This window comes from Rhopilema esculentum, chromosome 14 (genome assembly GCF_057945365.1).
Source record: "Rhopilema esculentum isolate cy_ngs chromosome 14, ASM5794536v1, whole genome shotgun sequence".
Taxonomy (NCBI): domain Eukaryota; kingdom Metazoa; phylum Cnidaria; class Scyphozoa; order Rhizostomeae; family Rhizostomatidae; genus Rhopilema; species Rhopilema esculentum.
Genome location: NC_142828.1, coordinates 4,229,445 through 4,372,290, shown reverse-complemented (window position 1 = coordinate 4,372,290; position 142,846 = coordinate 4,229,445). Strand labels below are relative to the sequence as shown.

Below are 142,846 nucleotides of genomic sequence, written 5' to 3'. Positions count from 1 at the left end.
TTGATCACACACGGTGGAGTAACAATACCGCGCCACCTCGTTGACTGCAACGTTTATAGCATGCAGAAAAAACTTGGCATAGAAATCAGCTGACTCGTTGTCAATGGTGCCGTGATGTGCCTCCGCAGCATCTTCTATTGTTGAAATCAAACCAAACGGGTCCTGCTTTGTAATACCAATCTGTGACAGCCTTGTAAGCATTATCTCCTCGTTGTTCTGGGTGATCAGAACTCTGCCAAGACTCAGCAGCATAGAAAGCCATCTCACCGATTGACCAAGTGATGTCTAGGCGAAATGAAAGCCCGTTTAATGTTGTTATCTACCTACAAGTGACTGGTGCGCATTATGCAAAGTTTAAGTGCTAAAACACGATGCAGAACTCCAAGCTAGACATCTGTCTCAACCCCGCTGTTGCATCTTTCCCCGTTTCTTCCTCATTCAAACGAGTTTTACTTGATCCTCTAGCTTGGCTTCGCAGTAATTAAACCTACTAAACTTCGAGGTATATTCAACTTCATTTTGGCCCATCATAGAAAAAAGAACTTGAAAAGCCATGCTATCACTAGGGAAAACTTTGAAAACGAAAAACGCGGTGTCGCTAGATGCTCTATCTCAGCTCAAGCACTTACTATGCGAATTGGCGCGAACAACGCTTTGAGTATGACGTCAGCTGGGCGAAGTGCTATGTGTGCGAGCGAGTCGAAAAGATGGCTCAAGACGTCGATATGAGCTTCATTTGTCAGATTTATCTGCAAAAGAAAAGCGACAAAAAGTTATACAACAGAAATCTATTATAGAAAATGAGTAATCTTAAATAACAGAAACAGATAAGAAACATCGTTAATGCCGACCAACTTCTTGAAATAGCAATAATCTAATTATGCTGTCAAAAAACTTGGGCCGAAAAGATACAAGGAAAGTTGACGAGCAAAAAACACACGGAGGTCAGTAGTGTCGAAGATCCATAGGAGACTTAATGGATTGTACAAAACAACACGAAGTCCTGGGGGCTCGAGCCTCCAACCAGTAGCGTAGTGAGAGGAAGACAAGAGGGACTGGACGCCTCCTCCCAATTGCAAAAATCTCTTTGAAAGGGCGTTCTCCGGCGTTCCAAAGAAAAGTCAGTTAATGGTATTGCTAGGAGACGTTTGCTTTGGCCTAAAAGTCGAGTAGTCACAATAAAACTAAGGTCATATATTGTGACTATGGGCGAAACATCATAAAACACTATACTTTGTGAGCATAACCATTTATAACGAAAAATGCATAATCAATTCTCGCATGCTGACAAACTATAGATGTATTGGCTAAAGCGTCATCAGTTACATTATCCAGAAGACATATAATTTAGAGAGAAAACTGACGCCTCCTAACGGTATAAACAACGGGATACAAAGATAGATAAAAAAATGAAAGATAATTGTTTAGTTATCATTAACAGTAATTGAAACAGGTGACTTTGTGAAGTCAACGCTGGTGTAATTACCTCTAACGTTGATAGCTGTGGAAAAACGACGTCAACTATTTGTCGTGAAAACCGCTTCCACTTTTCGTCATCATCCTTTGAACCCTCCAGGATCACAGTCAGCAGCTCAAGTACCTTGCAAAGAAGAAACGAGTTTAAGAAAAAAAAACCTTCCGAGTTCTCTGGATGACATATTGAACCGGGCATGTTGTTAACCGGGTTAAAAAATGGCATGAAGTCCGGCAGACTTCGAAAAGATTAATTTAAAGTAGAATATAGTCTTGGCAAAAAAAGACTTGTCCTTCGATGCACCTACAAAATCACTTTACTCTGCAAACATATCAATTAAACGATAAAAATAGCATTTTGATTGTTAGATATGAAGAAATATGTGCAAATGTTATGTTCGTCAAAGCAAAAAAATCAGCAGATTTCAAGTTGAGACAAAAGTTTAATTTGTGAGACATTTGTGAGCTTTAAACTTAATTGTGACAGCGAGGTTTATCAGCCAAAGAGAGGCTCACCTGTGGGTATTGTGTCAAACGAAGCAACATTGAGAATGCAACCTCTCTTTGGGTGTCCAATTCTTTGCGACCGTCAGCTCTTGTTTGGTTTTTTGAAATGAATAAGTCGTGTACAACTGGCTTTAATGCGGGAATCGCTAGAAAAGAAAAAAGACAGTTTGTTTCCAGCACAGTTAGTAGTGTCAATGCAAACAGCCATTGTGACATAACGATGTCTTGTCAACAAACGTTGATGCCGAACGACTTTCCTTCTATACCATTATCCTTCCATACACTATTCATATCAGTTTTTCTGAAAATGTTTCAATGTAAATTCTAGCAATCTATAATTTCATTCTACAAGAAAAGATCTTGCACTCAGGAAGGTTTTTCGCATGACTGTATGGGGTTAAAGAATAATTTTCTATATAAGTACTTAATAATGATTGAGGAAGTGCAAAATGGAAAAAAACTACAAGAAAAATATTGATAATTCAGAAAAAAGAGTGCCAGTTAGACACATCAGCTAGAAAGGTAGGCAGTAAGATCTTTACAACCCAGTCAAAGAATTTGGCTAGACACTATTCATCGGCAGTTGGATATAATCAATTTAGAAAGGTAAATCCAGATTTAAGTGACCGAACATCTCAAATGTTGGCTCTCTGATGAGCCTAACAGTTCATATACAATTTAGGCCAGCAATCCCCTGAAAATAAAAAGGAAAGGTGGCCTAACTCTACGAGGCGGTATATGCAGCGTTTTTATTGATCGATGACACCTTCTTCCAGCTGAACTAGAATTCAAGCTTTACGCGCTCCCAAATCAATCTCCATGGTCTCCGAACTAACTGATCCTTCTATTGAAATAAGAATCGATATTTCTGGTCGTCTTGCGTCAGCTGAGAAACCTTTGAGCAAGACTTAGCAATGGCATGCAAGCTTGTTGTGAAAACGTATTTGTGCTGTTATCAAGTCGTTTAAAAGATTTCAAAGGACCAAATTCAAGTAAACAAGGAATTCTAAATTAATTCTGGAAAATAGAAAGGAACCCAAAGACATTCCTTGTGATAACGGTAAGATATTTTCATAAATGATAATACCATGCGTAGTTGCAGGCTGTCCGCAGGCCATAATCCCATCGCACAGTTGAATGATCTGTGGCATAACGATTATTGGTTTTGCTTGGCTGTATTTTGGCTGGAAACACTCGTACGAAAGAAGAACCAAAAACTGGAACATTTCTGGGATTACCATTGTTGGATTCCTAGAATCGAAAGAAGAAGTGTTAACAGTGAACTATGAGCCACTTGGCTTTGTCCTTAGCTGAAAAGACACTTGAAAGACATTCATAGTAAAATTTCAGGGTTCAACAAGGATTCTTCTGTTTTCGGTACAAAGCAACTTTAAAGTTTCTACAAGCAAAATGTTATCAATATATATTTGTTTAAAAAATGATATCATAACTCTTGGCGATAGGAAGTGTCGCAATGTTTATTTTCTAAACGGGTGATGAGGAATTGCAGCAAAAGCTTGGTCTAAAAAGCCCCAGTGACACAAATAGAGGAATAAGATCTAAGCCCTATTCCAGATGTTTAAGCAAGGAAGATCAAACTAAAAAGAAAAAATATGATTAAAAGAAAGTTCATTTGGTAGAAGGGCTTGAACGTATGCTGTAAAGGAGATTTTTGTGAAAAGCAGGCTAAAAATGACAGTAAAAGCACTTTTCATGTGATCAGCACTTTTAAAATAATTAGCACTTTTCATGTGATCATTTGTAACAGTCAAAAGGACATTGGCAGTACGAACCCAATCTGCCCGGCTTCAACAAACTCGAATTGCTTCAAGACGAACGCAATGAAAATCTGGTCTGCATCCAGCAATGAATAGTTCACCCTCAAGCGGATGAGCTGGTCAAGAAGATGGATGACTTGAGCCTGGACATCTAAGTTGCTCGTCATTGTGTATGTTTTCAGTGCATGTATTACCAATGGCTCGAACAGTCGGATGTAGGCTTGAATTGATGACAGCTTAAATGAAGTATCATAGAGTCAATCAAAAACTAAGATATGAGTTTTAAATTTGTAAAAAAAGTAAACCACAGTATTTTACCAAAGTGCACACTGTTCATTCAGAAATTCCCTAGAATATGAAACCATGTTTTATGATAAAGAATATAAAATACTTCCATTCATATTCAAAATTCCCTTTCCAAGAAAATGAAAATGAAGTTTACACGGAGTACAATGTAGCATCATGTTGCGTCCCTTGGTAGTAGATTTTTTCCATTAAAAACTGATGTATTTCTGTACTTCACACAGAATAAGTTGTTAAACGAATTTGATATGGTTACAAAAAACTAACTTTGAGGCCATAATTATCTTTAGTTGTACTCAATCTTGTATGATTTTAAAGGCATCTCATGGCATAAAATCAACATAACAAAATCACTTGTCAAGGAACAACAAAAGTTAGAGGCAAAAACAAACGGGAAAGAAGGCTACAAACCTTTTCTTTGCTCAACTTTGAAACTGGCTTTTGTGGGGCAGCTATTTTCTTGAATTTTTTGAAGAAGCTCAAAGTTGACGACCTTTTGTAGCAATGGGAAATCAAATGCAGTTGAAGCATAAAAAAGTGAATTTCTGAATAGAATAATATCATAGTTTCTAATGTTTAATCAAAACGGATGACAAAAAGCAGTAGAAATGGAATAAGGACGCATATAACTTTAATGTCAAGAGATATGATATTTGATCGAAATGTTATGTAGGGCCAGTAGCATTGTCCGTTTGGGCGCAATGATTGCATAAATGGCCAAGCAAACTTGTTGAGCAGTGACCAACTTTTTAGAGCATTGAACGTTTCGTTTGCATCAAATACCCGCAAGATATTTGGTTGACAATGTTTAGATACAAATCATACCTTGCTTTCTTAACAATATCCGGAGAGCCCTGCTCAGGAAACTTGGTAGTGTGCAAAGATTCAGTAAATGCTTCACATGGCTCTTTGATGACTGAGTCATACAAATGTGGAGATTCACAAGGAGGCTTCTCTTCTTTGATTGGTTCAGAGCTTGCATCAAGCGAAAACGTAGGATCACCACGGGTTTCTACGAGGTGCTTCGTGCTGTATGGTAAGTGGTACATTTCCGGCTGGCAAGCGACGTTTGTTCCAAACAGACTCTTTAAAAGCTGATGAAAGGAAATCAATTCAAAGCTTTCTATCCTGTCTTATTATTATAAAATCCATCGAGATAGCTAGAAAAGTCCAGGCTGTAGCAGCAAAAGAATCCAAAGACAAAAGGTTCCTAATTTAGTTAAATATTTGATTATCAATGAATTTATACATAACCTAATCATTGCCAAAGAATAAAAATACTTAAAAAAATACTTTATAAAAACTAAATAAACTGTCAAGACAGACAAACAAGATTAAAGCTTTGTTTTTCTGGATGTAATACCCAAAAGTGATAAAGTAAAATGGCATGAATTAATATATAGATATTTTCAGAAGTTACAGTTTAAAGAAAGCCACTTTGAGAATCATAATATTAACGAATTGGCTAATATTTAAGTTGTTTAACCTTAGCAACCAATGTTTTTATGATACTGAGACAGCAAAACGAGTAACTCTTTTATAAACAACAAAATTTCACAAAATCTTCATGTTTTGATCATGAATAATTCTGTTAACAACTAACCTGTTGCACAGCCAAAAATGTTCTTTCGGCATCAATTTTCACACAAGACATCAAGTACTCAAGAAATTCTTCTGCAGTCTAAAAACAATCAAAGAGCGAAAAAAACATAATTGGAAAAAGGTCAGAGAGGTGGAATTTTTCACTTCAAATGTAACACGTTACTTTCTAAAAATAAATGTTTAAGCTCAAGTGACAGGTCTTCTCAAATTTAATCCTAACGAAATACCCATTGAGGCAGTTTGGCTAAAAGAGAGTATCGTAAACAGCGACAACTTTCTTTGGCTACTTAATTCAGACCAAAACAATCTTCGTCGTTAGTGATTAAAGTTAGGCGAAATCATACTGTGTTACTTGAAGCTATGAAAAATATGAAGTAGGTCTGAGTCTTTTTGGTTACGCTTCTGGAATTATTGTAACATAGAAAACGGTGGTCAGTTCAGGCGACAGTTCCACAAATATGGGACAGATCGCAAGGCAACGAAGTGATCAGCTATAACAAAATACAGAACAAAATCACCTTTTTCATTGTTTTCTTTAAGTTTTTGAAGGTATTTAAAGGCATTAAGAAGTTTAAAAGCACCCTGTTACATCAATCAAATGTTCAAAGCCAACAATAGGCTTTACAGCGCATTTATGATCAAGAACACATTGTAAATTGGCCTTAGTTGCCGATTGGATACGTAACAATAGGTCTATTGTGTAGTCCAGCAAATGAAAAATTTAAATGGCCAGCGAAATGCGTCGGGACATTGTGCCTTTAAGAAGGATTTTGAAGCTAAGCATATTGACCAAAGGAAAAAAGAAAAGGAGAGGAAAGGAGAGGAGAGAAAAGGAAAGGGAAGATAAACAATATAAAGACACTTACACTACCAACTTCACTGAAAGATGCCAGCTCTAGCTGCATGCTAAAGGCCTCAAGCACTCCACGTAGAAAGGCACCAAATTTTTCTCCTTTCTTTGACACGGAAGTGACCTGAATGCAATCATATAAAAACATAACTTTCCTTTTCTATTGTTATGTAAAAATATAATAAGTATCAAAAAACTTTTCGTTTCTATAAACATTTTTACAAGAATTTTCAAAAAAGATAGAAGGAAGAATTCAAAAGCTATTTATGGCTTTGCTGAAAAGCGTGCATTTTAAAAATGACCGTATGATTGTCGCGTCTGAAGCTTAGGGTATTACACCAGTAAAATAGAAAGATCTCTAAAGGAAAAAATAACATTCCTAAGAAAATATTGAAAGTTTGACTTCAACAATTGTTGCAATAGAAAAGAAAGTTAAGGGCGATGAGAAACAGTGCAGCGGATAGAATAGCTCGCATAGCAAAGGAAAAGGCACAGTAGCACAATAGAAAAATCCAAAAACCTGGTAAGTTTTGAAAGCGCCTTTTGCTGTCTCATAAAGTTTCATCATGTGTGGAATGGTATGAAAATGTCCAAGTTTTTCTGATTTGTCCGATGTTGACGACCCAGCTTCCTGTTTCGAATCTGATCCACCTTGGGGTGTCGTTCCGTCAGAGTTTTTCCTCTGTGCCGATTTTTCTGCGCTGGTTACCGCACTTTGATCAGACATAGCACGCCTATGTAGGTTTTTGTTCAGAAGGAACTTACGGGGCGATGTATTAATAGGTGTTCCCGAGGGAGGCTGTGGACTGGAGCTACCTGCGGCCATGGGGCTCTGCGAAGGAGACCCCGTAGCAGTTGATAATGATCTTTCTTTATCTTTTCCAGTGAAGGCAATTTGAATCTAGCATCAGAAACGTGCTTGATTAGAACCTTTCTCAAACAAGGCTTGAAATATTACGTATCTTGAACATGGCTTGAAATATTTGTCGTGCCTTAAAGAAAATCTATATCAGCTTCAAAAATTGTTCAAATGTCGCATCTGCTTTGAAAATAACTCCTCCGTTTAAACAAAGATAACAAAACCTCTCTTTCAATGGAGTAATCATTTCAATATCGTGGGTAGATACATTTCCTTCCTAGACTTGAGGCCTATGTAAACAATACACACATACCTTGGATGAAGAGGCAGCAGGGTTGCTTTGCTCGATAACATGCATGCAAACACACAGCAATCTGCAACGGAGCATAGACAACAAGACATAAGACAAGATGCAAAAAGCATAGAGAGAGATCAAAAAGTAAGCACAAACATCTGTATCTTGCAAGCTTGCTGAGTCCCTACATCAGCTAATTACCTTAAGAGGCGCCTGCAGTCTTACTAACAGAGTTTCGTTGCATAGGACCAAAGCATTAGAACCTATGTTCGTCGAAGAACTTGTGCATCTATGCGAGAGAGAGATACAAAGAAAATAATTGGCATAATTGTGCTCTAAAATGGGAGAAACAATTTTCCCGAAATCTGAATGCTTTGTGAAAATAACCGGGTCTAACCTCTCCTTCTGTGCAAGTCACGTTTAAAAAGTATGGCAAGCAGCCAAGATAATCAGAAATAATATTATCAACGCCTGTTCCCTACCTTACTGTATGCTGGAATAGTTTCGAAGCAATGGAATTCAATGTCGTGTCCTTGAATATAGGCCATCTTTCATCCTTTATCGATCCAAACGTTTCATCGTCTTCGTTGATGCCAGACTCTTTCCGTTCCTGAGCAATTTGGCGGAGAAATGCAGCCGAACTTCCGCAAAGCACATTGACGGCTAGCTGCAAATGAAATATATTGCAAATAACATTACATACTCTGTATTATTTAGGCGACTCAAAGGAGTGAAACAGATATTCGTTATCATTGTGTGGGCGACAAAAAGAAGTCAGTATCCAATCTCAAAACAATATAGCCAGCTGTTGATGTTTTAACCATCAATTTCACTCACTGACTAACTCATAAACAGTTTTGGTATGTTGCAGCTAAACAGAGATATGCTTTGCTACGATATATATTTAAGAAGATTCTTTTTGTGAATATATCATCAGTAGAATCCCGTTATAACGTACTCGGTTATTACGTACTTTCAGATATAACGTACTGGTGTGCTTGGCCCCGGCAAAACGTGTGCTTGGTTTTAGTCAATTTTTACTTACCCTCGTTACAACGTACTTTGGATATAACGTACTTAATACACCGGTCTCTTAAAGTACGTTATAACCGGATTACACTGAAAGGCACTTCAAAGCAGGATCAACAAAGGCAGATTTCTTGCAGATAAAAAGCTGTATTCTCCTTACTAGTGGTCTTGATTACAAACTTATTCAATTGATATATAAATCGTCTATGCTTAGTTATTGAAATCACACAAGGTTGTATTATTGCCACCATCATTATCACCTCCAATTGAAATATTCACAAGCTAGTTTCTATGCTGATGATACAAATGTCACGATCGTATCGAATGATGTCGAAGAGTTGGTCTTCGAGGCACAGCAGGAATTACTAAACCTCTCAGAGTTGATGAGAATAAGTAAGATAAGTCCTAACCCTGAAAAGACTCAATATATGATAATAGGTCATTCTCGTAAAGTAAATGCATTAAATATCTCGAGTGCGCTCAAACTGAACGGCGCTGATATTAAGCGTGTCACGAAGACTAAATATCTAGAATTGTAGATGAAAATCTAAAGTGGGATGAGCAATACAAGTTGTAAAAAGAAAAGTTTTTGGAGGACTTAGGTCACTAAAACTGTTAACAAATATAATTCCCCAAAAAGAACTTTGCAGTGTCTACTACTCCACTGTCGAAAGTCACTAACGGTATGCTAACGTTATTTGGGGCAACCTCCCAAACACTAAACTTGATACCCTCCAACGTCTGCAGGACCGCGCTCGATCAATAATTGAAAGCGCCAAATCAAAGGAAAACTGGACATGTAACTAGTTGAGCGTTGAAAATCTCATTCGATCCGATCGATCGGTCATGACGTACAAGATTATAAAGAAATTAAGCACAGAAAGCCTTTGGGATAAATTTCAGCAAAGATCCTCGCAATCAAACAAGGTACTGAAGGGATCTGAATATTCCTAGAACAAATACAGAGCATGTGAGAAAAGTTTTAACTCCTCTGCTCTTAAAGCCTGGAACGACGTTCCAATTGATATAAGAGAACTCCCGACCATTTGTCGCTTTAAAAAACTAAAGGAGTACTTGAAGAGCTGACAGATTCGTTTATTTAAACACGAACCCCTTGAAGAACAGCATTTTAGATGGAAATTGTATCTCTTTTAGTTAAACAAATGTATTTATACTTAATTAACATTGTATTAGGGTAGCTGAAGGGTTGAATCGTGTAAAAAGAAATATAAAAATCACCTTCAGAAGCTCCTGGTGCGCTTGCAAGTCCAGAGTGATCCAAGATGAGGTGAGAAGCGATAAAGCAACATTCAAAGGACCGGAATATGAAGACATCTCGTCATCAAAAACAAGCTTTCTTGATGGTCCAATAGGACGGAAGCTTCGTTCTTTTGGCACATTTTGTATGGATACTTTGCATTGTGGGTAAAGCTCCCATGCCAACGGTGTCAGTGAGACTGGGTAGGTTTCAGCAAGCAGCGCCATTGCCTGGCAGCATCCATGCTAGAAATTGAGAAGATAATTATGAGACAGAAAATCAATTCTATTTTGGCTGTTCTAATGAAGCAAAGAACAGATATTTCTAACCCTACTTCCACCGATAAATACCAATCCTCAAATACTCTAGTAAGAAAAAGAAATATTGCTTCTTTTTGGTCTCTATATTAAAAGCCAAAGAACCGAAAAACATTCTTGCAAAATTTAATATACCCCGAAAAGCTTGAAGAATATAACAAGATATACGGTATTTCAATGTGTTCTTTCATCTACCTGACTGTTTGAGAAAACACTTATATAATTTTATTTTCGCTAAACACAGAGCTATGATATTATCTCCTGGTTTACATCTCTGCTTTAGACCCTTAGAATTTGCAATTTAAACTTTTTACATTAAATTCTTAAAAGTTTTTGCTTTTTTCTCGTATCTGATTCCACCTTTTTTACTGTCCACCATTATCTACATCATCTGATACCCTAATTATTCGATTACTAGATTGAAAGCGCTCCCCTCAACCACAGTCTTCAGATTCCCAAATTTTTCATAATTTACCAAAACAAATCAAGATCATCAATCTAGATATATAACTGTATATTTTTTATTGCACTACATAAGTAAATAAATGTAAAAATAACTCACTGTTAGGAACTTTGTAGTTGACGAGTTAAGTGTTTTGATCAGCTCTCTGACAATGAATGCAAGATTTGCATCAAACAATTTTTTGTATTGGCGAAAAAACGGAATGACTTCTGTAGTTGCCATTTTGCAGTTTACTTTTCCACTAACATCTAGTAAAGAAGAATTATTGCGGAATAAGAAGCTTTCTTGTAATTTTAACATATAAACCAAAAAATATATAAAACTAAGAAGTTTTTTGTAATTTTAACATATAAACCAAGGAAGATATAAAACTAACATCGACAGATGTCAGGTTTCAAAAGCGAAAGTCATGAAAGATTATTCGATGACCGAAAAAATCACCGGGGCTTTCTACATTTGTTTGCAATGGTTGATGAAACGTCAATTGCAATAAACTTGCATTATTTCAAATCCCGAGTTCATGTTAAATATTTGTCAAGTAAAAAATTTTCAACCTGATAATTTACCATTTGTGATATCAACGCAGCTAGTTGCTATATACACATAAATGCTCAAACAGAAAAAGTAATGTCAATTGTTACTATAGGAATCAGTAGAAAATGTCGATATACCCTGAAATTTCAATGCAAACTTAAGATGGCAAACCTTTAAACTTCAGCACGCGCTGAGATGATGCTTTTTCCAGTGGTTCGCTGTAATCCAAATTTGGCAGCATGCTACAGCACAAAGAAGAAACGATTCAGTGGAATATGAAAGTAGGGATGCTGATGCAAGCCAACAAACTTAATTGTAACTAATACTGTTGTTCAATTTTTGGCGGTACAAAATTTGAGAATGATTTTGCAAAAAGCAAACATTTTACAACATACTGAAAGCTTTTTTTGTCTGACACTCCCCACAGTATAAAGCGTCAGCATAGGGTTCCGAAAGAACAAAGTGGAAAATGTATATACCCAGTTGGGATCGAAAATAGCCAAAAAGAAGTTCATTTTTCTCTTGGACCCCAGTGCTGACTTTCCTATAGGCACGCGGTACTGATTGGACAACTACATATACCGGTCACGTGCCCGCGTTTTTGTGATTGGCCTTTCTTGTCCAATGTGGCCGAAGCAAGCATTGTGTCAACCCTATCTCGCACCAATAAGGACGATATATGGTTGTGATTGCAAACATTTAAGAAGAGTAAAATTTCAAAGGACGTGACGGTATAGCTGATTTTCCATGAAGCAATAACAAAAAGCTTAATGAAGTTGACGTCTTTAACGAGTCATGATCTCAAACAGGTTTCGTGACTGTAACATATTTTCACTAGAACGTTGATTCAAATGTTGTTTCGAAAATGAATAAATTATGAACGTGAATGTGTGTTTTAAATTATGGTTTTCAAACTCAAAAAAGGTATCAAGTAACCTAAAAATAATTCGTCGTATAACACACAGGAACTCATCAAATCATTGGCTAAGAATACCAGTGACAAAAAACATAATTCAAAAGGCAAAACTCACTTCACAATCGCTTTTGATGCTGCCTGTCTTACTCTTGCATCTTCGTCTGCTAAGAAACCTAAAACTGCCTCGATGCATCTGGTTTGCATCTTAGACATCTATCAAGGATAAAAGTGCCCGAATACAAAATCAAAATCTTTGAAAATTTTCAGAGTGATGAAGTTCAGGGAGACAAAGAATTGAAATGCTAAACAATTATGGAGTTTTATGGAGCCTTAATAGCACGAGATATCATCCCTGATATACCTATACGAGGCTAAATAATTGTGAAAGCGCAAATAGATTATAGTTGTGCCTTAAAATTAATAAATTAACATATCTTTAAGCCTTTGCTATTTCGGAAATGTTGCTTCAATAACCTCGCTACAGTTGCTATACTACATTACAGTTGGTTATCGGAAAACATAAGATATGGAAGTAGGAGTGTTTAAAGACTGGAATGTTGGGACTATGAACTGCTATCAGGCTTTAGAAATACGAACAAGGGCTACATTTAGTGTGAGGCTGGATGATTGCAAGGTCCCAGCAACGCTAAAAGCATGTTGGGTTCCTTCTTTCAATTTCGGTAATATGAGATAGCAGCAAAATAATAATTATTCAAATTACCATTACAGTATCCTTTTAATATTCTAAATTTTTATTTTGCAACTGAGGTGTACACACTACTGATATCAAACTAAAAAAACTAGCCGCACCATGTTTTTCTACCCTTGCAATAACCTTGCGCCCTACCCTATCCCTTAAATGCATACCCTTCGCTTACCAATAGCTATTCAACAAATAGTCTGATTCTTGCTGCAGCCATCTTGAAAATATATAGGGCAAACACACCTTACAAATCATTTTTGTGATTGTAAACATTGCAGTAAATTGTAAAGCATTGTAAACCCATTTCACTTACTCTGTAGCCTGTGAAGGCATTCATCCCATGTTGCTGTAAATACGTTGCTTCAACTAAATTCACCAGTCTGTTTTAAAGAAAAAATAAAAAGGATAGGCTACAATAACAACATAATGAAAAGCTAATCGCGGTTCAAAATGCCTTAAAACATTGTAAACAGGAGATGCAAATTTTGTTAAAATTTTTATAACAAGTAAACTTGAGTAATAACTAAAATGGCATTGCAGTACAGCATTGCAACCTCTTGAAAACAACTTTGAAACATTTTACAGTGTTAAGGGAAAATCTTTCCATAATCTTAAACAACTAAAAAAGTAACGGCAAAAGGAATGGTGTGACATTAATTTGATGTTGTAGCGGACATTCTTTTTAAATTGCAGCACTTCTACCAGATTCTTCAATTTGTGTTACAAAATAATAACCATTTTTCAAGCCCCTCTCTCAGTCTAGCCAATGATCGGCTAAGCTTCCAAATTGGAAATAATGCACCTTTTTCTTATTAAGTCAAATGCATATTTATCAGGTCACCCTCTTGTACGAATTATCCAGTGTAAGAAATCTTTTTCTTGCTTCTCTCAAAACGCCCTCAAATTAAAGTGTTATCTCTCAACTGTTCAAACTTACCTGTAATCAAGCAAGGCAAACAACTCTAATATTTCAACCTGATATCAAAAAGAAAATTATATTCAGTTATCGTTGATTAGGGTAAGCTACAAACATTGCTAGCACGTGCTTTTTTCTTTCTAATATTTCATGGTTTCAGAAATATACTCATTTACAAAAGCACATTTTAACAAAAACATAGTTAGCTGAGACAATGCTTGAACGCACTTTTATATTTCCAATAACTACAGCCAAATCGAGGGTGCATACCGACGTTTACTTTTCGTATTACAAGCGGGTTTTACCATTAAATTCTACTTAGTTCGAGGAAAATTATAAACAACAGCTTTAAAAAGGGAATAAGACAAAGAGCTACATTTTCACAAAGAACATTAAATTCATGGCACTGAAATTTAATTTAAATTTATGCCCTTAAATTGAAAAAAAAGTTGCTAATCAAAAATAACGCTGTTAGAGATTCATGAATAGAATTTTGAGTCATTTTTCCTTTAAAACCCATTCAATTTGGGATTCATAAGAATTCTCCAATGGCAACATATTCCAGAATTTCAGACAAAAAGGTAAGCATTTATTGGAACGTTTATATCAACACTTACTTTCAATAGCCAATAAGAGTTGTCTTTCAATGTCAATATTTTCAGCATAATTTCGTATGCAAAATGATGATAATCACTTTCAAACAACTGATTTATAAATTCCTTGAAAAGATAAGATAGATTTTTATAGAAAAAAGAAGTGGGAAGCTTCGTATTGAACGTATAGATTGTGATGTAAAGCAAATACCATTTTTTAAAAAGAGTAGAGCACTTAGCTGTATAAGTAACATTCAGGCAGTCTTCGTAGAAAGATATTTTCAACATCAATTATTTTCAACATTCAACATCAATGGAAAATTATTTTGAGTTCGCGTTTTTGGAAGTGTCGAAAGTGAAGCTATGGCGGTCGCACGACTTGGATTCTATTACGTCTGTTTGTTCCTATGGTCGTTTTCATCGATCAAGAAGCTTGCATTTTGCAGCACCGACTCATTACCAATCATGTTAAATTATTTGGATATGGATGAAAATTTCTCTGAAAGCTATATATCTTCTTCGCTCTGGGTACAACGACAGAGCCGTGGGATACAGCTTCGACCAGATGGGCCTACTTTTATTCAAATGATGCTGTTACTCTGTGGCGATGTTGAAACATGCCCAGGTCCATCCATAAAGTGTTGTTCGTGTGCCAAAACAGTGAGAAAAAACCAAAGTAGAGCTATGTGTATACAATGTCAGGACACATTACACCTGAAATGCTTGACCAAAGATCTTAATGAAGCTCGCTGTTTATCGTGCTTAACAAAACATGATCGCGAAAGTCCGAACGAAGCTGCTGACATTCAAAACACAGCAAATGGTGTAAACGCTGACACACATTATGAGTTACCCGAGCTGGCTGTATTGCAAAATAAGCCTGGCCTCAAAATCTTACATCAGAATATCAGAGGGCTCCTAACACATAAACACAACATCTGTCATCTTTTAGAGAGCTTTAAAAAGATCCATATTCTCTCCCTCAGCGAAACTCACCTTTCAAAGGATGATGAGGCTCAGGCTAAAATTTCTGGCTACGATTTTATCGCAAAACCAAGACTTTCAAACCCGGATAAAGGAGGCGGCGTGGGGATATATATCGCATCCCATATACCATATCAACGAAGATTTGACCTTGATCAACCCGAAATGGAGTGTATTTGGCTGGAGATCCTATTTCCCAAAACAAAAGGTATCCTTATTGGCATCATTTACCGGCCACCAGATACGTCAAAATATCTTCCAGAAAATTACGCAACCAAATTTAAAACAATGATGGACATAATTTCTACGGAAGATAAAGAAACTCTTATTCTGGGTGATTTAAATTGTAATTATCAAGATAAAACAGACCACAAAGAATTAAAAGATATACTGTCTTCATTTGGACTGAAACAGCTGATCAAAGCTCCGACGAGGATAACTAGACTCTCGTCCACGCTTATTGATGTTATATGTTCAAATGAGCCACAAAACATTTGCTCCCCGACAGTAATTCCTGCTGGTCTTAGTGATCATGAGCTGATTGCTTGTGTCCGCAAACTGCACAACATAAAACAAAAGCCCAAAGAAATTAACTGCAGAAACTATTCAAAGTACAACCAAGCTTCCTTTTGTGAGGATCTGGGATCTCGAAATTTTGATCGGATCTACTCAGCTACCTCTGTAAATACAGCATTGGCATTGTTCAATGAGACCTTAACACAATGCATAGACAAGCATGCGCCTTTTGTCAAGAAGCGTATAAAAGGAAGGCTTTGTCCATGGCTCTCTAAGGAACTCAAACAAGAAATGAATATCAGGGACCAGCTTCTTCGCAAGGCCCGACGCTCAAACACTGAATTAGACTGGTCTACATATAAGCGTAGCAGAAACAGAGTGAACAATCTTGTTAAAAGCAATAAAGCAAGATATAACAAAGAACTATTGCGGGATAATGCCGATTCTGCAGAAAAGTTTTGGTCTGCAATAAAGAAAATATACCCTACAAAGGAAACTTCGACGACTTCAACATCAATGATAGAAGTGAATGGTCAAAAAATGACAGATACAAATGAAATAGCAAATGCTTTCTCCAAACATTTTGCAACAGTAGCCAACGCCTTAAAGGCCAAAACGCTATTACTGAGAAATTTTATCTGGATGCCACAGAAGAGCTTTGCTTCCACCGAGGAAAAACACTTCCGCTTCCAATCAGTCAATCCAATCCAAGTCTATAATGAGTTGAATCGTCTTAAACGAAAGAAAGCAGTGGGTGTCGATAATTTTCCATCTGGAATGATAAAAGACGCGGCATCTTTTGTAGCTGAACCACTGACCTACATCATCAACATGTCTATTGAAACAGGTTTGGTACCATCCGACTGGAAAATAGCAAAAGTTATTCCGGTGTTTAAATCAGGAAGCAAATCAGACTTGGATAATTATAGACCCATATCAATTTTGCCAATTCTGTCGAAATTGTTGGAAAAGTTCATTCACAAACAGCTGCTTGACCATTTGGAAAAGAATTGTATGCTGTTCAACTTTCAATTTGGTTTCCGTTCCAAGCGCTCAACAGAATTAGCAGTGACACTCTTGACTGATCATATTCGAAAGGAAGCTGACAACGGCTCCCTCACAGGGGCCATCTTCATCGATCTGTCAAAAGCTTTTGACACGGTCAGTCATTCAAGCCTTCTAAACAAGCTGCCTTCCTTTGGGATTCATGGTACTGAGTTAAACTGGTTCACTGACTACTTGTTTAACCGGAGCCAGTTTGTTCAAAGTAATGGATGTGCCTCTGATATCACGCCAGTATTTTGTGGAGTACCACAAGGATCGATTATTGGTCCTCTGTTGTTTATAATGCATTTTAATGCGGCTCACACTGTTCTACAGAATTCTAAAATCATAACATACGCTGATGATACAGTAATATTTGTGTCAGGCAGTTCCATAGATGAAATTGAAGGCAAGCTAAATAATGACCTGGGACACCTAAAAGCCTGGTTCGATGAAAATGAACTACTGATAAACTTGAAAAAGGGAAAAACAGAATCAATGATCTTTGGCACAGCTAAACGACTAGGTAAAACAGAGAAGAAGGAGATGAAAGTTGAAATAAATGAAACATCGATTGCAGGGACTTTAAGTTACAAGTATCTTGGAGTGCATCTAGATCAATCATTGAACTTTGCAACTCACTTTGACAAGGTTTTTAAAAAAGCTACAGGAAGATTAAATTTGCTTCGACGCATTAGGAGCTCCATTGACTCTGCGAGCGCTGAAAAGATCTATCGCACCATGATAATGCCTGTTTTTGGATATTGTGGTACGCTGTCCCTCGGTTGGTCTACATCATACAAGAAAAGAATTGAAAGTCTTGAGAGTAGAAGCCTTGATGTTATTAAATCGACCAAGGTTACGTCTGTCAGCTTGCGTGTGCCCAGTATCAATGCAGGAGTGAAAAAGAGGTCCTGTAATTTGGTGTTTGATACCTTACAAGGCAATGTTTGTGATGCAATGACAGATTACTTCGTTATAAATGCTCATGGGAAAAATACTAGAAACGACAAACATCTAGTCAAGTTGCCTCAAGTGAAAACAGAATTTGGACGCAAAGGTTTTTACTATCAGGCAGGAAAGGAATTTAATGACCTGCCACTAAGTGCAAGAAAGATTAAATCTAGAACTATTTTTAGACGATTTTTAGAAACTCATTTTAATTGATGTAAAATTATTTTATCTTTAGATTGGACTTTATTGAACTTTTGTAATCCGTTTTTAGATCTTACCATTAATTTATTAAGTATCAGGACCCTAATGATAACAGTACATATTGTACTGATAGGTTATCCTGTTAAAATATTCGATTTATCAAGAAACATCAGCACACAAAATAAGTCTATATCACGTTTTATTCCTAAGAGGTCTTTGTGTTATAATACAAAATAAATGTATGGAAGACAAATATCGAAAGATTTTGGAGAGAACTTTATTAAAGCTTCGAAATAAAATCCTAATTCTGATTATTGAATTAAAAATCATTAAAGAAAGAGACTGATACAAAGTATTCATTGAGCAATGATAAAAAGATTGAAAATTGATAACAAAAGCATCAGTTTCGAAGAATAAATTCATTAAACAGAAATTTAGCTCTGAAATTTGATATCAAGGATTTCTAAAACAACTGTATATAGAGTCACATACTTAGATTTAATAATGAACCTATGTCACAAAAAAAATAAACGGGAGACAAATTGATAAGAAAAAAGTTCACTCAGGCAAAGCAAACGGCCAGCTAGAATAAACTGATAAAAATAGTTGCTTCTCAACTTACCTTTACAGAGGAGCAAGTCATCTTGAGTGAAATTGAAGACTCGTCATCCAAAATCTTTTTCAATATGTCGACAACAATATCAATTGGTAGTGGATCTGAAGCGGAAAAACAGGGATGCAAGGTATAAAGATTGCAGCAAATGGCATGAGTTATAGCAAAAAGTAGTTTTCATAACATAAGAGGTTTGAAATGCCTCTCATATCGCCAGCAATGAACATATCACAGAGTTCGAAAACGACAAAAGGATTAACTACAAATAGGCTGAAATTCAAATTCTTAAAACAAAAAATAATGAAAAAAATTTTTCCAGTTACACTTTTCCAGTTACACTCGAATAATTACTGTACAAATAACAAATACTCAAGATAGATTCAAACATCATCATATCATTTCAAAAGGATCTAACCTGTTGAGTACTTCTTAGCATTTGTGTCTGCCCAATCATCATATGTTCCACTGAGAGATAAAAATGGATATTTTGGAAAGCCGCTACCAAAGGTAAAAATGAATTTAAAAAACCTAGCAACATAAAAAACAAAAAAGCCAGCGAGAGTTTTCAGTATCAATCAGCTATTTTCTTTTGTGGGGAATTCAATGAATAAACCTGATAGGACTACCTCATTGGCCTTGGAGGCTGCACCCACTGAAGCAACCTTATTTAACCTATAAAAACCTTACCGTCTGAAGAACATTTCAGAATACCGAGAAGAGATAAGAAAGGTAATATTGAAAATAATTCATATATTTATCAAAACTTAAGACGAGTTACCAGAGGTTTCCGGTAATCCAAAAAAAATTATGAACTATACCTATTCAGGTATAGACAAAGTTTTGTTTCCAATTATAGTCTACCAAAAGTAACATTAATATATAACTACAAAATCTACCCAGCTTTTGTTGACGACCAGCACGATTCAAAGGTAGATAGAAGTTGTGTTAAGGTGATGTTTTATGGTTGAAGAGCATGTGATTTTTGAAAAACAGTGGATCGCTGGTCCTTATGCACAAATATGAAAAGAACATCAAATGTCATACCCAGACTGGCATAAAGCAGCTTTAATATACAACCCAAGGACGTTTGCAATCATTCCTCTGATCTGCTGATCAGGGTGATCAGCGAACAAGAAGCAGTCCCTAACACACTGGCCACTGTCATCTTCAGATTCGGCGTCGTCGTTGCTAGCCTTCTCTTCCGCATCGTCAGGCAGCACTCTTGCAAGGAGTGATTCTGGGTACATTGCTAGTGCGTGGCTCAGACAATGCAACGCAAGTGATTTGACACTAACACGTGTCCTCGAATCAGAAACCAATTTACCTACAGTTCCAGTCAAAAGGAACGAGCACATCAATCGCACGCAGTGAAGCAAAGGTACGCCCAAACAGGCAATGGCATCGATGTTAAAATATTTCTCGACAGCTTGTTTGGCATCATAACTTGTAATTGACATTAATCGTTCCATTTCTTCTAAGTCTACTTCCTCATTTTCGTTTTCAGGTATGTCGCTAACGGAACTGTTACTAGTCAGCCTTCTTACATTAGTAACATCCTTCTCATCGATGTTGACGTATCCTCCATCCGTATAACTACTCGGCAATGTCAGACCGTCTTCTTCTAGTTCTTCATCCTCCACCACTTCACTGACACTATCGTTATCGCTGACGCTAGACATCTCAGCACATTGTTCTATGGCCCCCGATATTTCATTTAAAGCACCAACGGCCGAATCTTTAGAGCGAGTGTTACTCTCGATCGACAAATTGCTGAGTTGATCCTGGATTCTACCGTCACCGCTCTGCGATTCCTCTTCCAGTCCAAAATCATTAGCCTCGCTTCCAAGCAAATCAAGATGCATCTCACTTCCAAGGGTACCTTGAGAGGCAAAGATTTAGAACAGCATTATATGACAAGGAGTGGAATTCATGATTCAGAGTTGTGTATGTACAAGAAACAAACGTCTGCTCCTGTGCATAATGCGAAACCTCGGGTATAATTGGAGGAGCATTAGCAGACTAGGCAAAGAATGGTAATCTAAAGTCGTTTACTGTTGCTATTTGCTCTGTTCTAATTGTCCTCTGAAAAGAGTCTTCTCTGTCAAAATCTATAGCCAATTATAAACGCTTTTGGGCGTAGAACAGGACAGTTTTGAACTGCTAAACTGAGTTTCTCGTTTAATATGACCAACAATGAAAACACTGTCTACACGGCATCAAAATCACAAATCGGTTAACAAAAAACATTGTGATGAGATAATGTATACATAGGGGTTTCAAGATCTGGTATACAGCACAGGACGTTCTTAGTTGCGAATCCGAGTTTCACGCTTAAAGCAAACATCAGGCAACTGCCGGTTCTATACATCAAACATATGATTCACCTGTAAAAAAGCAATCTTCATAACATGAAGGTTTCACAACACACCTGAGATTGTTGCGCTTGCATTTGTTACGGTGGGAGAGATACCCCTTGGAGACAGAAGAACTGCCATTAGGCAGTGTGGCCTTGTTTGAAGGATTTGATTCAGGCATTCCAATGCCGCATTCACGACATTGTGATCCGAATGTTTAGTACAGAACATCGTTACTTCATACACCTGCAACGGGAAGCATGGAGGACATTTCTCAACCAGCAGGACATGTCAATACAGAAAGCTATTTAAGGCTGAATCATACGGCACCGAAATTTTTGTGATTTATTAGAATGCTGAAGATAATAGTTTGACTTTGATTAGACTAGCTGTAATATTTGCCCAAATCTTTGAGTACGTAAGAATTTTCATAAAATCTTTCACAAATGAATGATTAAACGTATAACAATATTTTATAGAATTCATTTTAGAGCTCATATAAATTGACAAAATCTAAATTATAGTAACTATCAGTTTTATCTTACACGAGGGGTAGTTGTTTCAAGGGTATGTGCCTGATTTATATACCCCCTGTTTCTAACGATGTGCTTCGAAAATAATCTTCAACTTGTGTTTAATATTGAGATACAAGATATCTTTTTCAATCCATGTTTTAGTAGAGTTTACCCGTTAAACGTTTGTAAGAAAAATAACTCCACAAAGTCTACATTGGGGTAAAGATTTCTGTATGAAATTTCAATATTTTAATAGCGATAAGCATCATAATGAGAAAAGCAATTCGACTACTACATCAAATCGAACTCAAAATTAATTCAACACCTAAGGGTAAAAATGAAAAATGAAATGCAAAAATAAAATATGCAAAAAATTTACAAAAATACTCGTTGATGGTACCATTATCGGCCTTTCTCCCTTCCACAATACCCTATTCAGGTATAAACTTTTTCCAAAGTGGGTTTGTAGGGTAAATAATTTGATTCTCCGTACACTTAACGAAAACAATTCTACCAATACCACAGAAATTTTACCTTAAGCAATTTGGCCTCATCGACGATATCTGAGACAGGCTCTTTATCCTCCGAGTAAGGGGTCTTCACACCAAAGCTCCCTTTCATGGTGTCCAGACTGCTGTCTTCTCCTCCAACGTTTGGAATTATCTGTCTAAAAGATAGCAACACCCCAAGCAGGGTTGCTGGTGGCAAATTCTCAGTTAATGGAACAACCATGCCTGAAAAAAGCAAATCATTGCAAGATAAGATGGGAATGTAATTTCATTTGGCAGGGCAGCTGGACAGAGTTCTTCTCAAAGAAAGAACGGTACATTATGTGTGTACACAGGTAAAAATATTTCAATTGTCGATCAATGCAAGCTACAGGATGAAAATCTTACCTAGAAGGACATTCAGAAGCCAGGCATAAAAACGATTGGGATTTCTTGAATTCAGGCAAATGCAGTTCAGAGCAGACGAAGATGTCCTTCGCTTCATGGCAGATTCCGACTTTAGGTTGGGAATGAATGATTTCAATAGAATCTGCAATAGATAAAAGCTATATTTTAAAAGATAAAAGTTAACAGTTTATAACGTATTTTAAAGGACACCTGACATTAACATAGAGGCTGAAAAAATTAAAAAGTCACCCTATGTAGACAGATAGAAAATAACAGAAGACATCCACACAGTGGCCTTTCTTCATTTCTTCCCTTGGCATATTATATCAGTACATATATATCAATAGTCAATCGACTGTTCAAAGAAGTAAACAAAAGTTCAATAGCCTTTTGATACATATCTTTTGAATAGGGCACATAGAAATACCTTAATATCAACTTCTCTCATGAACTTTCCGAGCACAGGGCACATCTTTGACATCAGAATACCAAGAGTTTCCTACAATGAAAAGGAAAACTTACGAAAAAATTGATTTTGGAATCGAATTTGAATGGATCAAAATTTCAATGCATAGACAAGAATAAGAGTTTACGAGAACCTAAGAAGAATTAAATCATCCGAAATGACTGAGCTTAGAGGATTAAAAGAAGGAACTATCCCACAACTCATGAGAACAACTGCAGTCGTGAAAAAGTTTTTTAAAATGAATATGTGAAAAACTTTTTATCTTAGATAACACAATGTGTTTCTATTTTTCGATTTGGCATTGCTACTTTGTTTCATTCTGTAGTTTGTATTTAGATTTACTTTTCATTGAAACTCAGCTGTATTACTGAATTGATATGCAGAGTAAAAAAATCATAGCTTTTGAAAATGGTTACCTGCACTTGGTCCTCTTCACGTTTGGCAATTTTGACAATACAAGGAAGGAGATTTGCAAGGTATGGCCTGAAATGCAGGGATTATAAATATTTCAAAAAATGCGAAATTTATATATCTTCTTAATATATTCTTTGCCCATCTGTACCATGGTTTAAATCAAATCTCACCATTTACAATTGTAGATGAATGACTTGTCAATATTGTGACATTCAGAATAACTTCATGAGATATAGCAAAGCATTGTATTTCAGATGATGAAACATCATTAAAATTATTTCATAAATATCAAATACCTGCATTTTTGAGGCCTAATTGTGTGGCATGTTTCTGCAAACCTTTGCATTGCAGCTCTAAGAGACTTTGCACTACCATTCTGAAACCACAAAATGACCGATATAATTATTTCCTTGTAGAATGAATTGCAAATAAAGTTTTTTTGATATTTCTGGTGCATGCAATGGTTTTTATGTCAGATCACACACATGTTACAAATCCAATGCTTTTGTGATAGCAATCTTATAAAATCTTTACAATATAAGATCTTCACGACTTGAAATCTAACATCTACACATCATCAAAATCTTACTGGAAGTAATATGTTTTGAAAAATAACTTCCATGAAATGTTTTACAACATCTGGGTAAAAAGATTATCTTGTTTTGTTTCCAAAACTTACACCTATAGAGAGATATCTATATCATATAACTCTTTAATGTCTTACCTTCTTTATCTCTTTGTAAAACTCAACTTGGACTCTACCAATATTCGACTCCAAAAATGCCTAGAGAGATGGAAAGTGACACTAAAATAAATCATAAAAAAACACAATTGAAATAGCTTACATGAGTTCTTCACAACTTGCAGAATCAATCTTCAACATCCATTCTCTAGTCTAACTTGTAACTTATTCTCTAAATGTAAATGTTAATAATTGGTATTTCATCTACACAAGGTATTTCCAGTTAAATGCACCAACCTAAAGCATCCTCTAACATTTTCGAAGTTTTTGTCCCCCAGGAACCAAGCAGGTCCCACACTTCAAATTTGAAAGTGGGGGGGGGGGGCCAAGGCTAGCAAAAGTAGAAAGAAATGCTTCTTTCCCCATCTACAGCAGCTTTAAAACTACTTGCTTTGCAAAAAATGGGGGGCATGGCCTTGCCATATACTACAAAGTCATAATATACACTTGATTTAAAGTTCTTTAAAATTGACATTGAAACCTTAAGAGTTCATAAACCTTTTCATGTTTTCTTGTGTAGGTTTTCCAACCTTTTGATAATAGCATAAGATTTCCAACATTGATAAAGCATATTTTTCTATTAAGTGTGTTGATGAACCAAAATGAAATCAATCATGAAACATGGTGCAATTTCGAACTTGGCATAAAATTAGTGTTTTCATTTGATCAACATAAACTAAAAATTTTGAATCAATTATGAATGTATTTGTGAGACATTGGAATTTTTACCAATTCGCTAAATATTTAATGAATAGCTGCAATAAAATACCTAATTGAAACACAGACAGAATTTGATGATCAGGATGATCATTAGCACAATCTCATGTTTACGGGTAACTCACCTTAATTATTTTATTGAGGGCCTCTCCACCCATAAGTCTAACATCCGCATCTTGGTCATCGCATGCTTGAAAAAGTAATTCTATGGATGCTGATAGCAGGCTTGGAAAAGCCTGTGAGTCCCTGTGTTCAATGAAAACATGATGATTGAAAGTTAGGGCATTTGACTAACATTTTTGCAAGCAACAACTAAGCTTTCAAACTGGATAAAAACAGTTTTTGATGTGTTCCTAATCCTGTGCTCTCAAGGCCACTACTTTTTCTTGCTTTTTATTCAACCATCAATTCTAGAACAGTGTTTAGTAAAAACATATATTAGATTTGTTTCGTCATTCTGGCTGCCTGGCTGGTATGAATTTAACTTGAAAACTAAATAGATGGACTACACATGGCCTGGTAGCAGGCCTAGTTGTTTAAGGAGAGCCATAGCTCTTCTTCCCTTCCAAGCTCTCTACAAATGCTGGAGGGGAGCTACAGATTTCACTCCTCAAAATCAACTTTTCCATTGCTTCTATTCTTGTCTATCTGCAAATAGATCACTACAACTTACTTAGAGAGCTACTATTTACTGTTCTCTTGCTAAGTCTTATGACCAGGCCTGCCTAGTAGGTATCAAACTAGTATATCATATGGAAAATTATAAAAACATGATTTGGATGTTAACAATAAATCAAAAGTATGGGTATAGGTGCAAATTATGCAGAATATCTCTGGGGTGAAATCTGCTGGGCAAAATTTATGTTGAAACTAAACAGTATAAACTTGCATCACATTGAAAGTATCATCATCGCCATGCTTTACAGTTGAATTAACTTGAATAACTTTTTTCTAAAAGAACTGATGTCAAATAAGCAGGCAGTCCAAGTGCATACATGATCACTTGCTACAAATATATTTTTACAGATACTTCCCCAATAAAATTAATTGAAACAGAAGTTCAAGCTTTTTAGAAATGTTTAGGAAAGTTAAATTTAAGACTTTCTTTGCATATTTACCTGATTGACTGGAAGGGTAAAAAATCTGCAATGGTTGTACATAGATTTATTCTATCTTTTGAAGACAAAAGGAAATCTTTCTTCCTGAAATAAAAAATCTGGCTATCAGGTACGCCAAAATAATGAAATAAGAAAGGTTTCAAATTCAGATGCAAATATGAACATGCTATAGTCAAACACTCGAAAAGCAAAAAAGCATCGTCATAGAAAAAATATATGATACAAATCTCAAATTTTATGAAGAGGAATTACAAGGAGGCGGCTACCCAGATTATAAAGCTAGCTCTTTCACTTGCTACAAAAAAATCATAATTTGACACTGGATATCACTTTCTGTTGTGCTGCACATTTTGAAATGTTAATGTTAATGCAAACTAAATTGTGTCAAAACTTGCCTTTGGGCTGAAGGACTGCTGTCAGACGACCCACCAGCCAGCTGACTGACAGCATACACTTGATTATAGTGGCCTCTGAGGACCTCGAAGGTCTTAAGAAGCTTCTCGGTCATCACTGCCGATAGTTTAACGACATATTTTTCCGTGTATTGTTGCTTTAAACACGCCTATCTTTCAAACATTCTTCCGCCATCTTCTTCTCTTACTTCAAGATCAAGTTGCTGTTGTTGTTCTTAATGAAACTTTAGACCGCGGAAAAGTTCAAAGAGAAATTTCCCTCTTTTGCTGCCAAATTCTATTTCAGGGTGTGGTCATCAAGTGCTCTTAGTTTTCAGAAAGGTATAACTCTGTCGATTTCGTTTGGTATATTTCCCAGTGACAGGCCCGTCGGAACCGAGGGGGCTGGAGCCCCCCCAATAATTGTCAAACTGTAGTATGTTTCCTTTATAACAGTGTACTAAATGAGAAGGAAAACAATGGGCAACCCCCCCCCCCCCCAATATGATATTCGTTCCGACGGCACTGCAGTGATGCTATCATTAGGCTACACAGCTAAGTGAGAGTGTTATATCATAGTAGAGGAGATAAAGTATCATAATTTTAAATAGCAGAGCAAATAATATTAGTTTTATCTATGACCATGACAACAAACCAAGACTCAGATTTTGGGATAGTTGGTACCTTCTGATAGAAGATGGTACCTGATGATAATGAAATAAATTCTCAATTATAAACAAGGCAGTGACCTCCGTATGGAAGATTGGGGTTGTTTATGAGCCTTTATGGTAGTTATAACGATAAGAGACTAGACTAGTTCTGAATTGTAAAAAGATTCGGGTCATAGCAAAATGAAAGACTATCTTATAGCTGGATTTTATCTCGGGCCTGACAAATGACCGTGACTAGACTGATAGTTATAGAACAGATATTAACACATGAGACGCTAAAAACTGATAATTTCTACACATGTTCACAAATATCCTATGTAATTTGCAGCTTGTTTTGGCAAACACTGAATCCCTCGGGGGGAGGGGGGGGTGTAACTAAGCCTAATTTTAGACGGAGACGCGTCATTTTGGTTAAAAATTTGGATCCATAATTCTGCACATGTCTGAAAAATGTGACCCATAATTCCACAAACGTGATGAAAATTATAGCCAAAATTCCACAAAGCAAATAACATTTTTAAAGTACAACAAAATCAACAAACATATTTTGAAAGTTATTTGCCCTAAACTCTCAATATTACTCATATTTCGTACTTTCATTTGTAACTGCACATTCATTTTGTTAATACTAAATCTTGGAAATGGCTTTGAAAAAAGCAAACATTTTGAGTCATACGCTTTTCGTCTGACTCTCTTCAGAGTATAAAACGACAGAACATAGATCAAATACGCTAGGAAATATATATACCCAGTTGTGGATCTAGGTAGGCCAATCAGAAACACGAGCATATGACTGTATAGGTTGACCAATCAGTGCCGCTTGCCTATAGAGAATGTTACCAATGGAGTCTTAAGGTGAAAACGAACTCTTTTTATCTACACAGTAGCGGTTTTTCGTGCTTATGTAGATAGATTCCAAAGCTGCTAGGTGGAACGGCGATCTGGCTTTACCAATAATCCGAAACATAAAGCGTATGACTCAAACTGTTTGTTTTTTTCAAAGCCATTTTCAAGTTTTGTACCACCAAAAGATGTTTGAATACTAAATCTCCCTCCTAATAATTTTTCAACAGTATCCCAAAATGGTAGGCATACTTCTGCATGTTTCTTCAAATGGTACCCATAGTTCCGCATATATTTCAAAACTGATACCGATAATTCCGCATTCAGGAAAAAGGTATCCCTAAATAATGGCACGTGCCCGTACCTTCAAACATGTTAGGGTATCCACTTTTGTCTTCCACATCCACATTTGCAGCAGCTTTTTGTTATGTTTCTGATTCTGATTGTTTTTGTTTGGTTTGTACTGAAAACACATATACGAAATCACTCCTGCTGCAAAAAAAATTGATTCAAACCATTCTCCTGACATTTCTTGAAATTCAAGATTGATTTGAGAAATTTCTCTTTCTGTTTAAGGAACTCGAAGTAATAGGCAAGTCCACTTGTAACGTTTTTAACATACAAATGGACATCATTTAACAACCTATTAACCCTTGCATGGTACCCAGCAATATCCACATACAATGCCTGCCAAAAGTACTTGGAACACCCACCAATTTACGCTGCATTTGATATCTTTCATTCCTTTCATGAAAAAAATTTGCTACTTCCGCCCCCTTCCCCCTCAAACAATGTTGATGATTTAGAGAAATATCATAAAAGAAGCGCAAAAGAAAGTGCTTCCTAAAATCCTAGTCCGTTTGATAGTAAACCAACATTGTTCCGTGGGGGAGAGGGGGATGATTGGTTTTGACCTTGGAAATTGATGTCAGTGTTCCAAGACTTTTGGCAGGCATTGTCTGAAAATTTTCTCGAAAACAGCAATCTGCGATATCAAAACATTGTGCTACCCTAGGGTTTTCGATGGTGCTGATCTCAATGCTACTAATGAAAATTCGAAATTTTCACTCTTTACCCAGTTAAAAGGGGGGAGGGGGTTTGGACTCTGAACGATTGATATAGTATGATATAGTCCGAGTATTGTTATTTGTTACAAAAAACATTCTACTGATTTTTTCCGTCAATATCATTTAAATCATTATTGAATACAAGTATTTTGTGCAGAATTCGATCATCGGTTTAAGAAAACTATCAATTTTCAAAGGAAAAACAGTATAGTTTAGTGCTTTTGAAAAAGTGTTTTTTTGCTGAAAAGTCCCCTTATTTATGGTTTAATTGTTGATGAAAAAACAAAAAAATTCATGAGAATGTCTACAAACCATGCATGATATAAATAATTGCGAACAACATGCTGGTGAGAAACTGTGCAAATGGCTCAATTTTATGCACCATAACCCTCCCAAAACCATCTACGAATTTAATAAATTTGCTTAGGCTATGCTCCTTCGCATTCACATGTGGCAACATGGTAGCGCTCATAGACACCCCATTCCCTATTATTTTCTATCTTCCCTTGTCCCAGTAATTGGAAAATGGTTTGTGCCAATTATAATTGTTCGTTTTCCATTGTTAAAGTATGCTAGGAATTGAAAGAACGCTCCTTTCCTAATGGGCACGTGATGTAGTATGAAAATGCCTATTGCCAATGGTTACCAACGGTCTACAGCCACGGTCTACACATTTAAAATGTTCATAAAAATCGTATTTTTCAAAGAAAGTAGACGAAACCTCGTCAGTAGGTGTGCATGGCTGGTATAAAAAATATTGTAGGTTTTCAGATCGATACAAGTTGTAAAACTGAAGAAATTCAGGAAAGTGTCAACGGTCTACACTTTCTGAGAATTGAATTTGAAGTACTCTAGATCTTATTCTCCTTTTGAGTGTAGACCGTGGGATTTTCGTCATATTTTGCCGTTTTCTTCATGGAATTCATACAAAGGTTAATTTTATCTTTGAGGGGTATTATTATACACCTTTTGGGTGAATTTGGGGGCAAACATCCCCCTGACAAGTCAGAAAATTGCGAAGAAACAGCCACGGTCTACACAACGGTCTACAAGCGTTCATTTCCGAGGGTGAGAGTTGCCTTGCGGGGCCTTGTCCTTCACATCGACGCGCGCTACATTCGATGAAATAATATATTTTGTTGTGGCAAATGTCACGCAAACAAATACAGCAATCAATTAACGATGAAATAATCTGCCTTGCGCTTTATGAAGACAAAAGTAGCAGGTAGAGTCTAACTTAAAGGCCATTTTGGCAATGCAGTAACAGTAGGGAAGAGGGCTTCCTTTGTAGTGCTTCTGGGCCAAGCATTTAGGAGCGCAGGAAGGCGAGTGGATGTCAGTTTTATTTCAGTTCCCTTACCAACCAACATGGAATAGAAGATCAATCAGTTGGGAACTCTGATGTGGGAAACACGGGGTTCCTTTCTACAATTTAGGTAAACACTCTGAAATTTGTCATTTGGGCACTGAATTGCACAACAAGGGCCTATATGAATGACAACTTGTAAATCCGTGATAAAAGGAGAGCAACTACCCGACATAATTCTCAAATACGACCTTATCTATAATTAGAAACATGAAACAGAGGAATCGATGTCACTTTTATAAAATTGCATCCTTTCCAATTTTAGATTATTTTCTAGCTGCCACTCATATTTGTCTCCTTCATCTATCCCGTTATTTCTTAGACAGCCATCTGGCTACGAGCCTTTGAAAAGATTCAAAATACAATCTTGATCTTATTTATTGGAAATCGATTTTGATTTTAGCAATTTTCACCTTAATTGAAATATGGCATTTAGTTTTATGGGGGTAGCTTGCCCCCACCCCCGAAAAGAGACAATACCCCCATATCTCCTAATCGGTAACACGTACGATGTTGAAAATGGCAGAAATGGAATCAGCACCATCAAAAACCTATAGGAGGATATTGGTTTTGGTGGAATATCTAATAAGCTTCAAAATGAAATTCAGACAATGCCTGCCAAAAGTACTTGGAACACCCACCAATTTACGCTGCATTTGATATCTTTCATTCCTTTCATGAAAAAAATTTGCTACTTCCGCCCCCTTCCCCCTCAAACAATGTTGATGATTTAGAGAAATATCATAAAAGAAGCGCAAAAGAAAGTGCTTCCTAAAATCCTAGTCCGTTTGATAGTAAACCAACATTGTTCCGTGGGGGAGAGGGGGATGATTGGTTTTGACCTTGGAAATTGATGTCAGTGTTCCAAGACTTTTGGCAGGCATTGTCTGAAAATTTTCTCGAAAACAGCAATCTGCGATATCAAAACATTGTGCTACCCTAGGGTTTTCGATGGTGCTGATCTCAATGCTACTAATGAAAATTCGAAATTTTCACTCTTTACCCAGTTAAAAGGGGGGAGGGGGTTTGGACTCTGAACGATTGATATAGTATGATATAGTCCGAGTATTGTTATTTGTTACAAAAAACATTCTACTGATTTTTTCCGTCAATATCATTTAAATCATTATTGAATACAAGTATTTTGTGCAGAATTCGATCATCGGTTTAAGAAAACTATCAATTTTCAAAGGAAAAACAGTATAGTTTAGTGCTTTTGAAAAAGTGTTTTTTTGCTGAAAAGTCCCCTTATTTATGGTTTAATTGTTGATGAAAAAACAAAAAAATTCATGAGAATGTCTACAAACCATGCATGATATAAATAATTGCGAACAACATGCTGGTGAGAAACTGTGCAAATGGCTCAATTTTATGCACCATAACCCTCCCAAAACCATCTACGAATTTAATAAATTTGCTTAGGCTATGCTCCTTCGCATTCACATGTGGCAACATGGTAGCGCTCATAGACACCCCATTCCCTATTATTTTCTATCTTCCCTTGTCCCAGTAATTGGAAAATGGTTTGTGCCAATTATAATTGTTCGTTTTCCATTGTTAAAGTATGCTAGGAATTGAAAGAACGCTCCTTTCCTAATGGGCACGTGATGTAGTATGAAAATGCCTATTGCCAATGGTTACCAACGGTCTACAGCCACGGTCTACACATTTAAAATGTTCATAAAAATCGTATTTTTCAAAGAAAGTAGACGAAACCTCGTCAGTAGGTGTGCATGGCTGGTATAAAAAATATTGTAGGTTTTCAGATCGATACAAGTTGTAAAACTGAAGAAATTCAGGAAAGTGTCAACGGTCTACACTTTCTGAGAATTGAATTTGAAGTACTCTAGATCTTATTCTCCTTTTGAGTGTAGACCGTGGGATTTTCGTCATATTTTGCCGTTTTCTTCATGGAATTCATACAAAGGTTAATTTTATCTTTGAGGGGTATTATTATACACCTTTTGGGTGAATTTGGGGGCAAACATCCCCCTGACAAGTCAGAAAATTGCGAAGAAACAGCCACGGTCTACACAACGGTCTACAAGCGTTCATTTCCGAGGGTGAGAGTTGCCTTGCGGGGCCTTGTCCTTCACATCGACGCGCGCTACATTCGATGAAATAATATATTTTGTTGTGGCAAATGTCACGCAAACAAATACAGCAATCAATTAACGATGAAATAATCTGCCTTGCGCTTTATGAAGACAAAAGTAGCAGGTAGAGTCTAACTTAAAGGCCATTTTGGCAATGCAGTAACAGTAGGGAAGAGGGCTTCCTTTGTAGTGCTTCTGGGCCAAGCATTTAGGAGCGCAGGAAGGCGAGTGGATGTCAGTTTTATTTCAGTTCCCTTACCAACCAACATGGAATAGAAGATCAATCAGTTGGGAACTCTGATGTGGGAAACACGGGGTTCCTTTCTACAATTTAGGTAAACACTCTGAAATTTGTCATTTGGGCACTGAATTGCACAACAAGGGCCTATATGAATGACAACTTGTAAATCCGTGATAAAAGGAGAGCAACTACCCGACATAATTCTCAAATACGACCTTATCTATAATTAGAAACATGAAACAGAGGAATCGATGTCACTTTTATAAAATTGCATCCTTTCCAATTTTAGATTATTTTCTAGCTGCCACTCATATTTGTCTCCTTCATCTATCCCGTTATTTCTTAGACAGCCATCTGGCTACGAGCCTTTGAAAAGATTCAAAATACAATCTTGATCTTATTTATTGGAAATCGATTTTGATTTTAGCAATTTTCACCTTAATTGAAATATGGCATTTAGTTTTATGGGGGTAGCTTGCCCCCACCCCCGAAAAGAGACAATACCCCCATATCTCCTAATCGGTAACACGTACGATGTTGAAAATGGCAGAAATGGAATCAGCACCATCAAAAACCTATAGGAGGATATTGGTTTTGGTGGAATATCTAATAAGCTTCAAAATGAAATTCAGACAATGCCTGCCAAAAGTACTTGGAACACCCACCAATTTACGCTGCATTTGATATCTTTCATTCCTTTCATGAAAAAAATTTGCTACTTCCGCCCCCTTCCCCCTCAAACAATGTTGATGATTTAGAGAAATATCATAAAAGAAGCGCAAAAGAAAGTGCTTCCTAAAATCCTAGTCCGTTTGATAGTAAACCAACATTGTTCCGTGGGGGAGAGGGGGATGATTGGTTTTGACCTTGGAAATTGATGTCAGTGTTCCAAGACTTTTGGCAGGCATTGTCTGAAAATTTTCTCGAAAACAGCAATCTGCGATATCAAAACATTGTGCTACCCTAGGGTTTTCGATGGTGCTGATCTCAATGCTACTAATGAAAATTCGAAATTTTCACTCTTTACCCAGTTAAAAGGGGGGAGGGGGTTTGGACTCTGAACGATTGATATAGTATGATATAGTCCGAGTATTGTTATTTGTTACAAAAAACATTCTACTGATTTTTTCCGTCAATATCATTTAAATCATTATTGAATACAAGTATTTTGTGCAGAATTCGATCATCGGTTTAAGAAAACTATCAATTTTCAAAGGAAAAACAGTATAGTTTAGTGCTTTTGAAAAAGTGTTTTTTTGCTGAAAAGTCCCCTTATTTATGGTTTAATTGTTGATGAAAAAACAAAAAAATTCATGAGAATGTCTACAAACCATGCATGATATAAATAATTGCGAACAACATGCTGGTGAGAAACTGTGCAAATGGCTCAATTTTATGCACCATAACCCTCCCAAAACCATCTACGAATTTAATAAATTTGCTTAGGCTATGCTCCTTCGCATTCACATGTGGCAACATGGTAGCGCTCATAGACACCCCATTCCCTATTATTTTCTATCTTCCCTTGTCCCAGTAATTGGAAAATGGTTTGTGCCAATTATAATTGTTCGTTTTCCATTGTTAAAGTATGCTAGGAATTGAAAGAACGCTCCTTTCCTAATGGGCACGTGATGTAGTATGAAAATGCCTATTGCCAATGGTTACCAACGGTCTACAGCCACGGTCTACACATTTAAAATGTTCATAAAAATCGTATTTTTCAAAGAAAGTAGACGAAACCTCGTCAGTAGGTGTGCATGGCTGGTATAAAAAATATTGTAGGTTTTCAGATCGATACAAGTTGTAAAACTGAAGAAATTCAGGAAAGTGTCAACGGTCTACACTTTCTGAGAATTGAATTTGAAGTACTCTAGATCTTATTCTCCTTTTGAGTGTAGACCGTGGGATTTTCGTCATATTTTGCCGTTTTCTTCATGGAATTCATACAAAGGTTAATTTTATCTTTGAGGGGTATTATTATACACCTTTTGGGTGAATTTGGGGGCAAACATCCCCCTGACAAGTCAGAAAATTGCGAAGAAACAGCCACGGTCTACACAACGGTCTACAAGCGTTCATTTCCGAGGGTGAGAGTTGCCTTGCGGGGCCTTGTCCTTCACATCGACGCGCGCTACATTCGATGAAATAATATATTTTGTTGTGGCAAATGTCACGCAAACAAATACAGCAATCAATTAACGATGAAATAATCTGCCTTGCGCTTTATGAAGACAAAAGTAGCAGGTAGAGTCTAACTTAAAGGCCATTTTGGCAATGCAGTAACAGTAGGGAAGAGGGCTTCCTTTGTAGTGCTTCTGGGCCAAGCATTTAGGAGCGCAGGAAGGCGAGTGGATGTCAGTTTTATTTCAGTTCCCTTACCAACCAACATGGAATAGAAGATCAATCAGTTGGGAACTCTGATGTGGGAAACACGGGGTTCCTTTCTACAATTTAGGTAAACACTCTGAAATTTGTCATTTGGGCACTGAATTGCACAACAAGGGCCTATATGAATGACAACTTGTAAATCCGTGATAAAAGGAGAGCAACTACCCGACATAATTCTCAAATACGACCTTATCTATAATTAGAAACATGAAACAGAGGAATCGATGTCACTTTTATAAAATTGCATCCTTTCCAATTTTAGATTATTTTCTAGCTGCCACTCATATTTGTCTCCTTCATCTATCCCGTTATTTCTTAGACAGCCATCTGGCTACGAGCCTTTGAAAAGATTCAAAATACAATCTTGATCTTATTTATTGGAAATCGATTTTGATTTTAGCAATTTTCACCTTAATTGAAATATGGCATTTAGTTTTATGGGGGTAGCTTGCCCCCACCCCCGAAAAGAGACAATACCCCCATATCTCCTAATCGGTAACACGTACGATGTTGAAAATGGCAGAAATGGAATCAGCACCATCAAAAACCTATAGGAGGATATTGGTTTTGGTGGAATATCTAATAAGCTTCAAAATGAAATTCAGACAATGCCTGCCAAAAGTACTTGGAACACCCACCAATTTACGCTGCATTTGATATCTTTCATTCCTTTCATGAAAAAAATTTGCTACTTCCGCCCCCTTCCCCCTCAAACAATGTTGATGATTTAGAGAAATATCATAAAAGAAGCGCAAAAGAAAGTGCTTCCTAAAATCCTAGTCCGTTTGATAGTAAACCAACATTGTTCCGTGGGGGAGAGGGGGATGATTGGTTTTGACCTTGGAAATTGATGTCAGTGTTCCAAGACTTTTGGCAGGCATTGTCTGAAAATTTTCTCGAAAACAGCAATCTGCGATATCAAAACATTGTGCTACCCTAGGGTTTTCGATGGTGCTGATCTCAATGCTACTAATGAAAATTCGAAATTTTCACTCTTTACCCAGTTAAAAGGGGGGAGGGGGTTTGGACTCTGAACGATTGATATAGTATGATATAGTCCGAGTATTGTTATTTGTTACAAAAAACATTCTACTGATTTTTTCCGTCAATATCATTTAAATCATTATTGAATACAAGTATTTTGTGCAGAATTCGATCATCGGTTTAAGAAAACTATCAATTTTCAAAGGAAAAACAGTATAGTTTAGTGCTTTTGAAAAAGTGTTTTTTTGCTGAAAAGTCCCCTTATTTATGGTTTAATTGTTGATGAAAAAACAAAAAAATTCATGAGAATGTCTACAAACCATGCATGATATAAATAATTGCGAACAACATGCTGGTGAGAAACTGTGCAAATGGCTCAATTTTATGCACCATAACCCTCCCAAAACCATCTACGAATTTAATAAATTTGCTTAGGCTATGCTCCTTCGCATTCACATGTGGCAACATGGTAGCGCTCATAGACACCCCATTCCCTATTATTTTCTATCTTCCCTTGTCCCAGTAATTGGAAAATGGTTTGTGCCAATTATAATTGTTCGTTTTCCATTGTTAAAGTATGCTAGGAATTGAAAGAACGCTCCTTTCCTAATGGGCACGTGATGTAGTATGAAAATGCCTATTGCCAATGGTTACCAACGGTCTACAGCCACGGTCTACACATTTAAAATGTTCATAAAAATCGTATTTTTCAAAGAAAGTAGACGAAACCTCGTCAGTAGGTGTGCATGGCTGGTATAAAAAATATTGTAGGTTTTCAGATCGATACAAGTTGTAAAACTGAAGAAATTCAGGAAAGTGTCAACGGTCTACACTTTCTGAGAATTGAATTTGAAGTACTCTAGATCTTATTCTCCTTTTGAGTGTAGACCGTGGGATTTTCGTCATATTTTGCCGTTTTCTTCATGGAATTCATACAAAGGTTAATTTTATCTTTGAGGGGTATTATTATACACCTTTTGGGTGAATTTGGGGGCAAACATCCCCCTGACAAGTCAGAAAATTGCGAAGAAACAGCCACGGTCTACACAACGGTCTACAAGCGTTCATTTCCGAGGGTGAGAGTTGCCTTGCGGGGCCTTGTCCTTCACATCGACGCGCGCTACATTCGATGAAATAATATATTTTGTTGTGGCAAATGTCACGCAAACAAATACAGCAATCAATTAACGATGAAATAATCTGCCTTGCGCTTTATGAAGACAAAAGTAGCAGGTAGAGTCTAACTTAAAGGCCATTTTGGCAATGCAGTAACAGTAGGGAAGAGGGCTTCCTTTGTAGTGCTTCTGGGCCAAGCATTTAGGAGCGCAGGAAGGCGAGTGGATGTCAGTTTTATTTCAGTTCCCTTACCAACCAACATGGAATAGAAGATCAATCAGTTGGGAACTCTGATGTGGGAAACACGGGGTTCCTTTCTACAATTTAGGTAAACACTCTGAAATTTGTCATTTGGGCACTGAATTGCACAACAAGGGCCTATATGAATGACAACTTGTAAATCCGTGATAAAAGGAGAGCAACTACCCGACATAATTCTCAAATACGACCTTATCTATAATTAGAAACATGAAACAGAGGAATCGATGTCACTTTTATAAAATTGCATCCTTTCCAATTTTAGATTATTTTCTAGCTGCCACTCATATTTGTCTCCTTCATCTATCCCGTTATTTCTTAGACAGCCATCTGGCTACGAGCCTTTGAAAAGATTCAAAATACAATCTTGATCTTATTTATTGGAAATCGATTTTGATTTTAGCAATTTTCACCTTAATTGAAATATGGCATTTAGTTTTATGGGGGTAGCTTGCCCCCACCCCCGAAAAGAGACAATACCCCCATATCTCCTAATCGGTAACACGTACGATGTTGAAAATGGCAGAAATGGAATCAGCACCATCAAAAACCTATAGGAGGATATTGGTTTTGGTGGAATATCTAATAAGCTTCAAAATGAAATTCAGACAATGCCTGCCAAAAGTACTTGGAACACCCACCAATTTACGCTGCATTTGATATCTTTCATTCCTTTCATGAAAAAAATTTGCTACTTCCGCCCCCTTCCCCCTCAAACAATGTTGATGATTTAGAGAAATATCATAAAAGAAGCGCAAAAGAAAGTGCTTCCTAAAATCCTAGTCCGTTTGATAGTAAACCAACATTGTTCCGTGGGGGAGAGGGGGATGATTGGTTTTGACCTTGGAAATTGATGTCAGTGTTCCAAGACTTTTGGCAGGCATTGTATGTGCACCTCATGAAATTTGACAGCTTCTAAAGCAAAAGAACCGTCACGTTGATTTCTTTTCGCTTGCAAATGCAAAACTTATATTTTCACATATCTTTAAAGCATCTATTTTGCACTTAGAACGTAGTATGGTTAGCAAGGTTGCAAGGTGCATTAACGTCGATTTTTTTCTGTTTAAGCGCTTCACCCAAGAGTCCCTCCCTTTCTACTGATATTTAGGAAACGAAGATAAACTCAAACAATAAAAGCGATATACAACACAAAGAACGTGCATCAATATCATAACACAATTAATGAAGGCATCAACTATGATACTTCAATAGGCTGGGTGCTTGGTTCATTATTGGTCTTTTCTCGCTGTAAACTAATAAGCGTACTACTGGCTTCCGCAAGTTCTGTAATTGCAACTCTTCCTCTTTGCTTCACGTATCGGGCCACATCTTCCAACTCTTGTTGCGAAATGTATATGAATTTGCCCCTGTCATCCATAACGCCTTCAAAAAATGAAGCAAAAACCTTTTTCAGAAAAAAGGTCAAGAACTTATGACAAGCATAATAAAAGAAGTTGAGTAAAGATTTAAGGTCACGAAGACTAAAGATTTGAGTTGAAAAAATTACAAGTAAAAAGCAAGAGTGATTATGGAGATGGCTTTGAAGTAGATTACGCCTTGCTAAAAGTAGATTCAATTGAGGAAGAAGCATTCCCAATACCACCCACAATTTTCATTATATAAACGACAAATTTTCCTTCATATGCAAGTGCTTAGTTAATTCAATCTGTGTTTATGTTAACTGATTATTTATTTATTTGATTCGATAAATTCATTTGAATCACGTTTTTCTACTTTATACCCAATTTATATATACACTGCGTATATGAGAAAATTCGAGATACCTCAAGTCCAATTGACAGAAACTAAGAAGGATTTTACTTTCTAAACTCCCTTATAGAAGTTAACTCTTGTTTAGTTTCTTAATATTTTACAAGAAGCACTGTTTCAATTTAATCAAAGTATGCTGCTCTTAAGAAGCATACACCGTAAGTCTTCCAAAAAAGCCCCCTCGAATAAGCCACATCCTGAAGTAATTCTTGTGAAATAAGCCCCCACCCTCAAGTAAGCTCCCACGGGCTTAGTATTGCCTCGACATACATCTGCATTTTTAATCATACTGGCCAGCCTCTAATACAGGAAGAAAATTAACCCTGGTAATATTTTTAACTGTTGCTGACTAAGCCCCCCTTCGAACAAACCCCTTCGAATAGCCCCCATCCCAAAATACCTTTTATGAAATAAGCCCCCGGGGCCTTCTCGAGGACATACGGTATGAATGCTTATATGGTTCTTTGCTTCATATAGAGAGCCATAACCTCTAACTTCTGTTGCTCATCTTCGTGATCATCGGTCAAGAAATGGTAAATATTTCAATCTGTATCTAATTAATACTTTTTGGGAAACAGAATATTACAAAGCTGACTTATTCTAAAAATAACCCGTTACCTGTCAACCTGCCAAGCTCTAGCAGATCATCTACTCTCTTAATTGCCTCTTGAACTCTTAAATCAAATTGTGCAGCCAGCTCTTCAAGCATTACTACTTTCTTTTCCTGAAAAAATCCCAATTGGCACTCACCATAAAACTTTTTAAATAATTCTACGTTACTCGTTTACGCTTGGATTCTAACCATTGAAAAATCAAAAGAGCGATCGACATTGCAAATTCTTTTTAATAACTTTGAAGAAATTTATTAAATCTGCCATACTTAATCTATAAAAGAAATAATACTTTTGGCAAAAAAATTGCAAAGACGAATGCATTTCACCAAGGGGTTGCCAAATACAAAAATTACTTAAGAACACATTTATCTCTCTTAACAAAAATAGGTTACTCAAATCGTGGCTGATGCAAAAAAGTAAAGAATATTCAAACGACAGTGGGGCATCCCAGTTTAATGAAGACAATGATATCTCTAATCTCCAAAAAATCTTTGATTCTAGTTAATAAGTTGAATCAATCTTTGTGATAAAAGATAAAAAATACCTTGATAAAATCGATGAACTCTTGAAGAAGTGCTTGGGACTAAAATCAAGAAAAAGCAAAATTTATTTACAATGCATGTTTAGGGTGACCAGGAGAACAACCACTGCTAGTGTAAATGGAAGAGCGAGCCGTGACAGTTTTATAACGGTTCTAAACTTGCATCGGACAGTGTAAAGAGGGTTGAAGTGGGAAAATATTTCAACATAGGTCACTAGAGCATGTGGAACAACAGAAATAATGGCCTGGAGGTCCCATGAATTTATTAGATTAATAGACCAAGGGAGTGTGCTGAAGAAGGAGAGCATACAATTTAGCACACATTGTAAAAAATAGCATTTCGCTTACTTACTTCAGTAAAAAATGTGCAGAGCCTTTATCTGGAGGCCTCTGATAGGTGAGGGAACAGGGAACATATTTACATACGATACACAAAAACCATTAAAAATACAATACAGCACATGAAAAACTTTGCATCAGGAAAGTGCCAGAAATTTCAATCAAGTACTCTTCATGAGCAAAATACTTGTTTTCATCAAAACATCTTCTAAAAATAAGACAATATAGGGTATAAACCTCTTGCTCAGATAATACGCCAGATTCACCCTCTTCTTCTACAGTAAATGCTTGCTTCAAGAGAAGATATTCTTCATGCTCCTTCCTCTCTTGCTCTTCTTTCAAAAGTCTTTCTTCTTCTTTCTATAACATAAAAGTAAGGCAAATTAGATAGTTCAGCTTTAAACACATATGAGGTTCTTCATAAAGACACTAATGGTTACCTGCAGGTAAAGGGGTAGAATGTGTTGAGCATTTTCAAACCTAATTCTTAGTCAATCATAAAGAAAAACAAGGATGCTACAAATAACAAATTATATATATATATCAAAGAATATCTAAACTAATTTTGTCTAAAATAAATCATTAGAGTATGAAGCCTTACAAAATGATCTAGAGTGTGAAGCCGATTTTGATTAATATAATTGATTAATATTAAAATGGGCACTGGCCATACTTGAGAAAATCAGCTTTTCTACATATATTTCACTTAACCCTACTACTTTTCTCGATACCTAATGCCACTAGAGCAAAAATAGTCTATTAGTATTGATGTACTTCCTGAAAAGTGAATATATACATCCACCTTGTATGGGTTTGGAAATTTTTGAGATTGAATACCACTTTTCAGGAAGTACACCAATACTAATAGACAAAACCAAAGATAGTAGTGACAGTATATACTTTACATCCAAAAAAATATTTCATTTAAAGCTCTTAGTCTATAGTGTCATTCTAGAATAACTTTAAAACGCTTTTTACTGTTACCTGTTTTTCCTCCAGTTCTTTTTGCTTTTCATCTTCCTCCTCTAATTCTTTTCGTCTTAGCTCTTCTTGTTTCTTTCTTTCCTCTCTATCTTTTTGTTCAAGCTGTACAAAACATTACACATCAACTTTAATCAAGGACAAAATATGTAATGACAAGCAGGCACCAAATCTTTATGAGTCCCATAGGCAACTCAAACCAATTGACTTTTCATGCCCTGTGTTATATCAAAGACATTGTTGGGGTTCTCAAACATAGAAAGTAAGGCTAAAAATCAGGGCATTTAAAACTCAGTCACCCTGAACCATTGCCACCAAATCTCAATTTAAATCTTTGTCTGATGATTCATGATAAAAATAAATCTAATGCTACGCAAGCAAACAATTTTGAAGGAAGGCAAAAATGAAAACCTCTCTTTGCTCCTTTTTAAATGCTTTTTCTTGTAATTTCTTGAGTTTCTTTGTACCTATCTTAGCTGATGGCTCATCATCTTGCCAAGGTACTTGAGTACCATCAACTGGCATTTCACCATCAGAATCGTTCAGCAGGGTGTCTTCCTCATCCTCCTCCTCAAAGTCATAATCAGGGCGTCTTGCCATCATTCTTTGTCTGCCAGTCCTTGGTCTTCTTCGCACACCCCCTGCAGTCTGGGCACGCATTGCTCCTGTCTCTGCCTGAGTACCAGCAATTATGGTTGTTCTGGCAGTCTCTGGCATAAAAATATGTCAATACCATAACTGTTTTGTGAATTTTAATAAAAGTATCAACAAGCAAAGGCGAAGAACTGTGGATATATGCCAGACAGAATGAATTCCAATTACCTTGAAGTGAAAATTGATAGGTTCAAGTTGGCAGGTTCAATCTGAATTAATAAGGGGCAATATTTTATATAATATAGAAACAGCCTTTGCTAGGAAGCAAAAAAATATGGAATAAACTTAATTCGGGGGCAGAAGGTTGGTTTAATTCATTAAAATATTTTCTTTCAGTCATTTATGTTATGCTTGTAAAACTGCAATGAAATATAAGCCCTATCTTTATCATTGATTTGACCTTTCCAAGAACTAAATTTCTTCAGATTATTATAGCCTATATAATTTATAGTTTATGCTCTTGATAAGATAATTTTCATATTCTTGTTAAGCTATCTAAAGAAATCTAATTTTTAGAAAATTCAAGCATTGAACAAGCTAAAAATCTCAACTTTTAGACAATACAAAATACTTGCATACTTTTTTTGCTCTTGTTGTTTAACCAGTACAATGCTAGGAGAAGTAGGCCAATCGCTGCCGACAGACATAGCCATATCATCGCAGCAGTAGCTGTATTGTCCACCAATTTCTTCCCACCTCCACCTGACCATTCATCATTTTTATCAGACATAGCTAAGTTTTCTTATAATTTCTCTCAATATTTACAAAACAACTTATCGTTGCTAAACAATTAAAAACACTCAACAAGAAAATTAGGCCCCTGTGACGTAAAAAAATGAAACGAGACGATGAAACCGAGGCTATCAGTCTCGGTTTGCAGATTGCCCACACAGTTCTGTTCATATTATATAAAATTTCATAGATGCAGTTTGAGCACGTGAAAAGAAAAATAAGTATGAGCTCTATCTAGTGCTGCTATAATGTTAATGATGCTATAAGAGCCATAAAAGAAAATCAAATAAAAAGTGAGTTGTAAGAAAACCCTTATTTGAGGAGGAGCTCTCTAAAATTATAAACCTATGAAAGTAAGCGCTCTCCTATATCAAATACTTTAAAAGAAGTAAATATACTGAATTAGATTGAAAATATATAACATTAGCAAGGATAAGAAATAAGGTGCGGTTATCTAAAAAACACGAGAAGGAGTTCCCTTCCTCTTAGAGATGAATGTATCTCGCAAACAGTGTTTTGTCTTTGACGAAGTCTGTGGCCTGAGGCGTCTAACGCCAAACGCCAACAAATTCAAAAATTGTATAAAAATATATAAAACTCTGATTTACAACTGTAGATGACTACAAATTTACCAACAGAACTAAAAAGTACCATTAAGCTTTTGGTTTGGTTTCAATGTATTCCTTGACCTTGTTAACTGTTCTTGTTGATGTACGGAAATTTCGAGAGTGTTGTTCAGTGTCCTTTGCAGTATGATATTAGGCATAGAATACCAAAAATGCTGATCGGTGGGTCACTTCACTGTGCACTGTATACAGACATTTTTGGGGGTAACTGTGACTTTCTTTGAATCCTCGTTAGTGAAAAACTCTGTGCAAACAATTTGGAGCATCTATAACTTCGTTAGAGCACGGCCTATGACGAAGGGAAAGAGGGGCCGGGGGGCCATGGCCCCTCACTTTTTTGCAAGACAATAGAGCTGTTTTCAAAACCTTTTGTTATGACTGCCATATTTTCTTTTGGTCCCTCCACTTTCCAGCTTGCGTCGGAGCCCATAGAGGGGTTTTCAATTTCACTGGATTGAGGGCCATAAATCCCGGGGGATGGCAAGGGGCTGGATCCCCCCAGAAAGTTGAAGCAAGACAATTTTTTGCAAGAAATTATGGTCATTGTCTTTTGAAGATGTGGAATCCATGGCAGCTTGATCAGAACTAAACTAAGTTTGTCTGTGCTATTGCAACAAACTTCAGCCACTATGTCATAGTGTCAAGCGCCATTTGCCTGTTGTTGATTGTCGTAATTTATAAAAGCAGAATGGTGTCGAGTCGGTGACTTTGTCCAAGCTGCCAATCGCCCTAAATGTCTTATCCACCCCTTGAATATATCTCAAAAATCGTATAAGTCGTCATTAATCTCGACAAACTATTGATGGGAGTAACTTAATGAAATAATATCTATGATGCATTGCCTCAAATAGAACTACAAAACTGCCTAAGTGAAAACCCTATCAAATAAAATTTTTAAAGTTCATAAAAGTTTTGTCTTTTGCAGAATAAGTTCCTTAACTTATTCGATTCTCTACATGTAGATTCCTTATAAAATCACTCATTATTAATAAAAATCTGTTGTACATCAAATTATGAAGTCATAAAAAGTACTAATGATAATCTGAAAATAACTTCTATAGGTAAAGAATAGCGATTACTGTTTTTAAGTTGTTTGCCTTTCAACTGTGTCGATAACACTTATCATAAATTGCTTGGTGGTGCCATGACCCACTGCATACTCTATATAATTTTTCTCTGCTAACTCTATTTTTCCCTTTATAAAATTTACACGACAGAATTACCGTCCTGACTGGAATACGTCTACAAATCTATACAGGGTAATAGAGTGCTTTTTCAGAAAGATCGTTGTCAGTAAGATTATTTTTAAGGTAATAAATATTTTTGGCTTGAATACCATATAACATGAATACCATATAAAATGTAGTGCGATACGACTAAAAAGGAAAATTTCAATACCATTAGCAAAGTTTAAGGAATGTAGGGAGCATTTAAAGCTTTTGGGGCACTTTGGTTGCTGTATTGTAATAAGGTAGCGGACAACTTCGGCCTCAATACCTTTTACCAAAAAAAATGCTTAATGTCTGTATTAAGTTGCAGTTACAATGAAAAAGTAACTGGTATAGGCGTTATAAATGTCTGCTTAACAAAATCAACATTGTACAAATGGGGAAAAGATTCAATTTAGCAATCAAATTCTAAAGTTATAATGCCACAAAGGTATATATTATACAGTCACCGCGGAGGGTTGAAGGAAATGAGAGATCTACAAAAAGTAGGGAGGGGGCTAAGATTTAATAAAAAGAGGCTTAACTGGTGGTCCATTGCTTAATATTTAGCCTTTTTGCAAAAGCAGGGGTCTAGAGCCCTCCAACCTCCTGCTCCGCAGTGCCTATTATGCTACGATAAATACACGATCGTTTACCTAATAAGGTAGCTACTAATATAGGAAAGCACTTTTTACAAAAACATAACTGTTTATTATCAGATATTTGAAAAGTTAACGTACTATTGAATATCACTTTCTGGCTCCAGCATAGTTGCTAACAAACCAGTCACACGATTCTTTGATTGCTGTGAAGAAACACATGAGCTGGTTAAAGTATTAGTTATCACTCCTGGCGCATTAGACCATAATTTGAACCTATTGCGGTCAAGCACCGTTCTTTTTCTACAAAGAGTATATGAAGTGAAAAACAAGTACGTTTATATCAAATCGTTATTTTTAGGAATCAGGGAAAAAGGATTTTATGCTTTTCTCTCTTTGGCTTTGTAAATTGCCCGCTTACCTTAGTGCAGAAAAAAGTTCTATGTTCTATTACTGATTTACGCAAACTCTTTGAGAAAACTGTCAAAAACATCAGAAGGTTAAGGTTATGGAGAGGAAATGGGGCAATTTAGCTCCGATGCCAAAACAAACAAAAATTCCTAAAAGTAACCTGAGAAGTGCAAAAAATTCAGAAAATTTTCCCAAATCATCTTCCCAAATATTTTGACACTTAGTGATGAATTGAAAGCTCTCGGTCTTACATTACACCCTTGCCAAAACGATCAAACATTACACCCTTGCCAAAACGATCCATGTTTCAGAGACATTTTGTAGACGTACCTTGATCTATTGGAGTGAACTCGAAATGAGGCCAGTATTTTCGTAACTTTGAGTTACTTGCTGTTTTTCTATATTGACCATCAGGTCTTGACGTGTTGAACTGAAAAGAGAATTCAATAATTATCATCTCATCTAAAGCGTATCAAAGATCAGAATTGAAACCATACAAAAATAACAAGCACGGCTTCTCAAAAAACTGAGAAAAAACAATGTAATACCAACCCCACCAGACCACACATACAATATTGTGCCATTAAAAGACCTAGGGTCCAGTTTGTTGTTAGAGTATTGTGCCCAAATAAAATGGGGGTGGGTCCGAATAAAAAATACTAAACTGGTTTCTATGTATATAAATATTGTGTATATTTGTTGTGTTTCGTAATTTTGATTCCTTGCTAGCTCGTCAGCCAATCCACCAGGCAGAGCATTTCGAGGCCTATGATCAGAATGCTCTTGTACACCCGGGTGCCCCCCTCACCCCTTCGCCCAGGGATGTTGCCAGCAAAGGTATGTATAATGGTGTATGTCAACTTTAATGATAAACAGTAAAACTAATAAATCACTGTTCACCTGCAATCCATTGCTGAACCCCATTGCATCCGTAATCATAGTTGCTACTTCGTGTATGGATATTTCGTTGGTTTCATCCACTGTAAAAATTCAAGCAATTCAGAGAGGCTGTCTTTAAATAAGGACCGTTCATTCCAGGACGAGAAATAGAAAATATTACAAATTAATAATGATTTAAGTAAGCAAGATTATCAACGTGAAACTTGATATTAAATTGTTTGTTACCATGTTACCTTAACCTATTACATGGTACAACGCATTAAAGTTATAATTTGAATTATGAGTGTTAAAGTCGGATGGAATAAAAGTGAAGCCCTAAAAATGGTGGTAAATTATTATTACCCCCCCCCCCCCTCAATAGTAGAGTGCTCTAAGCATTAAATGTTTTTTACAAATCAAAGTAGAATAATTTGGTTGTGAACAAAATCTGTCTATCCGGCATGATCAAATTAGTAATGCTTGAAGGAAAAGTGTACTATTCAATTAACATGCTTCATGGTAAAGTATTTTTGAAAACTCTCTAATCACTAGTGATTTCGAAAAAATATAATTTTAGCTGAAAAAACTACTTTCTGTTTTTCCCAGATGATGCATTTTTGTGACAGTCCACCCTTGGTCGATTATCGCAATCAACGGGCTTCCTATTGCACAAAGAGCAAGTATAGTACAAAATTGTCAAACTGTTACATTCTTACCTAGTACAAAACAAAGCATTTTGCTGCTAAACATTTGTTATGTAAAAAGTTACTTCATAGCCATGAATTTGTTTTATAAACATGACATGACCATAAGGACTTTATGTAACTTAGGGCTCATTAGTCATTTATCTCTTTACATATTTCTAAAAGTTCCAAAAGTCAGCTAGCATGATAGCAAATACTTACCTGATAGTATTATTGGCTCAATCTCTTCATACTCTCTCAAAACTAGCATAATCAAGCGTGCCAGATCCTTGAAAGAATGAAATGAATATGCAACAAAGATCATTCTGAATAAGCATTCTATAACCTTCTATAATTTGTAAACGTATGCCAGTGAAATCAAAAATACCTTCAACGAAGTTATAGATGCTCAAATTTGTTTCCACGGAATTTTTCATTAACAATGCCTCGAAGTAAACCCTGGATGTTCAAGCAAGAGGACAAAAAAGTCTGCATACAAATTCAAATAGGATCTTGTTGATCTTTGAAAAAATTTGTTATTTCTATAACTAATTAATTACAAGTTTGAAAAGACGTATAAGAATTTGAAAAACATCCTAAATAGCTTGATTTTTTGCCAACATCATTTTTTATTTACAAAATTGAAACATTGAATCATTTTTCTTTTATTTATCCTTTAGGAGATGACAAAATGAAAATTTAATTTGATGTACGCCTCAAAGACCAAAGCTTATCTGTTTAGCACTACTAAGTAACTTCTTAAGTAATACAAGAGCAATGTCTCTACTTATTACAACATACCAAAGAATAAATAAACTGCCTTCTTGGTTTGCCAGTTCCACATACGACAAGAGGACTACCAGACTCTTAAGATAAAAAAATGAGTTGATGGATCAAAATAGAATTTCGATAGATTTGCATTGTCAATAACCTTGTAAAATATTATCCGATATTTAAGGTTCTTGTCAAAAAGCTTAAAAAAAGACGAAGAAACAGATACGATGGTTGAAAGCTTTAATTTCAATGGCAAAAATGATTTTTTTAGCAAACTAGTCAAAAATCGTTTTTTCATCGAAACAGTCTTGACAATGATTTGAAGATGGCATGAAATAGAGGAAATATTGCATACCGAAGCACTTTTTGTCCGACTCTTTTCAGAGTATAAACGTCGAATAATGACCCGAGCACAGTAAATTTTTTATGAATTTCTTTATTTTCCAATGTCGTTACCTTTCTCAAAATTTCAGGACTACACTAGACAATTTCATATATGGCTTTCTATTCTGAAACTGGATTTTTCTGCAAGTGTCAGGTTGTGACTTCAAGTACCAAAATTTGATAGAAAAATTATAAATTTTCAAAGCAAAACTTTTTTATAAGGCGAATCTTGAGCATACTAGATATAGTTCATTGGTGAATTGAAGTCTATTAATAAATGAAACAAAACCTATGCAGAATTTGATACTATATCTCCTTCAAAAATGCTCGCACACACCCATAAAAGGTTGAAACTTATAAAAAATCCTTTTTATGAAGTAGCATAGCGCAGTGAAAACTCAATAAACCGGAACTTTTTACAACAGTCAGGGAATACGAGATCTCCAAACAATGTTTAGAGATATTTGAGGATTGATAAAATAATAGAAAGAAATATTCGAACAACGTATTTGTCATTTTTTAGAATGAGGGAACCCTTAATTCGGAAATATTTTACCGAACCGAGGTTTTACTGCATCGTCAACAATGCATTCGGAGTAAAGAAGAAAAAGGATGGCTAAGCGTAGAAAAATAATCAGATAAGACAGAAAAGGGTTAGCGAGTGCTTGACTTTAGGTAATTAACTGGAATTGTAGCAAATATGTCTAACCTTTAGCTAAATATGTCTTGTGTATCAATCCAGGAATAACATGACTGTCCTCCAGATTATAATTGTCATTTGGACCAAATATGTTGCAAGGAATGATACTTGTAAAGCGGCATCCGTATTGCTCAAAATAAGCCCTGTGTAGAAGAAGTGGTGTTAAAACTATTGTGGGTACTTAGCAATATAACGGCAGCATATAGATTTGAATGGGTGTAAGAGTATCAGCAAGGAAGTCGACAGTAGCGTGCTGAGGATGAGATCACAGAGGGGGGAGGCAAAGGGTCCAAATGGTGCCCCACATATCTTTCAATTTTCCTTCAAAGTATTGGAAATGTGCGGAAAAGTACAATATTTACAATATAGAAAAGTACAATATAAAAAAGTACAGTATATTTCTCTCGGTTTTGTCAAACTAACCTGTTTTGTATATCAAGCATCCTTTTCGCGTAAGAATATCCAAAGTTAGATTTGTGGGGTGGACCATCGTGTACCATGCTTTCAGAAATGGGAAATGTTGTTTCGTCTGGGAAAATACATGTTGATAAACAGGAAATGCATTTTTGTACCTAAAAACAGGCAGGAAGCAGCAACTATGAACACGAATATACCAAAAAAGCATAGGTCGATCAGATTTCATACTTTTGAAAGATTTTAGGCTTAAAACTCACAGTTACAGCGTAGTGACAGTTACACGAGTTACCGTCTAGGTTTTATATGAAAACTCTATACAACTTCACAACGAATTGCAATGCAAAAACTCTTATCTTAAGGAAAATAATTAACTGACTTCTAGAAAAAGGCTCCAGTTAAAAACAAGAGCTACTTATTATTTTTCTTGAAATATTGATGATTTTTTTGGGGAAGTAAAGTGCTACCATAATTTCAGAACAGTCACTTGGTTTAAATTGGACTCAGGCATGAATTTTTGCTGAGCAACAGACATGTTACCACTTGACGACGGGGCCTACAGGGGGCTTAATATCATCTAATGTTTTCAAAAATGTTAGCAATCCAAATGTGTTCCTCTCTTTGCTCTTTGCATTTTGGTCTGCTATTTTCTTTTTGCATATTGCATATGGTTTAGCCCTGGGGGACCAGTAATAAGTCCCCCATAGCTTCTAACTGGGCTTAAATGGGTTTTATGATACAATGATACCCTCTACAAAATACAGTGTCCACATAGAGAAATACAATGCACAGTAACTCTGCAAAGTACATCTCTGCTGTTAGGGTGAGGACGTTATGGGACGTCGTTAGGAATTGGTATTCTGTAGCTAGTACCAATAAAATTATAAGGGCATATAGTACAGAAAAAAGACAACAAACCTTGGTTTCAAAACAAAGATTCAACACGTTATCATTCATAAGACTGTTCACTCGCTAAAATTGAATTGAAATGTCCATAAGTGAAAATAAGCAAGAAGAAGCAAATATGAGGAAGTCAGCTGAATAAAAGGACATCTGTTAGGAGACACTAAAGAATTTGTCCACGTAAACGCATTATTAATTAATGAAAAATGCTTCAACATTACTAAGAAAGAACCACAGGACGACTAATCAGGCAGCGTGGAGAGCTGAAAAAGTGAGGGGTCTAAAAGGGGTGGGGGGAGGGGGCAAAAGACCTAATAAAAAGAGGCTTTACTGGTGACTCATTTTTTGATATTTTGCATGTTTGGCATTTTGCATAACGTGGGGGGTGGGGGGGGGGGCTAAAGCTTCTGCTCCATGGTGACTGTCATTTAAACATTTCAGATAGAAAAAAAAACAAGGACACAAAGGGGAAAAAGAAAACCTAATCATAGATGATGAGAAATGTAAATTTGAAAAAAAGCAAGATTGAAATTGGTGGCAACGAGGATATGGATCAAGTAATGTAGAAAGAAAACTGGACTAGAAAGGGAGCAGGTAGGCTGAGCAGGACAATACAAAGAATAGAACAGATTAAAAAAGGACAGTGACACCAAGAGGAAGAAACAGAGAAAGCGATGAATGAAGAATTTATGTAAAGCAGCAGTCAAAAATGGAATCATTTGGTCCTGCTTTCTCAGGGTAATCACAGGTTATCTGCGAAGGGGTTAAGGAGGCTACATACAAAAGAGGTTCTATAGCTTTGCATAAACACAGTCAATAATGAGATTTTACTCACGAAGAAATCTAGGTTTCTAGCCATGTTTTTGAAAAGTCCTCCAACCATAGCCGCCAAGTGAATAACGTGTGTCGGTTGATGCCTTTCGAATATTTTTCGTACATCATCTTGCTTTCTTTAAAACGAAAAAATTCCCAATCGTAACGGATAAGATTTTGATCATCTAAATAGGGCGAGCTTACCGAGCTTTGTTTGGTTTCATTTTTTTCTAAATTCTATGAAAATTATGAATAATTCCTTTCTTAAAAATATGGCTTTGATAAAAGCAAACATTTTAAGACCTACTAAAGCCAATTTTTCCATTTTATACCACCAAAAAATTTCCGTTTTCCATGGACCGTGAAAATTATAATCTCAAAGTTTTCAACAAGATTCTAACGAGCTTACGTAAGATCACCATCATTTGAGCTAAGAAACACCCATGTCTCGTCAGTCCTGTTTTCTTTCTTTACTATTTGCTGCAAAGCATAACCAACAAGACCACTGCCTCCTGTCACCATCACTACCTTCGGCATCCCAGCTGCCATCTTCTGTATAAAAACCCTTGACTAAAGTGAAATTTCAGGAAACTCCTTTCTCTTTGAAAGTCAGACTAGGAAATAGGTTCCGGGACGTCTGTCTCAAGAGGACCTTGAATTAATGATAGTATTAATCGCTACAGTCGACAAATCTAATGTTATCACGAGCAACATGACTGGAAATTTATAATCACTTCAGTTATATGTGTTAATTGTTAGTATTCCATTTTTAACGACTAGCAAAAGAAATTAAATGCACTTTTCCTTAGATTATGAAAATGACGCTAAGTGAAATACAAAAATAATTCCAGAATGACGTAATAGAACACAATGCCTTGCACCTTGAGATCACATAGCAGAAATCAAAAGATATATTTAGGCCTAGAGATCATCAGCATCATTGATAAACATATCAATAACGTCTTATCGCTTAAATAAGATTAAATTGAAAAATATCCTACATAGACGAGGCGAAAATGTCCATAAGGTTAAAAACAGTAATAAAACTAACCTGGTTACAAAGGACTCCGCGGGAAAGAAGCTTTTATATTTCACAAAAGCAGGGTTTCCAATGAAAGAAAAGTAATCGCAAAAAGCTACCTGTGAAATGCGACGAGGGTTTAGTCAGCCATAAGAAATTTGTTACTTAGAGGCGTAAATAGCAAGTTGCAGGTGGACTGAAGACATCTTTTCCAGCGATGTTTTCCAGCTTCAAAACTATTTTGCAATGAACGGTGACTCCTTTATCGAATGCACGGTTCTCAAATATTAATTCATTTGCGAATGCGGTAAATTTATATTTTTCAGCAAGACTTCGTTTGAAAGCCGAGATTGAATTCCAAAAACCTACCTCTACCTGAAAGGTGTTGCGTTGAGCGAACAAAAGGGCAGGCTGAATGGACACTTGGCATGATTAAAAGGGGTTTTCAAAATATGAATATGAATTTTTCAGCGAGTTTGGTATTGTATTGTATGTCTTTAGCAATTTCATATTTTCAACGTTTAACTCGACAATTTGATTCCTTTTCTGTTGTAAATTTCTGTTGTAAATTTTCATGGCATGTAGGGATGGTTTCCGCGCATTCCCACGCTGTCCCGCGGTTTGTGTTAAAACTCCCCTTTAATCGAAAAATTTCTTCGCGTAGAATAGCTTGAGTCCTCCCCTTTCTGTTCCCAAAGTCTATATATCTAGGAAAGTCTTTATTAGAAACAAAACGATGCTTTTAATGTTTCGAAAGAAACCTTAGGAAATGCGAGCAAGTGTTTGTTGCGTTGATAGGTAAAGCAAAACATAATAAAAATACATCCTTGATAGAACGATTTTCAGATCATTGGAATACAAAAATTAAATTTACAAATAATTCTAGAGCATTATATCATTAATTATCAGAGCAAAAAGAATATTCGTAAAACTGAATTTAAGAAATTTGATGAAGATAGTTCACTTGGAATTCATATAAAATAAAACTTTAATGCATTTAATTATGTGCAGTCTTTATAAGGATGTTATAATTTTCAAAAGCAGACTGAAAATTTTTTTTTCTCGTAAAGCTTGTAAAACAGAAAGGCTGTAATCTTCGTTCTCTTAATGCCAAAATGATCGCATAATAAAACACAATCGCAAAAACAGGTGAATAGGGAGGTGAGTTTCTTCAAAGTCATTCCCAAACAGTTGAAAATTGCAGTTATAGACTCGCAAGGATCGCCCAAACGCTTTGGAATCATAATTTTACAAATTCAATTTCATATTAGCATATTTTATAATTTACAATCGTCCTTCAGCGTCAAGCTCTCGCAGTCTCTTTAGAATATTTTCTTTCGTTTTCTTTTTATCCCGATCTGTTTTCTTCACTGCGATTCCCTTTTTGGTGTCGGTAATTCTAAAACGATTAATTATAAATTGAACTTCATTAGTATTGAACTAAACAGAAAAGTATTTTGATCGACATGAGCTATAGGAAGATTCAAATATTCAAATAATTGCTCCTATTCAAATACTCAATCAATGGGCATGAGCAATAGATGGTTTAGGAGCTTGTACTTTACAAAATAAATCCTTGCATTTGATTGAAGACTCATTGCTAACAATGAGCCATTGCGCTACGCAAGCATCCCATAATGCATTTTCAGACAGTCTGAAATTAATTCTGGTTAATCGGTAGAAGTGTACTGCCATTGCTTGGGTCGTCACCAGGACAATTTGTCACGCTCGCAAAGGCTCATTGTTAGCAATGAGTCTTTAAGTATCAGCATGTACTAAAGTGAAGATTTCCCGAACATAATTAAACTTCCTGCCGACAATAAGCTGGAACACTCAAATCATCCCCATTACCCCCAAAAATGAATGAAGCAGAGCGGAGTATGGGTGTCTTAACAGAGAGGACCATCCACACAGTCATTTAACAGTCAGCCGTATGACAGCCATTTCATTAGGGTTCTATCCTGAGTACTAAAAAAATATATCAAGAAAATCAAAAAAGACTCATTGCATCCAAAACAGGCCAGAAACGAAATCGGCAAATATTGGTGATGAGCAAAACGGCAAACGCATAAGACGTACTTCTCATACAGCTTTGCAGCCAGTCCTGGGGTAACTCTTCCATATTTTCGATTACCAGTTTCTTTCGACTCGGTGTATTCTGTACAGAATGTATTCCAGTCTCCATCTAGCAGAAGGTTTACAATCTGAAATATATAAAAAATTTTAAATAAGGACATGAATTTGTGAAGCATGATTCTGCTCTCTAAAAATTCAGTCTCTGCCCTGGATTCTAAGGGCTTTCAAAGGGTAGCATAATGATTTGAAATGCGATGTTCTTTATGCTGCAAACATATCTGGATCACGAACTGACCATCCTAAATTTATTGGTATTTGTTGCTTTAATGAGCTGCGAAAATCTGTGAATTTAAATTTGTAAATATCTTTAAAATGGAAACCCTAATGAAAATTACTGTTTACCTGGCTGTCTTTAATGAAGTGCATGACCATGTAAAGGTCAAGCTTTCTAGTTACCTGTAAACTGTTGCATTATAATTGCATCAAGACTGAAACTTGGAGTTGCAGCTAAGAACCGTCCTGCTTTAACAATTAAGCGCTTATAGCCCATCTGTACTGAAAATTCACTTTGCTTGTTCTGTTTGTTGGCTCGTCTGCTTGCTTGCTTGTTTATCAATTTCTAAGGTAGGCTTGAAAATACTATCGATCTCTTAATATGACTTTACGTAAGTCTTAAATCACAGGGAAGGTATAAGAAACTTGGTGCTAATCCAACGAAGGCTGCTTTATTGATAAAAACTCTATCGCGAATAATCATTCTATGCAAAATAGTTTCTGATGCAAAAGCAAAGCTAGTTGGAGTAATTTAAAAACGCAACAAGAATATCGTTGAATCACAAGTTTCAAACATGACGTATAAAGGTGATGCGTTAGCTACCTGTCTCAGCTCAACAAAGGTCATCTCAAGCATTCCCTCTTCAAATCCTTCAACTGGCTTTGAGGAAACGAAGTCTGCAAGTCATTTAAAAAAACATTTTTATTTTGACATCGATGAAGCCAAATGATTTAGAAAAGAAGCTAGCAAAGAAACAACGAAACAACACAAAGAAATACATCGAAGCCACTTGCAGAGATTGCCAAGCTCGTTATAAAACATAAATATGCCATAAAAAAATCATGAATCTCTCATTGAATATGACACCATAAAAAGACTAAATCATATAACAGCTATCCTTCAAACGACAAGCCTAGGTAAAATACTATAGTCGATATTTTGACGTAGAACGTCTTAAGTTGTTCCCATTCACACAACTATATTTTTACAAAAAGGCTCTATTTTGCCTGGGGATTCTAAACATGTGACAAAAAAATCCAATCCTTAAGCACAAATCTATACATACCTTCGCAATGCTTTAAGTCGAGATTAAACGCTTTCAAGCCATTAAGGCTCATCTGTTTTACCTGTAGCAAAAAATACTTTCTTTAACAATAAATGAACAACATGTGCAAAAATAAAAGATTCCTTTTTGAATGCTACCTGTATGAATGGCAAATGTAACAAAAGGAGCAAATGTAAGTTAGACTAACCTTTAATGTACGAATTCACTTGGATATAAAAATAAATGGCATAAACATTAAAGATGAATTTTTGAATAGTAAAATCAAGATATCAAAGGAATTTCTCCATTTTCATTCTGATTCCCATTCAAAGGGTTTCAAATCAAATTGTCGATAGGCCTTTAAATCAATGGTAACTGACTGAAATGAAAACAGAACAAAGACAGTTTTCGAGGAAAGGAGAAAAATGGGCCTAAGTCCCCCTCCCCCGAAAAAAAAAAGAAGTTTGACATCTGATTATTGGAATATTTTGAGCGGTAATATCTTAGTGAATGCTCAACTCTGGTTGATTTTGCTTAACGTATATTTTCATGGTGGCCTAAAACTCACGTAGCGCTGTCCCTCCACAGCCTGGGGGTGCTTTCAAGAAAGTTGCTAACAACCAAACCAGACTGACTATAAAATATTGTAAACAAAGCATCTAATTGGAAGTGATCGAAATTCCGCTTAGCTGACGAAGACCATAGCTAACGTACCTCATCCGTCAAGAGAAAATCTTTCAACTTGGTTGCCAGATGCTTGCACGATGACATACAGGCAGTTTTTGCAACGTCTCCCTGTAAAAACACACAAATAATGTTCAATTAAACCCTATCGATTGTTTTCTTGCCATAGAAAAAACCTATGGGTGGAACTAGATTTCTTTCTTAGAATGAGCTCCGGATGGACTTAATCTCGGCCTGTTCCACACTTCGATCACTTTTTCATTGTAATCATCCAATATGTTATGTTTCTTGAGAATTGTTGGGAATCCGCCATTTTGCATCAAGCACGTGTATTTTAACAGTTGGTTCATTGATTTCATCGAGTTCTTTGTTAGTCATGTAAGAATTTTGTTGTTGTTGTTTTAGTGTAGCATTTGCGTCAAAACCTCGCTTTAAGCTGAATCCATCCGAGGTTATAAGAAATAGTTATACCACGCCGGCTGATTAAGTTATTATGCTTTACCAGAATAAACTCCTAACTAAGATATAAGCAAGTTGATTGGTAGTTATAATTAAATGTTCGTGACTCAAAACTAATTAGCAACGTAAGTAAACGTAAATATTCCGCAAATTTATTAGAAAAAGTAGCGGTCGACGCAGTGGTCGTCGAAGTCGTTTAAGATATTTGGAAAAAGACGGAGATGTAAAGCGAAGTGTTGTCTTTTCTTTGGATTCATATTTCTGCTCTTGGGTTCTCTATCCTGAAACCAGCGAGATTGGAGGTTTTTCTCAACAAGAATGCGAAGCGAAAACGGTATTGGATCTGCTATTAAAAATTGACATCCGTTACATTGAAAGATCCCAAAGTATCCTTTACCTCACAGCTCATAAAATGCATTCAATTAAATTCGATTTAAAGAACTTACCGGAAGACTTTCAAAGGTGATAAAGGCACCTTGTAAGTATGCAATTAGATCGACGAGGTATTCGCTGGGATGTGAGCGCTGTGAAGTCGGCATCCAGTTGTAATTTGCTGTAAAAAATAAAATATTTCTTATTATAACTTTGATTTTAAAAATCATATTGTAGTTTCACATTTCCATGTGAGGAGTACAAAATATCTTGGCGACTGGAATGTTACAATTTAAGCTTAACAAAAAACAGTAAGTGTTCTTAGTAGGGTTATCACAGCTTTTCATTGACAAGACTTGTGATGTGCTAGTTGAAAGGGCAGTGAATTTGAGAAACTTTCAACTATCTACGAAAAAAAAATCTCCTTACAGAGTCCAAAGAATTCATCCATTTTCGAATTAAGTTTTTCAAAAATCCGTTGCTCGGCTTCCGCTCGAACGTCCTAAAAATAAACAACAAATTGAACGATTGAAAATGTACAGTTTTATATTTCATAATATAAAGTTATACTGAAATCAAATGCGATTTGACAGTGCTTCTATACAATGCAGGTATAGCAGATATCATCGTAAACAGTTCATGTAAAATTCAGTGCAGGCTAGGCTTTTAAGGGAGTTTTTAAAATAATATACATCATTTTTGAGAGTGATGTGACAGAATTTTAAGAAAATGAGACAGACCTTGAAGGTTGAGCTGCCATATAATTTCGTAACACTGACGCTCTCTTCAGTAGCACTATAAAAAAACAAAGACTCGTACGTTGAAGGGTGCTCCTGTTAGACAGGGCGTTTCTCTTAAAATGAGGCAATAAGATATGAGATTGTGTAGATTTCCATTCACTACTGTTGGCTAAAGCCGAACGTACATTCCAGTGACATAATTTTCATAATCAGATGGAAGGGGATGGGGGCTAGGAATACCCCCAGATTAGCTTGGCGTTCAAAGTTGTGACAGTAGAACAATTTAAGTCTCTGGCACAAACTATATGACATTAATGCTAACCTGCCTTTTGTAGTGCTGCATAAAAAGATATAGATGGGGTTTTATAATCAAAGAGCGGTGTGATCGTTTAAAGCGCGGAACTTGGAGAAGCAAGCTAGAAACTTCATGGATAAATAAACCAAAAGGTATATATAGAGCAATCCCAGGGCTAAAGAAAAAAGGAAAAAGCAAAGTAAACGCTTAGACTGAGGTAAAAATTCTTGAAGTGCAAAGTTATGTCATGTGCCTAAAAAGACAACTCAATCCTTTGAATTTTGCAACTCACCCAGTTACACTTGAGATAAACCTTTCCAGTTCAGGACAAGCCTTTTCTAGATGCATTGTATTAACAGATATCTGGACAAGCTACACAAAATGAAACCCAGCTGTTAGCAAAAGATTTTGAAATTGGACCTGGAGTATGCAACAGCATATATCATATCATATCAAATATATCGAGACACAAAAATCTATGCAGAAATCTATTCGTTAAACAAAAAACTCAAAAGTAAAATGGCAGTGGGGAAAAATACTCCCTTAGAAATGTTGGTTTGACAGCAAAAATTCTTCAGTTATAGAAAAAGAATGCTGAACTCTTTATAGGAATATTTTTAGAAATGTACACTTGAAGATTTATTGCAATTAGAATAACATACCTGCGCAAGATTCAAGGCAGGATGTGCTATCAAAGTTTTCAGTGAGCCTGGAGATAACAACAAGTTCGCTGTTGACAAAATTTAAACCAACACAGTGGTTTTGTCAATTGAATCAAATGTGGCTTATATTGTTAAAGACAAAGAGAAAGCTGTCTAAAAGCCACCATAATCCAAACGACAAAAAAATAGGCAATTAAATGCACAGAGTATTAAACCACTGAATAGAATAACTGCGAAACCCTAAATAAAATACATGAAACAAGAAGCAAAAAGTAGGAAAAATAAAACATTAAATTGAAAAAAGAAAAAAAGAAAAGCTGCGCATGGATGGTTTTGCTTCGAATCATCTGTCAAGGACTTATTCTTAACACGATACCTGGAGTTATCAATTTTAATGTTTCTTAAAAGCTCAACACACAGGACTATAAGTCATTGAAAAACAATACTTGCCACTAAGAACGTTCGTTAGCAAGAAGTTGGTGGACTTTCTAATAGCTTGATCAATCTCTGTGCGGCTGCAAAAGTAGATTTGTTATTGAAGATAGCCAAAAATGTTTGGGTTGATGTTTTATTTTCATCCTAACAGTTTATTGATCTTCTCTGATTACATAAAAAAGAATATCGTTGTAGGTAACAAATAAAAGCCTCTAGCTTTTTTGATACTGTTTTGAATCACCTAGACTAAAAGAATAATCTAAAATCCAATTTTTCACGGTTAATGTTTTTGACTAGAGGGCTAGGGCACAGACTGGAGGGCCCTCCAGAGTCGAAGGTGTACTAGATAATATAAAGAGCCTGTTTATACTTGTTTTTGCAAGCCTCCGACGCTTTTAACAATCAAAATTCTTCCCTTTTAAGAGCTGTTGCTTTGACATGCAAGATTCATAATAAGCACGAGGCGAAAGCCAATTACTAACAATCTAAAGGGAGGAAAACACACACATACCTAATATTGAGGTTTTCATTGAACCTTGTAGAAGCTAAAATATACTCTTTCACCTAAATTGAGAGGGTTATATCAAATCAGTAACTTTTGTCTTAATTGACCAAAATACATGAACTGGACAAATATTTATGCAAGATGTCTGAGAAAGTTAATAAAAGTTAATAGCGCAGTCAGGTTTTTAACGGTGTGTGAAGCTATCACTGGGTAGTTAAAATTTTATGCTAGATTTATAAGCAAACGATTCAACAAAATTGAATTCCTTTAAGTCGACAACAAGTTTTTCCTTGATTCCATCATGATAAATTTTTAAAAAGATGTAATCAAATGAAGGCAAGATGACATTAAAAACACAAAAAAACATGCCTGCTTGAATGCTTTTGGTACGTAGGCTGAAAATGGATACATCTTGGGAAAACCATCCTAGAATGCAAAGTGTTAAATATGTGGAGAATAAAGGAGGTTTATGGCAAAATACAAGGGAGGCTAGTTAAATAGAACCGACGTCACATCTATGGTTGGGAAGGATCTGTTGCCAGGTGACAGTATACAGATTCGGATTTTAGCCAGTGAATACCATGTGCACTTCATAATAACGGTGGGATTTCTAATATTCCGCGAGAAAAAACAAATATGTAATACGCTTAAATGCAAAGTGCCGGAAAAAACACAAGGTTGGCAAGGTCTACAAACTCTATATTATTTTGAAAAGAATGGATAGGCCACGACAGCAAAACTGCTCGCCGGACTCCAGAAGAATACTTGCGACCAAGTAGATAAATGAGTGAAAACAAACAACAAAAATAAACACAATAAAATAAAACGCAACTAATATATTATTGCTTGTAAGCGATAAAAGAGAAAGGCAAATAAAAGAGAATTTGTGCGAATCTAAAGAGAATGGAAGTGCTTCCTGAAAAAATGCTTCTACCAAATATGATCTAGGGCTGTTTCAAGATTTCATGGCCTAAACGGAGATCTAATGAGCCACTTATGTGCAAAAGGGGTCTTTAAAAGCAATAATAGGTAGTCTCAATCTTACCGTTGTTCGACTGTACTTGGCCACCTGTGGCAATCAGATTGGCAAGGATCAACACTAGTTGCTAAACAATGACCTTTACACACATCAAATGATCCTCCCAGCACAGAGGAACAGACAAGGGGTAATTATCTTGCTTGAAAACTCAAGCATCGTCATTAAAAGTCATTTGCATACTTGAGAAATTATTACATATTACAGAGCAACAATGTTTTACCGATAAAACTCTATATAAATGCATAGTTGTCTATTAACGGATCGCTCACCTTCGAAGGACATAAGTGTTTGGGGAATTCTTCAAGAATGCTAAGCTCCTCCTCATTTGCGATGTACAGTGACGTGTAGTTATCAGTTGAACCAAGTTCACTAGATTCAATGAACGGTATTCACTAGATTCACTAATCACTAGATTCAATGAACGGTAAAACTCAAACTTACAAGAACAGATGGGGAAGGGGACAGGGTGACTCTAGCAAAAGGGAATCGTAAGTGTCTATACTGGAAAAAAGAATTGATACTAGTAGCTGGTAGGAAAAAAGGAAATGTTAATGCAATGTCTATTTTTGGAACCGAGATGTTTTGGCCTAAAAATCTTTAAAGAGGTATCCTTGAGTTGTCTTCTAAACAATATTATTCGCTAGGAAATCTATATGTCTAACTGTATTTATCTACACTCTATATGTCTACGACAATAGGAAAAACATGTCAGCAGCAGCATTGTGAAGTACACACACCAAAAATGATGCTTTAGCTTGCTTCAGCGTTGAAGATGATGAATAGATCCAAAACGATAAGAGGACCATAATAAAGCCTATATACAGATGGGAAATATCTTGATAGGAGAATTGAATCCTGTAATATGCTTAATGCTTATCTTAAATCTCTGTAATTTGTACCGAATGATAAAGTAGGGGGAATGCTCGAGACTCAGGAAGGTGTCTGCAGCATTAGAGTTATATTCGTACATCTATTTACCTGAAACCTTTTGTCCACTTCTTTGCTAGAACTTCATTGTATTGGTCCCTAAAATCAAATATATTTGCAGTCTATGAATTTATGAATTTATTAGAATGTCATCTCTCATGAAAATTGTCGAATACATGTGTTTGAAAGGAAAGTGGGACGGTATCATTATCAGAGGATTGACTGGTTGATTCAGTGGCAGATATTGGCTGGGGGAGGCGGGGGAGAAGGCAAGATCATTGTTTTGATAAAATGACCTCATATTTTCCCACTTTTTTTAAAACAAAAAACCATTATTTTCCAAAATACTGGAGGCGACCGCTCCCCCCTCCACGCCCCCGAGATGTCCACTTTCGAGTTCATTTCTCTGTCCTAGCAGTAAGCCCCCCAGACATCTAGCAGATAGCAAGCGATTGTTGGAGACCTCAAGCATTTGACAAATTCAGTTTCCAATTTAATCTGCGATTCTCATTAGAGTAAGGAAAGAACTAAAACAAAACAAACCTCATTTTGGTCAAAAGATCATACAACGCAGTGACGCTGAACCCGTACCCCTGTCGAAAAAGCCAAACAATGAAGCAAAGCTGTAAAAAAGTGTGTTGAATACCCCCCAAGAAGTGGAGCAAATTTTTGTTGATACTTTGTTTCTCGTGTAAAGATAAATTTCGAGTTCACAAAACACTTCTTTGTTAGACTGAAGTATTTGATTTTGACTTCAGCCAACTAGTATGTGGAAAATTGTTAGTGACAAAATTGGGATGAATCCTCCAAAAAATAGTCCCTGAAAACAGAGCGTTTATAGATGACAATCAAGAATAACGATAGATCACACTCACAGCTAGCGTGTGGCTGAACCATACAACCAGTTCCTTTACTTTTAGCATCATTTCTGGGTCTTCTAGATTTGCCTGTAACATTAGAATGTAAACATTACATCATGCTACAAACAAGATTTCATAAAAAGACAAAAATACAGGAATAGAATAAATAAATTCAACTGATTTCCATGTGTTGAGTCTGATTGAAAAGAAAAAAAGAGAAAGTAGAGGAAAGAAAGAAGAGAAGAGTACGTTTCATCTTGAACTTGCCTCCCGTTTCTTCGTGTTGAGAAGAAAAAATAAAATGATGTGATTTCTGCAGCAAAGAGCTCGCCCTTTCCGATACAAAAGATCCTCCAGCGCAAATAAGCTCCAAGTACCGCTATCATATAGGACTTTGAATGGCATCGAGACAAATTTTAAAATAGCTTCTAAAGCAGCTTCAGTTAGAAGTCAAATAGTGACCGAAAAGCGATAGCAATAACTGGAGAAAACGAACTTACACACTGGGCAGTTAGATCCGACCTTATTTTTGGAATAGCATGTTCCCATAATTCGTCCACAGTTCCCCTGCAATCAAATTACACATAATTATCATCGACCAAGCCATGCTTAATGGTCACTTGCTTCCATTTGATACAAATAAAAACCCTAAGTACACAGCTTTAGGAAATAAAAAAATACCTTTTAAATTGAAAAATCAGACAACGCCAGATTCATCCGAAGATTATTCCCTCACTAATTCGCAGAAACAAACGTAACACAAAGCAAAGATGCATTAAGAACAAGAAAGCCATTAGAAATTATGAATAATAGTTTAGGCAAGAGCTCAGAAAGACCCACCTTTGGAAGAACTAGCATCGCTACAGAAAAGTGTTCAATGATTCCACACAACGCATACAATGCATACTGTTTAAACTTATGTGCAACAATTCAGATACAAAATTCTAGAAACGAGGGCAATAATTATCCCCACCCTTTTTGTCTATTTTTAGTTATCTTTGTCTTTTTGGTGAACGTTACATATATTCAAGACAAATACAATCTGGTCTTCAGACAAACCAACGACATACCTTGTGACTACACCTTGAGTTGTTGTCATGACCGTATCCTCCACTAAGAAAAAGCTGTTGAAATAAAAATGTTCTCGTTGATTTGAGACCGGCAGCGGACTCGGGAAAATGATTTAGAAAAAAACATTTTGTAGAATTTGTTTACCGCCATAGCTTGAGAATACAACATAGATAGATCAGAGATATGTTGCTATGAAAACTACAAGGGGGAAGCTCACGCAGAGTTTCAGATAGAGTAGTAGGAAAAAGAAGTATTAGGCTACTTTGTGGCATTTACATAGGGCCCCCTGAGCCCCCTAGCTCTACACCTCTGACATCGATCACATATGGACTGTTCAACCAAGCTTAGAATCTTATCAATCTGATAAAATTTTGATATTCACATTGTCATTCTTGAATATAAAACTTAGGACATGAATGTAAGGGTGTCTTCGTCCTTTTTACTATTACCTTTTAGCGCATTCTAGCTCTCCTGTTTCTATTTTTGTAAGTAATTCCGTTCAGAAGTAGAAAAACTTGGAGGGCAACCATGTTGGGTTGTCTCAGTAGGAAGTAGTTAATTAGAACTCTCCCAATTATAACTGCTCCCTCTAATGCACAAATCAGGCAAACTGAGGGGTAATAATTAGGAATTTATTGTTGCTTACCCCACGATGACGTGAAAGTAGGATTGGAAGGCGTCTAAACTTTCATGCTGCGGTAAAAGTAACAAGCGTCAGATATCATAACAAACAAAAATAATAAACAAAATGATTAGAAAAGGGTGAATGCATTTCGACACAATTTCTGTCTTTCTTATTTTCCTATTGAACATTCACCACAAAACATTTCTGTGTCATACTGCATTAAGGCTATTCCCTTAACTACATATAAGGATGAACCCTTTTCTTACTCCTTGGTTGCAAAATGTTGAAATATATAAGCCAGATGTTTTTGCAAATGGATATGGATATGACCATCATTGCTTTTTTTAGATGGGCTTAAAATTTCAATACCATACTTACAATATTATGAGAGCCAGCACTTTGCCAGTCAAAAGCTAGTCGAGATTGCTGTTTTCTTTCTCTTTTGTAATGTCTTTCAAAATGTTCTCGCTCACCCTGAAAAAGCATTGGAAAGTCGAGTGAACATTTTCCACATGATAGTACATCGCATCACTAACTCAGTCGTTCACATCGATGAAGTGTAAGACATTGGGGAATACCAGTCAGGGATACGTATGACAATATTTGGCAATAAAGGGAGCGTGGCATCCCAAGTCCTGTACTGTGCCATTTGCTCAAGAATTTTAACGCATTTTCAAACATCTCGCCAATAACTAAATCTGAGTTTTGTAATATTGCATTCTTCTATGTTTTTGTGACAGAAAAGGGACAATAATAGAAAAGAAATACCAAAAGCAGACATTTCCATACCTAATAAAGCCTCGCAACAAAAAACGACACAAAGATAAATCTTCCTCTCTTACATACAATCCTGAAAAACGCCATGACTAATAAATTATCATAACTTAGAAATGAATACCAATGCTGTGAAGATATGAAGGCATCTGTAAACGGGTGAGAAATCAACCAGATCAGCTGGACATAAATCCACTTCCTAAAATCAAAAGAATCAATGTTTCGTTAGAGAAAGATTATACAGAAAAACAGCACCTGAAGTTGATTGGTTGTGCAGAGTTATTTAGGTATCATATTAATAAAAGTATTAATGTGGTATACGTAAAGCGAGACTGTTATTCCATCTCTTTAACCTTCAAAATCCGTCCAAAATATGAAAAAAGCTTAATAAATTCGAAATATTGATTTTTCATTATATAGTGACTTTCCATTTCAAGAAATCGAATAATGAAACAGATTTTCTTGCAAAATATATTCCTAGTAGTAGGTGAGGGTTGTTGAAAACTGAGTTTATTCTAAAATGGACAAACACAATACAAGTGGAATACATTAACAATAAAAACTGTATTTAAAAAATTGCTTGTCTATTTTTATGTATTTGATGGTTAAAGATATGTACCTCATCGTCATCTGTGCTAACATCTACACCGTGCAATAAGGTCAGACTGTACTGCTGATGTGCCTATGAGAGAAGGGAGAATGAATAGAAACCTGATAAGAGCATTAGGAATTAAAGTTCAACACAACATGAATAGAGAAAATAGTAAGTGGCTCTTATATTGATTCTGGAACTCTCAATTCCTATTCCAGATTGCAGTGCCAGTGCAGATTGAAGATATCTATCAGGTTGCAAAGATTTAGGCTTAATTGTATAGACAAAATAACTTTATGCATACAAAAGTATTACTTCATAGAGCAGATTGTTAAGTTACAAACGCTGTTTTCTCATTCTTTCACATTTCCACCCACCTGTCTCATTGCAATGCTCCCGAGCTTCTCAGATTTAGCACGTACATTTTCCAAGAACAACTAAAAACAAGAAAATCTGGTCACTTCAAAAATGCAACGTGAAAATTTAAAGCCTTCTCTGAACAAAAGAGATGCCAGTGCTAGAACTTCTAATGTTAAAAGGGAACTACCAGGCAATCGATTTAAGATTGAAAGTGACTGCAGAAATTTCTGGGAGGCATCAAATCATTTTTTATTTATTTGGAGGCCATGTTTATTTTTTAAATTCCATGGCATCATATCATCATTAGGTTATATTCCTTTCAATGTCACAAATTAAATCTTTTTACTGTCTTTACCCATATCTTCACTTACCGTCGAGTATCCTCCATAGACCTACTGATATACAAGAAAACCCCATAAAAATAAAGAGATACAGGAGAACTCAACTGAAGTATCAGTTGCCTAGATTGGACTTGAAAACCGCTCGATCTTTTGGCGGATCTTAAAATAGCTTGCTGTACTTTGCCAAGAAAAGAGAGGATGTAAACATTCTTTTTAAGCCAATATGAAAGATTCGCAGATAATCGAAGGATTTTAAAAGACAGATGAAACTTACCATGAGATCTTCCATTGCAGAATGTTTGATTCCTTCACGAAACGCAGGCAGTTGGCTTTTCATTATTTCCGTAAACCTAAAACTATTGAAAGAACAGGATATAATGATTATATGAACACACGGCGATGGAGCTAAGAAAGGCTTGTTCATTCAAACTGAAAGTTTTGCAATGGTTTAAAAATTCAATAGGTCGTCATTAAAGACATCAGGGTGAATAAGACCAGAAAAACTCTTCTATGTGTAGCAGTATTTAGCTAGGTAAGTTGCATATTAAGCAGTATAACAAATAAATAGCTCCGTGAAATTTTAAGCAGATATTTGCAAATTACTTACTTTTTGCTCCTAGCTAAATACGTTTGTTCGAGCTGTTCAAGAGTTCGCAAAGCCAAGTAGTACCTAGATTAAATGAGAAGTGTTGTACTACACATAAAGATCCCAAAGTGAAAGGCTGCGAGAAAGGGCTTGAGAACAGACTGAATAATAGCACCAGGCCCAAAATGTTTTCTTTCTTTTAAGGAAGGTTTTCAGGGCTTGATGGAATCACCCAGAGGAAGGATTAACAGTTCACAGGACTCTGTTTACAAGAAAAAGACAAAACCATACACTGTAGAATAGGGTGCCGGTAGCAAAAGCAACCCTGATAATATCAAAATCCTGACAGATATTTATCCTTTCTACCAGAACATGAGATCTTCGTTACTGATAACTATAAACCTTTCTCTGAAGAGGTAAAGTATCCATGGATGTGCCCTTCTTTTGCCTAGCCATCAAGTTGTGTATATAATAATATCACGATACATTCTAGTTAGGCTTATGTAATGACTTCGCTTTATTTCTTGAGATTTTATATAAGAGCCCATTGCAAATGAATATCATTATTGAAAGACAACTCTCTTTGAGTACTCTAAATAAAAAAATAAACTCACTTTTTGCTTGTTTTTTGCTCCTTCAACTTTGAAAACATTTCCAAAACTATAAAAAATATTGAGATTTAATCAATTAATGATGCTTCTTAGTTGAATCGTTTACAAATCCAGTATTTTATCAAGAATTCTAATATTCTTCAAAAGTTCTATCCAAAAAACAATCAATGTGGAATCAAATTTCTAGTCTTAAATAGTGAAACAAGAATAGGCGATGAAATATGTTCACAGCATTCAAAGTTCTTATGATTTTCCATAGCACAATATAAACTCAAATTTGATGCTTCAAGATCTTCATCCAATTTTGCAAAAAATCCTACACAATAGACTATCAAGAAGTGAGATGCTATGAAAGTATTACCAGACATATATTGATTGCAAACAAAGTAACTAGCAAAATTTTTCAAATACATTTAATACAATACGTTGTTATGTGTGGGGTAGCTTGCAATTTGCAATATGCCTTACTTTTAATTTCATTTGTCAATATCATTTTCTTATTTCATTAATTCATTATTTCAAGCATAATTGATTGGTACCTGGCAAGCAAAGGCTCAGGGTCTCTATAGTAGCAGCAATATTTTTTTGTACCACTCGACAACTTTCTAGCTGTTCCAGTTTAGCAACAAGCTAGAAAGGATGTAAATGAATTATTAACACCTGCACCCAAAAGTTCTTGCTTTTTGGGAGGGTTAGTAGTGACATGCAAAATGTTTTATGTACTATGTATGCACATGTTTTTACTGGACATTTCCTATATTAGGGTAGGATTTGCACATGGAAATTTCACTAAGTTAGTAGGTTGTACATATCTTTCAAAATTCTACAGCAGGTTAGATAGCCCTTCATATTTTCCATACATTGATCAAAATTAGAGTGCCATTCCAGGGGGTCTCTTGTAAACCTATTTCTGTCTGGTAAATTTGATTATAGGAACAAAATAATGAACTACATCAGCTGTAAGCAGCCAAAAAAAATTTATACAGGAATACAAATGCAGACTAAAGATAAAACAATCTGTTATAATAGGAACAGTCCTTGGAAATATGAAATTTGTTGGGGTGCTGGTAATGCAAGCCTTGAAAAATTCAGGCATGGATGACGTGCAATCCATGCCTCAACGGAGGCCTCAACGAGTTATAATGTACCCCGGAAATAGCACAAATATAACACACACATAAGAAATTTAAAGAAACAAAAGAGACAAAGAATAGATAAAATGTGATAAAATGAACACCTCTTAGTTTTAGGCCTGAGTGGAGGTGTGTCTAGTGATTGCCCACCTAATATCACCAGGACTGTAGGAATATTATTAAGAACAGTACACAAAGCTAAAAATATGTTTTCTGCACATATAAAATCTTTTCACATACCTCACCACCAGAACTCTGCATTCTATCATCTGCTTTTTTTACCTGGACCTATGTTCAGTTACACAAAGTTTTCAATACGTTGATGAATGAACATAAGCAACTTATAAAACAAACATAATTGGCAAAGTTTATTTTTTATATCCATACGTTGTTTCCTGCTTGGATCAATTAGGCCATATTTACATTGAATTATTGACACAAATCACAGGACAAGAGGCTTTGACATTAACTGATCACTAATAATATGGTATATGGCAAATTGGATTGGTCAAAAAGCTGATCCTAAACATTTTCATCTGCATGATAATCATAAGTTACAAATTCAGAACAGAGTTCTGTCAGACCATACCTTTAAAGTCCTTGCATCAGACCTCACTTTGATCAGTTCATTGACAGACTCGACAAATCCTTGGTAATTATAATTACACATTCTCTCTATTTCTTTGTCATGTGTTTTGATTCTGTCATCAAGCTTTGAAAGGAACTGCTGCTGGATACATTCATCATACACTGATCTAATTGAAAGAAGCAGTCTTATATTGACAACGGACATTGATGAATTATACATTATAAAGAAATGTGGAAGAATTAAGGTTTTACCTACAATTACACAAAGTAAGTTGCAAAACACCATTGAATTCTGATCTATTCTAATGGAAAATTCAATTCAACTTAAATTTTAATGTCTAATGGTTTGTTGTGTAGTTTTTATGATATTATAATCTATATATATTTTGTTAATATATATCTTTTTTTCTTTAATTCTGTACTGTGTGTTACAGTATGTTACATTAGGCTAACTTTATGGCAAGTAATTTATACTGTATCACTAATAGTCATAGAACATGGTTTTATTCAAACTACAGGCCGTGCTGGGAATAAGATGGCAGGTATGCAATGAATCGCACTCCTTGTGGTGCCAAGGCGTGCAATGGTGTGCTATTGCACCAAAGTACTTAATAATACAGTCAGCTGTATAAGGACTAGACTACATAACTTTATCGTAAGAAAACATAAGCAAGGCTAGTCCAATCAATACATTTTATCAAACAAGCTTTATTAACATCAAACCCAACATATTAAAGAGAAAAATATTAACAATAAGGTAGGTTAATTAATATGTAATCCTGCAGTTTATAAACCCTTCTGGTCTGCTTCTCCTGACAATATCGTTCTCAGAATTTAAGAATTCTAACTGTGTTTTCACCATAAAGAAAACTTATCTGTTGACTAATGTTAGAACGAATTAAATGGTTAATTGCACGTTTATATTTTGTAAGAAAGCTACAGTAGCTAAATCCTCACAATTCAAAGTCTCTTAATTTTGGAACATTTTTGCCCACATTTTATTAGTGAAAGTTTCTAAAATGTTTTGTATTTGCATACAGATTAGAAAAATGCACATAAAGTAAACTGTATATAGAGGAATTGTGAGTCCTGAGAAAACGGGATTTTACTGATCGCACTTGCAAGATACACTCGTAAACCACAGTGTAATCTGGGTCAAATCATTTAAAGCTTAAAGATCAATAAGCCTGTCTAAATAAACAAAGCCTTACATGTAACATGGGGTTGTAACTACAGTGGAATCCCAATATAACAAACTCTGAAGGGAACCAGAAAATATTTCGTATATCGGGAGTTTGTTAAACCGAGAGATAATGTTTTTTGGGGGTCCTTTCGCAGTTCACGCCTAAAAAACCTGTGGTGGGCTTGTTTAGGCTATCTCCAACCTCTGTGCACATGTACAGCCATACATGTACCATTTAACTCAAAAAAACCAATCTGAATTCAAATAATACAACTGGCTGGTCATTGAAAATGAAAATCTTAATGTTCCTTTTATAACTTGGGACCAAGAGATTGGCAAAGCTGGTATAACTTCGCTCCTAGTTGGTGCCTGAATGATTTCTTCAATTACTTCACATTCTTATTTGTCTTTTTCTGCTTCTCCATCTGGGTCTCTCAATAAAGTTTTGTAGTCTCTCATTGCCAATGTCTCATATGTAAAAAGGTATTCAGTAGTGTCAATGTACTCATTTGCAGTAATTTCTGACGCAATCAAACTTTCGTCTCGTGGTCTGAGTCTATCAGCCAGTACTTGAAATGTATCATCGGCATGTTTTGCAGATTATAAAAATGATTTCTCCCCAAGAGAAAGTGATAAATAAACACCGAAAATAAATAAACAAAAATAACAGATGAAAAATTTATGAAAGTTCGTTATATCAAGGGTAATTATGATGAAGGGACCTAAAAATGGTTCGTGATAACGAGATTTCGTTATATCCGGGGTTTGTTATACCGAGAGAATTTGTAAGGAGTTTGTTACGCAAAATCCAAGGGACCAGGCATTTAGTTTGTTATACCGGGAAGTTCGTTATATCCGGGGTTCGTTATATCGTGATTCCACTGCAGTTATTGCAAATGAGACAAGTGACTACAACTGCAAAGCAAGGATTATCGGCCTAAAAGGTCGAGCGATTTTCAGACCTCAACTCAAAACTTTGATAAAAAAATTATGGAGACCTTCGTTTACAGGAGTTTTTCGTCACTTTCAAAACTTCTGTTAGTTTTAGACATGGTATCATCGTGTGCCTTGAAAGTCCGGCTACTAGAATCTGAAGAAATCGAGAAGTGGATGTTTTCATCCAGAAAACGTTTACCATAACTTTAAGCAAATTAGAATATTCGCCAAATTTTTCGTCAAGTAGAAATCAAATAGAAACGACTGCGTGATTATCACCTTTCGTTCATAGTTGAATTATGATAAAAAAATTACATTGGGCCATATTGGTCACTTTAGAATAAAGTGTTCAGATTATTTAAGGCGTGCGATAAACTGCACTTCTGAGCAACGGAAGGCGTGTGCCAAGGCGTGGGCGTGCGATCGCATGCCATTCCCAGCATGGCCTGAACTAGGCCACTGAGTACAATATCAAAGTGTAAAACAAACTGTGGAGGGAAGGGACTCTGCTCAAATTGGAAATGGAGGAGGTTTGATATTACATGAATACTGAAAAATGATGATGGGGGTTAATCAAGAAAAAGGACTAACAAACAGATGAAACCCTGATGCCAGTGAAACTGTTTTTAAAATATCTTTCATTGAAACCCTACAAAAAATTAATATGCATTTAAATAAATTCATTAACTAACCTCAGGACTGGACCAATAGGTGCATCACTTGACTCAATCTCTGCAATTAGACTGTCAAGTCTTGTGTCAACCATTTCTGTATTCAGTGTCTCTGCCATAATGGCCTTGAATGTTTTCTGACCATACAATATTTAAAGAATCATTTTCAACCTACATGGAAAAATGATAATTTATAGAGACCTGCTAAAATTCAAGTAGACAAGCAAATTTGCTTTGAAGTTAGATATTCTTATCAGGTTGATAAAATTGAAAAGCCTTTTGCAACTAACTTAAACTATAGTCTTATTCATCTAATCTTATTATACAACTAATCATTTATTAAAATTGCTTTCTTTCAATAAAGTCACGAGGCAGCTACAAAAAGGGTATCAACAAAATAAGCAATTTGTTGCATACTTGTGGGATCAAACCTATCTTATATTTTTGGTCAAGGACTGGCCAGCTAAATTGCCTCTGTTGGTTTTTCACAAACTTGTTCATAAACTAATGCAAAAACAGGACTGTGTGGTGTATTTAAGGAGAGGGGGTGGGGTGTTGTGTGGTGACACATGACGACCTCTTGGAGTTTTTTTTGCATCTAGGGGTGTCCAGCAAAATTTCAAATTTATAGGCAAATAAAGGATGGCTCAACCATATTGACAGCAAATGGGATCTGAGCAAACCTTTGAGCACAATAGCTAGCAACGATCCTAGCCAAAAACTATGTTACTACAGTGCAAAGACACAAAAACAGAGGATGCTACAATAAACAAATAATTTTTGAACATCATGGGCTTGCAGCAGAAACATTAATATTTCAAAGTTCTCTGTGAAATTTCTAAATACTTTTGTAACAGAAGTGTGGGTCATATATTGATTATGTAGGGAATTGCATTTTTACTGACAATTAAAGATGATTTTGTTATAATATGATTTTGTTAAATGCAAAAGCCCCTGCTGCTTTAATAAACATTCAAGTCAATATTTGTTCCCACTAAACATTCACAACAAACTTTATATTAGCAATCATAATATGATATACCTGTTGCCTATATGCAAACAATAAGTCGCTTATTTCAGAATTTTGTGAAACTGAAAGTGAATTTCCTTTGAGTGTAAAAATTGTCCTCAATGCGTACTCTGTGTCTTACTTTATTTACTGAAGCCTCCCACTAAATTTTACTTGGTTGTTAGCTTTAGATCATAAAGATTCTGCTCCAAAATCGCTTCAAATCCTTCTCAAAGAGCAAAATTTATATAGAGTATACCTCTCAGTTTCCTATTTGTGTTTAAAACTATGTATCACGTCGGCTTTTTACAAGGTATCTTTCCTCCTAATTGAAGAACTGACATCTTGTTTTCTCTTCCTTGTGGGAAAAAATGAGATGAATTGAATTATTGAATTGGAGAGAGAGGAATGTGCTTGCCGTATCCCTGTGACACTGAACAGACGAATTTGATTGGTCAGCGCGTTTGTTCGGTAAGTTCAAAAAAACGAACGAAAGTGCGCAAAGGTTTCAGATCGTCGGTTGTATGTTTATGGCTGCCTATTTTTGCTAAAATTATGTATTCGTTCGTAAGAAAAATCGCCTAGCTCAAATAAACTGCAATCGATTTCCATAAAGATGGATAAACAAAAGACCCAAGCACTTTTCAAATGGGTAAGAATCCTATTCCAATGTAAAACAGCGTATGCATATGGAAATTGTTATGCCGCCAAAATATACTACTACCAGTACTGGTGATTTGTGTGGAAGATTTACATATTTGCAACTTGGCAATTTCCTTTCTTTTTTATAATATTTATATCGATTTCAGATCGTATTAACAACAATAAATTTTAAATTCTGCAATGTTATTTTACAATGTAAACATCCAAGTTCGATGTCCGACTTCAGGATCAATTTCAACTTTTAACATTATTACGACATAAATGCTGTTAATTGATGAATAAGAAAAATCACTCATAGTAATATAATCGGAAAATTATTTGTTAGCCAAGCAAACTCAGATAAACTTAGAGAACAGTTTGTTTCAAATCCCGAATATGTGCACAACTTTTCCTTTTTTGGAGCTGCAAAATTTCAAAACGTTTTTAAATTTTCATGCTCACCATTTTTGTCAATTTTCAGACTCATGTAAAACATAGGCCTGCAAATATATCATAACTCGGTTGTATTGCAATACATTTTGACAACTTCTGGTATATAGATTTTCATTTTTACAAGCGAAGAAAGAATGTTGAAAATATTTCTATATATCTATGTCTTTTCATTTTTTTTATTTAAGGTTCCATTAATTGTTTGCTTCTCCTTCAACAATTTAAACTTTCAAATTGAACACATTGTCCTGGTACAAAATCTTTTTAATTCTTCTCTTGTGTTTTTAGGTTCAAATACTTCTGGATAAACCAAAAATCAATTCTTTTGGGTTATTCGATGATGGTGTTATTCTTTTGGACATTCTTAAACTTGTGTAAGCAGCTTGTCTTTTAAATCTTTGCCTTTTTTCATTCTCCTAATCATCACATTTAGGCTGAGCTTATATAGTAAGCAGTGTATTTGGATTTGAAATGAAATTGTAAAATACAAGACCCTTACGCATTAAAAGACTGAGGAAAACGTCGAGACTGAGGTGCACCTGATTTTATAGATTTGACAGTCCAAGTCAATCATAGACTTACTTATGATGTTTTTCTGCTATAGGAAAACAATAATTTTTGGTAATTAAAGTCCCTATATGACAACTTTACATAGAAAAGATAAAATCAGAAAATAAGATATAATATATTTATATTAAGAAGATTGTGAGAAACTTCCATTTCAAGAAACTTTTCCAAATACATGCCAATCTTACAAACTATTTCAATTAATTTTCTAACATCATCAAATTTAAAGCGATAAAGACTCCTGGACAGACGAATACACAGATGATCCATCTGGGAGACTGGAATGTATTTTCACATATCTTGAAGGTAAATACACCAAATTACTGATTTGATAAATACTTCTCTGTTTCTGATTTTTTTATGGTATTTCCTATCAGGTGGCTTTCTGTGTTCAGAATCTTTTTAAATGACATTCCAGGTTTTCCCTCAGTAGCAATTTGTTGTGAGCCAACTCACAACTATTTATCTTATGTCAGTTTCCTATTCTTTCTTTTCTTGTTAAAATGGATGTTTTGGTTGGCAATTTGAAGATAACTATCTAGATTTAAAGTAGACTCTAAAAAAAGTAGTCTTGCCCAAAACATTATTGGAAATATATGTATAGAGGAAAGTTCTAAATATATTTTAAATGTTTTGCATGCTTCGATTTGAATTTTATATGGCAATAACTATTAGGAGGTGATTATAAATGTAGTCGTGGTAACCAAAGTTGACTGCCATTTTTTAAAAACTATTTTGGAAGAATAAAGATTTTTGAAAGCCCATATTTTTCCTGTTTTAGGATTGTATAAAGATCTAAGAGATGCAGTTAGCAAAACGGCAGTGTTGGCAGGAAATCATTTTGAGACTGCAAAGGTAGATATAATATCAATACTTGAAAGAAGATGTGTTTGCTCAATTCCTTGCATTCATTTTATTTGTAGAATGTTTTGTCTATTTTGCAAAAACTTCTGAAAATCTTTAATTTGCACTCCTATTAGGTTCTGAAGTCTTTTAACAACAACAGAAAAATAAATTTTAGTCCTTTGATCTAAACCATGGACCTCTGGCAAGTATGGCCAATCAAAATTCATTGCACCTTATTTCTGTCTGCATTCAATCCTTTTAGCAGGGGAGAAGTAAACATCTCTTGTAGTAACTTCTAGGTAAGATATGTGTGGATAAATAAAATAGAAACAAAGGAAAAATTGATTTTAAGGCCAGCAGTTCACCTTTTAGAGCAATTTAAGAGAGCAATTTTTAACTCCGTACAGCATTTGAAGAGAGCCTAGAGGGGATAAAGAGCTATGGCTTCCCTCAAATGATTGGGCCTGTCACACTATTTGAATTTTCACACTATTTAAATTTTCACAAATGAAAACAATATTTGCTTTCATTTGGTCAGTAACAGATTGATTGAAACATCAAGTGTAATGGCAATTGGCCATTGCCATCACTGATGATAAAATCGCAAATATCCAAAAAGCAATTCTTGAGAAATCCAAATGAATTTGTTTTACCTTTGACTTACTTTCTTTCAGTTACTGGCAGTTACTCTTGTTGCTGCTGTCAATTCAGAAAGTGTACATGGATTTGTAGAACCAATAATGACATTATCAAAAGCATATCAGATGAATCTTATGTGTCTTATATCAGCCGTAAATGAGAGACCACCAGAACGAGATCTTGGCGAGCTCCTGCATGAAGCATTATGCAGTGCCGGTAGGCTGCCTTACTTAAGCTAAAAATTATCATGTCAGAATCAAAATTGTATGATTTCTCTAGCTTTTAGAATTCATTGAAATCTTGAGTATTTCATTTGATATTGGTACAATGGTGATAGGATATTGATACTGTTCCATTAGTGATGCTAGATCTATTCTTTCATGGCAATGCCTGCTAAGAGCCTCTGTGTAACTTCTTTAGCAGGAAAAGATAAAACCATTAATTTCTTATTAATGCCAATTTGTGAATAACATGTTTTTTATAATTGGTTGACTAAGCTATCAATAAATGTGACTTTCTGTGTGGACTATAGATTGATTTTAACTGTGTTATAAATACTTAATTTTCAGTGACTGCTGAAGAATCCTTACTAATCAAGTCACCTTCAAGTTTTATCTGTTCTCCTGGCTATTCATATTCCCCATTCGCAAGCTTTGTCAGCTCACCAGCTATTAATGGTCATGTACGCAACAACTCACATAGCTCATCAATTGCTGCAGATTCACCCTTCAGATTAATTGGATCACCAAGAGTTGTTGATAGAAAAGAACTGGTAATCATCTGACTTATTAACTTTTTATATTTAGTGTTTTGCTTCTCTATCATTATGTAAATAATAAAATGTGATTATGTAGCAAGGTGCTGTTCAATGCTTTCATAACTGCAGCTCAACACAGCTCATTGACATATCACACTGTCATCAGAACTAAATTTGTATTACAGAGCTGTCCATTCAGTTGCTTCCCGTTTAGCTCTTTGTTATGAAGGAAATATAAATCAATCTGGTAATAATTAGAGGTTGTAGCCCCTGGCCCCCAGCCCTCCCTCCTACTTTCTTGTGTCTATCTAGATTTAAATCTTCACATTTCAGTCTCTCTGTTGCCCAATTATTCACAGTGGCCTTCTTATGGTCAAAAGAAAATTTCCATTCCTGCTGCCGCCTAAGTTTATCCATTTTATTTGCTGCCAAAACAGTCTTAAAATCAAATTTCGGTAGGGGAGGAGTTAAGACTCAATTCAGTACAAAACATTTTTGCTAGGAACTTTCTAAAGACACACTTCTTGTTCTAAGAGAATTTATAGTTTTAGATAATTACGCAACGCTAATTACTACTTATAAACTACTATGTAATTCTACTTGTAGTTTGAAAAGAACAAGCTAAATGTGAGAATTAGAAGACTGAATTCTAGTCTTGCAACACAGCATCATATGATTGATGATCTAGAACATCGACTAGAAGAATCTAAAAAGAAAAACGAAGTACTCGGTATGTATAATCTTGCAAACCCTATGCAAAACCTCCATCTTCTCAGTTGCTAGGTAGAGATACTTTCATGTATGTAATATTTGTTCAAATTAAATTTTAAGAATCGATTTGATGTAAGAATTTTTTGTTTTTTAATTATTTGTAGAGAGCATGAATAAAGATTTGAATTCAAGGATAAAAATTCTCCTTGGATTACAAGATGAAGTATCGTCTCTCAGAATGGTAAAAGTAGAGTTGGATACCAAGGAAAATATCATTGAAAGGTAATATTATGACCATTTTGTTTTCCTTTATTGCACCACATGCATTGATTTCATAGGTGCTTTTTAGCAGATTTTTAGCACTGCAATCTGTAACTTCAACCTACTTAATTAAAGATATGCGAGACAAACCCATACGCAACTTGCTTTCTAACAAAAGTCTGACTCCTGCAAAACTCTCGTTTGGGAAATAGCTCTAAATGATATACCTTTGCTGGAAGGATATGCATCTAACAGCCGAAAGCAGAAGTTGAATGTAAAGTACGGTGCTTGCAAAAAGACCTTGAAACCAACCGTTTCCGTCCACTTCGTCAAAAGCCACCTTGTTTTTGTATTCACCATCGCTTCTTGCCAAAGCTTCCCCTCTCCTCAACTCAACGAGGATCCTTTATACCAATATCATGCAAGTTACGTTCAAACCAGTTTCATAACATTGGAGTAAACCAAATTCACTTGAAACTGGAGAGGTCATAGGTGTGGCTGAGACAGTGTTACAAGAGAATTTGGCCAGCGTTGCATCTTCATTTCTTTTTCTTCATTTCATCTCATTCTGATGCCCAGATATCGACTCCCATTCAAACACAGAGATCTCCCCGACTTTCCATTTTAATATTTGCTGTAATTTTTCATCACTCAGGGTCAATGAAAGATTGGCTAAAGCATTGGAAGAGAAAACACTCCTTTCTGGTGAAGTTTCCAGCTTGAAAACACAATTTGAGGCCGAACTTCAAGAAAAGGTTGGTGGCATTGTTGACTTATTTGTCTTGACAACGCTTAGATTTGGTCAATCATTATTTTTATAGCAATAAATTTTGATAGTCTTCCACTGCACCAAATAAAATCAAAATAGCCCATTCCCCTCTCCAGAGAAATTTTGGACCTGAAAACAAACTTCTGCGTTCATAATATCTTTCGTAATTTTTGTATTTCAAGCTGTTTTGACTTCTTGAAACTTTGCAAAGCGTTTATAGAATTTTAACGAACTACCGACACTAATTACTCGGACCGACAGGCAGTATCGTAAAGGAAGTATCTGATTTTGTTGCCTCTAAAAAGTCTTGCTTCTTTTTTGTGATGTATCACATTTTAGAGACATGTCAAGAAATCGTTTTTTGTTATCAAAAGAAGAAAACTACTTGGTATATATAAAGTACTTAATATCCTTCTTTGGGATCTCTTCCCTCCTGTGCACAATATACTACTAGACTTCTTTAAAGAGACAAACTCCAATCAATGTTTCATTATCATAGTCAAGAATGCTCTAAGTACCTAAAAATCTTTTGCAGACCGAAAAGTTGGATCGCATTCGGAAGGAAATGGATAAACTGGAATCAAGTGAAAATGCTTTGAAGATAAAAAATGCTGAGCTTTGTGATAGCGTTGAAATAAAAGAGGAAGAATTTCGAAGAGTTGTTGGAGAAAAAGATCAGGTAGGATCAGGTTGCAAGACCCAAATACAACACTTAATAAAGTGACCGATAAAGTGTATCTTCTCGAATTCAAAGCCTGGCCACAAATTTGATTCCAAAGTCACCCTTTTGTACTAAAGGAAGCTTTTTTTTATTTAAGAACCATTGAAATGTGTCGAAATCCCATTGACTAAAGTAAAAGGCAAACATCTACCACATTAAAAATCATTTCTAGATAGTACGTGTGATGTTGGGCCACCCCGCCGGTGTGACTATCTCTTGAAGACACGGTGATGCAGAAAGAACAAACTCGGTAAAATTGGTTTTGTTGAGACGTACTGCTGCAACTTGCCTTATGGCCTAACAGTAATCTTTGACTTTCTTATAGCAATGCAAAGAACTGCTGGATCATATCGGCTTTCTAAAAGAAAAACTTGAAGAACCAAATAACAAAGAGGATGCCTTTGGTACGTTTTTTGATAACTGCTAAACATTTTATATTTTGAATGAACGAAAGTAACTGTGAACCTGTCTAATATACTGAGTACTTGTGTTACAAAGACTCAGTTGTACATGTTTTGGTGTACAGCTTAGTCTCTGTAGTATAGTCTCTGTAGTTTAAGTTCATTCTCTGTATTCTATGCTTAGTTTGATCTTCAGGCAAAGGGAAACAAAAATACCTTAGATGCATAGTTTTACTATCTCTAAACCTAGTTTACTGCATATGATAATTATTCTGCGTTTTTGTTTTCTAGTTGTAATTGGTGATGATCAGAAATGCTTGAAGAGTGAGATATATGTAGTTACACTCGAGGAAGATCTCAAAAAGTCTACTGAAGAGCTGAATTTGACCAAGGTATGGGTTTTCCATTAACTCATTTTTGTCAATGATTGTGAGTGTGATTGTAATTATAACTGCGATGATTGTGGTGATAATGATTGTTTTGATTTCATTAGTGATAATGATTGTTATGGTTTCATTGGTGATAATGATTGTTATGATTTCATTGGTGATAATGATTGTTATGATTTCATTGGTGATAATGATTGTTATGATTTCGTTGGTGATAATGATTGCATTTGTGATTATGATTGAATTTTTTATATTGATCGATAATGTTGATTTTAGGAGAAACACGAGAGCGCGAGAAAGCTGATATTGGAGTTGAAGAATGAACTGAATGAAAACAAATTGACCAATGTATCCTTGAGCAATGATCTGGAATCAAAAGATGCTGCATTATGTGAACTGAGAAGTATTTTTGAAAAAGACATGCAAGATGCTAAAGAGAGGTACTGTTACATAAATATTATTTATGTGAAGAATTTCCTCTCATGCATTTTCTTCGCACGTTTTCTATTCTTTGAAGACAGTAGCCTTGAGGTCTTCTTTCTTCACACTTAATTTTTAAATCATAGTAAAGAGAGGGAACAGTCTATTCATGAAGCTTTTGTTTTAGGGAAGAGAAGCATATGTTGAAAATATCGGCACAAGAGTCGACAATCAGTGAAATGGAAGAACAAATGTCAATCATTAAGGATGCTAGTGACGCTTTGAAACGGGAGAAAGAAGAACTACATGTAAAGATGGAGCAGGAGAAAGATTTGTCAATAAGGTATGATTGCTGCCGGATCATTTACTGTGTTTAAGATTGATTACAGATCAACAGGCCAAAATATTAGGATCAGTTGCATTTGAGTAATATGATACGCTTAAAGTAATATAGATACTTTTGAACTTGAAAAGGCAGCAAATGTTACTTAATTTTTAGAAGCCTCTGTAGAACATTTTGTTCAAAATATGCGGATCTGAAATGTAAATAGTGATAGCTATGGTTTATCATTTCCTGTCTTTAAAACTTATATCCTTTCTTTTGTTCGACTGACCGCTACATTACTTGCACACATTGTTAAAGCACCAACACAAAACCCTCCCAGTTTTTCAAGGCTGTTTCCTCTCCTCTCCTCTCCTCTCCTCTCCTCTCCTCTCCTCTCCTCTCCTCTCCTCTCCTCTCCTCTCCTCTCCTCTCCTCTCCTCTCCTCTCTTACAATGTTGGGTAATTTCATTATTGTGCTGACTTATCAAGGGGAAGAATTAAGTGGCATTGAACAACGCATCTAAATAAGGAACAATGTCAATGTCAAAATGCAACAGTGAGATAAACTACTATGTAATCCCAATAACCCGAATGTCTGATAGTTCAAACCTTTGCTAACTCGAGTTTTCGTTAACTCGAAATGTTCTTGCATTCCCTTTGACCCTTTTAAAGTACTTTCGACACTCTAATAACCCGAACATTTCATAGCTCTAACAATTTCCATCCCTCTCTCAGACTCGGAGGCCCGAGCTGTTGGGAAAATGTGGCCATTAGGGACTTCCCCAAAGGATTTCAACAAGGCTATGTTTGCTTTTGTATTTAATTTGTAGTTATGAGTTTCTGATATTTTCATGCTAATGTTGCCAGGTCACTTCATGAAGAACAAATGAAGCTACAAGATGCACAACTTGAAGTAACAAACATCAAATCAGCCAAGGACGACCTTGAAAAGCTATGTAAAGATCAATGCAGCGAATTTGCCAGAAAACTGGAGAGAATTGAAGAGCAACACGAAGTAGACTGCTACAAATTAAAAGAAGATTTCCAGAAGAAAATAAGGTTAGAATTCTTTTCGTAGATTCAGTTGTAAAGACTATTTTTTATAAAATTTGTTTTAATTCAGAATTCACAAAACTGAATCTCATTTTTCTAAAATTATCTATCAGGTTGATTTGCTGAATAGGTCTTCATTTTTAGAGCACTTATGTTAAATTCGAATAGAGCCTGCTAAATTTTCTTGAACAACAAGCAATGACTTTGAAAGGGCATAAAAGGGTGTATCCTTTCTCCACCCCCCCCCCTCCCCTGAGCTTTGAAAACCTTCATCACAAAAAACATTAAAACAGGGAGGGGTTTGGGTGAAGTGCTTAAGTTTCCTTTGTTTTCATTAGCCCTCCTCACGTCCGTTGAATGTGTATCCCCCATTAAAGTTAACAAGTTCGCAGATTTCTGATTTTCAATGTTTGGTTCTTCTTCCTAATAACTCACGCTACCATTTATTTTCTTTTTCCTCGGAAATTTCCGAGGGAGTTATTTCAAAAGCCAGTATATTATATGTGGAGGATTCTGTGAAATTTAAGGTTGTTAAAGATTATATTTGTAAAATTCAGAACAACAAAATCAAACATAATGGAAGATTTTTTTGGAAATTACTTCGTGTTAAATTTAAAGAGAGAAAATGAAAGATTTTCGTAGTCACAGATTAATTTTCAACCTTAAGACAGATGGGCATAGGTATCAACGATCCCTTTTGTTTTTTATAATGCGAAAATTGTCGCTTAATGATTTAAGTTATTCTCGTGACCAAATTAACAATCAAATTTTCGTGTAATGATGTTTATTCTTTTGTATCCTTAGCCTCTTGGAACAGAGCATGGCGGAGAAAACAGCTGCATTGAAACAGGCCCAACAAACCCACAGCCATCTTCTTAAGTCGAAGAAAGCAGATGATGATATATTCTTAGCACGAATCTCTGCCTTGGTAGAGGAAAGGGAGCATGCTGTCTTTTCTGTCAGGTTGGAAATGGACCAGAAGATCAGCGAAGCTGACAAGGACAGAGAGGAGCTTGCAAATGAGCTTGAGACGACGAAGAATGAGAAAAGTGAAGTTGAAGCTGTAAACATGCAACTGCAAAAGACAGTGGAACAAACAGAAACTGAGCTTCAGAAATGTGAATGTCACTTAGAAGACACTCGGCGCATCTGCGAGGAGAAGAGCACGTTGATTGCAGATCTTGAGGCGAAAGTGCAGGAGTCAAGAAGCACAATAAACACATGCAATGCTGAAATCGATTGCCTTACCTTGAAACATCACACAGAAATGGAAAAGGCTCAAAATCTTCAGTGCCAAACTGAAAACCTGAAAAAGAAAATCGATGCGATGTCTAATGAGTCAGAACAGTGCATAAAACAATTTGAAACGACGATTGATAGGCTAAATAAGGAAAACTCCGTTTTGATTAGTACAGTGGAAGAAAAAGAGAAAGAGACCAAAGCAAAATCTGCTGAATTTGATGAACTTAAAAGTAGTTCGGATGTATATCAATCGCAGCTGAATGATAAGATCCAAGCCCTCACTAAAGAACTTGAGACTGTTCAGGAGGAGAAAGTATCCCTCATCACAGAGCTTGATGTCGTGCGTAAAGATTTAGAAGCAGTCAATGGAGATTACAAAAAGTTTATGGAATGCTCAGCGGCGGATTTGTCGATGCAGAAGGAAGAAATTGGTAATCTTAAAGAAAAAAGAGAGAAAATGGAAGAATCAATAAGAAAGATGAATGAAGATCTTTCTGGAGTTACTGTTGAGTTGCATCAAAGAACTGAGGAGGTCGCTACACTCACTGCAGAAAAGGCTGAGCTTGCTGTAATTATTGAGAAAAATGCTAAAGAAAGTAAAGCAGAGTTGTTGTGTTTTGAAGAAAAGAGTAAGGAGGATTTGGAAGCGAAGAAAACCGAAGTGCTTAAGATCGAAGAAAAGTTGAAAAAGCTTGAGGCAGAATGTGAAAAGAAGGTCAATACTGTAATTAGTGATATGGACAGTGTGAAAACCGAAAGAAATGAGCTGGTTCAAAGGTTAAATGATGTGAGTAAGTTACTAGAAGATGAGAAAGCTACAACGAAAATGGTGAAGGAAAAGATGGACAGTACCACTTGTAAATACGAAAAGGAAATCAGTCAGTTGAAAAATGAAAGGATATCTTTAGAAGAAAGTTTAAATCTGCAACTAGATGAGGCAAAAAAAATTATTGAGGCTAAAGAAACAGAACATGCAGGTATTATTAAAGAATTAAACTTGAAATTTTCTCAGCGTGAAGTGGAAATTGAAAGTTTTCAGAAGTCAAATAATATGGAAAAGGGTGATTTAAGCAAAGAATGTAACAGTTTGAAGGAAGAGCTACTAAAGTCAACAGGAAGTCTGCATGCTGCAATCGAGGAATCTAAAAGGAAAGAGGAAAGTTGTGAGATTCTTAAAAGGGAAGTAGAAGCAATTTCTATGAAGATGAAACAAGATGCCCAAGAAATGACTGAGAAATGGGAACTTGAAAAGAAAAGGCTTGACGACCAAGTTGAGACTGAAAAAGAGAGCGTCAAAGTTTTTCAAGCTAAGTGGGAAGAGCAGAAGCGCTGTAACGAGGCGGACAGAAGTGAAGCAGCGAATCTAAAGTCGTTCTTTGAAAAGCAACGATCAGAGAATGAAGAAGAGGTAAAATCGTTGACAGAAACGCTGTGCAAAGAACGGGAAGGTTTTGGTGAACAGCGTAAATCGATGGAGAAGGAGTTAAGTGCACTTAAATTAGCTTTGAAGGAAGAAACAGAAAGTAAGGTTAAGCAGTTGAAGGAGCTTGAACTTGCCATTGAGAATATTCAAACAGAAAATGGAGAAGGACTGAAGGAGGTTATCGAGAAAGCAAGTCATGAAAAAGAGGAATTACTCGATGAAAACAGGAAATTGATTTGTACGATTGACGAAGAGAGACAGAAGAAAATTGAGATTGCTAACCAGGTAGAGTTAGAAAGGCAGGAGAAGCTTGAGCTTGAAAAGAGGTTGGATCTTATTATCAGTCAAAAGGAAGAGGAGATTACAAAATTGCAAGATACTCAAAAGTGCAATTTAAAAGCCTTAGAAGGAGATAAGTACCAGTTAGAAAATCATTTATCTATCACAAAGGAAAGATTGAAATTGGCAGAGACCAAGCTTAAAGAAGAGTTTCGCCGTGTTGAAGATATGAAGAATGAAATGAACACGCTTGTAGAAAACAGTGGAGAGGAGGTAAAATGTCTTATAGCTAAGCATGACGCAGAGAAAGAACAGGTGCTCAATGAATTCGATGTTCTAAAAGATGAATTTAACGTAGTTAAAGGTGAGCTTAAAGCAGTGAGTGAGCTGCTTAGCATCGAGAAAGAGAGTACTTCTACTTTGCAAAATAAAATTGAAAAGATCATCAAAGAGAAAGATGAAGAAATATCAAGTGTAAAAGAAAATCTAGAAAGTCAGAAAAAATCTGCTGAGAAACAGCTCCAGGATTCTGAAAAAGGTATCCAGGCTATTGAGGAAACATTATCAGAAACTAAAGCGCTTCTTGAAGCAGAAAAGAAGAAATATGATCAATTTGAAAACGAACATAGGGAGGTCTGTGAAAATCACGAACGTGTAAAGAAAGAAATGCTACTAAATTTTGAGACAGAGAAAGAAAACCTGATGGAGATGCTCGAAAACCAGGCTTCTGGTCTTCGTGAAGAATTGGAGACTGTATCCACAAAGTTTGATGAAGAAAAAATACGTGCTGCAGAGCTCTTAACAGAAAAGGAAAATGAGTTGAAGTGCCACCAGGAGGAAGTTCAAAGGTTTCAAGAAGAACTGAAATTCGCTAGAGAATTGAGTGAAGAGTTAAACATAAAAGGTCAAGAAGAGAAAGAAAGAAGAGATTATTTTATGAAAAATCTTGAGGATGATTTGAACGTGAAGACTACTGAGTATGCAAAAGAGAAAGGGGAGCTGATGTCTAAATTGGAAGCTGTTGACAAGGAATCTGACGCTCTACGGGTGAAGGTTGAAGAGCTTAACAACAAATGCAAGGAATTGGTTGGTCAATACGAAATCAAGACGCAAGAAGCAGAAGAGGAGAAAGAAAGGATCCTTGAATTGAATGAAAAGATCAAGAATCTCCAGACACAGTACGATGCAGCATTGAATTCCATGCTTGATTCAAGAGAAGATGAAAACAAACTTGAACGTCAAAAGTTTAAAGACGAAATTGTAGATAGTGGTAAGTTATTTAGTAATTCAAGCAGTTCAGACATCTGAGAATCCATACCTTTCGATTTCATTTTCACAAACTTTCTGCAAAAAACTGTTCTCTTATTTTTCTTGAGAAGTTTATGTCTTGGCAGATTGGATCTTTGAAGGGAATGTCGCTATGTTTTGCATCAGCGCGTTCTCTTTTAAGATATTCTTGCTTGTCTGTAATAATCTATTATTTATCTATCTTCTTAAAGAGGCATCAACGCGAAAAAATTGGCGTCGCCAAAACGCATTTTTCGTCGTTCTAGTTTGTTGTGTGAACGGCAAAGATTATCACAAAAAGGCTCATTGTTGTCTGGAATACAGAAAGGGGGTCCAATTTAGGGGAAGAAAGTTGAAGCGAGCAAGGGTACGAGTGCCTGCGAACGCGGGTCGTCTGGAGGCCGATATCCGAAGATTTAAACGAGTGTGTGATTGTCGTCATGCTCGCTGAAAATTGAAAACAATCTAATTTTAAACGAACATGGCACAGAAAGGATGAAAGAGGAAAAACCGTTTTCTATTCTGGACAAGGTCTCACCAATGAGGGTTAGCAAGTAGTATAATTCTACCATACATAGGTTTGAATACCATTCTATTCATTTTATAACGGGAAAGTTTAGCATCTAATACCTAGTAGGCCTAGAAGAGGTCGGTTGGGAGCGGTTCGAAATTCTATTTTGACTGATTTAATTCTTTCTTGGTTATATTAACCATTTTAATTTCATCTACCGCTAGGCAGAAGCTTGCTGTGTGCCGAGAATTCCCCAATCGACCGAAAGCTTTCACAAATATTTTCGGATTTCACATGATCAATCGATTATTTGTTGATGACCATCGGACCGTAAAAATACTTGGTTACCAAAAATTCAATCACTCTGGTTTCTTTCGCTTGTTTCTCGCATCATGTATGTGATATGAAGCACGTAAAACTTTTTCGGTAGAACTTTTTTCCCCACTTCATATGACCAAAATTTTTTTGCAATTGTCGGGGGGTCGAAATTTTGCGTTGGTGTCTCTTTAATTGTAATGTTTCTATAAGACATATTCAGGCATTTCTTGCCTTTTTTGTAGAGTGCCGAATCGCTGAAATAGAGATGAAATCTGAAGAAGCTGTCAGCGCTCTACAAGAAAAATTGGAAGAGACTTCACGTGAGAGAAACCAGATAGAAGCTGAAAAGATTGATTATCAGTTGAGGCTGGTAGAGGCAGAGAAAGCGAACCACGCCTTCGAGAAAGGGATTGATGCACTAAAGGAGAAGATGAAGGAGGAAATGTCTCTGAAGGAGACAGCATTCGCAAAAGAGAGAGAAGTGCTTCAGACTTTGGCAGATCGTGTTAGCAAGGAAGTCGAGATCAAGAACGAACAGCTACAGGTAAATGCAACAATTGTGTCTGAATATCCGAATTATGTGAGAGAAATGACTAGAACAAAGGCTATTTTTTGTCGGTAAAAGTACTGTGGTGGTATTGAGCAAAAAGTGTTGGTAGCAAATTTGTTAAGGTTTTTGACGGAGCGGAACACCATTTTTTAATCAAGCTCTTACGTAGCCTTCAAACATTGCTAGCTTGTTCTATCGGGAATTTCTATGAATGCAGTTTTTGGATATTTGCAAATAGAGATTAAACTATGTATCCGCATTGTTTCATTTGAGTAACGCGATAATGTGGCTTCTGAAATTGCTTCTGAAACAGTAGTGAAAATAGAAAGAAGCAAAAATGAATTAACAACTAACCATATTACAGGGATTCTTATTGGTGAATTTTAGATTGGGAGATCTTGATTCGAATATTGAATTTATGGAAATGGTAGTTTTACAAGGATCGATGATCTCTTTACAAATAACGTCTAAAAAAATTATAATAAGGAAATAGAATCACCAGGATTCCAGATTATAGCAAATGGGCGATTTTGAAAATTTGCTTTTATCCGGGCCTGAAACATTCAAACTTGTGGCTTGCTGTTACAAGCTCTCTTTTTACCTGTGTTTTTCCTGCCTTCTTTAATCATATCCCTTTATTTTTATTCGTATTTCGATTTGCCGTACACTTATCGTAGCTAGTTGTATCCACTCTTCCAATTTTACCTTTTCCAATTCCAGAAATATGAAGCGAAAATACAAGCTATGGAGAATGACTTAGAGTTCACGAAGTCGAAACTGCAATCAACAGAAGCAGAGATGAAGAACAACTCTCGTAGCTTGGCCGTTGACGAAACAGATGGAGAGCACATTAGGTCTGCTCACTCTAAACGACGCCGAACGATGCTGCCATGTGACTTTGGCACGATTGGTAATGATTCGATTGTAGGTCTTGACGACCAATCAACGCTTATATGCGATGACCTGACGCTAAAAAGATCACCAAGCTTGCGATCTCTTAATATGAATGAAGAAGAGAAATTTGGAGGATCAATTACGTCACTAGAGAGTGTTGACAGCATCAGAAGCACGTTTTCGCGAACGCGAAGTCTCCGTCGACAAAGTGGAATTTCGTTTGGCAACCCTCGACGAAAGAGCCTGCTGTACATGGCAGGGAGGACACCGCCTGAGCGACGCACAACTCTCTCTATTCCAGTGCCTCATCTTCCAGCCTGTCAAATGGAAGACGAACCGGACATTTTGGAAGACAAAGGCCTGAGCAGTGCTTTTGAACAAACAGCCAAGCCAACTAACTTTGATAGTGAATGGGATCGCATGAGTGAATTAAAACGTCGAAACACTTTATGTCTTCCGCATCTGAAGTCATCGTATCCACTAGAAGTCATCAAAGCAAAGGAACTCAATAGCACAAAAGATGCTGAATATGAAACCACTCTCCGAAATGGCCTTGATAACACCACATTGACGGACTTAAATAAAACTAGAAAGAGGCCTTCAAACGAAACTGCGGTCAGCCAGCAGTCAAAACAAAACCGGTTCGAGACGGCAAGCTTCGCAAACGCGTCAACGCGACACATTAAATCAGATTCAAATATATCAACGCGTTCAATGAAGAAGCAAGTTTCGGGTTCAGTTTGGGGCGACGTTTCCCGAATTAAAGAGGAAAGCATTCAAGATTCTACCTGCGATCTGAGGCGGGAGAGCATCGCGTTTACCGTTTCTTTTGATAAACCCGACAATAAAAAGATGAGGCGAATGCACAAAAACGAGGCCAGCGAGGATTCAATGGAAAAGACATTGGAGGCATCTAATGTGAAAGATACTTCAACGCGTTATGTTAAATCTGATTCAAACATTTCCACTCGGTCCATGATTAGGCAGGGCTCGGAAATGATATGGGGCGATGCCTCGCGAATCAAGGAGGAAAGCGTCCTTGATGCCACCAGTGACCCTAGGCGAGAAAGTGTTGCGTTTACCCTTTGTTTTGATGAACCAAACAAAAAACTGAAGCCGCGCGCAAGTATGAGAAGATCGCGCGGATCATCTCATTTATTTACTGGTACAAGTACTGAGTCACTGTATGCTTCACAAGAGTCTATTGCTGCAAGACTTGCTGGCAAAATGTTGCCAGGAAAAGACAAAGAGAAAAATGCCAAAAAGCCGACGGGTAAAGAAAACAAAGGGGAAAATCTTCAGAAAGGGTCATCCAATGCAACGCCGCTTAAAAGATCTCAATCAGATAAGGCAACTTTGAAATCACGCACAAGTAACTTACGAAAGTCAATTAGAAAGTCGATATCATCAAAAGTCCGTGGTGCAAAGGCAGCCCTGTGAAGAAATGAAACTTGCTTCGATCTTCTCAGTGTGTATGATGCTCTTAGTCACGTGTAAATATGGATTTTTTGTGGATGGTGTTAAGGTTTTCGTGAACCAAGGCAGAGAAATGTTTAATATGTCGGTAGCTTATGATATGTAGTTTCTTTTGATTACCCATTCACCCTATGTTGATCGTTTGTACAAAATTCCACTCTACAAGAGTCAATTTTTTAAGTTCTTATTAAATGACTGCCCAGGAAACCCCACATCAACTAGTACATTAGGGGCATCTTTGCATGCATCCTAACTCGTACCCAGATCTGATAAGCACATGGCTTCATCGATAACTTCCCATGTGCGTTAACCTTACTCTACTATAAAAATACAACGAACAGTGTGTTTTTAAAATAAACTTTTTTGGTGATTGTTACATTTTGCAAATGTCATTTTGGCGTGAAAATATTTTGTGTTGCATTTTCCTTTTCCGTGTAAATAGCGATTAAAAAGCACTGATAGATTTAGGGGGAAATTACACGTCTGTAGTTATTGTAGAATAGAAATACAGTAGTAACGGGCTCCCGTTCTTCGCTATCGATCCTTGATAATTCCGGATCAGTTTGTTGGGCGCCAATTGACCGTTGCAGCTAAATGTTCCGTTTGACTAGATGTTTTAGGGATCACTCTATTGACTCGGTGACTGTTTCAAATTGTCACATCGGTATTGAGCAGTTGCAGAGACAAGTTCTTATGGATTATTTACGCGAAGAACATTTTTTTAAGATAATTTAATGTTTGCTTTGGGTGTTTTAAAGTATATTAGCGTATGGTATAAATGATGTTGTATTTTCTTGCTGGGATGTCTCTCGAGTTTTTTTGTTTTAAATAGAAGAAACATCATTTCCTTCAGTCGTCAGATGGGCAGGCATGAATAGCTAAGCAGTTTCGGTCGATTTTCAAATTATTCAAGCTCAGTTGCCTCTTTTCCCCTGAAACAATATTTGAAAAACACCCCAGCCATCATAGTTTCAAAAGTAAATGACATTCGAATGGTGCATTTCTTCAGTGAGTGACTTTGGAGGTTAATTCAACATGAAGTAACAATTTTATAATCTTTTAAATGCTTAGGCGTCACAGATCTGAATCATGCAGAATACGAGAATCATGTCTTACCAAAACACAACGCAAACTTATCTTAGAAAAAACTTACTAAATTGAAAAACGTTTTCGCCATTCTGACATCAGCCACAGGTGCTGTGATTTGCTTACGTGATATTGTCTCGCTTTTCCCGCCACAGCCTCGGACTGAGAAGACCTCGTATCCGTGTAACTTCGAAATCGTAAATTTCTTGTTATCTGTACAAAACACTGGATTAATGGTAACAAGTCGATAATTCCAGTTGAAGTCTGGATCCCGCTTTCTTTCACTTCCTGAAGTTATTTTCTTACAGTTTTTATCAATTATATTGTAATGAAATGACCATCGATACGTTGAATTAGACCAAGTAGACTGAATAAAAAAGGTAACTTTTTGAAACTTTTTCAAATAACAAAACACAAAATAGATTATTTAAACCACATAGACATACGAACTAAGCGAAATTATTTCATTGTCTGAAAATCAGATTTCAACAATTTGCAACATAGGAAAACGTTAATGTGTTTGAAGGATCTTGGAACTTTGTCACACGGATGAAATTCTCACTACAATATCTAAGCAAAGCCAACAGGAATTATTTTCGAAAACCGCTCTGTTGCCTTTCAGATGATTTTTGAATTCAACATAGACAGACTTGTATTTACTATTTCCATGAAGTCGCAGAAAATATGCAATCAGATTGAATACAAGTAACATAGCAGTTGTGGCCTTGCGTGTCAGGAATGTATCTCAATCAAAAATTATTGATAGAAGAGAAGTTTCTATGACGAAAGGCTTTGGTAGATATTAGAAACATCATAGCAATTTGAGTGTTTCCTTTGCCTCAAAATATTGGGAGTTGTCCCATGAAGTATTCGTATTCAGCACCAGAAATGTTACCACAAAACGTTCTGCTTGTCTCTATAACACTGCACTATCACAAATCATTTTAAGCTAACATAAATTTATTCATTCCTTAAAATCATCTGCATTTTCCGATGCCACAAACGCTAAAAGAAAGTCAGATGCTTGCTTCGTTTCTAAATATGCCCTAGATTCTCGTAACCAATCCGAGGCTAACTTCCTTGGCAAACCTTTTAATAAGCTCATAAATTTCACAGCAAGTTCCAAATCTCCGCTATCGATACAGTTCTGTGCTTTAGCTAGTACTTCATACGGGGTGATTGCTTCTGGATCCACATCATTCGCTATATCTCGCTTAGCTTGGGTCTCGAAGACAACGAATGAACGAACAGTCGACAGCAAGTACGTCCATAGAGAAACATTGTCACCAACCATCGCCACGCGCTTGCAAATGCTTTTAACATCGGCAAAACGGCTTTTCAGTCCTTCTTCGGTGCAAACCCCGTCCACAATGGCGATTTCTGGTATCGTTCCAAGGACAAACTGCACAGTTTCGTTGTTATCTGCAACAAACACAAAAGCCAGATTGGAGAGATTTACACGATTCAATAATTGAATCTCAAAACGTGCACAGGGTCTAATACGATTAGAATCTTTTGGGGTACGTGCACAGAGTTTAAAATGATTAGAGTCCTTTGGTGCGCACCTTTTTAGGGTTGGAGAAAATTGGCAAAATTAATGATAGTGATTCTTTAAATCATGTATCAAACCCATTTAGGACCAATATAGATGAATGAATGAAATAATACCTACAAGCACTTTTCTGCATTACTTGTGGTTTGCTGTCACTACTGTTAATGCCATGGTTTTAACTTGACCGTACACTGTCATGCTAAGTTAGAAAATGAATTCAAAAAAGTCTTACCTGCTAGTCTGGCTATGGCAGAAATTTCAGGCATGAGGTCCTTTGTTCTACCACTATGCAACTCTTCACTCAAAACAGATCCTAAAGACTGGACAGCAAGCCATAACTCGCGGGATTTTCTGTTCCTCTTCTCAACATCGATCACTGAATCTATCATTGACTCAACACCGCGTAGATGTGAAACTATTTTTGCCATTTCGTCACTATGAACCACCTTTTGCCTGGTCAACTCTCCGTCCAACCTGTCTTTGTGCTCCGTTGCAAGTTTCTCAGCTTGTGTTTGCAGCATGTCTGTCAAGTGGTCTCTATGTGCAGCAGACTGGCGCTTCAATTGTTTCCGGATCTCGTTTTCAAATTCTTCAAGAAGATCAGCCTCCTATTTTGGAGGAAATCAACCCAGATTTATTCACAAACATATCGGCAAACATACAAATGCTAATTATCGACATATCTGTTTATCGCTACAAATTTACATAACTGGAGGCATATTGGCCGCTTAGGTCTGAGACCAACGATGACAACTTGACACGGCATAATTCTATAACTTGTTGACCAACCGAAACAATTTCCCTAGCCCTTCTACAGAGACGTTTAAGGAACCTTTTATACAAAGTACATATTCCAGCAGACTTTTCCAAAAATAAACCTTTTGAATGCTAAATATTCAAAAATAATAAGCATTATTCATATAAACTATTCGCATGATAGGGATATTTAGTGAATAAAATTCGTTGATTTTCAACATCATTTTCTATTATGATGTACAGCGAACGATAAATGATTCTTTAAATGGTCTCATCTTTATATCCACTTCCCCTATAGCCTGCATCGCAGGCTACTTCCCCTAAATATATAGCTTTTATCCATATGTGTTGAAGACAGCCAGCGGTCAAATGAAAGCAAAAGACAACATACATGACTAAATCTAAAAGAATGATATAATTTCTTGGTCAACTATTTTGCTTACCCTCTTTTGCAAAATAACCTCGTATTCCCTCTTGATCTTCTCTTCTTGCATTTGCAGTTGCGCATGCGTCTTCTCCTCTCCATCTCGACGCTCAACCTGCAAAGCCTCTTCGAGTTTTCTTTCCCCTTCGGCCCTTGCTTTATCCATTTCCTGCTTCAAAAGATCCACCTTTTTCATTGCATAAGTTAGCAAAACGTCTTTAAAAGGCAACGGAGCTTGAGCCTCTTTTTCCTGCTGATAAACAGGTAATTCCTCTGATGATGACGTCATGATAAATTCTTCTTTCATAGCATCTTTATTGACCATGTAATCCTTTGCCATTTTCACGAGAACTTCACTGGACTGCTTAACATCCTCTGTCACTTTGATGAGGTCAAGAGAGGCCTTCGTGGCAGCATCTTGCGCCAAGTCAGCCAGTTCACTAGGACCAGATTTCCTGACGCTTTTGATCATCTCATAAATAGCTTCAATGTTTTCTTGCAATTTGTGTTCTGCATCTTTTGCTTCGTCCATTATTTCCTGGAAAATGCAGAGTTAGATTGTGAAACTTCCGGGAAAAAATACAAGAATCAGTCCAAACAGCACGATTTTAATTGAATGGTACCCTGGGTCAAGCCATATGTCCTTTGTTGAATTTAGCTAATAATAAGTCAAGTTGCCACAAGTGGATGCAAGCAAAGGAAAAAATAAATCGTATTCCTAAGATAACCAAAGCTACCACGTAAGTTGTAACCAATTCCTTGGATCTGTAAGGCAAGTTTAGATATTCGCTGTAACCATATATTTAAGCAACTTTTTTTAAACAACTATTAACAACTTAAATGAAACCAAATTATTTTAGATTGAGAAAAAAGATACCACTAGTCTTTAGTGTTAAACATCGAAACAGGGGTAGGATACCGCATTCAATTAGCCAAAGCCCTATAACCGAGAAAAGCATATAACCACTGGGTGGGCTGTGTACAACAAAACAACCAAAGAAAAAATTGAAATCTTTCATATTTATGAGATTGTGATATAAAACAGCTGCCATAAAGATTAAAAGACGCGATCAGGTCTTCATCATAGTCAAATTGAAAAATAAATAGAGTTAAAAATATAAAGGTTCCAAAAAAATTCAAGCACTCCAATCCCTATGTTAGGTGACTGGAGCGCACATACCTGTGACGCATGCTCTAAAACAGAAGCTGCCTTCCATTCAGTGTCGAATGCCTCTCCCGTCTCCTCGACGGCAAGCGCTTTCTCAAGCTGACTCGTGTATTGCTGCAACTGTTCCGTTGCAGCAGTGTATTTTTGAACAGCATTATCGTGCATTATCTGCAACTTTTCTACGTATGTTTGCAATAGCACTTCCATTGCCCTTTGATCAACAAGTTCATTGACCCTAGCGATTTCATCCGTATCTAGCTTTTGCTCAAGGATTTCCTTTGGTGCCAACTCCTAAAAAATTTATATATAATGCAACAAAGGCTAACCTGGATCAACCCAGAAGAGATGTGGTTTGAAATGAAGAGAGTTGCTCTAGTAAAAAAATATTTCAAAAAACGTAGGAGAAAAAACTGTCCGTTTATCCAAGGGACTTGAGTCCATCATTTCTACTAGACTGCGTCTAGCCTTATTGGTGATTTGATGAAAGAAATGACAAAACAGCGCTAAAATTTGGGGATAAGAGTGGATTAATGAAGGCATCAAGCCTGATCAGCCCAGAAACTTTCCCTTTTGAAAAAATCTGCATGTTTTAAAACTGAGATCTTTTAGTGTGTACTATGACCCGGAAAAGAACCATTTCCAAAATCTATTTTGCTTAAAAAAGCTATTTGAATAATGTGATCATAAAACCAAAAACATACGACTTCTATCGGAAAACCTTTATTAAAGGAAAATAAACGTTAATCATCAAATCAAGCAAAGTGAGAATCAAAGAGTTGATATATTAATTCAAAATCCACTGCATTTTGCAAATACTACGTGGAACAGAGTTGTTGATGTCACCTATCAACATTTTCAATTGATTCTCTTCACTTCACCTTCAACTTCACTTTGCACAACAGAGCCTGCTTTCATCTTATCCAAGATCTTTTCAAAATACCGAGAAATGTTTTGGGCAATCGTAGACAATACAAAACATTCTGCAGATCTTATCCTTACCTCAGTTGACGAAACCTCTACTGATTCCGAGACCGTCTCCTCAGTTGAGGCTTCTTTACTAACTATTTCAGCAGCAGTGATCCCAGCGGCAGTAATGGCCACCAACTCGTCACTCGGTTCTACGACAGGATCTTCTTTCTTCTCTTCCTCGGCACCCTTCTTCTTTTTCTCTTTTGTTTTTTTCACTGAAATAACAAATTGCAGTAATATTTATCTATAGCCGCAAAACAAGTTTGCATTTTGTTTTTTGCAGCAAATGGAAAATGTTACAGAAGAAGCTGTACAAAATACGATTTGCAAGGTTCTCAATCTTATGGTGATCAAATTTCTATAACGATGTTTTTGCATAGAAATTTCGCATCTTTACTGCAGTTTTCCTATCAATATTGTTGAGAAACTACTGGTGGTGAAGGCTTTGGTTTTTCGCCACGATTCGAATGGCCCTGACAAAAGTGTTTTAAGGGCAAAAGTGAGCCCTGCAAATTACATCGCTGCTAGAAAGAATCTTGAAACCGGGGTTTTAGCTACATGAAGAAATCAAAGAAAATATGCCATGAGGATAGAGCCAACAACAATTATTTGGTATTATTTAAAAATATGAATTGAAACCTTGACAGGAATGCATTGCACATTTACTTCATAAAATTTAACCTTTACACATTTTCTCGAAGAAGTGGTCTTGATGGGCAATTTTAAATGGACTATCTAATCACCTTTCGGTTCCTTCTTTTTCTTTATCTTTTTCTCCTTTCTTGAATTTGCATTGCTGATATCGAGATCAACTGATGACACCGCAGCTTGATCATCTATCGTTGTTATGACAACCACGTTATTTCGTGCCGGACTTTCCACTACCTCAACCTCCTTTTCTTCCTCTGTGCAGAAGATAAGATATAAACACCCTTAATATTGTCAACAAAAAGAAGAGATACAAGCCCATGTTAGCCAATGACTTTGATGATAATTTCTGTAGCAAATTTTGATGTCTGTAGCAAACTCCTGCAGATGCCATTTCACAGTCACATCATCAATTCTTGATAACACAATAAAATCATCCAGCTGAGGCAATCTCATATCTAAATCCACGAATTAGCATTATATTGCCCTAATCAACACTACATTAAGATCCTATTGAAATAAATTACAAGAGCAGTGATTGCTTGTTAGAATAACAGTCTTCATAAGAACAGCTGTAAATTCTGCTCTATTGTTCAAGCTTAATGACCACAAAGCATTGGTGTCGTTAACATAAACAAAGCTGTCTTGCAGCTGTTTTGTGAACCCACAAGTCAAAAAACTGCTTTGTTATCCTATATGACAAACAATAGTTGCTCCATGGTTAATATAACCTACCAAAAAGGGCTTCTTCTCCATGATGTGACTCTTGTGATGGGTCCTGCAATAACAAAAGAACATATTCTATTGCGAAACCTGATAATGATTCCCACTGTGGATATGATGAAAAATCTCTGCTTCATCAATACACTGAACTAAAGCAGAGTTTAGAGTGTCTTGCCCCACCAGCTCTTGGTTATCAAATATAATTTGATGCCATCTTTAGCCCCAGAATGGTATTTTTGCTGATGGCTTTGTAATGGAAGAGCAGTCTTTTTGCTCATATTACAGCTACATTTAAAATTTTATCTGAATATATATCAATCAGATGTTGACTCAAGAGTAAACCAGATAAAGAGGCTGCCTAAAAAATGATCCAACAAACTTTACAGAACACAAGACTCTTTAAAAAGGCATCATTTTTAAACTTGAAAATCTTATCCCAAATAGACTTATTCCAAAGAGATTTATCCTATTAGATAGCTTCAAATTATATAGCTCAGATTATATAACTATACCTCCTTGCCTTTTTGTTATCTCATTTTGCATTCTGTACCTTGTCCGTTTTTGCTTCTAGTATCTAATGTCTTGATTGTACTCTTGTTTTTCTAGTTTCTTTACAATTTTAACTGTTGCTTTCCTAGTCTTTTTTCCAGGTGAGGGTGAGGAGCATTCCTCAATATATCATAACATCTAATTACCTCAATTTTTTGTAACTATATGGCTACTTGAAAGTATGTTAAAACTCCTACCTCTGTTAAAACTGATTCTGTAACTTCTTTAATAAAGTCTCCATCCTTCTTTAATGGAAGAAGGCTTTCAAATTCATCTCCAACCACTCCAGAATCTACAACTGGTGCTTCCCTTTTTCCATAGATTGATGATAAAACTGGCTTTGCAAATGGGACCTTGTTTTCAAAGTCATCCCTTATTTGATCATTTCTACCAGCATAAAAAATTGCAGATCCAATAGCAGCACCAGTTGCAATGACACCAGAAACAGCAAATTTCAATGCATGGAATCCACTGCAAGCAATGGGGAGATGCAAAAAATTATAAAGACCATTGGAGAAAAAATGTTTAACAGACTCACAGACTCAAAAAGAATACTTGCAGTGAGGTAGATAGAATGATGAAAACAAAGAACATTGAAGTGCACTAAGTAAGCAAGAATAAATAAGCAATTATTTGGTTAAGGAAACATGGTTTTTACGAGGCAACTCAAAGGTGATAGCCACATTGCTTTTGCAACATTTCAACTTCTGAACATATCATTTTTAAAATCACAGAAAATTTTACATATACTCTTCTTTGTATTGAATGAACCAAAGTTTGCATATAATTCTAAAAAAAGCATTATAAATTTTGATCAATTCTAAAGAGTTAAAAACTATTATTCAAAGATGAAACACTGGTATAGAGTAAGTGACTGTGTAATAAGATCTAATACAATCATCTGGGGTTGGTATAGCACCATTTGTGTAGCTTTTGACAAGCCCTGCAGTTTTTCTTGTCACTTGCATGCCGTATTACAAAGACAGTTAAGACTGTAAATCTGCCTCCACCCCCAGGGCTTTGTTCCACGAAAAAGTGCAGTAAAAACCTTGCAAAATATCAAAATCATACAGGAAGTCGAATAAAACAAATAGGAAGCAAAACAAAGGAGTCTAGAATCATCAAAGAGCATAACATTAATGACTTGAAGGGCTCTTTGGGTCAAACAAGAAATAAAGATATTGCATGATTCTAGTCCTATAGTTCCATATGTGTGACATTGAGCCAAAAACATTCATTTGAAAACATCAACGTTGCAGAAAATAATAGGGTCAAATTACCTTCGTCCTGCAGCTGCAATATTTGTTCTAGCAAATGTATCTTGGACTTTCTTTTCCTTCCTTAAAAGGATCTAAAAGAGACAAATATTATATCTTTCAGGATGCATTGCTAATAAACCATGACTTATGATAATTTTACAGCAACCTTGCGAGAGTCTCATGTATGAAGAAAGCTCAGAAATGAGGGCAGCTGATAATTTTTTCTGGCTGAGAAATATGATTGGTCAATTGAATCTTGAGGCAATATTCATTTTGTAATGGCTAAATATAACTTTAAAATGACTTGTATATCTGGTCATAGACCCAAGAGTTATATTTTAACTTTATATTACACACAACAATTTGTTTGATTTCAGATAAAATATGTATGCATTAAGTGTTTATTAAACAGGAAAAAATGATACCGGCCCCAAAGTATTTGTAGCATAAAAATGGTTAAAGAAATTAAAATTTGCATAAGAAGACAGGTCAAATCATTGCTCCATCCCACATCTTCACGCGCGTGAATTGTCCTTAGGATGCTCCTGCAGATGATTCATTCATTTGCCTTTTTGGGGCAGCTATTTAGGCTAGAATGAATTACACTCAAAGAGATATTCATATAATTGTTGTTGCAAACATAGACTTTGATGAGCTCATGGAGGCATGGATTATAAAATTGTTTGCCAACAATTATTGACTTAAGCAAGGGGTAAGAGCCAAGCCATTAAATTGACTTACCCTATCAGCTGTTCGGTTGGATCCACGTATGGCCTTTGATGCAGTGGTTGTCCATCTGTTTGCTCTATACATGGCATTCGATAAGAACGGTCGCCAAAAACTTGTGAGCGCCTGTAAGTCAGAAGTATGGATGGGCCTAGCCTATTGGATAGGCCTCGTTCTACTTTCCTCCTTCGTTGCTGTTTCGGTGCTCTTTTTTAAGTCATCAAGCAACCGTGCTCTTTATAGTTAATCAGTTCATGATACTGGTAGTTTCAAGTTTCCAATTATCGCCAAATTTAGAATTTAAGTATAAAACATAAGTGCTGGGCAATTTTAGGGCCTTTGAGTATATTTTGAAGCATAAGAACCTTTAGCTTCAAACATGATTCTGAATCCGTTGGAATGATTCCATGTAAGTCCGATTGTCTATTTTCCATGGAAAAAATATTTTATTTCTTGAATTCTCCTAATAAACAGAATTATATTATAAAGTACATACAGTCGAGCTCGCTTATTTCACTTTTTGCACTTTAAGTCACATTGCCACTGCCGTTTACTACACCATGATAATATTAATTTAGAAAAATACTTTTTTGGGACACAAATTTGCATAACTCACAACTGTCCAATTAGCTCCACTTACAGTCGCAATAGGCTGTACAATACATACAGTTGCAATTTTTGTAAGCCAGATTTGGCATGACTTTAAGAAGAGCCTGTGATTTGCCCTTGCACAACCCCTCCCACCCCCCTACCAGTTTTTGAACTGTTCTAGATTTAGACTTGCATTATTCTATTTCAAGATGAGTCAGGGAAGGCTTGTCATTAAGAAAGTTGTTGGTATTGGTGATACAAAAAATTAAAACAATAAATTAGACAACATTGTTGTGAAAAATGAGAAAGGATTTCCGAGTGTCTTTCCTTTTAGCGTACTTCGTTGCGTGGTGAATTACCTCGTTTTCGTGCGACACATCGAATTCCTCCGGGAGACGATTGTTTTGCGAGCAATTAGTCAGTTGAGGTTGAAAATGACTGTAGAATAGAGAACTGAAATAAACAGATTTTTTCTTTGTTGTTCTAAGTAGGAACTGTTTCACTGAATATTGTTTGTATTCTGGAATCACTGAAATGTTTGTAGCTGCAGTTCTTGTTACGAGGGAAGAGAACGTTGCTGAATCACGGCCGCTAACAACATCGAATCATCTGATAATATTAGGCCGCAGACAGTTCCGGTGATGCTTAACTTGAGTCGGATAGTACAAGCCTTCTGCAACGAATAGATGGAGTTCCAGGATAATGAACTGGAAAATGATGGTGACAAGCCAACTATTTTACAGATCGCGCATGGTGTTTCCTTGAACGACGAAGGACAAGAAAGGAAGTCTATCGAGGGAGTTTTTATTATTGATGGAAAAGTTGATAATGATTCGCATGAACGTGGTCTCCATGATCATGCAAGTCCCCAGGGTACTTCAGGAGACGGAGTCAAAAAGAAAGGGGAAGAAGTTACCCAAACAGACTGTGATCTAGAGACATTACCCGCAGAGCCTGGAAGCTTTCATTTTGATAAATCTCCAGATTCAGATAATGAGCACTCCAGTCACCCTATCAACATTAACATGTCATTGGGTTTATCAAAGCCTGGAGATGGTTTTTCCTCAAACGACTCATCCTGTCTTAATAGTCCCTTACTTTTGAATTTCAATGGGATCACATTGGATTCCATTTCTGCAAGTAATGTTAACATCAATGTATTAGTAAGAGAATTTGAAACTTTGAAGGGAAATTATCAAAATTTGCAAAATGATTATAAGACATCTTTAGAAAGAGAAAAGGAACTGTGTGATAGGCTTCAAGAGTATGGAGGCCAGGGTGACGAGTCATGCAATTCACTAATGAGTATAAACAATGAACTCCGGACAGAGCTGGATAATGTTTTAGCAGAACTGCGTACCTTGAGATCTGAAAACAAGAGGTAAGCAGAGTGCACTCACTCAACCTTTGAGTAGTGATTAATGTCCTCATTGAAGATGATATCAAATCAGATGATCCAAACTGTGAGTGAAATGGATACAAAACTGCCTTTCTGTTAAGCAATCTGGTTGAAGTGCCACAACCTTGTTCAAAGGCAATTCAAACCCAATATTCCAAAAATTTTAATCATGCAGATTGGATGTTTGATTCTCTGTATGGCACACAACATCTGCGAATTTGTTTTCATTTACTTATTTGCAACATCTAAATAATTTTTTAGGTGTGGCATAGTGCTAGGTTGTTGTAATGCATCTTAACTGATTTGGCAGCAACAAGAGGCAATTAGTTCTTTATACTGAACAACAATCCATGCTAATCAGCAGTTATAGTAATTACCCAGTAATTTTTGCCTTTCTTTTCTTTTGCTTTGAGGCAACTTAAAAAGTAATGTAATTTTATGGCCTTAACAGAATTAGCAAAGCTTGCTTATGTGGTTTGGCTGTATGTTGTGGCCAATATATTTTGGAGCAAATTGTTTTAATATTTTGAGGATTTCTATTCCATCCAGTCATTTAAGTATAGTGGATTGAAAATTCTGACTCTGTAGAGTCACAAATGGTCTTGAGCTTCTAGGTCATTCTTGATTTTAAGCAGAGAAAAGACAGGGTAAAAGCCAAAGGAGGAGCTAGAAGATGATCACACCTCCCTGTGGCCTTTTGTCTCTGAAAACATTAGCAGGGCCTGACAAGCAAAGTGGTGCCCTACTCTTACCTTTGATCATTGCTGATGTGTGCTCTTGTGATGTATAGGCTAAAAGGCATGGCACATTGAGGCTTCACTTATTTTGATAAATATGAAAAATGACCAGTGCATATCTATCCTATTTCTCTTGACCTGCTTTGTTACACCTTCCAGTTGTATTTATGGAAATTTATATTAACTCTGATTGAGCAAAGTGAATCACTGAACTTAATATTTGACTTATAAATAATTGATTAAGTTGTCAAACAGTCAGATTTTAGTTAAGATTAAACTGCTGTTTGTGGTCTGTTCTATGCTAAGGTTTTGGATACTGCCAATTGGAAATGCTGACTTGCTTTATTGCTTTAATAACTTTTTATCTTATGTTACTAAGCATATGATGAGAAAAATGGAGTCCCTGTTTAACATTGCTGTCTGCATTTATTATGATGATGTTGAAACTTAATATTCTATTGTGAGACCATAAAGGTCCCTAGAGGCATTTCTTTGGTGCCTAATTTGCAGAAATACTTGTTAGAAGAAGCTTCAGAAATGTGTTTATAAACTGATTGAGGCTGTTTCTTTGTTTACCAGGCTACAAGAAACGTTGTCAAGCAAAAGTGGGACAGAAATTAATAAGATTGATCATGTTGAGAAACTTGAGGACATTGTAAAATTAGAAAAAGTTGTTTCAGAACTGGAGGCCAATTGTAGAGAACTAGAAGAAGATAGGGATAATGCCAGAGAGAAGTTAGCTGCTCATGATATAGCTGCAAAGAGAGCCATCACTGCCCTTCAGAAAGAGATGGCTGTCAGAGTGGACCAGGTAATTCATGCCTAATTTTTGTTCATTTTTGCTTCATTTATTCAATTGTAAGTCGTCAGGTAGACAAACAACTAGAAACCTTTTGAGCTCATCTCTCATTCTGGCAATGATCAGCATTTCTGATAATCATAGAAATCAGATGATGATCAGCATGATTATTTGTCTAATCATGGACATTGAGCTCAATTACAGTTGCTGTGTCTATGGAGATAATGATGTCTTTTTATAAAAAGGTTTCACTTGTTTGCCCCCCCCCCCCAACACTGAATGTTTCAGCTTTACTTTCTATCTGTGTGAACTACTAATGGCGCCTTGACCATCTAGCTTGCATAAAACCCATAGAGCTTGTCACGGACAGTGCTTTGTTCCAAAATTTGTTCTATTTGAAGAGATAAGGACCTATTCTGTGATTTATGATATGGTGGATTTGTTAGCTATCTAATGATATTTTATTACATTTTGGTGATTTTTCAATTATTGAGGGTTTGACTATAGAAATGATTGTGGTTTGATGGGAAATTACAAACATTGAAAGTTATTGGAATTAGCATAAAACATCTCAAAGTTGTGATGTTTTGGTTGGTTTTATGTTAGAAGGTACCAAAGAAAAATAAGCAAAATGAGTTATTTCATTCAAGTTTTTGTCACTAGCCTAGATTTAGATTAACTGTATCTTACGTAATCCTTTCACTATGTAATTAGGATTGGATTTTTTTTCAGAATCAGTGTGGAGATCTATTCTCAGATTAACTGTATACTTGCATGGAAGTTCATCTGTTGATCCAAATTTGGTTGATTGTTAATAGCTTTTCAAATCTTTTCCATTTCAGCATATTTTAGTAACATGAGCTCAACTTCTTTTTTCTGCAGGTCACAAGATCTAATGAAGAAACTGTGAAAGAAAAAGATTCTTTGCTGCTTAAGATTGTCAAAATAGAGGAAAGCTCAAGCAGCCAGATGAAAAAAATTGAATCATTAGAGAAAAAACTTGCTGAAAGTAAAAAGGTTTGCAAAACAAGAGGGAAAATTCTAGTTTTTATTTCTTGTCTTATCTCTAGAAGTCATTCGACAGCATGCAAGCAGACAATGCATCTAAAGTTACCTCCTCCACAAATCACTGTTGCTTCCAAAATAAAACCTTCCTTCCCATGTACAATATTGATTTATTTTTTCAGTACCTTTTTACAGCTTTCAGTGATCAAATTTTTACCTTCAGCATCAAAACATCAATGTTGAGTAACATTGTAATTGATGGGGGGGGGGGGGATTTTTCAAAAATAGCTTTATCCAGGTTTCCCAACAATTTTGACAATGTTTGTAGTTTTATATGTTTTTTGAATCCTTATGGATCCTCTAATCAAATTTATGTTATACTTTTAGTTTCATTTATTTTTTTTAGGAAATCGAAAAACTAAAGACAATTACAAGACAGAAAGATAGTGATTATGCTAAATGTCAGGGTTCTGTTTCTGAGAAAGTAAGCTGGTAATCTTGTATTTTCTTCAACAAATCATAAATATTTGATTTTTTTAAAAGGTATTATTTCTTCTTATATTAATGCAATTGCATCTTTAGTCTACTACAGCCAGCCCCACTGATTATAATGCAAAGAGGTTGGGGGAAATGGGATGGTTGCAAAGTTATCAAGTACCATCATGGGACCAGTCAAATGTGAAGAGTTTACAAACAAGTTCAGTTTGGACTGAAATAAAAATTTGGTGTATGAGAAAGAAACTTGTAATCTTCTGTGTTAGACACAATGCACCAATGAATTTTATATGCCATCTTTTTCGAAATTATTCTGAATTTTGTTATATGACTAGGCTAAGATGACTTGTAAACAAATTTCCAAAACATATCTGTTAATTAACATTGCCCATAAAGAGTTTGCAGGAATTTACTAGGCACTTGAAAGTATATAAATCATGTTTTTGTCATCTACTGGTACCACTTGTGATAATTTTTCTCCAAAAGGATCAAGAACTGACCAAATTGAAGGAGGAACTTGTAAAGTTCAAGGATGAAGAGTCATCTCAATCAGTTAAAGTCAAGTGGGCACAAAATAAGCTAAAACAAGAGCTTGAAGCACATAAGGTAATTTTATCTAAGTTAGATTCATATTTTTGGTTTTTACTTCAATGTCTTGCAACGAACACATATGTTTGAAGCAGATTGAAAATACCAGACCATTTCCTTGAAGCATTGAAAAAGCTTATTATGGAATTTGCTTCATTTTTCTCTTTACCATAATGTATTTCTCGAAATCTGCATTAGAATTCAATTGTCAAACATTATATCTGAAAATTCTGTTAAAATATAAACTGAAGCGGAATAGATTTTGCCAGATTATCATTATGATTAACTTTTAACAACAAAGTGAGCAATGCATGGCTACAATTGGTAGAAAACATCCCCTACTTTAAACTGCCCAATATCTTTCAGTTTATCTTTTTCTATCTAGAATTTTTCTGCTAAATTCTCGTTGTACATACAAATTTGAAAATTCTAACTGTTGAAGTCTGCCTCAAGTTGAATTTTTTTTTGCTGTTGCATACTGCGCCCAATCGGTGAAAGGTTACTTAGAGTTTGGAGTAGCATTTTCTGTTAATTGACATGTTTATATTATCAAACAGCCTTATTTTTGTACAACCCAAACAACCTATCATTCATTTAGGTTATAACAATATTTAATTCTATAGAGAAATCGAGCTACTATGAGTGACCTAAGTATTGTAATATCCTCTTGCTATTACGGCCTAGGCAAAGAGTGTGGATTCCACCCTGCTTTTATTTTCGCATATTCTGGGCAGTATTTTGAGTGCATGTAGCCAAGTAGTCTGGGACAAAGCAGCTTGACCATCACCAAAGGCATTGGTAGCTAGTTGTTTACAATCTCTAGCCAATTTGTGACCTCTGAGTTCTCATTGAATGTTTGCCAGAAACATTCAATAAATTCAAATCATTTCCTTTCATGAGCTTTAGCTGTGTTCTTTGACAAAAACGTCTTTTTTCAATAAACTGCAGCATATAAAAGAGACTTGGAAAAAAGTTATCAGTTTCGAATTTTCATGCTTTTAAATGCCCTTGTCAAATGAACTTGTGACCATGTAACACGATTTTTACGGCTTGTTGTTTAATTTTTTTAAAATTTTAAAAGATTTTCAGCTCCTTTGTTCTATTGAAATCCTCTCTGTGGACGGTGATTCGGAGATGGTGCTGACTGGACTAGAGATATCAAATAGTTTGCAATGACCTTAACCTAAGAAAAGCAACAGAATGCTGGGAGTTTTTTGTCTGACCAAAGAAATTTTCCTGCATTGTAAAATATCAAGATTGAGATGTATGTTGTGTAAACACCAGATCAGCGTATGCGACATAAATAAAAGGTGGAGAAAATGAAGAGAAAGAAATGATAAAAGAGAAGAAGTACAAGCTTTTTATTTGGGGAAGGTTCACTTGATGCTTTGCTCTCTATCATAATATAATGTTTCATATTCTCATAGAAAGCATATCTTTTAAATTTCCAGGAAACAAAAACAAAGCTTGGACAGGCGAATGCAAAGATCGAGGAGATGAAAGAAGAAGGCGAGCAAATTAGAGCAGCTTGTCAGGAAATGATAAAGAAATACCAGGTGCGTGGATCATTCTACAATCGATGTTACAATGTGGAGCTCGAACCAAGCCCAACAACGTATTTTTTAGACGATGCGCAGCCACTACTGGCAGCTTATTAATGCTAAATAGGTTTTCGGGAACAGCATAATTTTTCGAACTAAGAAACGTTATATCCAAAAGGTGATTTGGATATCGAAATACTCTAGAAACATCCCTTATCGATGAGTTTAATTGTCCGTATAGAAAAAAAAATACTTTTTGAGATAAAAATGCATCAAGAACACCTTGCCAATGATATATCAACTCCTTTTTTATTCAAGTTTGAATTTAAAATCTTGAGCCACCCTTTAACTATGACCTCTATATCTCGATGTATATTGATTGATCGTGTAAGAGATGTAGCTATTTGAATAAGAATGAATGGGCTTCAAATTCGTGCTGTACCCTCCTTCTACTCGTTTAAAGCAGAGGATTAAAGAGGGACCGATTTGTAGTTAGCATATTAGATGCGTTTATTAGGCCTGTGTCCTTGGCATTGGCAAGAGTTTTAGCAGTTGTCTCTGTCATCAGATTCGCTATTCGTACTACTACAAGTACAAATGTAAACAAGCTTTTGATTCTCAAAGTTGTTCGCAGTTAAATACTTGTTAAGGATCCAGTTTGAGGTAGACTAATTTATTTACAGGACTCAGAAGAAATGCGATCAGTTCGACTTGACAAAGAACTAAAAGAAAAAGACAATGTTTTGAAAGTGCATGAGCATGAAATTGCAGTTCAAGATGAGGTAACCAGAATGTATTGACTTGAATTGCCCAAAGCACTCTGTCTTCAAATAACTTTTTTATCTAAAATCACTGCGAAATATGACGGGGCAGTTCACTCTTGCAAAATGTTCAAGATTTCCACCAAAAAAGGATTTGTAGCTATTCTTAAGATAAAAACAACAGGAAATCCACCAAACTGAAATACATGTCCATGGAGTGACTATACCCGTTGGCATTATTTCGTGAAATACTAATATCGTATTCAACTATATCTTTCTTTCTTTAATGAAAATTACTGTTTTACCGATCTGACGTTAAGTTTTTGATACCGTATAGGCAAAGGTGTACACATTTGCAAGATTGCAGTAAGCTTGAAAGTTAGTGCTGCAACTTAAAACAACTCTGTTCTATACATCCAAGCATCTTACCTTCATCAAATGTTTTGTTGCTACAATCAATGTTTTGTGTTGGAATAACAACCTATCATGTAATGACGTTTGCCTACATTATCAACTCTTGTTTCGGGAGGTCACTTGAATTGATAGTTGAAGCTTGAAAATAAATGAAAAAAACATTTAAAAGAACAGTTGTCTTGTCGTCTCAAGTTTTAGCTTATTTTAGCATTGTTTTTACATAACTGTAAGGTTCAAGCTCATTTTTTTCTCTACTGAAAATCGGCAAAGTTGTTTTCTTGGTAAGGTTACCCCCGTTTACCTCAAATTTCTACACTCACATTTTATCGTGTTTTGTTCACTCAGTCAATGGTTTGTAGTTTCATACATCGTAAGTCACCATTGTAAGTTTTTTTTGGTTCAGATTAAGAATGTACGATATCTTCGAGGACGCTATTGTGTAGGTGTTTAAAATTCACTGCCTCTATTAAAACCACATTGTCCAAGTTAACAGCCCGCATTTGCTCAATCGAAACGATGTTTTTGTTTTCATTCTTTTTGCATCGCAATCATCTGTGTTTGGTCTTTTCTTTCCGCAGCTTTCAAATTGTTAATTTTGTTATGATTTCTTGATCGTTAACCTTACATTCACTTTCTTCTAGATCCACCGAAAACGGGCACAAGAAATGGAGGCATTGAAAGCTGAACATAGAAAAGCTCTAAGCGAAATTTCACAGCTTAAAACGACTGTGAGTCTTTTGAACTTTTGAACCATATCATAATCATATTTTAAGTTTATGTATAGATAACTTGGTACCTTAACTGAGTTTAAAAGCCAAAGTCAAAAACACACTTACACGTTCATAATTTATTCTTAGGATCAATTATGCAGCCGGCAGCCTCCTCAGTAAATGATGAAGGATTTTTAAGTTTTTTTACATACTTTGATTTTATTCCAAGAGCATTCCATTTTGACTTTGCACGAGTAGGTAAAAAGACCATGCTATATGATAGAACGGATGCACATAAGTGACTAAACCGAGACTAAATCGGAACTGAGGCTCTACTCGCATGATTATTGTCTTAAGGAAAACACTATAATCTGGTATTGTAGCCTGGTTAGCCACATCTGTGCTTCTTTATTATACGTGCAATCATCAAGCTGAAATCGAAGTGAATTTTCCAATTGTTTATTAGCATTCTTGTGTATTAAAGGTGTCAATGTTGGAAGGAAAGTTGTCAAATTACTCGATAAAGAATTCTGAAATGGAGAAAAGAATAACACTCTTGAGCAAAAAGGAAGAAGACTCCGTTATAACTGACAAACTACTTAATGATGCCAACCAAGACTTGAAAGGGTAACGATCAGTATTTTCTATATCATTTTTTAAGTGCATTCATACTATTAAGAGAATGTTGCTTCTTGTCTTATTTGATGGATCGTGTTTTTTAACAAGATATCCTACCAGCTCAAGAAGGATTTAATTCACCAGAATCTTGTTATATAAAGTATGTACATCGAAGGAAAAATCTATTGATTACAGAAGACAATGTGTACAGTTGCAGAAAAATAAAATGTGTAGTTGATACCTATTCTCTGTATTCATTCTCTGCTTTTTTACCAACTTGAATATACGTTCTTTTCTAAATCTTCCTCAATCTTCGACAAAGCATTTTATGTCAATCAGCATCTGTCGGCGTATATTTATTTAGGGTTTCTTTTTTCAAAATATTTTTTTACAATACTTCAGTTAACAAATGTCATAGAATCTATTACTAAGCAATACACTAAGCTAGTCATAGTCATCCTTGTTGGCCTCACAGGTACAAAGAGCAAGTTACATACTATGTAGAGTTGGAAGAAAGACTCCGGAAACAGTTGCTGGATGTTGAAAACGAGGTTAAAGACTGCAAGCAGAGAGAGGCTGAGCTACTCTCGTTCACTGAAAAACTGACAGAAAATAACGCCAGTTGGAAGTCAAAAGCATTTGATTTCCAATCAAGGGTATGTTTTGTTTTCTAGTCCATTGTTGATTTCACGTGTTTTCGTTTCCCATTTTTCTGCATTCCTGATTTTGTTTGATAATGACCATAGAATGTCACGAGTGTGAATTTTATTGTGGTTCTGTGTTTATCTTGTTTTGTTTCTTTCCATTTCCTATTCTATACACTAATTAATCGTATTTTTGGCTGGTTTGTCTTCCAGAAGTTTTTTTGTCCTTGGCTCTGCCATTTGATTTTGTTCTCTATTTTACTGTGACTGTCTATCTTGCATTTGTTTCTGCTTATCTATATTAGTTTATTTATTGTTTGCCTATATCTTGTTATAGTTTTTATTTTTTTTCCAATTCCCTGTACGATTCTTTTCAATGTCTCTTTACTGTGGCATTTATAATTTTTCTCGAACTTGATGCAAGCCATAAAATGTATTTGATCAACTTTCCAAATTTTTCTTTGGAATTTTATCCTAAACGATACTTCTTCGACAGGTTGTATTCTTTTGGCTTTATTAAGTTCCCATGCAATGGCGTTCCGAATTTGCGTTTTATCTTTGTCTTGATTATTTCATCGTCGTACTTAAACTTTGAAAAGTAATTTTCATTTAAATAGAATTGATAGAAAAGGCTAAAACTCCTCGTTTTTTATAGATTGAAACTATGGAAATTGAAATGGCAGAGCTGCAAGGTTCTCTGAAGGATTCCCACTCAAATCAGAAGGATCATGTAAGAGTTCTGTTCACATCATTCGTAATTGGATTGATGTTTGTGTAACCTGGGTATTTTGTTAACTCGGTAGAGTTGGGCTTTTTTATAAAAGATTTCAACACCTTATAAAGGACAGCTAAATTTTCTTTAGCTCTGCTAAGAACATGTAACAGTTCCTTTACCTACAGATGGAGACGTTTTTAATCTCCAATAAGGTCTCTAATAAGCTCTAATAGACCTCTAAGTCCAATATAATGTTATGACCTCTAATAAAGTCTTTTAACGTATAGTTTTTAAAATTATACATAAAGTATTTCATGGAACTAACGAAATGATTTGAAATGGTCTGTTTCAAATAGCTTTTAATAAGGCAACCCCTGATTCTAAGACGTCGAGAGGCCTATTCACAAACTTGTCATCCTATTAACCAAATATACATGTTTTGGCAATATCTCATAATACCATTTTAGTAATAGTCAAAGACATTCAAAATCATGATTTAAAAACCTTTACGGTCAAATCTACCGCTAATGAATGGATCATTTCCACGTTTTATTTTAACTTATCTAATAACCTATTTCTTATGCGAAGACTGTCCTTTAATGTAATGGAAATTTTTTTCACTGTGATGAGTTGTGTTTCTACTAGAATACGGCATTAAGAAAACAAAGGGAAGAGTTTGAGAATGCCTTAGAAGAGTTGGTAATGCAAGTTGAGCAAAAACGCAAGCTTGGTATGTTTCTGCTTGAAACTACAATCGCAAACTTTAAGATGACGTGGATCTGGTGACGTAACGGTAGCTAAGGGCGCAAGAGAACTTAAGTTGAGCCTATTGTAAACTTGCCATCAAAATGTTAAAATTCCCTTTTTCAAGTTTCAGTTGTTAAAGCTACTTTCTAGTGTCTTCAGTGGAGTCAGACATTTATGTGAGGCCCCTAGAAATCCTTGGTGTCTGGGAGCTCTGGACTAAATGTAACTTTGGTTCGTTGCGCCACAGCATGAAACAGCAAACATGTTCGTTTGATCGCATTTATAACTCCGGAAACATGCTTCAGCTCTTGAATATATCTGGGTTGTATAATTTTCTGTACAAACTAGGGTTTTCCACCGAGACTTTTATATAATCTGTGATTTATCTGCAGAAATTATAACTTAAAAGAGTATTCATAGGCTTGTCTGAGTTTGTCTGTGTAAGATTATCTGTCTAAGTCTATTGGCTGAACATCGAGTGAAAAGTTGCAGACAGACCATTGAACTGCTCATTTTGCTACACGATAACTGCCAGTCTATTGATGTCAGTATTTGGCACTGTCTGCCAAAAATTAAGCTCGAATCATGCAAAAGGAGTTTTTCGATTACAGAAAAAAATGTATATACGTGTATTTGTCTCTGTATATAGCATGTTTTGAATTTTTTATCCTCTATAAACAATCCTTAGTATCATATCATTGCTATTATTGTCCAGTGAAAATTTCAAAGGAATGCATATTTTGGCTTATTACGAATATTCAATACTGGAAGATGTTACAAAGATTTTTAAGCTACATTTGAAATGATATTTGTGCGTAAAAATTTAAGTTTAGTAACTCTTGTTTACAGTGGAAGAATTGACGTTGGGATTAGAAGAAGCTCAAGACGAAGTGAAAGTTCAGAAGAGGAAAAATACGTCAACAATTAAGGTAAGAGGCTGCAATAAGCGTTTGTGCGCGTTATGCTATTAGAAATGCTAACGAATCCGGAATCAAAATTTTCGAAAATTTTTGCATAAAATAAATGTGGGGTAAATTAAGTTTGATAAAACTGTAAAGAGAAAACCATTATGTATTCATTAGATATTGATTTTAAACCTCAAAGGATTCAAGTATTGCATTGATTTGTACATATATTTTTACTTGCTTCCAAAGGCCTTTATTCATTCTTTTGTCTTTATTCTTTACTCATATCCAATGAGTGCTATTAGAAGTGTTAAGTACACGTAAGATATAGCTCAAAAATCCTTAAATAGAGAACCATGAGATGGCCTAAGTTTTCTAGGGACAATGCAGTGGCCAATAAACATGGCGAACCACGAGGGAAGGCCAGTTTTTGCAACGGAAACCTAATTGTCACGCCCAAGCCCTGCTTTGTTTTCATTTTTTCTGGAGAAGGTTCTCAAAACTGGCGGTCTTTTCCAGATGGAAGATGAACACTTTCCTGAACGCTGTAGCCATGATTAAGATTTTAAGTTACACTTATCAAGTTATGTCGATAATAGCATCTAGCTGACAAATATTATCGAGTCAATCAATTTTATGTAAATATATACAAAACTTGACATCCTTAGCTCTATTTCTAATTTCGTAATCGATAACAACAAAAGGACCTATTAGATCCAACTGTTCTGTTGCAGCTTAACAGCAAAGAGTAAAGTATGAATAATTAAAATTGAAGGGAAATAGATATTTAAAAATGGTACGTTTTAGTTTAGTGTCTGTTTTCTTTGGATTTTAGGATTTGCAAAGGCAGCTTCAGCAATCGAAAAAGTATGTTTATATTCAAAAATCATCTTTCAGCTTATTATTTCTATTTTTCCTTCAAGCTACCATATTTGATCTATTAAACGCTTCAGCGTTTATTAAAAAATTTTTGGCTTTTGGGAGGGTCTATCAAAGAAGCGCGTTTATGGGAGAGGCGTTTATAAGAGCGGGCGTTTATGAGAGATGCGTTTATGAGAGAGGGGGCGTTTGATAGATCAGATTGAATTTGATAATGTATGCCCATAGTTTTCGAAATAGAATTCATGAGCAAAAAAAGAAAATTTCAAAGGACGACAAAGAAAGAAATTTTTTACAATGAATCAGCGTTACAGAATATTAAGGTCTGATGACAATTTGAAGGAAATTGCTAGGTTTCATTGTTACTTGTTATTTTTTGGATTCTCTGGACCAGTATGATTTAACGATTCGTTTATGGCTTTGTGTATAATAACGATATAATATTCTGTAATAGTTTTTTATTGTAATAACGGTGGTGGATAAGATATAATGGCTGTTACTATACAGAAACGGTTTAAGATATCCTTAGATAAAATACTCGGACGCCTGAAATCTTTGAAATATCAGACTGATGAGAACAAAAAAGCCCAAATATACAGTTTCTTCAAGATGGATGTTTGCTGCTTTATAAGTTTCAACACAGTTTGCTGTCTTTTTCAAGGTAGCACAATTTATTATATTTGATTTTAACAAGATTTGTTGATGCCGAAAAACAATTATGTTTTTTTCTTTTTCTAGACGTATCGAGCAACTAGAAGAATGTCTATCGAATTCTCAAGATGGCCTTCCCTTAAAATCGAGAGCTTCCTCAAACAGTTCTTTGGATCGGTTGTCGAATGATTCTGGCAACCAGCCACCAGCAAGTGTTCAAACAAATGGTGGTAATACTAGCACAGTTTCCAATCCAGCATTTCAGGTAAACACAAAACGGTCTCACCTGCTTATAATACAAATACTTCTTGAGCGGGAGTCCCAAATAACTTTTTCTATGTTGACATTGTTGTTAAAATTTGCATGTTTGTGAATTAATTCAGTTTCAGCCATATTTCTGATAATTCTATGTTGTTTTATTTAAGAGGGCACTTTGGTTTTTGTCTCGAAATATTATCAGAGAAAGTGTAATTCAAATTTTGTCCTATGAGGCATTCAAATAAAGCTGGAAGAACGTCAATGCCTACAGAAGGGCAATCACCAGTGTTCCTTATCACCGTACCGCGTGTGTTCTCTCTGATAAAGTTAGTTGAATAAAGGTAGCCAATTTTTGGGAATATTGTTACTGTAATGTGCAATGTAAGTCCCATAACTCGACAGTACTATTACTCTAATTATTCTTATTCGACCTACTGAATTGCCTTATAAAAATTTTTCGAAGTTTTTCGCTAATAGTTGCCTCTTTTAAGATAAACTGTTTATATTTAATAGTTCCATCAAAGTTTGCTATCTTGTGAAAGTTCTTGAATATCCTACGATTTTTGTCAACAGCAGAGATTGTACTTAAGTCTGTACTTAAAATAACATCGTATAAAAGGAATTAATTTTTTTATTGTAGTTCCATAGACAACTATATTTGTTAATGCTGAGATTAGTCTCAATGTGAGTATGATATAAGTTCGATTTAATCAGAAGTTGACTGGTTTACATTTTCTGATTCTCTGCCATCGTCTTCAGGGTTTCAATACTTACAATGGAGAGTACAGCATCGTACAGCCGCGGCATAATCGTGTACAGTCAGGTGAAATTGAAGTTGACAAGGCTGTTCTCGTTGATCGAATATGTCGACTGCAAAAAGCACACGCGAAAAAGAACGAAAGAATTGAGTTTCTCGAAGAACACAACAAATCTTTGGTCGAGGACATCAAAAAGAAAAATAGGTAAAATTTTTACTTTCATCGTTGCCATTATATATTCACTTGGTACTGTCAAAGCTGTGTATAATTCTCTATCTTTATCGTACGATTTCTCTCAAAGAACGTCCTGAATCATCAAAAAATTAGTTGAGAAACTTCATAAGGCCCTGTTTCACCATACATAGGTTATTTTGTAGCGACATGCTTAACTAACCATGCTATGCTATAGCATCTCTAAAAGACCCACTTTATAAAGGAAAATAAGCTTGTAAGTTCAATGTTTTCAGGAGGCAATAATCGACGTTTCGTGGATCGAGCGAGGGCCAATGGAGGCTTTCACTGCCTGCTCTTGCTACCCTCTCTGCGTTAGGAGTTTAGTTTCCGCCACTTGTCGTATTTTCACCAGCATTTTACGCAATATAATGCAGTTAAAGGATGTCCTGTTATATTGACTATTTGATTTTGATGTGCTTCATGTTCTTCTAGAATTGTACAGTTTTATGTAACAAGGGAAGAGTCTGGCACGTTGGTTCCGAGCAGGTTCGATAAAAACAAAGTGAGTCTTCTTTTTATCTCTGAATAGCTCATACAGAAGCCAGTGATGACAATACGGATTAAGTACAAAACTCAAGAATTAGGAAACAGTCAAAACAGTTTGTTCTGCACTCTTAGACAGTGGCGGTGCCAGGCATTGTGGAATGAGGAAAATAAAGGCGTGCATTATTTGCACTTTGGAAAATTACTGAGGCCGTACTTTTTTTAATGTAAACACAGCTTTATACAAATGATAGAACCCTGTAAACACTGCAAACACTAGAACTCCTGTAAATCAAATGTGTGAAATATATAGTATAGGATATTGGAAGATAAACTGACACATTTGAAATATTTCATTGTCAATTGAACTATGATTTCAATCCTCCCATTTGAAAAGAAGCTGAAAACTGGCTTACCTGGGTTTGCATGATAATAACTATCAAATTAAATTAGCAACTACCAATTTAGGTCATTAGAACCATTCCAGGTTAGATTTGGATCATTCTAGGATTGTATTTGTTCCAGTTTTTTGTGCCTCTTTGTGTATTTAAATCGACAACTAATCGTCAATGGTTTTTCTGACTGGAACATTTTTTTGCTCTTAGGTTGAAATGACCAGAAAAGGAGGCATTATGGCTTCTGTATATTCATCACGGGTCTCAGACAAAGACATGACACTTGATTTGTCACTTGAAATAAACAGAAAATTCCAATCAGTTCTTGAGGACACACTTCTAAAAAATATCACACTTAAGGTTGGTATATTCTGTTTTTGAAAGTGAAGAGCCAGCCCGATACATTGTAAACGGTTTCTTAATGATACACAGTGTTTTATGCCCTTTGTCCTAAGTTTTCCAATGCATTTTATCATTATGAGAGCTTTTGCTGAAAAAATTTGCTATTAGATTAATATACGCTAATACCGCTCCCAGCCGCCCCTGCATTAATTTTTCATCGAAAATGCATTACCCAAACTTTTCTCAGAGTCCAACCGAGTGCCAAAATTATACGAGGTAACGAATTGGATTTTTTCGCTTCATGCAATCTCAATGAAGTGTTAATTTTTTACATAAAATGTATGGTTTTGAAGTTTGTACCGAGGAGGATCTTTGGATGGTAAATACCGCACCCAAGAGAAGGCCTTGTTTCCTTATGAACCACAGTCGGTGCATTTGTTGGTATGTTATGTCGTGTAGTTCGGCTTTCTGTGTGATGTCCCTTGGTGTTCCTGATATTGTTTTGTAAACAAGGTTTTGCTGTCTCTCGGGCTTGTTTCCCTTCATTTTCTAGAGTCCCTAGTGAACGGCAGAAGTTTGAAGCAAGGTAGTGCGGCAATGTTCCAAAATGCACGATAATCGGCCATCAAATATGAACTCATACAATATCATTAAATTTATCAACTAAGAAATATTTCTTTCTTCAATAATAGTCCCTGAATTATCTTGGCGTTTCAAGAGAAAGATTTTCATAGTTTTTGTACAAAACAGAGAAGTTTTCCTGTCCTTTTTAGCTGGAGTTGTCTTTTTCTTTAAATCCCATATGTGTAGGGAGTATGGTAATCCAAAATTCTTTGTACCCTGTAACATGTCTAAATTATCAAAAAAAATCAGTTATCGAATTTAATAAAATTTTCACTTTGCAGCAATATTATAATTGAGAATTTCGCATTTCAGTTCAACATTTTACGTTTCCAAGTCGTTACGAACGCTGTATACTTTATGCAACAAAATATTTTCAAATGTTTGGAGTTAAACGTTACTTGGTTTACAAATATGGAGGCTATTTTGAACGTTACTATGATACATATCCTTTGACATCTATAGGCTATTTTCATCGACCGGCATAGATATTTCCACAGTTATTCTAAATATTGACCAGAAATGTAAGCACCGCTAATCCCTATCCATTTTCAAACCTTGCTTGACAACGTTTTAAACCCTCGTCGAATCGGATTTTGCCCACGTTATCGAAATAATATCGTTTGTACACATATCAATTTTCGTGTTCTTTTTTACTGATATCGCAGCAAGGATGGCACTGCTAATTGGGGGCAAGGGGTGTGGGGGGCAAAGCTTATCAGTTTTATATCAATGGAGGGTCGTGGCAATTAGTCTGGCTAAGGCGGGAATAGATGCTCAGATGTGTCGCTTGTGGAGACGGGACGTGATGAAGTACCAGGGTTGATGATTAAACAAAGTGATTATTTAGAGGACAAGGAAGTGAACATAAGATTTCAGGGAATTACATACTGGTGGTAGTAGACACTATTCACCCCTATGTTATTGTCTTTAGGGTAAGGTAATGTCACAACTCCTCCTACTTTGATGTATTTACGACCCACTCACTGAAGAATAGGACATATCTCGATCGAGACTTAAAACTGCGTAAAAGTGATGTCAAACAAGGTATAGGAACTATACTAATGCAGCATGAATTGCAATGGTTCTTATCTTATCCTGTGACTTTTCATCGTTGATGTTTGCTTCGACTCTTATTTAACGTGCAGAGAACACGGAGCCAGTGAGAGAGACTCTGATGTGTTGCCTGTGTAACTCTGATGTGGACTGAACTGAACTGACTAACATATAAATTAACATACTTATATACAAAATAAATGTGCTGACTAAGGATGAGTTAGGATGATTTAATAATGATGTAATGAAAAAGGAAAGATCTAGACTTGGGAAGAAATCAGCATGACATAGATGTGTGAATGTGTAAACAATGGTGAAGGGAATGTCCTGTGGTAGGTGATGCCTTGAATGACGTCATGGCAAAGGCATGATCGATGAAGGAGTAGGAAGTGCGTGTAAAATGGCCTAAGTAGAGTTACTACAAAGTTACCTAGCCTTTGACGTTGACGTGTTTCGTTTTCTTGCAGGAAAGCATCAATACCCTTGGCACAGAAATTGCTAGGCTCCAAGACGATCTCAAGAAAAACAGAAAGTAGATACCGGTATCAAATTTAAGTAGAATAATCAAATTGAAGTGGATTGATAATCACGGTTATTTAATCAAAAATTCTCCTTAGCACTTCTCGATTCACAATCAGCAGCTTCTGTATTTAAATGAACTGGAGCTCAGCAATAAGAAAATCCCCATTTGCTGGGGAGACCAGCAAGAGAAATGCCACTAACGAGTAAGGTAGCCCACCGTCCTTTAGTTCAAGAGCATGTTCAAGGAACGAAGTCGTTATTACGCATTCTATTTGTCTACAAGAAGGAGGGTTGCCACGTTCATTTAAAGTTATATATCGAAGTCTATACTGCGAAGAATGTGTATTGCATAATGGGTGATCCAAAACTGTTGATTGACAACTGCCAGGAAACTGGCGTACAACGTGTAATGGGAGAGATTTTAAAGGCAAGATTCTTTTCTTAAAGGACCCTAATTTTAATTGGAAGTATTCCAACTCCGTTATTTGTATCAATCTATTTATTATATGTAAAAGTTCGTTCTCGTAATACTTTCTGGTAAAAAGCCATTTTGTTGGGACTTAGGGGCTAACTAGATAATGTTTAATATTTGTTAGAAGTTTTAAGAGGATCGTGTAGGGGGGATCATGATCCCATCCCAACTCTCGGGCGTTGTGTAGGCAAAATCCCATGCCATTCGTTGTTAAGTGCTCCTTCGCAGTTTGGTCGCAAAAGTTGAAACACTCAATGCGTTGTTCATCCCAAATCCCAGAACCATTTCCAAGCTTAAGGATGATCTCCTAATCCCAGCTGCCTTCATCCAAGTGTCCAATGCCGAAACAAGCGGACCCCATTTCCAAGTTTACCCTTCAGGACCCTCTTTCAAGATTGAAGTAAGAAGATAACTGCTGCGAAGTGATATATTTACGGTCGGCTGAATTTGAAAGTATTTTATTTCTTTTGGAATGTCGTGTTTGGCCATTTCTGTAGTAGCTTTTATAGTTTAAAGTTACAGTTTACTCTGTTACGTAATATTCCATTATGGCTTACGGCTAAGCTAAGGATAATAATTGTTGTTAAACACAACATCGAGTGCTTCTAACATTTTCACTTACTCTTGTTACGTCACGTTGTTCTGGGAACAGGTTTCTATAGGCAACATCCCTTGTATACAGACAGTTGCCCGCAAATGCTCGTTTCGCTTTGCAAGTTTATTCGTTTGTTATTAGGATACCAGTTCGCAGTCTTGTGGCATCGGCCATTAGGCTATTGTAGTGGAAACAAAACAATAAATTTTAGGCCACGTCATTTTACTGCCAGGAAACGCCCTTTTACCAAATTTTTACTCATAGAAAACGTCCATGACTGTGTTTTTACATCACGATTAATTTGTTGCCAAAATATTGCCCCTACCCGAACATTTCCTCGTCGAATTTAGATGAAAAGCAACGTCGATCCTGCCCAGAAGGGAAGGGGGACAATCCTTGTATGTAGTTTGTTATAAATTTATCAATTTCAGTCCGTTTTTCTGCATATTAGAAATTCAGTGGCTGTTTAATCTGCTACCGACAAGTGCAATGCTCCTCTGTCACAATTACTTAGATTTTTTCAGCCCTTATAGGACTCGCTGTCTCGATATTAGATTAAAATGTCTATAGACGAATAAATATGCCGTAGGGATCTTCAATGATATTGTATTTATGAAATTTAAGTAGATGCGTTGCAATCGTTATGCCTTAATGATAGAATTTACATGCAATTTTCCTATTTTGTATATCACATATGATTTTTTGTCTATGATTTCATCAGATAGCATCCATGAATATTGGGGTTTGTTAACAATCCAATCGTTTCATTGCACCTCAATCTGCTGACCTTCTAGCCTGTTAAATTAGGCCCAATTTTCATTCCATTGTTAGCATCTGGAAATAACGCTTTATCGCTCACAAAACAGCTGCTGATAACTGTTAGACCATTTGTATCCAAATTATAAGCTTTTGCTGGACACATGACAATAAAATCTGACTGGTGATATTCTTTCGTACAACCACTGTGTATTTTTGCTATACTTTTCTGGGACTACCCGCAAAAAACTTTCCGTCTTATTGAATTATCCGGTGACAGATTTGTTCGGGGTTTACGGCTAATTAGTCATTAGCTAGGTTAAGAAGAATAAATGAGGAACAGGACTTCTTGATTTGCATGTAGGAGCCATACAGGCCTGAATGGTTTGATTGGGCGTCAATTGGCCTGAATAGTTTTGTCAAAATTATGCATGCATATATGTGTTGACCATTATACACTTACATGTTATTTAGCTATGGCTAAGAACTCGTTTTCTTTGAAATTTCGTTTGTTAAACTTTCTTGAAACTTTTGAAACCTCATGTAAAAATAATTAAAGGGATTGAAGTTTTTAGATAGTAATAACTTCGCTTAAATAGAGAGAGATGATGAAAAAATGAGAAAGAATTATAAAAATAAAACAATAAGACATCGGTTGCTTACTATAACGAAAAGTCCGTTACCAAAAGACCAGGTTTTCTGTTACTTTTCCAGGGGCAAGTGTTTGACAGGCATGGTCTTATCATCTTTTTGTCTTCCTTGTTTTTCCTATGCAGATTTTAAAGCCATTTTCTAGTGAAGCGGTAAGCATACTTTTAGCTCCTTCGCCCTATTATATGTACCATTGATTACCGTGTGCAGTTGTGACCAGCTGATGAGATGGTGGGTTTTTAATGACAACGTTCAAAAAAATCAAAGCCCACGCCACCGGGAAGGCTGGGGTGGCCTTTGCACACCACTAAAATAGCTGGTATTTATATTTTTGTGCCTGTTTGAATCTGTATCTTCTTACATTCAATCTAACTCATGAAAACGCAACTGTTTTTCAAGGAAAGAGGGATCTAAATGCATAAATGTGTGATTTTGATTTCGGCCAAAGGTCCGGGAATAAAAATGTTTAGACCAAAGAACTCAAGCCCTGTCTCAGGCCTATCGAGTTTTAATGTTTTCATATTCTAACGTGGCTAAAAGAGGGGGCACTGCACCTCTCCTTCCCATTCTACTGTCTTTTCGGGTGTTCCCTATTCGTTCCAATGACAGGCTACATTTTCAATCTCAGCCTGCCCATAGGGTAGGTCTGAAAATACAAAGTGTGTCAATACTGAATCGTTAAGTTTATTGATAGCATGTAGGATTTTCTCTAATGGAACAATGAACTAGCCAGCCTCTTGAAATAATACAAAGCTATTAGCTGAATTTGCAAGCTGTATAATTTTTGCCAACGTTTATGGGATCCAAAAAATTCATTGTTAAAAGCTAGGTTTCTTGTATAGAGTGCCTGATCTTAATTTCAGCACAAGAACACGGTAAACCCCAGCCAACAAGAGCACACTTTTCTTCTTGATTTTTAATCAAATGTGTATATGGTCAAAGGCTCTTATTCTATATATTTCTTGCTTTTTATAGCAGTGTCAGTGTATATTTTTTGCTTTTGGGGGGCATCCAAATTAACATGTAATATGTTAATGCTTATGTTCAATATCGTGGATAAACAAGGCAGTCTGTGGGTTTTTAAATTGTTAGGTTCTTTTTGGCAGGGGTTTGCTGTATTTCAAGACTTGATACCTATTTGTGAAACTGGCCTCTCTTTTTCGAAATTGAAGCTGAAAGTGAGGCTGTGACATCATTTCTCTCTTCTTCGGGAAAACGGGGTAATTGCCAAATACTGAAGAGTAAATAATGACTGATTAGAGAGTATTTGTTTAAATCATATTCACCAGTCCAAAGTTAACATTTTATTGCTATGAATAGAACCTTGTTTTTTTCATCTATTTCCTATAGCTGTCAAATCTGTGTGTTTGATGTTGTTAATAACGACCCATCTTACCCCCTGCTTCACTTTGTGACGTCAGATCAGATTTCTGTGAGACACAATGTTTGGCTTCAAGAGTGAACGGGGAATGGCCGAAGGTGTTATGCGAAAACGGATGTGGCTAGGCTTTCGTTAAGTATTGTCGCTCGAAAGTGCAGCGACTTCGATTTTTTTCATCATTACAGATGCAACTGCATTAATAATAACGGGAGATAGACTTTTAGTACCGACTCGCCGAGTTATTGAATGCGAACTCTTAACAAATGGTGAAGGACCGTAGCATGGATGTGGACATGACGCCTTCAATCATAGGATCTGAATCGAAAAAGAAGAATGAAAGTCTATCACGCTCATCTTCTACCTCAAACTATGAGCAAGAAAAAGACTTATGCTTCACTTATTTCAATGGGTGGTCACAAGAAGAACAAGTTGAGTTTGCAGAACAAATGTTAGGACGAATGACCCACTATCAACACGGACAGATAAACGCCTTTTTGAAACCAATGCTACAGAGAGACTTTATTTCGGCACTTCCAGGTAGAGTAATGTCAATTGAAATGGTAGAAGTCAGTTCTGAATTAGTTTATTTGAATTTCAAGATCAAATTTAATACGTTAATCTTGTTTCAAATCGATCAGGAGAAGTGTAATTTTTACAAGCATCTGCTATCATTGGCGTGTTAGATCACAGAACTGGCCTAAGTTTCTGCAATAACGCAACGTCTCATATTCCACGTAGAGCGTAAAGCGGACAATATAACCAGACAGTTTATTCTGCCGAAGATATTTCTGAGGGTGAAAGAAATATCGTCCGAGTGATTGCTTTTTGTAGCAAAATCCAGAATAAAACTCTTTTAGAGTGTGTTGAGCTTAGGCCTGGCGACATGAAGTTTTATTGTTTGTTGTTATTTTGTCTCATTATCAAGAAAGTCCTTTGATTTACAAACTAACCCAAGTTTGGACCGCAATTTTTAGAAATACATTTGAAGTAATATGTGTGATTTAAAAAAGGGGTGCAATTACGAAGATACAATTTTTAATGAATAATTTTATTGGAGAATTCTCACGAAGCTTGGGAGCATCATAGCAACACAAGATACACATAAGCAATTTAATAATATGTTAAAACTTTAGTAACTGGAAGAAAATATTTATTTAGCTGCCAAAATTTCTGTAACTAAACGATGAAGAATTTTGTGAACGATGAAGTGCAATGTATTTTAATAATGGAATTTCTATCAATAATAATAGTTTGAAAAACCTCTAACATAAGTCTTACACACATATTTGGTTAGTGGCCTATTTTTTAATAAAGTTCATGATACTAAATAGTTAAAATATACAAGTGAAGTATACCTATGTTTATGCTGAATGACTGTAAGCAGACAAAGTAGGCAGTGGTCTTAGTCTAGATCAGTTGTATGGAACAACAACTGCGACAGGCACTTAGATGCAGCAAATATGGGGTAAATAGTATATATATTTATATATAAAAACATTTTTGATGATTTCTGAAGTGGAAATTTTGGTGGTTGTTAGATCGAAAGGCCCCTGCCTTTCCAAAGCCCCTAAAGCAAATAAATATAATGCTTGAAGCGTATGATGATAATTTATTGTCATAGACTTGTGAGTTTAGGTTTTTCTAAATGCTCTTCAGAAAATTCAAATCAAGGACTACATTTGATTACCAAGACAGTTTATGGAGCAATTTACTGCTTTTGAAAGAATTAAGAAATTTGCATGTGTGACTGACTAATTTTATAGTCATGATATATTCTAATCGAAAACTAAATATACATATAATGATGCAACATGATGTTCATTAAGAGTTAATCCACTTTTTAAGTTTTGTCCAAACTGTCTCAAAATTGTTGATTCCTATTAATGTGGTATCCATATGTTACCCAACCCAAATTATTTTGGATTTCCACTTGCATTTTGATCTTTTTGAGGTGAAAAATGATTCCTTTGTGGTTTGAGTTTGCTATTAACAGATTCTTAAATAGTTGCTTTTATGACTAAATGTTTGCCATTATTACTTTCAGTTTGACTAAGTTTAATTTTAAGATATTGACTTTCTTAGATAGGGAAGTGTTGAAAAGAACACAGCTTTTCGACTATTGTTGGATCGCTCTAAGGAAATAGGTGTTAAGGTTTAAATTTATGCTGAAAAAATACATCATTAAAGAAAGCAGTCATAAATAATAATAATAATAATGATAATTGACAGTTATACAGGATAATAAACTTGGTCAGTTTGCGCAGAAGCTGCTATCAGTCAAGGTCCTGTTAAAATTAAAGTTAAAAAGAAGGTTAGAAGATGTCAAATTTCAATATCAAATTTGAAAATATCTAAAAACTACATATTTAAAAGTTAAAATTCACTGTCAAGTTGATTGTATTATCTCTTGAAATTCATTATAGACTGTTCTTGTTTCAACACATCAGGTAGTTTGTTATGTAATTTTGATCCCTGAAACAGGAATGTCTTTCGACCAGTTTCTGTGCGAACTTTTGGGAGCAAGAGTTTTGTTCTTGACAAGACTTTCTTGTAGGTCTTTTCAAGATGCGTTTTCATTGTCAAATTTTTGTCCATGGTAACACCTAGGTATTTGTACGAGTCTGATTCACTGATTGTCTTTTCGTTCAATGAAAGTCATTCTACTCGGACTTAGCGAGTTTGGAATGCGAATGTTCTGCTTTAGATATTTGTATACATATTTCAGGAGGCAGTTTTAAATCATATTATTCATTTTTAGAACAAAAATGCACATATGTTGTTAGATTAACTATCAATTTAAAAGAAATTTTCTGTATAAATCTCTTTTAATTTGATAGGCTTAAAGTAAGTTGAATGAATATCATGTAGAATGGCTGGCTACTTAAAGGAACAAATATATTTTGAAAAATCCAGTAGTATCATGGAATTAGAAATGTTGGTCAGATAACTATTTTTGATGCTTTGTCAATCCTTGAATTCATCATTTCCTCATCCTTGTTAAATATGGCATAAAGTACCTTGTTGATTTTAGACTTCAAGGATCTACAAATTGACCTGTAATTTTCTTATTGTTTCAGAACGTGGCTTAGACCAGGTTGCTGAAAAAGTTTTATCATACCTTGATGCTGTATCTCTACGAAATGCAGAGCTTGTGTGTAAAGAATGGTATAGGGTAATATCAGAAGGAATGCTGTGGAAAAAACTCATACAAAGAAAGGTGAAAACTGATCCATTATGGCAAGGACTTTCAGAAAGAAGAGGATGGTAAGAATTTTAAATAGTTAAACATGCTTTTCATAATTTCAGTGACATCTTATTGAGTGCTGGTTTCGAGATATTTCCACAAATTTGTGTCACTATTTTTTTAGGAGTAGAAAGAGTCTGAGTTATTTTCTTATGTCAGGTTCTTGCCATTTTATTATCTGTCTTCTTTGGTATAATCCTATTTGCTCAATAGATTTCCCTTTGGCAACATATTCTTGTACACCCTACATAACAAGGATGTTATGAAAAAATTTAACTGAAATTCTAGCGGATTTAAACTTGGTGCCTTTCAGATGTACAGATTTATTGGTTTGAAAGGTCTTGTTATTAAGCTATGCTTTGATGCCAATGCCTTGTGTTATCCACCGTTTTAGCAAATAAAGCTTCACTGTGGATTGCACGAGGTGTTCAGAAGCATTTTTCATAAATTTGAATGATTTTGGAAACATCTAAAAGATAAAATAATTTTATGAGGTCATTTGTCAAAAGAGGTCTCAAGAGGAGGAAATTGAAAGGGATTTTTTCATGAATTTTTTATTGTTTAGGCTGGAGTGGAATGTAAACAGGTAACCTGTTAAATGATAATTTTGATAGAGTAAAAAAATGTTTTTCCTTTAGAGGAGGCTTTTGTGAAATCATGTTCTTTGCTTGATGAGAAAAGCGTTTTTAAAAACTTAATGCTTTCTTTTCTTTGCAGGAGTCACTCACTTTGGAGAAGTATCCCTGGCTATGACCATACACATTATAGAAGACTTTACCCAAGTATTATAAAAGATATTGAGGTAGAAATGCACTTGATTTTTTGTCTACCATACAATTTTGTTGCTATTCATGTGTGTTTCTAAGTGACAAATGCAAGAGTATATGTCCTTTTGTTGTGTTGCAGAGAGTGCTCCTGACCTCAGCTATTTGAAATTCAATGATAAAAGTAAAAACATGTTTACATAAATGTGTTATGTTTTATGTATATATATATGTGTGTGTGTGTGATATAAAATTTATGTAGGGATGTTGTTTCTGATACAGGTACAAATGTGATAGTTAATTTATGCTAGGCAAATACCTCTGTATTTTATGAGAAGGTATGCTAGGATATCTATTTTATGGAAACAACCTCATTTTGTAATGGCTACAAATAAGAAAAACTATAAACATCTCTTATCTCTCCTCATTTATATTCAAATTAATTATAACTATGAACTGTCTAAAAGTTAATGACAGTTTTAGCTTTTCTGGGGTTTTAGCCTGGCCCCCACTTGTGTACAAAATGAAAGACATCTTTTGTAGCGAGTTTTTATCTACATTTTTGTTAGATCCCCTGATATGACTGATATCATTATTGTAAGAGCTCGTATGATGGGTAACCAGAACATCATTTGCAACTGTTTTAATCTTTGTACCATTTTTAGTCCCTAGAATTGAATTGGAGAAGTGGAAAGCACAGTCTACAAAAAATAGTTTGCAGAAGTGAAAATATAAAAGGTGTTTATTGTTTGCAATATGATGAACAAAAGATTGTTAGTGGGCTTCGAGATAATACTATAAAGGTGAGGATAACCTTAAATCTTATATATTTTTCCTGTTGATGAATTGGTGGCAATGCTCCTTGTACCTCTTAACAATGGGGTGCTATTACATCAATTTGTATTTCAAATCTTCATTGAATATGCTTTCACCTTAATCTTTTCTGTAATAAGAGAAGAGTTTCATACAATGGCTTGTTTCAGCTATGCTTCAAGAGATTACATAAATTTGGAAAGCTGCAAAAGTAAACTAATTTGAAACTTGTTTATATTGATTTGTGCTCATTTGATCAAGATATCATTTTAATTGCATATAGGTCAAAATAAACTTCTGTCAAAATAAATATGTTTTTTACTGCCTTAACAGAGGGAAAATCAACAAAGAGCAGTAATTTATAAAAAAGTTTTGTTTCAAAGTCGCCAAGACCTTTTGCTATATAAAAATATGTTCTGAATAACTATAGTTGCTTCTATCAGAAGGGTTATTATATGCAAAGCAATTCAAATATTTCTATTTACAAATTTTCAAGCTATTTAAATCAATGAAAAGTTTTTTAGGGTATCTGTTAACAGTGCAAATTGCAATGACATTTTTTATAGTGTCAAAATCATCATTTGTAAACAATTCACAGTTGCTCAACATATAAAATAAGTTAAAAAAATCAGCTTTTTGAATATTAGTGAACTTTACAAAATTGTGCTTTAAAGAGCCGGAAGAAAAACTGAGAGCTCTTATTTAGCATTCAGAGCTGTGTTGCTTAACTCTCTTTTGCCTAAATAAATTTTTTTATTAATTGGGTTGGAATAGATTGTATTAGTTTGGAATCACAAATATCTGTAACTGAATATGGAAGCAATCACTGTACCTTGTTGTTTTGTCATCATCTTATTGTTTCTCATCAGGCAATGGTGTTATACAGAAGCAAGTATTATTAATAAATAATGACTTTCTTTTGGTAACATTTGTTTTATCATAAAATAATTGTAATTGTGCTTGAGGAGCATTTTGGCAGCTGGAAACTTTAGATATTGCTGTTTGGCTGTAATTGTTTCTTGAATTTTTAATGTTTTTGTTTTTCAGTGTTGTTTAGTGTTTTTGATAATTGGCTTTATTGTACAAATGACAACTTGAATAAAGCTATGATAAGTAAGGAACAAACACTCCACAGATCTTCTTTGCCAAAAAAAGTTTGAATCAATAAAAAGATGTTTATGAGCAGATTTGAAATCTTAAATCAGAACCTGTTGTAATTGGGTTTTGTGTTTTGATAGATATGGGACAGAGAATCACTGGAGTGTTCAAAAGTGTTGACAGGTCACACCGGGTCAGTTCTTTGTCTTCAGTATGATGAAAAGATAATAGTGACAGGATCTAGTGATGCAACTGTCAGGTAAACAAATCACCATTTATCAAAATCCAATGTTTTGTGCCTGGTCCAATTTGATGAGTTGTCTTGTAATAAGCTAAAGCAAAGAGCTTATTGTTTTTATTGGTTTTAATGTTTTGATCATGTGATCTGAGGTATGTCTGAGTGTTTGTATGGGAAAATAATGATAGAAAGTCATTGCTTTTGCACAATCTGTTAAAAGCTGGGGGGGCCTTCTATTTCCTAAATACACTGGCCAGATCACCATCATCATCATCATCATCGAGTGTGGTCTTCCCCCCGAAAGTTGACAACCAGATTCCTCCACAAACTACGATTTTCAGCCTTTCTCTTTATTTCTCCTAAACTGGTAGATGTTACCCATTGTTTGATGTCATCGGCCCATGTTCTTCTCTGCTTACATCTGTCTCTTTAACCATCTATGTATCATTCCACCACCAGCTTTGCAAACCTACTGCTATACTCACTATGGCCTTCATAGCTCATCTTTCTTTGAGCCACTGACACAGAAAAACCGTAAATGACAATGCAACAATTGAATGACAAGTGCTTTGGTAACAACCTTTGAATAGACAAGTTTTATGTCTATTCAAAAATTGCAAATAGAAGAATCAAGATAATATTGAATAGTGGAAACCCTTTTCTTTTTCTCACTAGTACACTTTCTACCTTCTTTCTCTACCATATTTGACCCCAAATTTCTTTCATCTAGCTATAACATGTCCTTCCATTTGTGCAAATAATCACCTCTATTCGATTTTCAAATGAATTTTATCAACAATTTTTATGAAATCGTTGCTTGCTTCAGTTACAGAATTAAGGTAAAGTACCAAGTTTAATTATTTTAGAAGATACGATGCTCTTGTTTGAGTAAATTAACTGGGAAAAGTGTCTGATGTTCTGTTAGGCCCTCTACTTGTTTATATTGCACTAGACAGTTTTTTATATACTTCAGTTATTAATTCAGTTATTTACTCATATATCATAGTTGTTTACTTTTTATTCACTTTATGTTTAATAATTGTTTGCTATTTTATTTTATTGAAGGATTTGGGATGTGGACACAGGTGAGATGGTAAATACACTGATACACCATTGCGAAGCCGTGCTTCACTTACGGTTTCAAGATGGCGTCATGGTCACTTGCTCAAAGGTAAGGATGTGTCGTTCTCCCTGCATTGAGTTTTAAAAATGTCACAACTATAACCACTGCCAATCTATGTCTTTTATGACGTCATTTTCCATGCATATATGTTACTTGACGTCATTGGCGTTTTAAAGTAATTTTTACGTCACAATGGAACATATTGCTTTTTTCTTAATTGAATTGAAATGTTAGAAGTCTACAACGCTATTTCAGTTTTATGTTTAATTTTTAAGTAATTTAGAGCTTTGTGGCGCAATAAATTTACATTTATAGCACAAAAATTATATAGCTTAGACTTGCAGCTTTGAGATTCTCAATGTAAAATAATTTTAATGTTGGGGGGAGGGGGGGTTGAATTACTTTTGTTAAGTCCGAGCATGGAATTTTACAGGGGCTAAATAGGGTATATTTTTGTCCATAATCATTTTCACTCTTCCAAAAAGATAGGAAGCGACGCTTACTATATGTTGTTTATGTCTTCAGATTGGTAATGGTCTAGTCGTAAAAGAGTTTTGGTCCTTTCACAGCCTCCCCCTCCACTCCACTCCACTCCACTCCACACCCCTCCACTCCACTCCACTCCACACCCCTCCACTCCACTCCACTCCACACCCCTCCCCTCCCCTCCCCTCCCCTCCCCTCCCCTCCCCTCCCCTCCCCTCCACTCCACTCCACTCCACTCCCCTCCCCTCCCCTCCCCTCCCCCCTCCCCTCCCCTCCCCTCCCCTCCCTCTGTGACAGTTTTATTTATCTTTATTTCATATCATATTGCGTATATCACAAAGAGATCCTTTAGTTATATGTACCTGTCAATTCGGAGAATAGCTATTCCTGTACGTAAACAGTTCCTGATCTATGTTCTAGGACCGATCGATTGCCGTATGGGACCTGACGTCACCAAGTAAAATCACCCTTCGTCGTGTTCTTGTCGGGCATCGTGCTGCAGTTAATGTTGTCGACTTTGATGACAAATACATTGTATCTGCATCGGGGGACAGAACAATAAAGGCAAGTGATTTCTTTAGATTAAGGGATTTTGCTTTTGCAGTTAAAAAACTCTTAAGAAAATGTCTGCTATCAGCGGTTTTAGGGAGTGCGGGGCCAAAAACATCTGTGTGGCCCGTGTTCTTTACACGCTTTATATTTTTCTTAGTTGCCTTAAGCCTTTTTTTGTTAGGTAGCCCTCTTGACTACCATTAGCGCAGAGGCTATTACGCCCTGGATCCCCCGAAACCGCCGCTGCTGACTGCGGCGAAATCTCTGTACAAAGTTGAATTACGTCTTTAAGGTCTTAAAAACATGATCTCGAAATATGTGTAGCATTTTTTACTCTCTGTGGTTTCTGTGGTGTCGTTGGTTAAGAGTTTCAACAGTACGTATGATAATGAACTCGAATCTGCCTTATTCGACAATAGATAGCAACCCCAGAGAAAAGTTTTTATGTCAATTATAGCCCTCTCTGCAAATTACCACTAATTAATACTTTGTGTATATTTATTTGAATTTTTTGTGGTTGGGCTTGGCTCATGCTGTAAGGGATTGTGGGTAAGGTTGTTTCACAAAGCCAGCAATATGGCAGCCCGTTGCTTGGTTCCAGACCATAAAACGCCGCCTCTTTCATTGCCACGTCGGTTATAAGTGGACAATAGCAATTTAGTATTCGCTTTCCAGCAGAAAACATGTCTCCTGTTGTCCATGAGTAAAATTTCTTCAACATTGGCAATGCCTGGTCTTCTTGCAGCCATTCTATTTAGTTCTAAAATAAATAGTAACCTGTCCTAATTGTTTGGGGCTCACGCTATCAGCACGATAAAGCCAAATTGATTGGGGAAGACAACAACTACCATCATGTATATGAATAATTGAGAATGATAGCATGATACAGAAAAAGCAACGTATCCACTCTGATAAATGTTGCCATCTCCCTTTCGTTTTGATGCAGGTACAGATTCTGTCTAGTAAATACTAAACTCAATCCTCCTCCAACCGTAGGTATGGAATACCAGCACGTGTGAGTTTGTTCGCACACTGAACGGCCACAGACGCGGCATCGCATGTCTCCAATACAGAGACCGTCTTGTTGTTAGTGGTTCCTCTGATTACACCATCAGGTGGGTACTGAAAATTACAGTTAAGCTTCAAGCCATGGAGCCTACTGGCATCCGGAAAATATTTTTTGCCTCGGTTTCCTGCCTTCGTTCCAACTCTTGCAGAAGCAACAGGCACTCTTCTAGGACATGACCCACTAAGAGATTAAGCCTTAATTATGTTTATCAGCCTTTTAATGGGAAAGATGCAAGAGGTTGACAAAAGTGAATATTTTCAATGAGTGTTCTACTTTTCCACTTTTGCTCTTGGGTTTTCATGTTATTGGAAAATGTTTTGTTACTCGCAGGATTCACAGATTCACGTCCATAGTTCTGTAAATCGTTGAATCAGACGCCACCACCCCCCCCCCCCCAACCCCCAGGAGTTGATATCTTTGAGGTATTTTCGAAGGGAGGTTCAATGAGAGAGGGTTAACGCTTTTTTCAAGTCCACATCGAGAAAAGACACATCTGCAAGTAAATATTGACCATAAAAACTGTGTTGAATATGTAGTTTATCACCGACTTTAACCGGATATTGTAAAAATTCACTTGTCACGATAGATAGGGACATATCCTAGAAAGGGGGCTGCTTTAAAGGTTGCAGTACGACGATTCCTGCTGTTCAGTTATTTCTAAATTTACATTAATTCGTAGTTTCCTGGCAAATTTAAAGTAAACAATGAATACTTTGTCTATTTCTTTTCATTGCTTAATTTCTCACAGACTCTGGGATATCGAGTGTGGCACATGTCTGCAAGTTCTCGAGGGCCACGAAGAGCTAGTGAGGTTAGTATTACGTTGTGATTGCGCGATATCGTGTGACGAATTGTGCATTAGAGGAGACGACCCTCTTCTTAATTCACTGTCACTGTTGTTTAAGAACTTTCCATCAGTACAATTCAACTTGAATTGCTAAAAAGTTGGCAATAAGTTCCCATCCTGCTCTTCGTTCATCATTTTCCTTGAAATTTCCTCCCCGGTCTAACCATATTCTATATAATGTTATTCTAAAAATTTACAGTCAACCTAGTGTAATTCGAGCACTCTGGGGAGATCGTCATAATGTTCAAATTAAAAAATGTTCGATTTATACTAGTTTTCAAAAATCCTGGATTTTGCCTCAGTTACCCCCCTGCATGAGCTGTGTACCTTTATCTATATAATCATAATTGCACAACAGTTGTAAATAAAGGAAAAACTTTTGGCCAACCTATTTGGACTTTTGTAAGAATGCAACACAAAAATAGGCAATGCCGTTAGCATCCAGAGCTCGGCACGGGGCAGACTAAGATTCCTTAAACTTGGCCTTCTAATCGCCTCAACAAATATTGAAGAAAATGGCCTAAATAACAGCCGAAAAGTACAATATCCTTAAAATGGAGAAATGTAAAGACAGCATGAAATGTATATCACGATATTTTTTCTTAAAATTGGCAGGAAGTTCGAACTAGAAAGGTTTTTTTGCCTGAGGGGACCAATAAGATTGGTGGAATTCGGAAAAGCTCAAATCACAGAGATTCGAGTTACAGATGTTTGTTAAGAGAATTTAAAGGCACCTGTGAATTTTGCTCGAATTAGTCAAAGTTCGAATTAAACGAGTTGCAATAAGACAGGGTCGACTGTATATTAAAATTTGGAGCTATCACTGGATGCATGACTGACCACGTCATAGCTGTTAACGTCAATTCAAGTTGCATAGGGTATTTTTACCCAGTCTGCTGAACCTGCAATGTTGTATCAAGAACCCGCTATTCTACGTAACACAAAAGCTTTAGGAAGATTTATCAACAACAGAGAGGAGCTTGAATTGGTAGATTATGGTAGAATGAGCTGTATTGAACTGCAGTTTGTTGTTCTGGGCACTTCTTTTTGGGTTCTGAGCGATAACAGTTTTGTTGTTTATATTCTAGATGCATCAGATTTGACAACAAGCGCATCGTAAGTGGGGCGTATGATGGTAAAATCAAAATATGGGACCTACAGGCTGCTCTTGACCGGAGAAAACCAGTCTCATCATTATGCATCAAAACGTTGGAGGTATTTTCCTGTCATTTGCTTTGTTGTTATTCAACTGATAAGGAACATGCAAGGAAATAACATTCTTTATTTTGAACAACCAGGGTAAATCAAAATTAAATCGATTTATTACAAGTAAATTAGAGAATATATAGGTTCTTAAGAGGAGACTTGAGGCTGTCTTGCCAACGTTCATGGTGGACTGAACCTTGGTGCTCTTTGTTTCTAATGTGGATCAATGTCATCTATGTTGAGTTATATTTGTAGCTCGCATCAGAATTCTATAGTCCATCAAAGTTTACATTCTTTACCTTATTTTTCGCCTTATTATTGCACTCATCATAAACTTGCCAGAGCACCAATTCTCTCTGTTGTTACTTTTCGCCTTTTCTTTTTTAGTTTGATTTTTATAATGATTAGATACAGGTGTGAATTATCCAACGTTAGAAGGTAGCACTGCGGTCATGAATCACCTCAAACCTAGTTTCCATTCCATTCTCAAAATAGTTAATGCGTATTGTACTTGATTACATTCTTACCAGACAGGCTTATGTTCACACAAATCTGAAATGGTCTTTTGGTGAACTTCCTTACTTCTTACAGTACACTTGGTAGTAGAGCCCAAATAACTGGGGGTGGGGGGAAGGGGGGGAGAGATAAGAGAATCTCTGTCTCACTCTCTTTCGCTACTCTCTCCAGATTTTCTCCCTGTAAATTTTCATGGGTCTTGATACCCAGGGTAGTGATCCAGTAGATGTAATAGGAGATGTCTGACACTGTGGATCAAAATAAAGCTGCGGAAACAGGATTTCAAAGTAGAGGGGAAGGGGTTTGACCTTTGGTGATATGGGTTTTCGAAATATCATATTAAATTTTGTTGTTTTTTTTAACATTCCTACCTAGATCCTGGGCGACATTTTATCGCTCTTTCACAGGATTTCAAAATATTTTTTCCTAATTCAAGTTCTATTTTTTCCAGGAACACAAAGGTCGGGTGTTCCGGTTGCAGTTTGACGATTTTCAGATTGTAAGCAGTTCCCATGATGACACTATCCTTGTGTGGGACTTCCTCTCTCTTCCAAACGAGCCTGCAAAAGCGGGTGCTAATGACTCGTCGAGGACTTACACGTATGCAAGTAGCGGCCGTAGTCTGAATATATAAATTTATGTATATAAATATATACATGGGTTGTTAACGGGAACATAGACTTGGATCTGAAACGAGATCAGCAGAAGTGCTTAAAAGATACTGGTTATCACTTTTTACCTATCGTAAACTTTGAGACTTTGGCCTCAGTTACCAATAAACTAGGCGTAAGCGCGGGCCTACACAATCCTTGTCAAATTGAATAACTGCACCTCGACAAAATCTGATTATTTGCCCTGAATTTTAACTGTGCTGTGGTTTGATTAGAATACGTTGCATTAACGCTATTGTACGGGAGGAGGCGCAGGAAAATGGAAGTGGCATTTTGACTTGGTATTGAAGCCTAGTTGCTGCATCTATAGGATAACCCATTACTTCGCTTGTACTCTGAAGGCAGTGCATAGTTTCAGTTTAAATCTGAGCAACAGACTCTCTTGTTTAAAACGTTGTTAAACGATCTTTAACCTCCTTTGTTTATTTCTAACCTACAGTCTGTTTTTGACGAGGCTTGTAGCTATAATAAGATTTTTTAAATTTTCCGTGATAGACAACCATTTTAGTTGTAACTTCCTCCATTAATTCTGAATTTGGACAACAAAGTGCTATCTTCTCTCAAAGCTCAAGTTTGTTTCCAAGATCTTTAGAGCTCTTAGCACAGGCAACTGAAGAACAACTGGAAAAAACATTTTCCTCATAAAAGATTCTTTGAATAGGATCATTTTTGCACAGGATTATGGTTATCTATACGTTGCTACCGTATGACGTAGCTCTAAATATGAGAATGTGGTCGCCCCATTCTTTTTTGCTGGTATTGATAAACAAGCAGAAATTGAAATTGCATTTAGAAGATACCGACTACTGCTGTGTAAGATGTTTTATTGCCTCATGAATGGCGCATTTATTTTTCTTGTAGTATTTATGGCGTGTTTACCGATTGCTACTGGGAGTTAAAACTTGACTAAACCTGTGTTTTCATAAAATGTAGGGTTATGTCCTGTTTCTTCGCTACCTTTTTGTATTTTCTTTATGCAATACTTGATGCAACCTATCCATAAAGGAATTGCTACCCTCCCCCCCCCCGAAAGCCCCTGCTGAGAGTTTATCGAATGGGTCATCCTGTTATTGCAGTCAGAGAATGTGCATTTAAGTGAACCATTACAGTTTTTGCTATTTTCCTATAAGAGCTTCGATGGTGTGTTGTTTAGACTGATTTCACTTGTTCGTTTGAATAGCAAAATTTTTGAACAATAGAATAGCCGTTTCCCTACTCTTTTGTTAAGAATGTGACCTTCTTGTCTCGCGAATGTTTTCGACTCAGTGGCGGACACTTGGTAGGGGCGAGGGAGGGCGACCGCCCCCCCAATACTTTAGAGAACAATGGACTTTTGTTCTAAAACAATGGGAAATGTGACGTCATCTTATTAAAACAATAGGCTTGCCCCCCCAATATTTGACCAAGTGTCCGCCACTGTTTCGACTACTGAGGTACAATGCACAGCCAACAAGTTTAGGATGTCTGGTATTTTCCCGGCCACCCAGTTCTCCCCGTCAACCCTGCAAGCCCACCAGCCTACTTTGAAAGCAGTCGTTTGGGTTTAAAGTACTGTACTGGTTAGAAACCCTTCACAAATACTTACCGTGCTTCGATTCGTGCTGTACCTTCTTCTAAAAAACTGGTATCTCGTTGGCTTTTTATGCGGTACTACACAAACTAGCCTCTCTAACTTCAACTGGCCTGCACGGTAGTATAGTTGTAATCTAGTAGCTTAGAATTTTGTAGATTCTACGTTGGTACCGATGGCGTAGGTGAAAATATCTCGAATGTATTGTTAATTGAGTTACTTACAGACGTAATTTTTGGTCCCTTTATGACCTTGTAGGTAAAGCTTTACATCTCTTTAGGAAAGATAAGGGTCATTTTGTCGTCATTTGTGTCTTTTCTTTAGAAGCCATGGTTTTTAGTAATAACAAAAAGTAGTAATAAAGCAGCCAGGTATCCATTCCGGGGCGGTCAAGTCACTCAGCCTGAGTTTGGTCTAAAATCTGTTCGGATATTGAAGTCACTCCTGAACATCACTGATTGTGCTTGCTAGCACATTGGCATTGTAATTGAACAAATATGATTTCGTGAAAACGCCAGATTCTAACCAAAGGCTCTAACTATTCATCTAAAATGCCTTTATAAAGTGCATTCCCAGTCTACTCTGTTATAAAGGAAATCCAGGAGAAGCGTTTTCCCGAACGTGGGTGGCAATTTGATGAGACCGTAGGGATAGAGCGCGTTCCCTCATTTATCTGCCATATATTGCTCTTTTTGGCTACACATTATATAAAAATGGATATATCTAAAACCACATCTATTCCGAGGCGGTTAATTCAATTAGATTCGTGTTAATTCAATAAGAAAAGTGTGTAAATCCGAGAAGCTTAGACATAAGTCAAAGAAGGCTAGAAAAGGCAATGTCAGACAAGATATGTGTTGTGTTCCGGCTGAGTGACTATGTTTGGAAGATGTTTGTGAGAATGGTCCCATGTGATGTTTTTTGGCAACTTCAAAGCAGTTGATAGCTTCCCATGAGAGTAGGGCCTCCATGTCAAAAAGAGTTGTTTAAGGCCTAAGGTAGCAGTGTTTGTTGGTGCAGGATCATTCTGGTAAGTGTGAGCTTGAAACTTAAAAAATATTATTCATGGTTTCCGTAACGCATGATCCTTTGTGAACGATAGCCTAGCCATCTTTTGTCAGTCTGTGCTCCAGGCTCTGTAAGAATTTGTGTAGGGCTTTGACCGTACAATGTCTGCCAAAACTGGTTGAATACTGAGCAAGTTTGCTTGTGTTTTAGTACATCACCTCATTTCCCTTGAAACAATGTTGATAGTATCGACAAGTCACACGGAGAAGTTTACTTCTTACTTAATCTCCTTTGTCTCCTTTAAAGAAAGCCAACTTTTTTCCTATGAAGGGGAAGGCTGCATTTACAGACGTTATAGTGTGGTGGAATTACGATTTTACCCGGACTGTGGGGAATCCAAGACCGCGTTGGTGTAAATGTTTATTCCCTGTGACACACTAAATAGATTCACAAAAAAGTGCGTCTCTTTCAATGCTATGATAAGGTACGTTTTCCAGCTAAGGCCCGTGTTGTTATTCTCCAAAGATATAGAAAATGCATCGTGTTTATGTATTCATCGAATTTCACATAACAGATCCTCAACTAAAAACTGAATGCCTACAGCAAGCTACGTTACCCTTATATACCGTTCAACAAGAAATTTCTAGAATATACTCGTACAATATCACGTGTGGAGGAATACAATCTTGAATATGTAAGTTAAAGCATATTACGTAAGGCTAACTCTAGAAGTTTCTAGAATTATTTTATTATTAGTCAACTTGTCTAGCGTGTTCTACTTATTCAGCATTATTAAGAATTTACTGGCTGGAAAGGTCCAGCTCACCACAGGATAAAAACAATAAAAAGCTGTAATTTGGCACATAGGTTCCATACGATACTGGGAATAACCAGAAAAAAGCCCTATCAATTGGACATTGGGAATTCCTTATTTTGGCAAATCCCATATGGCGCACTGATCAACAGGGGTTCAAATTTTGATGTCGCTAAAATCACATTATATGTACATATTCTGAAAAACAGTTTTATGCTGAACAACTTTTATTCAACATACACGCCCTTACAATGTGGAAATAAGTACTTTCTGGTAAAAAATAGCAGATAAGGGGCAACTGGGCAATAGAATGTATACAGTGGTGGCGCCAGGGGAGGGCTAGGGCGCTACAGTCCCTCCATCGGAAGCATCTAGCCCCCCTATCGGAAGAAATTTTAGCAAATTCAACAAAATAACGTACGAAAACTGCATATTATAGTCAATTTAGCCCCCATGTTGGAAGCTCCAACCCCTCTGTCGGAAGATTTCTGGCGCCACCTCTGAATGTATATAAGTTTATTTATGAACACTTATATATTAACAAGATCAAAACATGCGATGATGAAATCCTATCCAACAAGGAGCAGGTTAAGAATCCCATTGAACATTTTGAAATTTCTGCAAGCCGTGTATTATTTTGAGAAAATCTGAGTCCGGCAAGTGTGTAGAATTCCCTCGTTCTGTTGAGAAATTGCCAGATTTCCGCAATCTGCGAAAAATTTCCCTAAAATTCTGTTCTTCCGCAAACACTGATGATATCTTCATTTGCTGGAGAAAAAAGGCAAGGATCTACCCTGTGCCTTGCAAACAAATATTCTTGCTGGTAATAACTGCGGGTACGAAGGTATTGCCCGGGCTGAGTGGGCCCGGTTTAACTCAGCCCAGGCTGAGAGGGTATTATCATACTTTATCTTATCCACACACTTAATGATTTTGCATCGATAGAATTTGCGATATAAAATGAAAATAATCAGCGAGAGGATCAACCATTTTTTCCGCGCGCTTTTCAATATTCACTCGTCCCATTTGTTTTCTGCCCAATCACCACTAAATTTGCATATTCTAAGGGTATGTATGTTAAATAAAAGTTATTCAGCATGAAATTATCTTTCAAAAGATGTACATACTATGTGGTTTTAGCAACATTAAAATATTGAATCTGTGCCAAATTACAGCTTTATATTATTTTTATCCGGGTTAGACCATTTTTATATCTAATTCCACTACACTATTAGAGTTTCAAGGCTTTGGCAGGGATTGCAGGCAAAATTTTAGGGACACAAGTCCGTTTAGAACATGAATAAAGAAGCTTTTGCGGCGTAATTTGAAGAGAATGATAATGACATTAAACACCGATTACTGATACGCAAAGTCGAACTGAAACTGCACTGCCTTGAAACCTTGCGCAATGCTTTGCATAAAAGACCGGAACCGCAGATAACTCGAATATATCGGCTTTTTTCGATAATTTAAACTTGTTTTTAGTGAGCAGGACAAAATAAAAAAAGAATATGTATCACATTTTTTTTCATTTATCAGATACTAGACTTGGCGTGGGAGAAAGTGAAAACCTCTACTGTAACGCAGGGAACTGACAATGCGCATTTAATGTCATGTTAGCAGGCACATCGGTAGAATCATGTGTTTTCTAATTGTGATATCAGGCAATGCTAATCAATGACATATTGCGCTTGTCATGTGAAGACATGTGAGGTTCACGAATAAATAGGAAAAGAGTGATTGCTCAGTAGTTAGAGAATTGGAATACGAACAAAAAACTGAAACGAATGAATATTTGTTCAAATGTTTATTTAAAGGCATTGAGTCATGATAAAATGGATTGGGTATACCCAAATTGCCAAAATTCGCTGAGTCACGATTTTCATGACTGCGATGCTATTGGTTGACCTTAAACTGGTCACATGAACTCACCTCGTACTCATTAACAAAACAGTTTCCATCAATAACAAGTTGTCAACAACGGATGCCAATATCACGTGAAACAGTAGCGATCACGCCGAAACCAAATGACCCCCTATAGAGAAGGCCTATTTACCATGACTCAATGCCTTTAAAGCACTTTGACACTTGAGAATCTAGTTGGCTTTTTACAGCTTCAAGCTTCTTTACAGCCCAGTTTACTAACTTTTCTTGTCCATGAAAGTGGTTAATTACTGGAATCTCTAGACCATAGCCACCTCCACGATTCAACCTCTTTCCAATAACTTCAGCTGTAATGTAAATTTTGGTACTTTCAAGAATAACAAGCTTATTTTTTAAATGTCTTGTGGCACGTAACCAACAATGCTCACTGTTCGCTAAGAATCAGTTCTAATGATTGCTATTGCATTTCTGTCCACCTAAAATTTCCTCCGATAGGGGGGGGGGGAGGTGCTAGATGTTTCCGATGGAGGGGCTGTAGCCTCCCCCTAACTCGGGTCTATTTTCAAATTTGAGACTTACATTGCAAAACTTTCCAAAAGGCGGACACTTCCGATTAGCGGAAACCCTGCTCTTGTCCCGAAGGTAATACTGTATGCGATAGAGCCACGTCTGTTTTTGTCGTTCGTATGTGCCCGGTCATAACATTACCATAGTCAACTGTTTTGCGAAAGCTGGAATTTTTGAGGAGCGACAAGATGCAGCTCTGAGAGAAAACTATGGTCCTTTTAAAGAGCTCCAAGAACAAGTAGAAACTTGCTGTTTGTGCATCAAAGCTTTCCAGATGGTACGACAGCTGAAGATGTCCTCTCTGCTGGAAAAATCTCTTCAGCACGGAGCCTCTTCTAACAAATGAAAAGATTATACCAGACATGATAGAAGTCCAGTGATAATGCTGGAAATGGCGATGATTGCGTTAGTGGATATTTCTTGGAAAAGCCTGTGTGTCCTAAAGCAAGCTGCATGCGAAATGCATTTGAGATATTGCGAGAATACTTGTTATTCGGTGCATATGGTGAAAAATGTGAACGATGTTTGAATAGTAATGAGGAAATGAAGGCAGTCTATGTAGCGATAAATTATTTACTCAATTCTTAGCGCTGTTAATTCCCACATTTTCCCTTAGTTTTACATTGCTACATTGCGCCATGTTTACTCAGCCTCTCTCGCTTCTCAGCATAGATATTTCCATCGCCATTACATCAAATTGCATCATCATTACATTATCCATACAGATCGTTTGTCAGCAAATTTATTTTTAGGGTATAAGTAATGGTATAAATAATGGCAGAGTAGGTTAATAAGAAGACATTTGGAATTGAAATAGACAGAACTCGTTATTTCTCTGCGCATCTTCTCGAGCAACAACAACGAATGAGATCTTTTTCATTTATTTATTTGTTAATGGTTCTCGACTGAGTACAGATCTACGAAATATTAAAACTACACGTGCATGCTAATCGACACCCGACACGTTTTAAATGGTTTGTCTCAACAGCACGTTCCAAAAATGCAGGCTCATGACAGGCAGCACGAAAGAAATCAAGGCTCAAACAAGCCGGATCCAGCCTATGAAAAGGTTGTCAGAAAGAGAAGCCACGCCTTTTTCTGTTGAAGACGTCCAAGTTTTTCTGAATATAATCAGTATCATTGATATTGAATAAAGGTTCCAAAAAGGAATTCTAAGGAAACAAAGAGAAGGAAAAATTTACCTGCAATTCGAAGGATTAGCCTCTGAGCTGCCCGGCCCCGGTTGGATTCGAACCAGGACCCCCCACATTCCAGAACGCAATGGTCATACCACAACAATACAGAACAGACACTTCAAGGTTGAATAACTCAGCTAGTTGCTTACAGGGGTGAAGCAGTGATTGTCAATTCCAGTTCATTGGTTGCAACAAACAATTGCATAGATCCACAATAAACAATTGCATTGGTCAATTCTGATTACTATTGGTTTGCTGTACTGCTGCAGAGGCAAGCTCAACTTCTCAACAAGTTTCTGGACTCGGAAAATACCGACCAGATAGATACCTAGAATCGCCACTCGACTATTATGTGCAGAGGCTGTAAGAGAGTCAGGAAAGTATATGCCCTGTCGTCTGCAGGTTGTTGATATCA

General features: G+C 36.1%; 8 protein-coding genes across 13 annotated transcripts in view; 3 read left to right on the top strand and 5 right to left on the bottom strand.

The window, feature by feature from the left end:
* LOC135696378 (huntingtin) overlaps positions 1-26,560 on the bottom strand; it is a 55,221-nt gene extending 28,661 nt beyond the window's left edge. The window contains exons 1-33 of the mRNA XM_065215750.2: positions 26,322-26,560; positions 25,931-26,010; positions 24,938-25,058; positions 24,078-24,137; positions 23,650-23,729; positions 23,356-23,422; positions 22,901-22,972; positions 22,474-22,615; positions 22,112-22,311; positions 21,137-21,308; positions 19,753-20,587; positions 19,124-19,173; positions 18,718-18,812; positions 14,421-14,522; positions 13,825-13,862; positions 13,201-13,267; positions 12,300-12,397; positions 11,440-11,510; positions 10,834-10,982; positions 9,936-10,199; positions 8,150-8,334; positions 7,686-7,746; positions 7,034-7,414; positions 6,530-6,637; positions 5,665-5,742; positions 4,887-5,155; positions 4,473-4,554; positions 3,774-3,994; positions 3,068-3,231; positions 1,990-2,126; positions 1,487-1,600; positions 630-749; positions 1-285 (exon numbers count right to left, since the gene is read on the bottom strand). The exon at positions 1-285 is cut by the window's left edge and continues 70 nt beyond it. Coding sequence (XP_065071822.2) covers positions 1-285; positions 630-749; positions 1,487-1,600; positions 1,990-2,126; positions 3,068-3,231; positions 3,774-3,994; positions 4,473-4,554; positions 4,887-5,155; positions 5,665-5,742; positions 6,530-6,637; positions 7,034-7,414; positions 7,686-7,746; positions 8,150-8,334; positions 9,936-10,199; positions 10,834-10,982; positions 11,440-11,510; positions 12,300-12,397; positions 13,201-13,267; positions 13,825-13,862; positions 14,421-14,522; positions 18,718-18,812; positions 19,124-19,173; positions 19,753-20,587; positions 21,137-21,308; positions 22,112-22,311; positions 22,474-22,615; positions 22,901-22,972; positions 23,356-23,422; positions 23,650-23,729; positions 24,078-24,137; positions 24,938-25,058; positions 25,931-26,010; positions 26,322-26,438 — 5,085 coding nt within the window. The 5' untranslated portion in view covers positions 26,439-26,560. The remainder of the gene's footprint in view (positions 286-629; positions 750-1,486; positions 1,601-1,989; positions 2,127-3,067; positions 3,232-3,773; positions 3,995-4,472; positions 4,555-4,886; positions 5,156-5,664; positions 5,743-6,529; positions 6,638-7,033; positions 7,415-7,685; positions 7,747-8,149; positions 8,335-9,935; positions 10,200-10,833; positions 10,983-11,439; positions 11,511-12,299; positions 12,398-13,200; positions 13,268-13,824; positions 13,863-14,420; positions 14,523-18,717; positions 18,813-19,123; positions 19,174-19,752; positions 20,588-21,136; positions 21,309-22,111; positions 22,312-22,473; positions 22,616-22,900; positions 22,973-23,355; positions 23,423-23,649; positions 23,730-24,077; positions 24,138-24,937; positions 25,059-25,930; positions 26,011-26,321) is intronic.
* An 11,934-nt stretch (positions 26,561-38,494) lies between these two features.
* Positions 38,495-43,085, bottom strand: LOC135696390 (DDRGK domain-containing protein 1). The gene is made up of 7 exons (XM_065215769.2): positions 42,831-43,085; positions 42,009-42,307; positions 41,601-41,702; positions 40,854-40,976; positions 40,281-40,319; positions 39,741-39,846; positions 38,495-38,735 (listed from the first exon to the last, which is right to left on the bottom strand). Exons 1-7 carry the CDS (start codon positions 42,979-42,981, stop codon positions 38,548-38,550), a joined length of 1,008 nt encoding a protein of 335 aa, XP_065071841.2. The 5' UTR covers positions 42,982-43,085; the 3' UTR covers positions 38,495-38,547.
* A 1,278-nt stretch (positions 43,086-44,363) lies between these two features.
* LOC135696206 (GDP-L-fucose synthase) lies at positions 44,364-52,602 on the bottom strand. 3 transcript variants are annotated; one of them, XM_089112354.1, is made up of 11 exons: positions 52,429-52,602; positions 51,787-52,029; positions 51,400-51,514; positions 50,580-50,633; positions 49,671-49,819; positions 49,257-49,390; positions 48,191-48,255; positions 47,612-47,678; positions 46,728-46,807; positions 46,158-46,257; positions 44,364-45,622 (listed from the first exon to the last, which is right to left on the bottom strand). In XM_089112354.1, the coding sequence occupies exons 2-11, from the start codon at positions 51,924-51,926 to the stop codon at positions 45,567-45,569; spliced, it is 960 nt and encodes a 319-aa protein (XP_088968480.1). In that variant the 5' UTR covers positions 51,927-52,029; positions 52,429-52,602; the 3' UTR covers positions 44,364-45,566. The 3 variants fall into 3 exon arrangements, with proteins under 3 accessions (XP_088968480.1, XP_065071586.2, XP_088968479.1); XM_065215514.2 differs by having other exon boundaries at positions 51,787-51,942; XM_089112353.1 differs by lacking the exon at positions 52,429-52,602 and having other exon boundaries at positions 51,787-52,402.
* Positions 52,603-53,242: 640 nt separating this feature from the next.
* On the bottom strand, positions 53,243-73,648 carry LOC135696204 (exocyst complex component 6B). 4 transcript variants are annotated; one of them, XM_065215511.2, is made up of 33 exons: positions 73,394-73,501; positions 72,264-72,413; positions 69,454-69,619; positions 69,105-69,152; positions 68,271-68,361; positions 67,735-67,780; positions 67,142-67,204; positions 66,809-66,890; positions 66,211-66,270; positions 65,861-65,923; positions 65,366-65,440; positions 64,846-64,941; positions 64,489-64,535; positions 63,842-63,895; positions 63,272-63,338; positions 62,787-62,858; positions 62,455-62,504; positions 61,963-62,010; positions 61,254-61,353; positions 60,991-61,014; positions 60,315-60,371; positions 59,952-60,004; positions 59,456-59,520; positions 59,006-59,052; positions 58,636-58,715; positions 58,049-58,103; positions 57,738-57,810; positions 57,383-57,489; positions 56,508-56,588; positions 55,815-55,875; positions 55,352-55,425; positions 54,478-54,602; positions 53,243-53,797 (listed from the first exon to the last, which is right to left on the bottom strand). In XM_065215511.2, exons 2-33 carry the CDS (start codon positions 72,359-72,361, stop codon positions 53,683-53,685), a joined length of 2,343 nt encoding a protein of 780 aa, XP_065071583.2. In that variant the 5' UTR covers positions 72,362-72,413; positions 73,394-73,501; the 3' UTR covers positions 53,243-53,682. The 4 variants fall into 4 exon arrangements, with proteins under 4 accessions (XP_065071583.2, XP_065071582.2, XP_065071581.2 ...); XM_065215510.2 differs by having other exon boundaries at positions 73,285-73,403; XM_065215509.2 differs by lacking the exon at positions 73,394-73,501 and adding an exon at positions 73,511-73,648 and having other exon boundaries at positions 53,244-53,797.
* An 88-nt stretch (positions 73,649-73,736) lies between these two features.
* On the top strand, positions 73,737-94,435 carry LOC135696200 (uncharacterized). The gene is made up of 18 exons (XM_065215503.2): positions 73,737-73,903; positions 74,632-74,717; positions 75,140-75,216; positions 75,692-75,765; positions 76,431-76,611; positions 76,965-77,167; positions 77,759-77,882; positions 78,028-78,145; positions 78,780-78,879; positions 79,429-79,572; positions 79,940-80,018; positions 80,307-80,407; positions 80,681-80,844; positions 81,012-81,167; positions 82,017-82,208; positions 83,007-86,416; positions 87,505-87,806; positions 88,533-94,435. The coding sequence occupies exons 1-18, from the start codon at positions 73,868-73,870 to the stop codon at positions 90,144-90,146; spliced, it is 7,161 nt and encodes a 2,386-aa protein (XP_065071575.2). The 5' UTR covers positions 73,737-73,867; the 3' UTR covers positions 90,147-94,435.
* LOC135696203 (uncharacterized) lies at positions 92,233-100,217 on the bottom strand. Its single transcript, XM_065215507.2, has 10 exons — positions 100,058-100,217; positions 99,338-99,408; positions 98,255-98,528; positions 97,521-97,563; positions 96,881-97,042; positions 96,168-96,352; positions 95,181-95,459; positions 94,020-94,538; positions 93,053-93,428; positions 92,233-92,690 (listed from the first exon to the last, which is right to left on the bottom strand). The coding sequence occupies exons 1-10, from the start codon at positions 100,127-100,129 to the stop codon at positions 92,233-92,235; spliced, it is 2,439 nt and encodes an 812-aa protein (XP_065071579.2). The 5' UTR covers positions 100,130-100,217.
* A 795-nt stretch (positions 100,218-101,012) lies between these two features.
* On the top strand, positions 101,013-120,731 carry LOC135696202 (coiled-coil domain-containing protein 186). The gene is made up of 19 exons (XM_065215506.2): positions 101,013-102,014; positions 103,349-103,580; positions 104,451-104,585; positions 104,980-105,057; positions 105,555-105,674; positions 107,108-107,212; positions 107,881-107,979; positions 109,014-109,100; positions 109,567-109,709; positions 110,176-110,356; positions 111,000-111,074; positions 111,705-111,789; positions 112,656-112,735; positions 113,547-113,578; positions 114,329-114,506; positions 115,259-115,461; positions 115,924-115,993; positions 116,580-116,729; positions 118,856-120,731. Exons 1-19 carry the CDS (start codon positions 101,320-101,322, stop codon positions 118,922-118,924), a joined length of 2,817 nt encoding a protein of 938 aa, XP_065071578.2. The 5' UTR covers positions 101,013-101,319; the 3' UTR covers positions 118,925-120,731.
* A 2,088-nt stretch (positions 120,732-122,819) lies between these two features.
* Positions 122,820-137,251, top strand: LOC135696205 (F-box/WD repeat-containing protein 11). Its single transcript, XM_065215513.2, has 11 exons — positions 122,820-123,302; positions 125,843-126,029; positions 126,727-126,811; positions 127,439-127,576; positions 128,825-128,943; positions 129,988-130,093; positions 130,952-131,095; positions 132,080-132,198; positions 132,901-132,963; positions 134,088-134,214; positions 135,173-137,251. The coding sequence occupies exons 1-11, from the start codon at positions 123,029-123,031 to the stop codon at positions 135,353-135,355; spliced, it is 1,545 nt and encodes a 514-aa protein (XP_065071585.1). The 5' UTR covers positions 122,820-123,028; the 3' UTR covers positions 135,356-137,251.
* Positions 137,252-142,846: the final 5,595 nt, after the last annotated feature.

Bases quoted from the DNA above. Each gene is read 5' to 3' on its own strand.
- LOC135696200 (XM_065215503.2), top strand. From the start codon at position 73,868: ATGGATAAACAAAAGACCCAAGCACTTTTCAAATGG. The intron at 80,019-80,306 runs GTACGTTTTTTG...TTTGTTTTCTAG, and splicing joins TAACAAAGAGGATGCCTTTG to TTGTAATTGGTGATGATCAG. The intron at 82,209-83,006 runs GTTAGAATTCTT...TTGTATCCTTAG, and splicing joins GATTTCCAGAAGAAAATAAG to CCTCTTGGAACAGAGCATGG.
- LOC135696204 (XM_065215509.2), bottom strand. From the start codon at position 72,361: ATGGCAGAGACACTGAATACAGAAATGGTTGACACAAGACTTGACAGT. The intron at 64,536-64,845 runs GTAAGTATGGTA...CTTTTACCGCAG, and splicing joins GTGCTGGCTCTCATAATATT to CATGAAAGTTTAGACGCCTT. The intron at 55,426-55,814 runs GTATGTATAGAT...AATGACTTGCAG, and splicing joins CGACTTAAAGCATTGCGAAG to ACTTCGTTTCCTCAAAGCCA.
- LOC135696205 (XM_065215513.2), top strand. From the start codon at position 123,029: ATGGTGAAGGACCGTAGCATGGATGTGGACATGACGCCTTCAATCATA. The intron at 126,030-126,726 runs GTAAGAATTTTA...TTTTCTTTGCAG, and splicing joins CTTTCAGAAAGAAGAGGATG to GAGTCACTCACTTTGGAGAA. The intron at 132,199-132,900 runs GTGGGTACTGAA...AATTTCTCACAG, and splicing joins TCCTCTGATTACACCATCAG to ACTCTGGGATATCGAGTGTG.
- LOC135696203 (XM_065215507.2), bottom strand. From the start codon at position 100,129: ATGTATAGAGCAAACAGATGGACAACCACTGCATCAAAGGCCATACGT. The intron at 94,539-95,180 runs GTATGTGCGCTC...TGCATTTTCCAG, and splicing joins TTTTAGAGCATGCGTCACAG to GAAATAATGGACGAAGCAAA. The intron at 93,429-94,019 runs GTAAGCAAAATA...CCTCCAAAATAG, and splicing joins AGGTTATTTTGCAAAAGAGG to GAGGCTGATCTTCTTGAAGA.
- LOC135696390 (XM_065215769.2), bottom strand. From the start codon at position 42,981: ATGTCTGATAAAAATGATGAATGGTCAGGTGGAGGTGGGAAGAAATTG. The intron at 41,703-42,008 runs GTTTTCATTTTT...TGTTTTGTACAG, and splicing joins TTAAAAAGGAGCAAAGAGAG to CTTGAACAAAAAGATAGAGA. The intron at 39,847-40,280 runs GTATTTTTTATC...GGATTTTTTCAG, and splicing joins AGTTCATCGATTTTATCAAG to GAAAAGAAAGTAGTAATGCT.
- LOC135696206 (XM_089112354.1), bottom strand. From the start codon at position 51,926: ATGGCAGCTGGGATGCCGAAGGTAGTGATGGTGACAGGAGGCAGTGGT. The intron at 51,515-51,786 runs GTAAGCTCGTTA...TTCGTTTTAAAG, and splicing joins TCAAATGATGGTGATCTTAC to AAAGCAAGATGATGTACGAA. The intron at 48,256-49,256 runs GTTAGACATATT...TTTTATCTTAAG, and splicing joins CAAGACATATTTAGCTAAAG to AGTCTGGTAGTCCTCTTGTC.
- LOC135696202 (XM_065215506.2), top strand. From the start codon at position 101,320: ATGGAGTTCCAGGATAATGAACTGGAAAATGATGGTGACAAGCCAACT. The intron at 105,058-105,554 runs GTAAGCTGGTAA...TTTCTCCAAAAG, and splicing joins AGGGTTCTGTTTCTGAGAAA to GATCAAGAACTGACCAAATT. The intron at 116,730-118,855 runs GTTGGTATATTC...GTTTTCTTGCAG, and splicing joins TAAAAAATATCACACTTAAG to GAAAGCATCAATACCCTTGG.